The 103,793-nt window shown below is 38.4% G+C and overlaps 10 protein-coding genes and 3 pseudogenes across 16 annotated transcripts; 10 read left to right on the plus strand and 3 right to left on the minus strand.

Annotated features, from left to right (window-relative positions):
- Window positions 1–4,873: 4,873 nt before the first annotated feature.
- LOC125200564 (ETO1-like protein 1) lies at window positions 4,874–9,472 on the plus strand. The gene is made up of 5 exons (XM_048098218.2): window positions 4,874–5,665; window positions 5,916–7,622; window positions 7,832–8,123; window positions 8,620–8,929; window positions 9,026–9,472. The coding sequence occupies exons 1-5, from the start codon at window positions 5,541–5,543 to the stop codon at window positions 9,244–9,246; spliced, it is 2,655 nt and encodes an 884-aa protein (XP_047954175.1). The 5' UTR covers window positions 4,874–5,540; the 3' UTR covers window positions 9,247–9,472.
- A 706-nt stretch (window positions 9,473–10,178) lies between these two features.
- LOC125201016 (putative protein phosphatase 2C 51) lies at window positions 10,179–12,217 on the plus strand. Of its 4 annotated transcripts, XM_048098883.2 has the most exons (8): window positions 10,179–10,253; window positions 10,364–10,427; window positions 10,560–10,874; window positions 10,940–11,115; window positions 11,225–11,332; window positions 11,421–11,538; window positions 11,628–11,802; window positions 11,884–12,217. In XM_048098883.2, exons 3-8 carry the CDS (start codon window positions 10,574–10,576, stop codon window positions 12,167–12,169), a joined length of 1,164 nt encoding a protein of 387 aa, XP_047954840.1. In that variant the 5' UTR covers window positions 10,179–10,253; window positions 10,364–10,427; window positions 10,560–10,573; the 3' UTR covers window positions 12,170–12,217. The 4 variants fall into 4 exon arrangements, with proteins under 4 accessions (XP_047954840.1, XP_047954841.1, XP_047954839.1 ...); XM_048098884.2 differs by lacking the exon at window positions 10,179–10,253 and having other exon boundaries at window positions 10,260–10,427; window positions 10,940–11,120; window positions 11,230–11,332; XM_048098882.2 differs by lacking the exon at window positions 10,179–10,253 and having other exon boundaries at window positions 10,260–10,427.
- Window positions 12,209–16,624, minus strand: LOC125201018 (protein TIFY 4B-like). Of its 4 annotated transcripts, XM_048098887.2 has the most exons (10): window positions 16,290–16,624; window positions 16,034–16,200; window positions 15,722–15,873; window positions 15,391–15,481; window positions 15,119–15,269; window positions 14,703–14,768; window positions 13,529–13,589; window positions 13,374–13,444; window positions 13,245–13,303; window positions 12,209–12,496 (listed from the first exon to the last, which is right to left on the minus strand). In XM_048098887.2, exons 1-9 carry the CDS (start codon window positions 16,423–16,425, stop codon window positions 13,281–13,283), a joined length of 918 nt encoding a protein of 305 aa, XP_047954844.1. In that variant the 5' UTR covers window positions 16,426–16,624; the 3' UTR covers window positions 12,209–12,496; window positions 13,245–13,280. The 4 variants fall into 4 exon arrangements, 3 of the variants coding, with proteins under 3 accessions (XP_047954844.1, XP_047954843.1, XP_047954845.1); XM_048098886.2 differs by having other exon boundaries at window positions 13,245–13,444; XR_007172827.2 differs by lacking the exon at window positions 12,209–12,496 and having other exon boundaries at window positions 13,287–13,303; window positions 13,374–13,450.
- Window positions 16,625–19,741: 3,117 nt separating this feature from the next.
- Window positions 19,742–21,373, plus strand: LOC125201815 (protein LIFEGUARD 4-like). Its single transcript, XM_048100072.2, has 4 exons — window positions 19,742–20,134; window positions 20,201–20,314; window positions 20,786–20,943; window positions 21,019–21,373. Exons 1-4 carry the CDS (start codon window positions 19,894–19,896, stop codon window positions 21,223–21,225), a joined length of 720 nt encoding a protein of 239 aa, XP_047956029.1. The 5' UTR covers window positions 19,742–19,893; the 3' UTR covers window positions 21,226–21,373.
- An 846-nt stretch (window positions 21,374–22,219) lies between these two features.
- Window positions 22,220–23,188, plus strand: LOC125197707 (protein LIFEGUARD 3-like). Its single transcript, XM_048096332.1, has 4 exons — window positions 22,220–22,457; window positions 22,536–22,649; window positions 22,730–22,887; window positions 22,970–23,188. The coding sequence occupies exons 1-4, from the start codon at window positions 22,220–22,222 to the stop codon at window positions 23,186–23,188; spliced, it is 729 nt and encodes a 242-aa protein (XP_047952289.1).
- Window positions 23,189–23,833: 645 nt separating this feature from the next.
- On the plus strand, window positions 23,834–25,326 carry LOC125197723 (uncharacterized). Its single transcript, XM_048096333.2, has 3 exons — window positions 23,834–23,859; window positions 23,959–24,697; window positions 24,787–25,326. The coding sequence occupies exons 1-3, from the start codon at window positions 23,834–23,836 to the stop codon at window positions 25,324–25,326; spliced, it is 1,305 nt and encodes a 434-aa protein (XP_047952290.2).
- A 6,091-nt stretch (window positions 25,327–31,417) lies between these two features.
- On the plus strand, window positions 31,418–65,323 carry LOC125197739 (protein LIFEGUARD 2-like; annotated as a pseudogene).
- A 1,745-nt stretch (window positions 65,324–67,068) lies between these two features.
- Window positions 67,069–68,281, plus strand: LOC125202812 (protein LIFEGUARD 3-like). The gene is made up of 4 exons (XM_048101283.2): window positions 67,069–67,322; window positions 67,545–67,658; window positions 67,751–67,908; window positions 67,999–68,281. Exons 1-4 carry the CDS (start codon window positions 67,085–67,087, stop codon window positions 68,215–68,217), a joined length of 729 nt encoding a protein of 242 aa, XP_047957240.1. The 5' UTR covers window positions 67,069–67,084; the 3' UTR covers window positions 68,218–68,281.
- Window positions 68,282–69,947: 1,666 nt separating this feature from the next.
- Window positions 69,948–71,544, plus strand: LOC125197755 (protein LIFEGUARD 2-like; annotated as a pseudogene).
- An 893-nt stretch (window positions 71,545–72,437) lies between these two features.
- On the plus strand, window positions 72,438–76,009 carry LOC125218144 (protein LIFEGUARD 2-like). The gene is made up of 5 exons (XM_048119750.2): window positions 72,438–72,729; window positions 72,848–72,961; window positions 73,041–73,198; window positions 73,283–73,354; window positions 75,799–76,009. Exons 1-5 carry the CDS (start codon window positions 72,492–72,494, stop codon window positions 75,955–75,957), a joined length of 741 nt encoding a protein of 246 aa, XP_047975707.2. The 5' UTR covers window positions 72,438–72,491; the 3' UTR covers window positions 75,958–76,009.
- Window positions 76,010–77,234: 1,225 nt separating this feature from the next.
- On the plus strand, window positions 77,235–78,484 carry LOC125200716 (protein LIFEGUARD 3-like). The gene is made up of 4 exons (XM_048098461.2): window positions 77,235–77,497; window positions 77,595–77,711; window positions 77,809–77,966; window positions 78,037–78,484. The coding sequence occupies exons 1-4, from the start codon at window positions 77,263–77,265 to the stop codon at window positions 78,247–78,249; spliced, it is 723 nt and encodes a 240-aa protein (XP_047954418.1). The 5' UTR covers window positions 77,235–77,262; the 3' UTR covers window positions 78,250–78,484.
- Window positions 78,485–83,833: 5,349 nt separating this feature from the next.
- Window positions 83,834–86,413, minus strand: LOC148932687 (uncharacterized; annotated as a pseudogene).
- A 6,784-nt stretch (window positions 86,414–93,197) lies between these two features.
- Window positions 93,198–97,002, minus strand: LOC125197803 (VAN3-binding protein-like). The gene is made up of 5 exons (XM_048105242.2): window positions 96,711–97,002; window positions 96,504–96,623; window positions 93,854–94,531; window positions 93,704–93,761; window positions 93,198–93,628 (listed from the first exon to the last, which is right to left on the minus strand). The coding sequence occupies exons 1-5, from the start codon at window positions 96,984–96,986 to the stop codon at window positions 93,393–93,395; spliced, it is 1,368 nt and encodes a 455-aa protein (XP_047961199.2). The 5' UTR covers window positions 96,987–97,002; the 3' UTR covers window positions 93,198–93,392.
- Window positions 97,003–103,793: the final 6,791 nt, after the last annotated feature.

The following is a 103,793-nucleotide window of genomic DNA, read 5'->3' on the forward strand; positions in this document are numbered from 1 at the left end:
AGTTCCTTGTGTGGCCGACTGCCCTGACAAAGTAAAGCCATTCACTGACAAGAAATTCAACAACTTGGACGACAAAATTGCTCTCTACTATGCTTATGCTCGTGAAGCTGGTTTCGACATACGGAAACGTGAAACCAAATCTTCTATACTTTATTTTTATTGCTGGCCACTGAATCCGCAGTTACATATCATTGTGATAGATTGATTATTTCATTAGTTTTTTGCTTGTTTATTTGACTTCGGATGTAGAATATCAGCATGGTAGGGTTTTTTTTTTATATAAATTAACTCCAATATGAAGGAGGAAATTACAAATAAACTCCTAAGGAAGGAGGAAATTACAACTGATGTCAAGAGGGCCCGAACTCGACACCTCATATATTGATGTCTAAGCTCATTGCCGCTAGGACAAAGGCTCTGGACTATCAGCATGGTAGGTTAGATGCTTATTATTGCTTGATTCCTAGTTTAAAATTGCTTATCAGAGTGGCGTGTATTCCAGATTCGTCAATAATGTTCTAACAAAAATGATTGATCACATATTGCATGTCAATATATGCTGTATTGCTTTTTTACTATGATTTTTTTACACACTATCAATACAAATCGCCTAGCCATTAATCTGGTTTAATACGACTTTGCTTCATCTCGCTGTGTGATTAACACAGGAAATTTGTTTGAGAGATTACTTGTATTAGAAGAAGTTGTTACATATTTCTTATATTATCTTGCTTGGTAACATTTATTTTAATGCTTGGTTCTTCTTTCCAAATTGCATCAACCACAACTATGATGGGGTTGGCAACAGAAGAACAAATAAATCAGAGTTTAGATCTGTTTAGGAGATTATTTAGACAAATTCTATTCGTGCAATTATCACATGTATCATGCTCAAAACTTGAATTAAGTCATGCTATTGATTAATTGAAATCTAAAGCATGTTTTTATACCGAATGAATTGATTACCTTCTTGATTCTTCAAAGAATCGCAGATTGCTCGCTACTTCTCCACATGATGATCTTCAATACTAGACCATGATCTTCTGACTAGTTCTCAAACTATATTTCGATATCACGCTGGACTTATCTTATCAAAGTATATAAGACTTGAATAAAGAAGAGATAGAAATCCCATTGAGAGTGGGATTATCAAAACATATAGGACTTAAATAAAGAAGAGATAGAAATCCCATTGAGAGTGGGATTATCAAAACATATAGGACTTGAATAAAGAAGAGATAGAAATCCCATTGAGAGTGGGAAAGGGAGAAAATCGGCGCTTCGTAGGGTGAAGGGGACGAATTTTGTTTTTGTATTCTCTATACCGCGTCTCATTTATTCTCCTATTTATATTAAGTTACATATTGGGCCTAGTCAGGAATTTATGGAGGTTTGGATGCAGGCCTCCCACAATTGGCTTTTATCTAATTAAATTGAACCAAAATTTAATCCAAACTCTAATTGGAATATTATTATCAGCCATTACAATAATGATATTGATTCATCTATCCTGATCCAAAATTAAAAGTAATTTGGGCTTCCTTGTTTAAATAGTAATGTCCCGCACTTAAGATTTAAATGTCAAATAATTAATTAATTAATATATGTTATGGACTTAATTAATTAATATCTTATTCATGTAATAAAAATTCCAACTAATTAGGTTTTGAACAATAAAACTTTATTTCGAGCTCCTCTTGAGGACATTATCATATAAGACTCTCCTGAGGTGCGATTCAACATAAGAGCATCCCCATCTGTGCTCTTAGCTAAAAGCACGGAAGTGGGCCCGGACTCACTTTTACTCCTTGTCCTTAGGCAAGAGCACAACCCTCACATTCGTGCTCTTCCGCAAGGATAAGCTCAAGGGTCTCACCATTCTATTATTCAATTTAAATACTTCAATTACTAAAAATATTTCTACATTATAAAATTACATAATTAAAATCCTAAAAAATTAAAATTACATAATTAAAATCCTAAAAAATAAAAATACATAATTAAAATCCTAGAAAATAAAAAAATACATAATTAAAATCCTACAAATTAAAAATTACATAATTAAAAACTAAAAAATTACTCCATCCGTCCCACATTTGTAGTAACATTTAGTTATGACACGAGTTTTAAGGAATTGGGTGGAGTATGTAATTAATGAAGTGAGAGATGGAGTGTGTAATAAATGAAATGAGATGGTGGAGTGAGATGATGGAGTGTGTAATAAATGAAGTGAGATGATGGAGTGTGTAATAAATAAAGTGAGTTGGTTGAAGGTGGGTCCCTCTTTGACTTTTTGGTTTTCTATTTTTGTTTTGATTTATTTTAATATAGATAATGGCATTTGAGTATAATTTTAGTGAATAATGGGGTAAAATTTTATGTGCAAATATGGTAAATTCTAAATGTTACTCCAAATGTGGGACACACTTTTATGGCAAATTGTTACTACAAATCTAGGACGGAGGGAGTACTACATTTTATAGATGAAAATGTGAATTTTGGGGAAAAAATATTGAAAAATAAATTAAAAATGTGTATAAAACGGTTATAATTTATTGGGAAGTGAAAAAATATTTTTTTATTTTAAAACATTTTTTTAATTAATTTTGAATTTTTTTAAATAAAAAATCAAATTTGCCAACGGCTATGCCGTTGGCCAATCAGGAGCTGCCACGTCGTGCTGCTCAGCGGCACGGACGGACGGCATGGATTGGCGGACGAGCGGTGTCCCCGCCGCTGGCACGGACGGACGGGGCACCGCTGCGGATGCTCTAATAGTCATCCTAGCACCGCTAGATATTAATTATCATAAACCAAAATATCAGGATCTTGGGTTGTGAAAAACATGCACCATTCGATAAATCAAAGTAATCCATAACCAATAAAATATGTTCAAAGCTAAATATATTGATTAAAATGGTAGTTTATTAAGACCTTCGTCTTTCAGTAGATAGTATAAAGACTAGTCTTGGTGTTAGATCTGTTCAGTTCTATACCACATCAATATCATCTGGCTTGGAAATATACGGACTGACATTGAAACCTTTTACGATAGATAGTCTAAGTCTATCTGGGTTGTGAAATACCCACTCTGTCCGCGAATAGGAGTCCCATTTTTTTTTATTTCGGTCCGTCCGCAAATAGGAGTCTCGGTTCATTTTTACTATAAATGGTATATAGGCCTCACATTCCACTAACTTATTCCACTTACATTTCGTTTAAAACTACTATATATAATTGGGACCCATATTCCACTAACCTTTTTTCATCCAATTTTCTTAATATTTCTTAAAACCCGCAACAGAAAGATATGAGACTCCTATTTGCGGATGGACGGAGAATTGTTTTTCCTTTGTTCAGAACTGACCGTGTTACCTTAAAGTGAACGTCGCCCGCAACCGGTCTACTAAAACAAAGACTTGGACTTGTTTTGTTTCTTATATACTTAAATACAATGTAAAAACCTTGCTCAGAACATCTCTAAGGGACAATATCAACTTTGTTGAACGGAGAATTTTTTTTTATAAAGTTACAATATTAGCGCTTCCCGTATGCTGATCACCTCTACCCAAGATGACATGGTATTGAATTACGAACAAAATGCTTATATTGGCAGCTCAAAGTAGTGTACGACAAACACTGGATGTTCAATGTTACTCATATATATTTAGAAATAAATAATTACCGTGATCTCGTACTTGGTTTACACTACAAGAAGTATGCATCTCAACACAATTTATTTACGATAGGAAACGACTTCGGTTCAACTCCAACAATCATTTACGATAGACTGTTTAGGTTACTTCTAAAAGATACCGACTAGAATATCTTCTATACCCATGAGTCTACCTATCAATCTATATGTCGAAGGAGAATTGTTTATTCCATTATCCATTATTTTTCTATAAAATGGTCAACAATTAATGATAAATAACAAATTGTGTGATAATAAATTTATTTCCATTATGTAGAAAATTAAGTTTTTAATTAAAAAAAAACGTAAAGGATGTTTTATAGTATATATTATAATAAATGTGTAAGATCAAAAAGTCTTTTGAGAAAATATGTGAAGCCAAAAACGAATTTTAGTCATTAAATTGATTAGATTAAATTGATTAATTGATATAAATTAAAACTAATTCAATCAAAATATTCTCCACCGTTAATTTTAAATGAAAATGGTAAAATTGGACTAATTCAGGTTATATGAGACCAGATACGTATGAAGCTTAATGTATAGTACTACAAATTAATTTAGACTTATACACGTAATCAATTTTGGACTTCAATATATAAAACATAAAATGTGGATTGATTGTGATCGTGACCTACCATAAATAGTACTCCTATAATATTTTGTACATATAAACAATGTGAAAATATTCATGTTGATTTGATTTTCATATTTGGAATTTCACCTTTAGGTAAATAATACTGATTATTTTAGTATTTCTACCAACAATAAATATGTCCACACAAAAAATATAGTAACTGAGAAAAATACATTTTTCAGAAGTATATTTACATGACACATTTTTTTGTTAAAAAACTCCATGTAATATTTTATGGACACATAAGAAATGTTACATGTGAGTGTTTTTATTGGGATACAAATGTAAATATTTAAAAATTGAGTGTCACTTTGTAATTAAACATATGTTAGCAATTTGCAATTACAAATATTGATGCAATAAGTTATACTTGGTCAGTATTTATTCAAACTATAAAGTCCACTATTGGTGTTTATAAACTTTTTACATTTATTTGTTGATTTATTTTCTTTTTTGGTAGTCTAGATTTCTAATTATTAACTTTTTTCACACAATAAGATTTGTAAACTTTATGCCCAACGGGCATAAAATAAGTGGGAATTTTTTGAAACAGAAGAAAATGAAAAAAAGAGAAGAGAGAGAGAGAAAGAAAAGGGAAAAGGTATAAACTTTTCTTTTACCAAAACGAGAGAGAAGAAAGTGAAGACTGTAGTTTTCCCCCCTTTGGATTCCACTCCCAGCTCTTGGATCCAAACGCGTCAGCTCACTTCCCGATTCTTGGTTTTCTGAAATAGAGACCAATAGAGTGACGGTTCCGCTCTTGATTTTGGTTTAGCTTCGCTCCCTTTTGTGGATTGGTTATTTTTCCGATTTTTTTATGAGATTTGTTGGGCAAAATGTGGTTTTGGTTACATTTCTGGTAGAGATCTTGCGTCATTTTTATCCATCTTTTCAGATTCCACTTGTCTATTTATGCTGCTCAGGGTTTTCTCCTGAACTTCAATTTAAAGGGTTTGAGTTTTCTTTTGTAATTTTGAATCAATTGGAATTGCTGGAAAGCTCAACTTTAGGTACTGTTGAAGTTATTTGAATTGTGTTGAAAAGCTTGGATTTTTTGTTGCTTCAGGAGAGATAGTGACTGATATGTGAAGGAATTGTTTTCTTCCTTTTCTACATATATATATACTCCAATACTTCTCTTTACTCTTCAAGAGTAAATAAGTTATTGCTATTGTGGAGATCTGGGACCTTCTTAATATCTTTTGTCCTATGAGGGCTCTTTTTCCTTCAGAGTCATGTAAAGAACCATTTCACAGTTCTATCAATCCTCAGTCATGGCTCCAAGTGGAAAGAGGCAAACTCACTAAATTCGTGCCGCAGTCTCCTTCTTCAATGTGAGTAGCCTAACCTTTTACATCATGTTGAGAGTAACATATGTGTCTGTTTCATGTGACTAATTGATAAGATAAGCATATTAAGCTGTGTCATGCTTGATGTGATTGAATATTGAACAAGGTTTAACATGTTTGTAGAGAATAACATATGTTTGTGTGCGTGTTTCGTATTATGACCAATTAATTTCGTATTAGGCTACTTCTTGCTTGACTTGATTGAATATTGAACAAGATTTAACATTGTTTGTAGAGAATCCCTTATCAAGGTTCCCGAACCTTCAATTCTTCCGTTCTATAAGCCTGTTGATTATGTTAAAGTGCTAGCTGAAATTCATGAAGAACTCGAGTCATGTCACCCTACAGAAAGGTCGAGTCTTTACTTGCTGCAGTATCAGGTCTTTAAAGGCCTTGGGGAATCAAAATTGATGCGTAGAAGCCTTCGCTCAGCTTGGTCAAAGGCAAGTACGGTTCATGAGAAACTTGTCTTTGGAGCTTGGTTGAAGTATGAGAAGCAAGGTGAGGATATAATATCCGACTTGCTGTCCTCTTGCGGCAAATGTGTAAAGGAGTTCGGATCCATAGATATTGCGTCTGAGTTCCCTGTGGTTGAAACTCGAAGCTCTCTTGGAAAGGTAAACAGCACTAATCTCCCACGTGTTGTTTCTTTTCAAATTGGCGATGAGAGAATAACATGTGAGAGGGATAAAATTGCTGGACTTTCTGCTCCGTTTCAAGCAATGCTCAATGGATGCTTCACAGAATCGGTTTGTGATGACATAGATCTTTCGGAAAACAACATTTCCGCTTCAGGGATGAGAGCAATCCGCGTTTTCAGTGAAACAGGAAGTTTAAGTGAAGTGGCTCCGAGTCTTTTGCTGGAAATTTTGGTATTTGCAAACAGATTTTGCTGCGAAGGCCTGAAGGATGCTTGTGATCAGAAACTTGCTTCTTTGGTTTTATGCAGGCAGGATGCAGTGGAACTCATTGAATTCGCTCTTGAGCAGAATTCTCCTATTCTAGCTGCCTCTTGTTTGCAAGTGTTTCTACACGAGCTTCCTGACTCACTAAATGATGAACAGGTGGTTGAACTGTTTTGCAGTTTGGATAGGCAGCAAAGGTCAATAATGGTTGGTCCTGCCTCATTTTCTCTGTATTCCTTGTTGGCTGAAGTTTCCATGAATTCTAATCCCTCCTCAGACGCAGCAGTTCTTTTAGTTAAGCAGTTGGTAGACTGTGCCAGAAATAGACGGCAGAAAATGATAGCACTTCATCAATTGGGATGCGTTAGACTTCTTAGAAAAGAGTACGATGAAGCAGAAACGTTATTTGAAGCTGCTTTGAGTGAAGGGCATGTTTATTCCACTCTTGGATTAGCCAGGTTAAGTCATATCAGAGGGCATAGCAAACAGTCATATGAAAAGATCAGTTCTGTCATATCCTCTTATACACCACTCGGATGGATGTATCAAGAGAGATCGTTATACTGTGATGCTGATAAACGATGGGAAGAACTTGAGAAAGCTACGGAGCTCGACCCCACGTTGACTTACCCCTACATGTATCGAGCTGCCTCCTTGATGAGAAAGCAGGACGTTGAAGCTGCCCTTGCAGAAATCAATAGGGTTCTTGGGTTCAAACTAGCCTTAGAGTGCTTGGAGCTGCGCTTCTGTTTCTATCTTGCTCTTGAGGATTACCAATCAGCTTTGTGCGATGTGCAGGCGATTCTTACTCTATCTCCAGATTATAGGATGTTTGGAGGGAGAGTTGCGGCTTCCCAACTCCGTATTCTTGTGCGTGAACATGTCAAGAGCTGGACAACTGCAGATTGCTGGCTACAGCTTTATGATACATGGTCCTTAGTCGATGATATTGGATCACTCTCTGTTATCTATCAGATGCTCGAGTCTGATGCAGCGAAAGGTGTTCTATACTTTAGACAGTCTCTTCTTCTTCTCAGGTAACTTTCCGATCATCTTTAAATCTATGGTTTTTCTTATTAAATAATGTGACTGTTATGACAAGTCTGTAAAAAAGAAATCCCTGTGCCCGTCTTGTTTATCTCTCTCATGTTTGAAATGATGGACTCGTGTGCTTGAAAAAGCTGAAGTATTTTCCCTATTTTTTTTTAGCTTGTTATCATGTTCTAACGATACTATATGCGAACAGATTAAACTGTCCTGAAGCAGCGATGAGGAGTTTGCAGCTAGCTCGTGAGCATGCATCAAGTGAACCCGAAAGATTAGTATACGAGGGGTGGATCTTATATGATACCGGTCATTGTGAAGAAGGGCTACGGAAAGCTGAGGAGTCCGTTAATCTCCAGAGATCTTTTGAAGCTTTCTTCCTGAAAGCTTATGCATTAGCCGACTCTTGTCAGGATCCATCTTGCTCATCAACTGTTATTTCACTTCTTGAAGAAGCTCTGAAGTGCCCGTCAGATAGACTCCGCAAGGGTCAGGTATGGTGCCTTTCCTCTTTGTTTAGCCTTGACTTGTTTAATATGTTTAGCCACGGATGTCTCAAACTTGAGAAACTGTCGTTGCATATTGGCTGTTGGCATGATAGAAACTTCCCATTAGCTTATCGAATTTTGGTTACATGTCCTAATATCTTTTGGCTTATGTTGGGTTTGTTCTTTCCCTCTTCTATGTGGCTTTTAGGCGTTCGATTCTTCATCGTGTTCTCTCCTTAATTGCATCCCTAGAAGCAAGTGTTTACTTCGAGTGGTAGCTTAGATTGATAAAAGAAATATAGACTGATTTGTTACATAGTTGATGGTCTGAGCAATTTTTGAGCTCGTTTGATCGTCTAATAATCCTTCAAATACTCAACAATCACATGTATCATCAATCTAATCTACCACCCAAAGTAACGCCCGTTGATTTTTTATACAAGAGCTGTAGCGTTCGCCTATTTAACTTCTTTTCCTAATCTTGTATACTTACTGATCCCAGGCGCTGAACAACCTTGGAAGCGTGTACGTTGATTGCGGGAAGCTCGATGCCGCGGCTGACTGCTACATCAATGCTCTCAAGATCCGGCATACTCGGGCCCACCAAGGCCTTGCCCGCGTCCACTTTCTTAGAAATGACAAGAACGCTGCATATGCTGAGATGACCAAGCTGATCGAGAAGGCAAGGAACAATGCGTCTGCTTATGAGAAACGCTCAGAGTACTGTGAGCGTGACCTCACAAAGGCCGATCTTGAGATGGTCACCCGCCTCGATCCTCTTCGGGTCTACCCTTACCGATACCGAGCAGCAGGTTAGATAAAATTAATATATACCCTAATCATTCAAATATCCGATGATATGTATTGTCAACCAAATTTTACGCCTGTTTGGTTAATTAAACTTGCAGTGCTGATGGACAACCACAAGGAGAGTGAAGCCATTGCTGAACTGTCGAGGGCGATTGCTTTCAAGGCGGATCTTCACCTTCTTCACCTCCGGGCTGCATTCCACGAGCACATTGGCGATGTTATGGGAGCGCTGCGCGACTGTCGAGCTGCGCTCTCGGTCGACCCCAATCATCAAGAGATGCTTGAGCTTCATAGCCGTGTGAACAGCCAAGAACCTTGAGGTTTTGGGGAAAGTGGAACTAAATTATTGAAAAAAAAGAAAAGATGGATCATGGAAGTGAAAAAAGTTAGCTTGTAGATGTCAGTGTATACATCTCTCTCTGTGTAATGGTGCCTCCTTAATGCGCCAAAACAACCTTGTATCATCTTCAATTATCTCTCCTAACTTGCCTGAATTTTGTATACTTGGAATTTTTTTGTTAATATAATTTTATTATGAGGTTGCACTTCCTCTTTATTGTTACCAAAAATTGGCAATATGAAGGACGGGTATTTTGGACACGACATGAAAACTCGATATGAACACACATGAAATCGACATGAAAACTCGATATGAACACACATGAAATCAATGTGTTTAGGTCAAGTCTTATAAGGTTGATGTTTTAATTGGGTTGACTTCTTCGGAACTCAATAAGTTCAAGTTGGATTTGTATTGGATTGAATTCGATTTAGTTACATGCTAAAATTACGTTAATTTTATTTTTTGGGTTCGTGTTAAATTATGTAAAATTGAGATTTTATCGTAGGTTACAATATGAGAGACTCGGAGGGAAGTTGGAAGATGTATATAATTTCCTTTTGGAGAGTGACCAAAAAAACAAATCCATACGGGCTCAATGCAAAGCCAAACGTTTGTTGCAGTCGACAATCCAAACAGGTTTTAATTATGTAAATTAAGTTTCTGTCGTTATGTTATCATATCATGTTAACCCGTATTATATCATATCGTTAATGGGTGTGGATCGGGGTGGATCGAGGGCAGGTTGGGTCGTTATCAGGTTGTGTTGTAATCAGTTTGGCCCGATTTAAGTCTATGATTTTAGCTCTTCTAGCAGTATAACCAACATAAATATATTTTGTTTTAATTTTTTGAAAAGATAATGTTGTTTTAGTGTAGTAGTATAGTAGATCAGTGATCGAGAAACGTGCCAATTTATATTTTGTTAATTCAAATTAATGGATAATTAGATTTGTAGCCTAGACCTAGAGGCTAGAACAGAATAGGTTAGTCGCCTACAATTTAATGAAAATCCAAAAGTTTGGGCGCTTCGTCGTGACGTAAATTACTGATACAGAGGCTTCGTGATTTGTCTTTAAATTCAATCTGTTTGCAGGTGATGATAAGAATCATGAATTTCAACCAACAATAGCGAGATCACCGCACAAACCGACACTCAGGTTTAATTCCAACAATTTGTTTGAAAAGTGTTTAGCAAATTCGGATTACTGCTTTGTGAAATGTTACTTGAAATTTCTTAGCAAAAGGGTTTTTTTTAATACACTTGCAAATAAAGAGTAATTTTTTTGCAGAGCAAATTTTGAGGATGCGATTGATGATGAAATGGGTTGCAATATTAACATGGTTATTATGCACGGCAGCAGCATATGCCAAAAAAAATGATGGGATTGGTATGTCATTTTCATTGGCATGTATGATGGCATATGAAGAAGGTGGAGTTTCTGGTGTGTTGAATTCACCGGAGTGTCCTTGGTTATCATTCCCTTCTTCTCTTCACTCTTCCAACTCCAATAATCATTGCCACTTTGCCACTCTCCAAGGCCGCAGAGACTATCAAGAAGATCGCCTCCTCTGCAATCTTCACTTGCACCTACCATTTTCCCATGGTTATTATTAATGTCTCTTCATTCTTTATTCTCTATTCCAATTCATTTCTAATTACTAGAATCAGTTGCAGGTGAAGAAGGGGTGCCTAGCATTGGTGTGGCAGCTATCTTCGATGGCCATGGGGGCCGCGAAGCGAGTGAAATGGCTTCCGCCATGCTCTCCCCTTACCTTCTCATCAATGTTGCTTTCATGGCTTCCAAGCGCGTGCTTCCAAGCAACGACGAATATAACAAGACACAAGTAAGGTTTATATACAACAAATCCTAATTGATTTCATACTGAGATTTCATTTTGTGTACATGGTTCAAGTTCAAGATTCCAATTCAATCTAGTCTTTGTCTTGCTATAGTGCAGCCTGCAGAGGGCACAGGCAGTGATTGATCACGACACACTTCGTTCGGTTTTAGAGGAGGCATTGCTGAGGACGATCCAAGATATTGATTCAGAATTCTCAAAAGTATGCACCCATTTCCCCCTTCACTATAACATAGTAGTAGTGGTGATATTCTATGTATCAAGTTCCTTTTTTTTTCACTCATCTCCAGCAAGCTTTGGATAAAGGCTATGTTTCAGGGTCTACCGCCACTGTTGCTCTTTTATTCGAGGGTCAACTTCTCGTTGCCAATGTTGGAGATTCAAAAGCTCTTTTGTGCTCTAAACATGGTCCGACTGTATCGTTTTGTTATGAAAAATGCTTAATATGAGTGTTTTGACTTGATCACCTTGTGCTCAAACTTTGTCATCACCGACAGGGGATTCGTCGAAACAAGTTTATGTGGAGGAATTAACAAGAGACCATCACCCAGATAGAGAGGATGAGAAGACCAGAATTGAAGCAGCCGGTGGCTTCATTACTCGATACGGTGTCCCTCGTGTAAATGGTATATTAGCTCTGTCCAGAGCCATTGGCGACGTCTATTTCAAAAGGTAAGCGTTCATACTCTGCAGTTACATGCTTTACTTTGAATTTCTTGATTAGGCTCGACTTGATTAGCCTGTTGCTTCTAGATTTGGGGTTACAGCTGAAGCAGAAGTAACTAGTTGGAAGGCTTTCACCTCCGAAAACAGCTACTTGGTGGTTGCATCTGACGGTGTATTCGAAACATTGACTCCAAAGGATGTCTGCCGTCTCCTCCACAACAAGGGGTCGTCGTCGTTGCCTGAACAGATAATTCGCCGTGCCTTTGAGACTGGCAGCATGGATAACCTATCAGCTATTGTGATATCTCATCTTGTTAGTTGCTGCGGTAGGGAGAGTACCGAATCCATTATAACATCAACTTCATTTGCCTAGTTTTTCAGTATTGGTATTTTATTGAAAGAAAATCATGAATTTGTTGAAGATAGGTAGTCAACAACTCCATTTTGAAAGATTTGTCCACATCCGATGAATTGGACAGATACTGTCAATTGAAACTAAGGGAACGGTTGAACCTAATTGACACATTATGGTAAGAGAAGACATGAGTGGGGTAAGATAGTCAATGAACCAACGTGGGAATAATAACGGATGACACAGTTGCGCCCACCGCCAAATTTTGACAAAACAGAGAATGAATTCGACCCTACAGACTTGCGTGGTACAAAAGTTCAACAGGGCTCGCATACTCCACCTATACACCTGCAACGTAGTAGTTCGTTAGTCCTCCTTCACCCTTATAGTTTTTACTTTCTTAGTTCTTTCCTGGCCTGACAAAAAGAAAGAAAGAACGAAAAGGAAATCCAACCGAATGTAGCAACACACTCGTGAACAATGAACAAAGGATCCGGAAAAACTTGGCTAAATATTTCTGAAACCAGAATGGTTGAATCAATTTCAGACATCTTACAATTCGAAAAATAAATTAGGATCACAAAGTAGTGTGACTAAGGTTATCCATACGAGTATATAGATTGTATGATTTAATCAATTAATTTCTGGGGCTTGTGCAACCTTCCAAGCAGGTATGCACTAGACATGAATATCACTATGAATAATGGGATGAGTATGAACCATCAAAACCTAACTAGTCACACTAAACTCTTCCAATAAATTGCCCAATGAGAATGTTACTAACAGAAGGTGGACCACTGCTAACAAAAGGTGAACCACTGAGATCACATTTTGGTTCTTTATAGGCAATTTGCTATGATACATTTAAACAATAAGCTGATTCAGCACTTAATTAGATGACAGACAACTGGATTGAATATATAACGATTTCATGCTTTTCTACTTAGTTTTTCATTTTTTACCTCTTCGTATTAAGTGCAGATGGATATTTTATGGAAATAAAATCTTGGCCACTCATACATATTCATTACAGCAATGATTTGAGACAAGCCCAAGAAATATCTAGTTATGAGAACCCTAAAAGTAATAATCTCACCTTTGTGACTCAGACCAGTAGACAGGCAAACTTTCTTCACCGAATCATTTTCCATTGAACTGCAACGTGTAAGGTTAGAAGGTTTTCTGATTCGGGTTATTGAAGTGTCAATTCTTGGCAGTTGATTACCCATTCGATGGTTAATATAATCATCCAAGCTTGCACACGAGGCCATTCCTGCCTTTCCCTTGCTCTTAAACCTTCACCTAACAGAGATATGAGGAAACAACAAACAAGAACCAGAAATACTTTCTACGTTTTCTTATTTTCGTCAAACAGGGTACCTGTCTTTTCTCTTCTCAAGGTATCTTTGAACAGATGCTTTTCTGGTTGATGGTCCTTCCACTGATTTGAAGAAGGGAAGGTACATAAGCATTTTTAAAAATTGAAGTCATACGCCATTAAATTCTTTCACAGCTCATAGCCTTAATTTTATAGTTAGTATGCATGCATTCAGTTTTACTATTGCATCAGTGCAATCACAAATGCAGATTATGTGAAAATCACGGCAAGCCTAGGAGAGCCAAATATTATCTTATGCATGGAAAAATATACTCTAATGCATTCGGATTCAAGTTCAGATGAGGTAATTCTCAAAGCATCCTTTGCGTCATATTTCTCTTTTTTCACTTTTTACATTTTCCACATTTGTTACAGATAAATTTAAAAGGTTATAGCTATTCCTGCTTGCTTTATAACATCAAGATCCTGATGGCATAAAGTTTGTGCTCCCACATTTAGGTCACATATTTACACTAGACCTGATTTATTACATAAGGTGTAAATAAAGCTATTTTGGGCATAAGTCACAGTACAAAGAAGCTAAGTTATGCTAACATTGCCATATGTTCAGATACGGAGCAACTGTTTGCAATAATTCGACCAAAATGAAAGCATTTGATAAAGATTGTTTTTCTCGGAGGAAAATATACTTAAACCAAAAATGACAAAGGACCAATACAACTTATTAACCAGATCAGGTAAAATATTTAATAGTTAAGCGGGCATGTAGTATATGTTTGCCCTAACTCTTTTGTTTTACTATCTTATAGACACGACGTATTATGCTTACCCTATTTTAATTGATTCCAGTCAACCATTTTATCAGGATAAATAAAAACTTGACATCTGTTCTCCAAATAGAATTATCTGAAGCAGTTACATGAAGGCCATATCCATAGCACGTGGAAGAGATAGAAGATTAAATTGCCATCGGTATCATGTCTCCTAGAGGAGGTAACTTGCACTAATTATTGAGTAGTTGATCATTGGCCCGTTGGGTTGAGTACATATCTTTATGTATCTTGCCACAAATAGATAAAGAAAACTGATGTATTCCCAATGCCATTTCAGTATTTTACAATAAATATGGATTGAAATACCAGAATGGCTATTGTGTAACTAAGTAATCCAATACCAGAAGAACTTCAGAGAAGTGTCAAAAGAAAAATTGCTTACTAGGGGTTTCTTCTTGAAGAAGTTTGTTTTCTTCTCCAGGCAGTCGGGTGCTTTCATTCATTTTCACTGCAAACGCAATTCAAAAGTCCAATTGAGGTAACTTGTTACACTGGACAGTAATTTAAATATATTTCATTATATAAAGAGAGAGAGAACATCAAACTCTTCCAGGAATTCCTGGAACCATTCATACCCAATATAGATATCATAATAGGACACAAATAGACAGCATCGGAACTAGTATTCTTCAAGTTTGCTCTTTCAGGGAGTTGAAAATGAGTTTGCACATGAACATACATATATTGCACAAGCACTTGTCACATAAAATTCTGACCAAAGCAGAATATGTAGTATTGTAAAAAATGTAAAATGTAAACTGTTAACTAGTAGTACTCCCAAGATAAAGGCTTCTGTACCTGTTGGCAACATGAGAACAGCTGAATCCTGACGAGCAGAGCTAACGGTTTTTGGAATGCATGGTAAAGGTTGCAATCCTGCAGCACCATCAACAGGATGTTCGTCTGGAAACCTCAGAGGACTTGCAGCAATGTGCATTAGTGCCCGCACCTGAGAAACACGATAGTGCATTGTAAAAGACTAATATAGGGATGCGGGGATGAAACTGCATCAAGTCAAGCGACATTAGAGTGATAATAACCTCTAAGTAGAGCAACAAAAGCTTCAATACCTTATCTGCAGGGACATCATCATACACATTCACTTTGCCACAATAGAATATTGTCATTTGTCCCATAGGCATATTTGTTGAACCTGGGGTTCTGGAAGAAAGAAAATACCCTCTTCATCAGAAAGGCAAAGTTAATAGCCAACAAACGACTGCGTAAGATTGTTAGATATCAAAGAACAACAGAGAAACAAAGAGTGCAAGACTGGACTAGTTCACTGGTTTACTAAAAATGTGTGTTTTGTAGTATCTAGGAAGTGAAATTCTGAAATTGAACAACAAAAATTGTTTATTTAGGGATATATAATTCAGATAGAGTAAAATTCGAAATAACCTAGGTTGAGTAGATTCATCATTGCCAGCGGCAAAACTGCTAGAGAAACCACCCGAAAAATCAGGCTTGTCGAGATCTTTCACAGAATGCGGCGTCGTTTCCTCAGCGGATAAAGAATTCTCTGCATCACCACCAGTTGTTCCTCTGGGAACCTACATTTATTAATTAATAGAAATAAACAGGTTAATTAATATTTAATTCCTCACAAACACTCAATTCAAGGCACATAATCTTTTATTCATTCATCCTGAAGTTCTATCAACGGATTAAATAAATACTAGTACTACTAAACAGAGAAGAAGAATTACGCACACTATCCGGAGCAACATTGCTGCTGCTATCGGTGTTGTTAGGGCGCGAAATGCGAAGCCGCTTGCGCGCACCAGCAGCGTCCGAATCCGGCGTTGTTTCGAGGAGCGTCTTCAGCATTATCACTTGCTGAATCGCCTGAGATTTGTTCCACGAAGGTCTCCTCATTCCTTCGCCAACCAAAATTAAGGCGAAAATAATCAAAATAACGCCTGATTGTTGGTTCGAGCTCAATTATTAGACAGATAATAAGGAGTACCTTTCTCCTTGAGGTAACGGCGGCAGTCTTCGCGAGTGACCTGAGCAATGTCATCCTCCGTAAGCAGGTGAAGCGGCTTGTCTAGTGGCGACTTAGCGGCGGTGTCCTCGGGCGGCGCAGGGCAAGATTCCGACATCTATTCCGATGAACTGTACGACTGGGTCTCCGGCGACAGCGAGGTAGCAGATCGAGGGTTAGATAGGGGAATTAAGGTGGAAGTGGGGGCTATTTTGGTAAATTGGAGGTTGTGGCTGAGGGAGTGAGTGTGGTGGACTGGTGGTTGCGGGAAATATGGCCGCGGCGTCGCAGCTTTGTCTAGTGCGCTATTTTTTTATTTTATTATATTTCCTTTTTCTTTTTTCTTTTTTTGCTTTATGGAGTTTGGGGATGGGGGCGGGGCCGCGACAGAGGTGCATCCCTAGAGTGCCACGTAAGCGTGGAGGTTGACGATTACTTTCTTGCACCTCTTTTTATTGGAAATGGCGGTTTTGTCCCTCAGCGATCAAGGTCTTTTTGGCCATTTTGTCGAGGTTAATTTGATATACTCCGTCAGTCCCATCGAAGATGATCCACCTTATTTTTGTTTCTCCCATCTAAAATGATCAATTACTAAAAATAAAGTACCTTTTATCTATTTTAATTTTTCTTTTCACTTTATTCTCTCCACTTAACTAACAAAATAAAGTTACATAAAATCTCATGCCGTTCAAGGAAGTCGATGTTATTTTCCTCCGTCCTATAAAAATATACTACATCCGTTTCAAGGTAGTTGAAATATTTCTTTTAGGCACGGGATTGTTGAAATATTTCTTTTAGGCACAAGATTTAAGAAATTGATGTGTTAAATGTTGAAGTGAAGAGAGTAAAATAAAATAGGAATAAAGTAACAGAAAGAAATAGAGAGTAAAGTAAGAGAGAAGATAAAGTTTTTGCCAAAAAGAAATACGACTCAATGTCCTTGGGACGGAGGGAGTATACATATTCTATTTCCGTTCATCCCATAAAAATATCAGCATTTTTATATTTGAAAAATTGTTATTAACTCATTATCCATATACATTAATTTATTAACAACTTATATCAATATGATCCACCATTATAATTTATTAAACACTAATAATCATGTGAGTCACATTATCCACTAACTCTACTTAACTATCATTCTCCACATCTCTCTCTTACTTTACTGATTGTGCATTAATTCTCGTGTAATTTCAAATGCATTTATTTTAAGAAATGTGGAAAGTGGGGTGTGCTATATTGCCAACTCATTATATAATTGCTAACTACAACTAAATTATATGAATTAGATCTTTAAATTAAGGCACAAGATCATTCGACCCCTAGTATCAATATAGTGAATACTCCCTTCGTCCTAGATTATGAGTCATATTTAGTCATGACTCGAGTTTTAAGATACATAAAGAAAAGTGTGTTGAATAAGTTGGTGGAATATAGACCTACTTATAGATTTGTGTTAAAATGACAACACCTCTTAAAGTGACACTGTGACACCACGTATCCAGCAATATTACAAACGCTATACAACAATAGTATAAACGCTAGCGTATTGGATATTGATGGGCGAGAAAAATTGTTGTATAGCGTGGTGGATATTGCTGGCCGAGAATTTTACCCTTGAGCACTTTTTATAATTGCCACATGACAGTTGATTATTCGTCCACATGTACAAATGATTGACTAGGAATGGTGGTATGGTGTTACTTTAAGAGGTGTTATCATTTTAATGCACCCCCTACTTTTATATATTAGTTTCATAACAAAATGTGAGTGGAATAAGTTGGTGAAATGTAAGACCTAGTTACCATTTATGGTAAGTGAAATATGACTCTTATTATAGGATGCCGAAATGACAAAATATAACTTTTTTTATGGGATGAATGGAGTATCGATTATGATATTAATGTCACTTAACAACAAATTAGTTATAAGTAAGTTTTAAAAAAAATATCACAAAATTTTAAATTCATATTCCCTCCGTCCACCATTAAATGCCTCATTTTTTCCTTTTTCGTTCATCCGCCAATAAATGTCTCATTTCACTTTTACTATATTTGGTAGATGGACCTCTCATTCCACTAACTCATTCTACTCACATTTTATTATAAAACTAATATATAAAAATAAGACCCACATTCTACTAACTTTTCCTATCCACTTTTCTTTACAAAGTCAAACAATTTTAAAACCCGAGCCGGTCAAATATGAGACATTTATTTATGGACGGAGGGAGTATATAACTTTCTTAATTTAAATTATTTTTTTCCACAACATATATCAAATTAATGATTTTTTCATAAGGATTATAACGAGATCTCAATTGCATATGTTTCAATGTCAAGATTTGAAATTTTTTTATGAATTTTGTTATTTTCAACAAATAGTTAAATATTATCAACTGTTATAATATGTCAACATAGTGTGTGTAGAATGCCAATATTTTATTGTGTTAACATACTTAAGGCATTATGGTGATATGTTTAAAAACCCTAACTTTGGTAATTATTTCTATTATTTTAATATTAAAAATAAAAATTAGTTACGCATGACGATTTATAAACTATTATATCTCTAAAATCTCATGGTCTTAAATTAGTTGTAATAATTAAGGGGTGGATTAGCAAATGAGCATATTTCTGTGGGAAGTACTAGTTACTAGTCTTTTAAGAATAACAAAATTTTGCAATAACACGAGTTTGAAGGCATAAATAACAAAGTAAAACAGAGAAAGTAATATTAATAGATTATAAGGTCCATATTATTAGTATTGTTAATGGACGATGAAGTTCGTAAAATATGTAAATTGCTACGTTTAATGTTATAAGTTGTAAGTTGTAAGTAAAATGACGTGTAGATGTAATATGTTGTTAAAAAAAAATTTTAAACTAGAATTGCATAATTTTAAATAACAAATTAAAATGAAAATATTTTTTATTTATAAGACACAATGGTAATATTAAGTCATTAAATTCAAATTAATTACTATTAATTTAATTTATTTTAGAATTTTCTTTTTATTTTAATAAAATAGAAATACAAGACTTTCTACTTTTAATAATAATTCATTTTGAATGGGACAATAAAAAAGAAAAAAACAGATGATCTTCTGTAGGATTTTAAAAAATATGCAACCCGATCCAATTGAATATTCAAATTTTCAAACAAATTAAAATCGAAGATCTCCTACGAAATTAAAACCAAAAATCCAAAAAATGTTAATCAAAATTTAAATTTCAATTAAATTCGTTATCCGACATTGAATTTAAAATATTTTGGTGTATATTGGATACCGAATAAGGCATGCAACATTGTTAGTGATGATTTGAAATCAAAACGCTGTTAGTCGAACACGTGTGACCTGGATTATCTTTGTTAATGGAAGTAATTATATTTTGAATAAAATCGAGAGAGGTCTGGAATTAGTTTGGTGAAATTCCAAACGATGCATCTACAACTTTCTCCTTCTCATTCACCCATTCCATGCCCATGTATATATATAGTCTATAGATTATAGATATACATTCCCTTTCCACTAAGCAATCCCAAACTCCAAAATTCTGCAACCCTCTGAAAAAGTAAAACCATGTCTTACCGGAAAGATGACGTGGAAGTCGGCGGCGGCAGGCTGTACCCGACGATGCTGGAGACCCCCGAGCTGCGGTGGGCCTTCATTCGTAAGATTTACGTCATAATCGGCATCCAATTGCTCCTCACCGCCGCCGTCGCTGCCGTCGTCATCACCCTTCACCCAATCTCGCATTTCTTCGCAACCACCCGCGCTGGTTTGGTGCTTTACATTCTCCTCATCTTCATCCCTTTTCTAGGTACATATTTACACTTGGCAATATTAGTGTTTCATTTTGTGGAATTCTAATTGCTTTTGTGCGCAGTGCTGTGGCCCTTGTTTTACTATTACCAGAAGCACCCTCTCAATTACTTCCTTCTCGCCATTTTCTCGCTCTCGCTAGCCTTTCTAGTCGGCTTGGCTTGCTCTTACACCAATGGTTAGTCTTCATTTTTCTTCTTCTTGTTTATGCCCAATTTTACACACCAAATATTCCTTGCAGAATTTACGATTGATTTTTTTTTTAATAAATCAAGATGATTAAATGTTAATTCTGCCTACTGTCTATTCGAATTTATAGCTACTGTCTAGTCGCTTATCAGAGGGTTTAGGGTTTATCTGCATTTATTATTCTTGTAGTTTGAGAATCATTTTCAAGTGAATCTGATGTAATGGATTGGTATGGCTATTTGAAGCAGAGTAGCCAAACAAGAATTATTATCATTTATTCCCTTTCTAGTTTCTACGATCTTGATGTATTTTCCGTTCAGTAGGCTCTAATCGTTGGTTGGCCTGAGCAATGCTATCTCGGTTGAATATAGGATTTGGAGACTTGCTCATTTACTGATACACTTGAACGTTGAAAGCACCTTGAGATGAGTTCACTGGATGACTAAGTCTCTGTATGCAGGGAAAGTGATTCTTGAATCTGCCATCTTAACGGCTGCGATGGTAGTGAGCCTCACCTTGTACACATTCTGGGCTGCAAAGCGAGGCCGTGATTTCAATTTCCTTGGTCCTTTCCTCTTTGGCGCCCTTATTGTGGTCATCCTGTTTGGCATCATTCAGGTACATACATACCTATTTATTTAAATGTTGTGATTAATTACAATCTAAAATGTTCGATGGACGATGGTGGTGCAGATTCTGTTCCCTCTTGGTAAGCTTGGTGTGATGATCTACGGGGGTTTGGCATCCATAATCTTCTGTGGTTACATTGTGTATGACACTGATAATCTGATCAAGCGCTACAACTATGACGAGTATATCTGGGCTGCGGTTTCTCTCTATTTGGATATCATCAACCTCTTCCTATCCCTGTTGTCATTCTTCAGAGCTGCTGAGAGTTAAAATGTATAGTTGAAGTTGTTTATCTTGATAAGTGTAGAAAGTTTGCCTTGGAAATGTAGATGAAATGAGGGTTTAAATCTTGATATGTGTATATGATTGAAGTTCAATTCCTGACAAATATTAGAGCTCCTTCCTTATTCTTTCATAAGTTGTTCCAGGTCATGTGTTCACATGATTATACATGCCACATGTGCATATATCTAGTTTAATATTAATATATTGGTTGTTACAACCATGTACCCATGAAGTCACGAAATATGCTGAGTTGACTATTAATTGTTACTCCACAATTCCTCAAAAATCACAATGTATCCAAGACCTGAAATGACTGGAATTTGTATAAATGATTGGAAGTTGGATTTTTCATAAAATTTCTTAGATTTCATGTTCTTTCACGTGATTAATCAAAATCATGCTTGGCTACATGTGCCTCTATGTGGAATATTTGGGTTGTTATAGGGTCAATATAGAGTCACAATTTTACTGCTAGCCAGTTACTAGCAGTAGTATCATTTTTTCAGACATGTCCAATTTAGAAATAACATCATTTTGATTCTGAAAATAAGATAGTTTCAGGTGGCGCGTTGATTTTTCTACTTCTAATTTTTTGGATCAAAATAACGTTGATTTGATGTCAATTAATTTCTACTCCATTTACATGGTTAAAATTCAGGTAAAATTCCAGCGTATATTACACAGGACTAATTGATAAATATTAATTTTAAATTTTTTAACTCAAGTATGAACAGGTCTACAATTTTAGTCTTAAACTATAATTTTATCGTATACTAACTACACAATACAGATATATATATCCATGTTAAAAAGTGCTTATATTATGTGAAATGTGCATTAATTTAAAGGTTCACATTAGCTGTGACAGCAGCCTTTCATGATTAATTTTGGCTATATATATTCTGAATTCATGCTCTTAGAAGTAGAACATCAGAAATTTGAAGCAGAAAGAAATACTCCTATTAATTAGAAGTGAAAAATGTCGAACGAGAAGAGTGATGATATTGAGGCGGCTCTCATGTATCCATCTATGGAAGAAAACCCACAACTACGATGGGCATTTATTCGTAAAGTTTACACAATCCTCGCCGTTCAACTCATTGCTACTATCGTGGTCGCAGCCTTCGTCGCGGACCACCAATCCATTGCTCTTTTCTTCGGAACCACTTGGGCTGGCTGGGCTATTTACGCAGTCATCTTAATATCTGTTTTCATGGGTGAGAAAATTTAATTTTTTCTTAAATAATTACAAAATTTAACATTAAATATAGTCTAATGATTTGTATATGCCACAGTTATATGCTTACTCTCTGCTCTCCAACACAAGCATCCCATCAACTTCATTTTGCTTGGCATATTTACACTCTTTATGGGCTTACTTGTTGGCCTTGCAGTTTCATTTGTTAGTGGTGAGTATGAATTAATCAAGTAAATCAAATCTATCATTTTTGCTTCTTTCATATCTAATCTAATCTATCACCAAAACCAGCGATGATAGTAATAGAGGCAGCGGCCGCGACACTGGCCGTGGTGGTATGTCTTACGTTGTACACATTCTGGGCCGCGAGGAGAGGTGAGGACTTCAGCTTCCTCGTTCCCTTCGTGATCACTGTTGTTGTCACTCTCGTCCTTCTTGTCATATTCCAGGTCAGGACATTTCTTTGTACTACTATAGTCTCGACTTGACTAGCGCATATCTAATGTTGCGTTCGTGTTTGTGTTCGTGCAGATCTTTTTCCCATTGGGAAAAATCTCCACAATGTTGTACAATGGGCTTTTCATACTCCTCCTTTGTGCCTACATCATAATCGATACGGATAATTTGATCAAACGCAACAAATACGAGCAGTACATTTGGGCTTCGATCACACTCTACTTTGACATCCTCAACATGTTCTTGAAATTCTTACGAGCACTTATATCTGCTAATCGTCGACAGAGAAATTGATTGTACTTGCGTTGTTTCTTGTTTGATACTCCCTCCGTCCCACATTTATAGTCACAATTAGTTAGGGCACGGGTTTTAAGGAATTGGTGGAGTGTGTAATTAATGAAGTGAGAGGTGGAGTGTGTAATAAATGAAGTGGGTTGGTAGAAAGTGAGATGAGTTGACTTTTTAGATTTAAAAATGGTGTCTTTTTCTACTTATAAGTTTGGTTGTTTAAATTATGTAAAGTTATGGTTATTAATTTTCCAACTTGTTAAATCTTTTTTCTTTACAAACATTTAAGCTATGTCAAAGTTAAAAGAAAAAAACTGTTTCACACATTCCACAACCATGTAAATTCGGCCCTAAGCATCTCAACACATTAAAGAGGGAACTAAATTCAATTTTCATTAACTCAAACTCCAAATTAAGGAGGGAAAAATTCATTACAAACAATTGGAGGGAAAAATCCAAAATCAAATCTAAGCTAAACTATGCCTATAAATACATTCACTCCACCATTATTCCAACAACTTGAACTCCACCCACCAACAAATCAACCAAAAGGTATTTATAGCTAAATTACCCTCAGAAAATTTTCATCATAGGGCCGAGGAGATGGAGCAAGAGATGGAGCAATAGACAGAGCAGGAGCATATGCTCCAGATGGAGCCACATATAGAGCAGGAGCAGTTTCCAGAGGCAGAACCAGAGCAGGGGCCGAGGGGCTGCAAGACTTTGACCAGCTAAGAGAAGAACCATATTGTGCAGTTCCTTCAATAGCAATGCAGAACTGGAGTCCTGCCACATGGTTCATTTCCACTGGCAGCCAACAGATTCAAAGTCCACAGAAGGACAGTGACCCGCATATGGGGGATAGCCAAGCAACACATTCAAGATGGGGAACCTGTTGTCATGAGGAGCAGAGCATCAGGATATACTAAGAAAACAGGTAAAGTAATTTTTGATGAAGATAAGTTCAGAGAATTGACTGTTCTTGAGAGATCTTACTATAGAAAAGTTGCTAGTAAGATGGAAGTGAGCAAGACCACAGTTGGTAGATGGGCAAAGAATGGCCTAATAAGGCCACATACAAATGCCATAAAGCCAGCTCTCACTGAAGCAAATAAAATCAGTAGAATGAGATGGTGTCTTAGTCATATTCAGCCAGCCATATATGAAGGGAAGCTTCTTTACCATGCAATGCTCAACACAGTTCATATTGATGAGAAATGGTTTTACATGACAAAGGCTTCAGACAGATACTACCTGTTGCCGGATGAGGATGAGCCTTACAGGTCTTGCAAATCAAAAAGATTCATCACAAAAGTGATGTTCATGTGTGCTGTAAGTAGGCCACAGTTTGGCACAGATGGGCAGACCATCTTTGATGGTAAAATAGGTATATTCCCATTCACAGAACAAGTTCCAGCCAAAAGGAAGTCAAAGAATAGGCCAAGAGGGACACTGGAGACCAAGCCTATCCCATCAGTTAACAAGGAAGCAATGAGAGAATGTCTCCTGAATCAGGTATCAATATTTTCCAACTCACATTCCTATCAGACATTTGTAATGTCATCATTTAGCCATTCATTCATTTATTCACACATAATGCACAGATTATTCCAGCAATCAAGGCTAAATGGCCAGCCAATGCAAGCAAGGAGATATATATCCAACAAGACAATGCCAAACCTCACCTAAACTCCTCTGACTCACAATTTGAGGCTCTTGCAAGTTCAGATGGATTTAAATTCCATCTAATTAGCCAACCAGCAAACTCCCCAGACACAAATGTATTGGACCTTGGCTTTTTTAGGGCCATACAATCACTACAAGATGATAAAGTAGCCACCAATATAGATCAATTATTGGGTAATGTTTGGAGTTCTTTTGAGGAACTCACACCACAAACTCTGAACAATGTTTTCTTAACATTGCAAAGTTGTTTTAGCAAGATCCTAGAAGTGCATGGGGGCAACAACTACAAGATACCCCACTTAAACAAAGAAAGGCTGAGAAGGACAGTGGGGCTTCCTACATCACTTGAAGTTGAAGAAAATCTGGTAAGGGAAAGTTTGGAGTATCTACTACTCCCTGAGAATGATGTGGGTGTCTCATATGACATAGGACATCTATTCAATGTTTTAGATGTGTAACTAGGCCACTGGGATCAAGGGGTTTACAGTATAAGCATCAAAATAGCTTGGTGTTTAGGATGTAAACTTGTTTTTTGGGTTATAGACTTCATTTTGGATTAGGATTACTAGGCTGCACTATGGGGTATGGTAACTAGGCTTGGTTACTGGGGTAGAAACTGCACTTTGTATGAACTCCAAGTGTAAGACATGATTGGTGTGTGTTTTGTTTTAAAAAAACCCTAAGCAAAGCTTCAGCATGAGGTTTAAGCCTCCACACCTAATACAGGGGTGGCTTATAATCACACAAACTTCATCACAGAGGAGTAAACATACAATCAGAGCCAACAAACCAACCAAAGACAGCAAATTTGCAAATCAAAGCCTCCAAACCATCAAAGGGGTGGCTTAGTTCACAAAAAACCAACCAATACAAAGCAATCATAGCTTAGCATACAACACTCTCAGAAAAGCTTCATCACAGAGGAGCCACAGAGCAAATCTGAGCCTCCAAACCATCTAAGGGGTGGCTAAGTTCACAACAAATCAACCAATACAGAGCAATCATAGCTTAGCATACAACACTCTCAGAAAAGCTTCATCACAGAGGAGTAAACATACAATTAGAGCTAACAAACCAACCAAAGACAGCAAATTTGCAAATCAGAGCCTCCAAACCATCTAAGGGTGGCTAAGTTCACTAAAAAACCAACCAATACAGAGCAATCATAGCTTAGCATACAACACTCTCAGAAAAGCTTCATCACAGAGGAGTAAACATACAATCAGAGCCAACAAACCAACCAAAGACAGCAAATTTGCAAATCAAAGCCTCCAAACCATCAAAGGGGTGGCTTAGTTCACAAAAAACCAACCAATACAGAGCAATCATAGCTTAGCATACAACACTCTCAGAAAAGCCTCATCACAGAGGAGCCACAGAGCAAATCAGAGCCTCCAAACCATTTAAGGGGTGGCTAAGTTCACAACAAATCAACCAATGCAGTGAATAACACAGATTATCACATGTAATTCATCAGAAAAATTTCATCATGGAGTATCAAACAAACCACCACAGCCAAGGCAACAATAACCCTCAATCAATTCAACTGAAACAGCCTCCAAACCCTACACAGGGAGTGGCTTATAATTGAAAAAATACTCAGATTAGAGGAGATCTTTCATGCTAGGCAACAAGATCAACAACATTGCTTTTTCATTCTCGGTGTACTCCACCTTTAATGAAGACTGTGGTTGAGGTTCTGATGCGTCAAAGGTGAGTGATGGTTCAGGTGTTTCTGAGTCTGCATAGGGATTGAACGGCGGTGGATGTTCAGGTCCGTCAAAGCCCTCCGACGGAGCCTGCGTTTCAGAGTCTTCATAGGGCTGGAACGGCGGTGAACGTTCAGATCCATGAAAGCCCTCTGACGGAGCCTGTGTTTCAGAGTCTTCATAGGGCTGGAACGGTGGTTGACGTTCAGACACGTCAAAGCCAATGGACGTTGGCTGGGTTTCAGATCCGTCGAAGACCTCAGCCGGTGGGGGAATCTCAGTGTCTTCGATGACCTTAGACCCGTCCACGCCCTCAAACCGTCGTCGATTTCCCGATCGGTGGTAAAAATCTACCGCTCGTTCGATTTCCCACCGTGCAATGACTTCCGGTGGTGTATCAGGGACGATTAGGGTTCCGGGAGGTGTATCGTAAGACAGCAACGATTCAAACTCCGGCAAATCATCCCACTCATCGACCATGATAAGCGAACAGAGATGGAGTGAGTAATCGTCGGATTTAGATCGGCGAATATAGTAGGAGCCGATTAGGGTTCCTTAGATTAGGAATAGAGGGAGACGGGTAGGTGGAGTGAGAGAGAAGTGAAACTCAAATGGGGGGTTGGGGGAGTTGGGGGTGGGGTAAAGGGATTTTATGTTTTTGATTTATTTTGTGATTTATTTTTGTGTTGATAATGGCATTTGAGTGTAATTTTAGTGAATAATGGAGTAAAATTTGATGTTCAAATATGGCAAATTCTAAATGTGACTATAAATGTGGGACGGACTTTTATGGCAAAAAGTGACTATAAAACTGGGACGGAGGGAGTATGTTGCATTGCTTTTCTTTCAGGTCATTGTCTTGTTATTAGTCTCACATTTTATTAACTCATTTTACTCACTCCTCATTATGAAATTAATTCTATAAATGATTTCACTGTTTGTTTCAACTCACATTTTTTCACATTTTTAAAAATTATTGTTAAAAAAAAGTTAAAACTCTTATTCGTGGACATGGAGCAATTAATGTAGCTCTAATTTATTAAAAGTATTACTCCCTATTAAATAAACTCTAGACACTGTATCAGATTCGTTATTTGCAAATTGCAATATCAATTTGCCAAAAAAATAAAAATTGCACCATGTTCATGTTCCTTAATTTGTCTGATACGAGATGGTGCAGCTCATGTCATAATAAGTTTTAGAAGCACACACATAGTAATTAAAATTTAGCGGCTTTCTAAAATACCATTTAATCACATGGAGAGTGATCAATTGCAAACTCATCATTTAATTGCTAACTACAACTAATTTAAGGTCATAGGATTTTAGAAAACGTGTGGTCTATAATTTACTACGTGTAACTTTCGTTTTTATTAACAAAATCAAAAAAGATAAAAAAAACTCCAAATTAGAGTTTTGGATGAAAATGTCAATATAGTGTTTTGAAAAGATCAACACAATGCTTTAAGAATGTTAACCCATTGCTTATATTGACATTCTACATGTATTATATTGACATATTTTATATAGTATGCTGACATTTCTGCTTGTACGAAAAAATAAAAAATTTTGAATTTTTTTTCAAATTTTGACGTCGGAACATACGCATGTACGATATCGTTGAAATCCTTATGAAATTATCTTTAATTTGATATATGTTATATAAATTTAAAGTTTTGGGATTTCTTTTAAAAGTTAGTTATAACTAAACATGTAGTTAATTGACATTAATACCCCTATTGATATTTTTTGGAATTAATTCTATGACCTTATTGACGTTTTTCGTTGATCGTATTGACATTTAAGGATTACTGATCTAAGCCCTTAATTTGAATATCTAATGGCTATTATTTAGTTGTAGTTAGCAATTAAGTTATGAGTTAGCAATATAACACTCCCCTCCAATATTGTCAAATTTGTCAATATGTGTGATAATTGTCGATTGCATATATTCCGGCTCTATTTAGCATTCAAGATTCTCAAACTAAAACACATGCATTTATACGCATACGTAGGTGTAAAAAAGTATAACCTTATATAAAGTTACTTCCTTCGTTCCAAGGTAGTAGATGCGTTATATATCAACACCATATTGAAAACTTATACTTTAGTAATTTTCAATGTAAATATTCTGAGATATAATATTTTAAGGAAATAGTTGTTCCTAGAGTGAAAAGAGTGATGATGAAATATCATGTTGGGAGAAATTGTGCCATTTTTCTCTAATTAACCAAGAGGATATAGCATATAGATTTGATATATAGCATGCACAAATCGAACCGAACCGGCGGTTAATCGGCGGTTCAGAACCGCCGGTTCATGAACCGGAACCGGAACCGTCGCCGACGGTTCAAACCGGCAAACGGTTCGGCGGTTCTAGCGGGCCGGTTCAGGTTCAAAGAAATGTGGAACCAGAACCGACGGTTCCGAACCGCCGGTTCAACGGTTAAACCGGCGGTTCAATTAAAATTTTAAAAAAAAATATTTTTTATTTATAAAAATTGATTGTTATATTTAAAAAACAATTTTACAAATAAATGAATAGAAGGAATTCATAATAGCCCATATATATTTGATGGGCTTGTGAATTCTATGAAACTATTCTTGATTATTTCTCTTTTATAGAGACATCCTTGAATGTTTTATGTTCCACTTTCGATGTGGGACAAAATAGGTTGAAGTGTTTTCTCTTATAACTACATGTTTAGATCTTTCATTCATCTTTTTCCAATGTGGGGTACAAAACTTTCTTTTATCTTCTACTTTTCTTCATTTTTTGTGTAATATATATAAACAAAATTATTATTTGAATACATTCTTGATTGATAAAAATAAATAATTATTGAGAAATATGATTTATATATAGAAAAATAATTATTTGTATAATAGTTATTGTTAGACTTATACAATTTGTATTATAATTATTCTCTTAATGTGTATAATAGTAGTATTATGTAACATATACATAAATTTAAATATAAGCAAATCGATAATGATAAAGAACTAATGAATAATAGTTCATGTAATAATATTTGTTGTTAAATTATCATAATAGAATATAGAGTACTAATATAGACAAAGAATGATGGGAGATCTATCATATGGTTATAAATAATAACTTTTATCCCACATTGAAAGAAAGAGTAACACCTCCAAGAATATGTAACCATAAATAAGAATATTCCAATACACTCTCTTCAAAATTAAAGCCTCAAATAAAAGAAAATATATGATAGATCTCCCATCATTCTTTGTCTATATTAGTATTATTAGTACTCTATCTTCTATTATTATAATTTAAAAACAAATATTATTACATGAACTATTATTCAAAAGTTCTTTATCATTATCGATTTGCTTATGTTTATAAATTTATGCATACATTAACTAATAATACAATTATACACGTTAAAAGAATAATTATTATGCAAATTGTATAAACCTAATGATAACTACTTCTATTATACAAATAATTATTTTTCTATATACAAATTATATTTCTCAATCATTGTTTATTTTTATCTATCAAGAATATATTCAAATAATTATTTTGTTTATATATATAATACAAAAAATGAAGGAAAGTAGAAGACAAAAGAAAGTTTTATATCCCACATTGGAAAAAGATGAATGAATGATCTAAACATGTAGTTATAAAAGAAAATACTTCAATATAACTTGTCCCACATTGAAAGTGAAACATAAAACATCCAAGGATGTCTCTATAAATGAGAAAATCAAGAATGGTTTATGCAAAAAAAAAAAAAAAATTAAGTTAACCACCGAACCGGCCCGGAACCGGCGGTTTTGGCCGGACCTCGGCGGTTTTGAACCGTTGCCGGAACCGCCGGTTTTGAACCGTTGCCAGAACCGCCGGTTTTTTGAACCAGAACCGGAACCGCCTAGATCCTTGGCGGGCCGGTTCAGGTTCACTGAAATCTTGAACCGTGAACCGCCGGTTCCAAACTGGAACCGGCGGTTTTTGAACCGTGTGCATGCCTAGCTATAGGTTTCATCGACTTATATTATATCCATGTTAAAAGTGCTTATAGCCCTTATCGTAGTAGCAACATGCAATATAAAATGTGCATTAATTTAAAGGTTCACATTAACTGTGACATCAACCTTTCTTGATTAATTTTGGCTATATACATATATATTCTGAATTCATGCTTTTAGAAGTAGAACATCAGAAATTCGAAGTAGAAAGAAATTCGAAGTTTTTCCATATGAAAATTTATAAAAAGTACTCAGAAATAGTAAAAAATTACTTTGATTGATATTAACTCGTAGTTGACGGACTCAAAAATATTTTTAAAGTTCACAGACCTAAAATGATGATATAACAAAGTTCGCGGACTACAAAACCCTCTATATAAATTTACAAAAAAATATATTCAGGTGATAATGTGGATTAATGCAATTCGCACTTATAACACATTTGAACATGTAGATTACACATTTAATTCACATAATATATTAAATTTATGGAATTAAATTTTATGTAGATGATTCTCCAAATAATCAAAATGACTTGCTACTTTTCCACGTTTGAAAATCCAAAAACTCTTAACCGAATTTTAGTATGTTTCAATTTATTTTAAAATTAGATTTTTGGATTTTAAATATTTTACTCACCCTTACATAGTGTAGGCAATATTTATAACACATACATTTGCACTATATTGGATACATATTACTCGACACGCTGAATATGACATGCAACATTGTTAGTAAAGCTTTGAAATCCAAACTCTCTCACCCCAATCCCATAGTATATATACCAATCAATCCCAAACTCTAAAAACCCACAACCCTCTCAGCAATTCAAAGTAAAACGATGTGTTCCTGGAAAGCTGACGTGGAAGTTGGCGGCGGCAGGCTGTACCCGACGATGCAAGAGAGCCCTGAGCTGCGGTGGGCCTTCATTCGTAAGGTATACGTCATAATCAGCATTCAATTGCTCCTTACCGTCGCCGTCGCTGCTGTCGTTGTCACCGTTCACCCAATTTCGCATTTCTTCGCAACCACCCGCGGTGGTTTGGCGGTTCACATTCTCCTCCTCGTCATCTATTTTGTAGGTACATACTTACACAATTCTTACACACACACAATACTCTGATTTTATACACTATAACAAAAAAAAAAAAAACAAAACTCTTTTTTAATGCATTTCAAAACACTAATTTGTGTTTCTAAATATGTCACTAACAAATAAAAGCGTTCTAAAAAGCAAAAAGTTAAATTAATTTATCATTAATTTATTCCAACGTCTCGACATTTGTGTTAGTTATAAATAAGGAGTAAGTTTTTTTTAGTGATTCTAAGGGCCTGTTCACTTTGTTGGATATAGTAAGATTTGGGTCTATTTTTGGTCGTAAAAGGATGTTCACTATACTTGATTTTAATTCTGGGCGGCCCTACAAATACAACTGACCCGCACTGTTGAGTGCGTAAATAACCAATTTTCATTTCTTGGGAAGAGGCTACTGATTGAAACAACATCGAAAACTGCTTCAAGAGTTGAATACAAAATGTCGACTGTGCCCCCCCTGTACTGTTCAATTTCCACCCCCAAATTGAGTACCCCTTCAAACAGAAAGGACATTTGATGCCCTAGCTCTGCATCGGCGGCCTCACGGTTTGTCGAAGTAAGCCCCCTTTTTTGTTGTTTTGTGTAGAAGCTTCCAAGCTCAAGGACTCCATGGTTGAGCTCGAGAAGAAGCTCGATAAGCTCAAAATCATCTGCCACAGCTTGAAATCCGAGCTCGAAAATGGCGGCACCTATTTTAACAATAAATCGATGAATTAAAAGCAAATCAAAGTGGGGGATCAGTCTAAAGTGATCGAGCTTACCGCGGTGAGATTAGCGACAATGAGCATATTTTGAAATTGGAGGGATATACCGAGGTGGGGAAAATGAAGTAGTTTTTGATTGTTGATACAATTAGCAATGGAAAGTAATGTCTGCTACATTTTCTTCATTTTTTTGCAAGGTTAAGACAAGTTCCATTCCAAACTGCTAGAATTTTTTCGTCGAAGCTAAAGTCCCCCCCTTCCGCATGGAATCTGGATTGGTGTTAGGGGCAATCCAGTCAGTTCAATTCAAAAAAGCCAATTAAAAATTAATGCAAAAATCCACCAACTCAAAACTGAAGCTCATTTCTTACTCACTGAACAACCACGAAAGTTTTCAATTGTGTGGGCCCATCAGTTACAAATCTGGCCTTGTTTCATTTCTGTTCAACCCATCTCTTACATAGTGAACAGGCAATTGTTTTTGTGTGTGGAGTTGCAGTGGTGTGGCTGTTGCATCTCTATTACCAGAAGCATCCTCTGAATTACTTCCTCTTCTCCATTTTCACGCTCTTGCGCCAAAACCAATGGTCAGTTTTTCTCTCATTTTTTTGAACTTGTATTTCTTGTCATCGTTTTCAATTGATTACTGATTCAATGAATTGATCAGGGAAAGTGATTCTTGAATCCGTCATCTTAACTGCTGCGGTGGTAGTGAGCCTCACATTGTACACATTCTGGGTTGCTAAGCGAGGCCGTGATTTCAATTTCCTTGGCTCTTGTGGTTTCTAACTCACAAATCTCTCACTCTCTTCTCTAATATATCTACTTGAATAAGCAGAGATTATAGCTCTAAATTGCTTTGAATAATAGAGAGTAATATGAGAAAAGATGAAGACAGAGAGATGATCGAATGTAGAACTTGAATATTAATTTGTGATGATCACTCAATCTTAAATAGACAGAAAAAATACTAGCTTAACCACTAAAACACGTACTGCAGCAACTAATCCACTAACTAAGCAACTAATAAGACTCCTAAAAAATAGCAACTAAACTTGACTAGAAAGATATTGCAGAGAACAAGTCAAAGACTTGCTTTTACATATTATTCGAATAACAGAAATACTAAATTTGAAATACTAAACTTAAAATTCAAATCCAAGTCTAATTCACTTCACCACATATCTCCTCCTTGGCTTAGACCCCTGGACACACTCCAACTTCATGAATGAGTTGACTGAACCTGCTCACAGCAAGAGGTTTAGTAAACACATCAGCAATTTGATCTTGTGTTTTGCAGTAGCTCAACTTCACTTCATCATCTTGCTGCATTTCTCTAAGATAGTAGAACCTTATCTTGAAATGCTTTGTCTTGCCATGAAACACTGGATTTTGTGAAATGGCAATAGCTGCTTGGTTGTCCACATGTAGTATTGTTGGATTGCTCTCCTTCATGCCCTGATCACACAACAATTTCCTTAGCCAAACAGCATGTTTAGCAGCTGCTGTTGCTGCTATAAACTCAGCTTCTGTAGTGGATTGTGCAACTACTTCTTGCTTCTTTGTGCTCCATGAGAAGCATCCTGATCCCAAAGAGAAACAAAAACCTGTTGTACTCTTCATGTCCTCTGCTTAACCACCCCAATCACTATCCACATAGCCAACCAGCTTCATTTCTTGAACTTCCATAAATCTCACACCATAGCCTTGAGTTCCTTTCAAGTACCTAAGTACTCTCTTTGCTACTGTAAGATGTTCTTCATTTGCACAGTGGAGAAATCGAGACAGAATACTGACAACATGTTGAATATCTGGTCTGGTAGCTGTTAAGTACATCAAGCATCCCACCATCTTCCTGTATTCACCTTCAAGTTTTGACTCCTGCTCGCTTCCCCTGCTCAACTTCTCCTTCTGATTCGCGGGAGTTGAAACTGACTTGCATTCACTCATATTGAAACGCTTTAGCACCTCCTTGGTATACTTCTTTTGACATAGAAAAATGTCACCTTTCTTCTGATGAACTTCCATGCCTAAGAAGTATACCATTTTTCCAAGATCAGTCATTTCAAACTCTTTCATTAATCCATCTTTTAGCTTCTGAATTTCACTTTCTTCATCTCCAGTAGCTAATAGATCATCCACATAAATGGACACCACAACCAGACCACTCTTATTTTGTTTAAAATAAAGAGTCACTTCACTCAATCTTTCCTGAAATCCGAGTTGCTGAAGATGAGCATCAATCTTGTTGTACCAAGCCCTTGGAGCTTGCTTTAAACCATATAAAGCTTTGTTGAGTTTGTAGACTTTCTCCTCCTGACCTTCAACAATAAAACCATCAGGCTGGTTTACTTAAATTTCCTCACTTAGCTCACCATTGAGGAAGGCTGATTTTACATCTAACTGGTAGACATTCCATCGTTTCTGAGCAGCAACAACAAGTAATAGCCTGATAGTATCCATTCTAGCAACTGGAGCAAATATATCAGAGTAATCAACACCACTTACTTAGCATACCCTTTGACAACTAGCCTGGCTTTATATTTGTTCATTGTGCCATTTGGATTCAACTTTATTTTGTAAATCCATTTGACACCTATAGCCTTTTTGTGTGAAGGCTTATCCACCAGCTCCCAAGTATTGTTCTTGTTGATCATCATCAATTCCTCCTTCATGGCATTCAACCATTCTCCATTTTGCTTTGGCTTCCTCTATGGAACCTGGTTCGATCAATGCTACATTACACCTAGCATAGATCTCACCAAGTGACCTGGTCCCTCTTACAGGTTCATGGTCGATTGATTCCTCAATCAGGAGCTCAGTTTCAACTTCACCATTTTGCTCATTTTTGCTCTTCAATGCAGTCACTTCTGGAGCTTCATTGTTCCCCTTTTCATCTCCTGTCTCCTCCCATTTCTTATCTTCAAAAAAGGTCACATCTCTGCTTATAATAACCTTATTCTCGGCTGGACAATACACTCTATAAGCCTTTGATTGTGAGCTATAACCCATAAATTGTTAGGATTGGTATACTAAAAAGCATATTTCGAGAATGTTGCACGAATAAAACTGCTTGTATACAATAAATTTTACAATCCACTTTTAACCCAAAGCGAGAAGAAGTAATTTTATCGCATTGATCTTTGCTTGTGCATTTATAAGATGTTTCTCAAACATTTAAATGTATAAGAAGCAAACAAGTCTAATTTTTCTACATAGTAGACTGGTCGTGAACGACGTTCACAGAAGGTGACGCAGTCGGTTCTTTGTAGAAGAGAAATAGAATTTCACAACCTAGATAGGCTTTGGCTACCTATCGTGAAAGGTTGCAGTGTCAGTCCGCATATTTCCTTACCTTAGGAAATAAACGACACTGGTGTGGTATAGCACTGAAGGATCTAACAGTTGAGATAAGTCTTTCTTGCTATTTACCGAAAGACGAAGTCTCGGTGATTATTATTTCTTAATCATTGTTGACATAATATTGAGCAAACGATATTGATTATGCACTACTTTGATTTATCAAATGGTGCGGATTTTTCGCAATCCAAGAATCCTGATATCTTGGGTAGTGGTGATCAATGTCTAGAGGTGCTAGTATTGTTATTGCAATGAATCGTGTGCTGGGTGAGTCCTGTTTGATAATATCCTCAATAAGTGTTCGAAAAAGGTTTTATTATTTAGAAACCCGGCCGGTTGGAATTTATTTCAGAATAATAAATAAAGATTTTGAACTAGACAACTCTTGGAAAAAGATATTAATTAATTAAAGTCAAATGGCAGACTTAAATTAATTAATGGATATTTATATCTTAAACACGGAAAATAATAAATTAAAGAGGCAAAGCCCGGATTACTCGTAATTTGGGATTGGACGGGCAGTCAATATTATTTTACTGTAGTGGCTGATAATAATATTCTGTTGGACTTGTATTAAATTGGGGCTCAATTTAATTAGTAAAAGTCCAATAGGTTTGGCCCAAGTTCAACCTCCATGGATCCCTAATCTGGCCCATCATAACTCTATATAAAGGAGACTAAATAGAAGATCATTTTAATGATTTTTGGGCTTAAAATTTCATGCCCCTCTCTCCAGAGGAGACGGAAATTTTCATTGCCTTCTGGTGGGAATTCTGTCTTCTATTTAGTCAAGCCCTTTTCGATTCTGACAAGCTTTGCCCACCCAAAGGTCATTATCTGAGTTCGGGATACAGATTAGAAGATTTGTGGTCGAGTACGAAGATCTTCATGTGGAGAAGGAGCAAGGAATCGTCGATTCTTTGGAGAATCAGATCGGTAACCTTAATCTGTAGAATATCATGAATTAGGCATGATTTATGTGCGTTCTAGTATGCAATTTTGATTGTTTAACATGTGGTTAATTGATCCCATAATCAGTCAAATAGATCTGGATGCATGATTTATTTGTTTATGCATGACTTCCTCTGTGCAAGGGGCACCAATCCCCATCATAAATATTCCAGCCTTCCATCTTTGATCTAACTTGTCTCTTCCAATTGAATGAGTAAGATAGAAACATAAACATCCAAATATTCTCAGATTACTGACCTTTGGCTTTTAACCATGCTAAGCTTCAAATGGAGTGAGATTTGTAAGTGCCCTCAATGTCAATATATTCAGCAAAAACACTGCAGTATTCATAGCTTCTGCCCAAAAAGGTTTGGCCAGCTGTTTCCCATGGAGCATACATCTTCCCATCTCCACGATACTTCTATTTTTCCTTTCACTCACTCCATTTTGTTGAGGAGTGTAAGGAACGATGAATTGCTGTTTAATACCAGCAGCTTCACATATTTCTTTGAATCTGTTGGAGGTGTATTCACCTCCATTATCTGTCCTCAAGATCTTGATCTTGCAGTTTGTCTCATTCTCCACCTCATGTTTGAACTTGAGGAAGACTCCATCAACTTCTGCTTTCTGTCTAAGGAAGTATTGTTGGGACTACCGCAGCGGAAGACACGGAAAACAAACAGGTCCTTAACGGATCTATTTAGGTGATTATGCATTCGACTCCAATTTAATGCAATAAACATAGATCTATAGATATAACATCAAATAAACACATAATCATGCAATTTGACGTAGATTTGATTGTTACCTCCTTTTGATCCATCATAGGATCGAAGTTGCTAGCTGCACCACCCGGAGATCCTTGGTTTATCGACCGTGAATCTTCCAACCTATTTCCTAGTCCTTGATCATCCATCCGTGTGGACGGATCTTGAATAATCAATAATAGTCTTGAAGAGATCTAGGGAAACCCAATCACAAACTCAATATTGTCTTGATCTAATCCTATGAATTAGGATAGAACAAGAACAAAACAAAACCCTAATTCTCCCACGTGCCAAGGCACGAAAACCGAGGCAAGGGGAGAGAGAGAGAGCCGGCGACGGCTACTAGGGTTTAGGGGAGGAGTGTTGTGAGTGAATGGTGTGCTAGGGTTTCCACATCTGATCACTATTTATAATGGACTTGTTGGGCTAGGTTGGGGATCCATGGAATGACGTAAGTGTTGGGCTCACCCATTAGATAAATTACTAATTAAATCAAATAACCCATGATTTAATATATTATCAATGGAATATTATTTTATTCCACTAAAGAATAATATTGCACTCCCACTTAAATCACCAAATTACAAATAACTTGGGTCCATTTTATTTTATAATATTTCCCGCGTTTAAGATTATCTTGATCCGTCAATTTAATTCTTTTGTCTGCTATGTGACTAGAATTAAATTAATTCTCCAAAGAGTTTTTCTAGTTTGAAACTTTATTTATTATTCGTGGAATAAATTCCAACTGCGCAGTTTTCTGAATAATAAATTCCTTTTTCAAACACCTCTTGGGGATCACCCCTTAGGGATTTAATCATACCACACTGGGCACGCGAATTCTATGAAATAATATTCCAATACCTTCATGTTATTCAATTACTACCACCCAAGATATCATGAACTTGAGTTACGTACAAACTCTCACATATTGATAAGTCAAAGTGGCGTTTGATTGAATAAACAATATTGATATTAATATCATAGACTAGAAAATACAAAACTTTCTGAAATATATTCTTTCAGTAGATAGCAATAAAGAATACATTTCGGATTAGATCCTTTCAGTGCTTTACCACACCGGTGTTACTAATCTCTTCTTAGGTAAGAGAGAATTATCACAAACACCGCAACCGTACCAATAGGTAGCCAAAGCCTATCTAGGTTGTGAATATGTTTTTCTTCTTACTAGATCTGGCCAAGTCCCCTACTGGAAAACTCATGAGGAGATTCATCGAATTTCCCTACTTGACCTTCTTAGTAAAAAGCCTTAGACTTGTTTATCATATTTCAATAATAAACCATTATATTATATTATTTATTCTCATAATTAGGTAAACAAGTGGACATGGCGTTTCTCGTATACATGCACAAGCTGACTGTACAAAGGCATGTACGCTCGAAGCATCTTTTAGTATACAAACTCCAACAATCTCCCACTTATACTCAAAGAATGCTTTCGAGTATACCAACTGCTTTATTGGCCTTGTGCTACACATTCACACACATTTTCTCCCACTTATACTCAAAGCAGGCTTTGGCCAGTATGTATTCAAAACTATAATTCTTTAAAAGAATCTACCAACATAGTTTTCTAGAGTACATAAAACGAAAATATACTTGTAATTTATAACCTTAATTCTTGCTAAGGAGCACGATTATTTGATCAAAATATTTCTAGGCCCTTTGATCCAGTGGAATAATTTTATGTGCCTTTCTCAAGTGCACTTATACATATTCCTCTATCAAAATCCATTATTTTGATCCTTCTGAAAATCTACTAATTAAAGTAGAATACCTATAGCAACATATAAAGTTTTAATCATGTCGAATATGATTCCCAAAACTTTAATTATATAATACCAACCTAACTTGGTATTATCCTTGCTATATAACTTGTGATGTAAATTTATGTATAAACATAATTACCTCATCACAATGACTAATTGGAAATTAGTCCTTATGACAAAATAAAACCGAATGATTGCATTCTTTGTTTTATAGTCATAAATTCCAAGAGTTCATTTATTTAACCATTTATTGTGATTTTTAGAAATACTTTCTTTGGTAACCCAAAAGTAATTCTAATTTTTAATAGCTAACTTGGAAATGTCTTTTAATGTTATTAGAGTCTTAGAAAGTGTGCAATTCATCACTTCTTTAATTCTAGGGTGTGAACCCTTTTAACTCTATCCAACATTACCTTAATTCCATTTATGAATATTCCATGAGACAAAATTTAGCTCCAACTTTTAAAAGTAGAAAAATACAAGTCTCAATATTCTTTAAGGCTATTAAAAAAAATTTAAACAGTGTTTGGACTTAAATTCATCCTAGTTTAATAAAACAAGCCATGACGCTCTTATTAAACACTTAGAATTTAATTATTCATTAAGAAAAGCTCCCACTATTTTAATTATCACTTTCACAACAAAATAAATAAAATAATAACTAATCAAATAGTCAACTCTTGGCTTGGAACATTAAAATAAATTTAACGTGCACACTATATTTACTATACAAGAATTTCTAGTATTTATAATAAATACTTATCTTGTTTCTAGTTGAATTTAATTTACTTGTCTTGTAATCAATTATTGTGATTATTTTTCTCACACCTTTATTTGAACAAACGCGATCATAAGATCATTTTATTTTGTATTGAATCCATGTCGAACATGGATTAAATTTCTATTGACTCATCAACAAAATAATGGTTCAAAAGACTTAAGGATTAAAGAAACTTAATAATCAATATTTTCTAGAAGAAAACTTCATAATAATTGAATCAACAAATTTAATCACAAGTAAACATTTTGATATTAACCATGTTACATTTGATGTCATAAATAATTGGATAATCAAAATTTCATTTATCTAATAATGCAAGCATTATAAAATGACATCGATAATCCAAAAACATAATTGATAAACTAGGAATAAAATTCCATATCAATAATCCATATGATATCAAAATCAAACAATATCAAAAACTCTCAAAATTCAACAATGTAAACATAAAAGCAAAAATAAACTCTTCTGACTTGAACATGGTCATCTCGAAAGTCCACCCCTTCTTTTCCTCTTTGTTTGAGCAATCACAAGCTTATTATAAAGCTCCAAAAACGAAAACTTTTTGTCGCTAAACAAAATTTCATTTCTGACTTCATTAAAGCTATCTGGAAGCCCATCAAGGATCATTATCTGTTGGGTTTTTGGGTCAACTTTTCCCCCCGACAAGTGAAGTTTATTGAAGTAGCCAAGCATGACTAGGGCATATACCCCCACGTCTTGGCCCTCTTCAAACACATCATGCCTTAAATGCTTCACAGCGATACCAGCTCTTATCTTAGAGGACTTTTCTTCAAACCACGTGGGCTTGTTGACCAACGACCTTTTGGGTTTGTCAAACCTCTCAAGGGCATTGCCAACACTGGCCAAAACGAAGCCCTTGAGATGACAATCCGCGGTATGCCACTAATCACGAAACTCCTTGTCCTCTCCTTGTAGATGGTATGTGGGCGGACGATCCTTGCTGAGAATCAATTTCAAGTCATTGATCAAACGATCAACATCAAGTTTACTTTTCCATTCCTTAAACAATTCAGAGTCATGCTTCCTCGAACTAAGTATGGCATAATAAATATCCCAAGTGTCAATCATCTTTCGTTCAAGCTGAGAATAAATACCAACAATATAAACATGTAAAACTTCAAGGAATTGCAAATAACCACAAAACAATTCATCAATTTTACATCCATAAAAATCAAGCACAAACGTTCTTCTACTAGGAAGCCGTGTCATATTCATGCAAGAAATTCATTATTTTTACTGGCCACAATGTCGACAGATAGTCCAGAGACCATAAGAATGGCATGGCTGACTAACAATGCTAAAGTGTATAACCATAAAATTAAGCACTAAGGATTCTTTACTTGTGCGTGAACTCCTCTAAAGAAAGGTCGAACCGGACAAGCACCTCCTCCTATAGCTCCCTCTAAGCATTATTAAAATACAATCCTTATAATTTCACAACAATATTGCTACGGTAAAGACCAGTCGCGATATTACTGAAAAACTAATTTTATGATTTTAATAACCTTTATCTAGAGAAGTCAAAACTTACGAACTGGTAATGTTCCTCCCGTAAAGACAGGCCGGTCACTACTTCGCACTAAGACCAATTTTATGGAGGCCATATACAAACGTGTTGTAATTATCGCTTCATATTTTCTTGTTGGTGGTTTTAATAGTTTAATTATGACTTAAGCAGATAAGGCAGGTATCCACATTCAAAGAATAATTAAACATGTACTAGCTATGCATGCAAGGCAACAAGTACATAGGCGATGCACGAGTTAAACTAGATTTTAACAAATAAAATCATAACTCAAATTAAATATCCATCTTTCATCAATAAAACATGTAAACACATTTACAAAAGGTTCACATAAACATAATGACGAAACTTGATCATTTAATTAAGCATCTAAAATAAATAGATAGAATTAAAATTCTATCTTCACATAAACTAGATTATCTAGACATTAAGTCCAATCATAAACAATCATACATTATTAGTTGAAATAACGTATCTTGATTATTAGAATTACCTTTTAATACTATTAGGATTTACTTAGATAGAATTAATCCATCCTTATCCTAAAATTAATGTCTAGGTGTATATCATAAAAGATTAGCTAAGTCTCAATTTAAAATGCCCACTTGGATATATAAATCCGCATTTATCCAATTAAGACTAAATCCATTTAAAACACACCAATTAAATTTGAGAACTTAATTTCTCATAGCTTTCATAAAATCACATGACAAGAAGAATCTTATTACATCTTTAATTCAAAATGATGTTTTCTAGATGAAATAAAATTCACCATCATCAAAATTAAAGACAAAATTCAACTTAATAAATAATTAAGGATTTTAATAGCAAAATTAATGCTCTATGAATTAATCATTTAAGATTTTAATAATTTAGGATTTAAGTAGCATGTTAATGCCAAATGAATTTTTCACTTCTGAACAGGTCCCAGAAGTGCAGTGCAGATTTGTACTGTGATATTGATGCACTTTTTATTTGCACTATAAATACCTGCAAGTATACAGAGTAGGTATAGTATAGGAAAAGGTTAGTACCGGGTATCGAACACGAGGAAGATGTACACAAAGTGTCTATCTTCTACTAGAACTCAATTACTATCTGGAGAAACAAGAATTTTTTGTAACTTTTTGAAAACAGTAAATATTAAAAACAGTAAACAACTAAATGCAAGCAAATCACGGAGAGAAAAGTATAGAGATAAGGGGAATTCCAGGGATGTGCTTTCGCTTTTATGGTTATACAAATTCCAAACTACAATACCCTAGCACAGTTAATACTTTGAAAGGACGAGTCACCTAGCTTATGCTCATGCGATACAAACGTTGATTACTAACATTAGGGTTGTCAATCCTAACACGTAACTCCAAAAAGCTCCTAAGACCCTTGAAAAGTCCTCACTCTCAATTAACAGTGCCGTATTAAACTAAGCTAACTGTAGTGTCTACTAAGTGGATCTAACTCGCTAGAACTCTGTCACAGTTATGAAGCAAGTTGTATTGAATCATACATAATTGTGTCACTCAATTATGAAGCATCATGATTAACTTAGGGAAAAAACAAAGTAAAAACAAAACGGATATTAAATAGAAAACGGAATTGTATAACCAAAGTTGCTACTAACACATCCCTAGAATCCTATGAGTTTAGTTACACATGACTGAATAAACTAAAAACATAGATTGAAGGGAAAGCAATCTGAACATAACACTAAAGCAAATAAAACCCGTAGGTTGAATCCTTGTCGTTCTTGATGTTCTTGAAATCCTTCTTCAACTCCTTGCACAATTGAAGTACTCTAGCTTTTGATCTCTATGAATGTGTTCTTGTTGTGTGAAAAAAACTCTATTTTGATGAAGCTTGAGGTCCTATTTATAGGAGAAGATTATTCCTCATCATAGAAGGAAAAGATCTTCAAAATTTGGTAAATCTTGGAGCAAATCTAGGGCTGGTCGGATTCGCCGCCTTTCTCCGGCGGGCCGCCGCACCTTGGCCGGCGGTCGCCGCGTTGGAGTCCAGAGATTCTGACCCTTCGGTGGCGGACCGCCACATGTCCTCCGGCGGTCGCCGGGCGAGACTCTTCTCCTAGCGTAAATTTCCGAGGCGGGCCGCCACATAGCTCTGACCGCCGGGCGCCGGCGGTCGCCGTACAACTTTGCGGCGGTCGCTGGTCGCCGTCTGACTCCAGATTTCCAGACTATGCGTTTTTACTCCCCTTTTCGGCTCAAATATGCACATTTCTCACAAAACACGTCAAAATACCAAAATGTATAGAATATGTAAATAATGGACATGTAGAGTGATTTTGATAACAAAAACGGACCAAATAATGGCCTTAAAACAGTGCAAAATCCGGGCGTATCAGATATGTGTCACACGATCTAACAGGTCCAGAGGATTCGACTAGACTTAAGGGGCTAGAAGATCATGAAACTTGCCAGAAAGGGGTCGTTGGGTGCACTCTGTCCCTTCAAAAACCTCAACCCACTATACTATAACTTAGCACAGGGAAGTAAAGGATCGATCCCACGAGGAAGCAGGTGTTACGGAACTGCATTTGAGGTTGTTTTGGAAAGAAAAGGGGTTGGCTGCTGCCACGCAATTTTTTGTGGGTCGAGAACTTAAAACTACTGGGTCTGAGAGATAAGCAAAACTTTACTCTACCTATTGGATCTAATAGATCAGGAGAACTTTACTCTACCTGCTCGGTCTAAAGGATCAGAAGAACTTTACTCTACCTATTGGACCTAAGAAACGAAAGCGTACGGAACATACATGACTCAGAGAAAATGAGATATTTTAAAGTTCTAAGACAACTGGAGTAAACTTAACTAGACAGACTTTCCTAATTTGGACAGACAAGCATAAAGCGAAAAGCAAGACAAGTTTCCTCAAACTGCCAGGGTCTGGAAAAGCATGCAGAAAAGTAAAAGAGACAAAGTAGATCGCACTGACAGGTCTAGCAGATATGCAGAAAAAGTAAAGTACATGCAGAAAAGTACTGACATAAAGCAGATCTGGTTCTAACTACCAACAACTTCATCTGCTTCGGGAATCAAACGAGAATAGCAGAGAAAACATAGTTTTAAACACCATGAAAACAGAACAAACTTTAAATCTAAACTTAAAACGATAAAGCAAAGCCTAAACTAACAGATCTACGCTACTGGACCTAAAGGATGCAGAAACAGAAAGTAAATAGCCATAATCATGCCCTAACGTAAACATCAAGCACCAAATATGAGAAACTCCAACTCCGAAACACCAAGATTCAACAAATCCAAACATCTTCATATGCAAACTCCCAACCTCCAACAACAAACACAGACCTCAGCTCCAAACATCCAACAACAAACAAGAACGAAAGCTAAAAGCAAGAGATGAACATAAACTCAGAGACATTCAACCAAAAGCAAACATAAACTTCCATAATAACTAGAAATAGGTTTGAATCCAGTAGATCAAAGCAAGAAACTAGAGTTGCGAAACTTAAAACCAACAAGGTACTGAACGAAAGCAAATAAAATTGTTTCTTCGCCTCCACAAGGCGGTGTTACACAGCAAAATAACAACGATGACGATGAGAACCACGGTGGCCAGAATCCTCCATGTCCAAGTGCGCAGCAGTCGAAGATAAAAATTTGAAGTAGAGAACTAGAACTAGAGCTAGGAGAGCGTAGAAGTGGCTATTTTTCGATCTCCCTTTCTTTTTCAAGGTTGAGCTCTTTATATATGTGAGGCTCTGATCCCTAGGGTATCCCCTCTGGTGATTTTACGTTCCTGCCCTCGAGTAAGACTCTTTAAAATAATTTGCTCTCGCTAACTGTTGGATTCGCTCGATCACTCATTCCTCACCAGGGATGTTAGGATCGTTCGTTCTTTATATGCCATACCACTGATGTCTCGGGTCAGATAGTTCCCTTATCTTAGTTCTTATTATAATTTTCTCCTTCCCTCCTGGACTTCGTCCAGCTTATACCTCCCTGGACTTCGTCCAACTTATAACTCCAAATTCTCTCTTTTTTATTTATTTATTTTTTTTTATCTGGACCTTGTTCTAGTTTATTCCTCCCTTTTTAGACCCTGGACTTCGTCCAGCTTATACCTCCAGTACCCTTCCCCTAGGCCCGAGAGGTTACTTCTATCACCAAAAATCTTCTCCTTCTAAGTTCTTTCCCTAAGCATCAAGTGACAGCCCTCTCATTTTGTGTTAGTATGAAGTGTTTAAGGCTTATAACTCACTTTTATGAAGGGCTTCACAGCTAGATTAGTCGAGGCATATTCTTTCGTCCTTACTTCATCCAAACCGATTTTGATTTATTAAGGAAAAGGGCATCAAAGTTGACATGCATTCTCTCTTCAATCACTCTCACTAAGGGGCTTTGCTTTCTATTCACCAGTTATGCATAAACACATAATTTCCGACTAACTGACTACTACTAACTCCTAGACCTAGTAAACAGACACATATAATTGACACTAACTTGCACTAACTCCCTCCCCCCTCCCACTTCATCATGCTTGTCCCCAAGCATTTTTTTTGTGAAGTGGAAAACAGGGCTAAGTTAGTGCGACACCTAACAGACTCACAAAACACATATTATATATATATAAAAAACAAACTTCTCACACTTAAACCGAACATCGGGCTAAGTGGGAGAAGGTACACAAATTAACAGACGCCAAAGCATGCTATAAAAAAAAAACAAACTTCTCACACTTAGACCGAGCATCGGGCTAAGTGGGAGAAAATAGCTAACACATATATACATAAAGATAACACAAGTATTCACAGACACATAAAAAAAAACGGCATGCTGTGTAAAAACAACGAACTAAAACATAAAAAGACATAAAAAAAACTAAAATTTAAAATTACTTAGTTGGGGGGAGGGGGGGTCAATTCTGGCTTTGGTCCCCCGTGGGACCAGACTTCTTGGGCATCGTCTTTGCTTTCTTCTGGCTGGGCTTGGGTTCATCATCCTTCTTGGCCTTCTGTTCCCCTGGCCTGGGGGTATCCTTCTTCACTGGTACGCTGGTGGTAGTCTCGCTGTCCTTTTTCTTCTTCTCTGGTGGCATTCCTTGGGTGCTGGGGGCTGGCTTCTCTGGGGTGACTCCTGGGGTCAGCTGCCTAGATTCTGTGGGCAACTTGGGAGGCATGCGCTGCTGCTGGGCCCGGAGGAACTTTTGGTCAACCACAGTGACCATCTTCATCATTGTCTCCACGGCCTGGGCCATCTTGTCAGCTTGCGCGGCCATCATCTCCCTCTGAGCCACCGCCTCGTGGTGCAGCTTTAGCAAGATCTCCTGTTGCTGCACCGTATTTGCTCCCAGTTTCAACATTGTTTCTTCCATCCTTGTTTGCCACCCTTCAATTGTCGTTTTCTCATCACCTTCTTCATCCACCTTCTCTGTCTTTATCTTCACTCCGTCAGCTTTCCATACTTCGTAAAATCTCAACACGCCGTCCTTCATTATCGTCAATCCCTTGTTGAAGAAGAACGGGAGATCGAAGTATCCTGGGTCGCTACACATCGGCAGGTTGGTGACTGAGTTGGCTATCTTTATTGACACATTTCTCTGGAGGTATGCTCCCAGCAAGTTGCACGTGTAGAGATGGCGGTCGGAATGAGTTCTGACTCTCTGGCACGCATAGGCAGTCCAGTATCCGAGGTGGACCTTCACATTGTTCAGCATGCACCACATGAAATACAACTCTGGAGTAGTGAGGGTTGCACCCACTTGACCCAAGAGATTGTACCCGATATATACTTGTGCCAATCGGAGTACAGGGTCTGTGATGTGTATCCCCTTCGATGTGCTTATCTTGAACTTGGCCACCTTCTTGTGGGTAACCATCCTCCAGGCCTCCTTAGTATCGAAGCCAGCTGTATTCTTGGGCGCGCCGTTCTCTCTCTCATTCCACGCTCCTTCTTCCTCCTCCTCGGGTGTCAGTAGCCCCAGTCTCAACGACCACTCCCTTATACTCATCTCCATCTCCTCGTTGAACATCCTGAAAGAGATTGTGTCTGCATCGAGATCCGTAGATTGTTTGAACTTGAAGGATGTGAAGAACTCCTTTGCCAGAGCCACCGGCACCTCCGTATTGCTGTGGTTGAGAGGCACAACTTCTTTCCGGACTTCGCTGATTTTTCATTCGTGGCCCGGCCATCACATGCCTTCTGCAGCTTTGGGTCCTCAAACTGGACCATGGCTTCCAACAACCTCTTGGTCACAAGGACCTCCATCGTCTCAAACGGGCTCTCTTCCACGGCTGGTATCTCAGCCTCCTCTTTGTCTGTTGGATGGGCAAACGACACACGGATCGCCTCTGGCTCGCTAATCACCACAGTGGTGTTCGCGGGGCGAGATTTCTTCTGCTGGGGCTTAGCAGTATGCTTCCCCTTCCTTTTCCTCTCAGCCTCGTATCTCGTCTCCATAGCCTCTGGAGAGATATCCTTCTCAGCTGCCACCGTCTCCTGGACAGGGGGAATACCTTCCTCAGTCTCCTCTATGTCTTCCAGCCTCAGGTGCTTGGATCTGCCTGCCTCTGCCTCATCCACTTGCTTTCTGTTCAGACGGGATTGCCTCCTCGTCATCCTCTCATCCGTCGGAGTCACTTGTTCATCAGTAGTCGTATCGTCCACCACGACGATGTCAGTCTCGATTTCTTCACAAATATTCTCGGCATCTTGCTCATCGCCGTCTCTTCCTTCCTCCTCATTTTCAACTTCCTTCTCGGTCTCCCCAACATCAACTTCCTCATCAACACTCTCACCTTCTTTCTCAGCCTCCTTGTCAACACCCGTCTCACCTTCTTCACCTACGCTACCTTCACTACCCTTCTCATCATCCTCAGTCTCCTCTACACCATGTTCTTCACTCGTTTTCACCTCCCCTGTTTCTTCTTGATCCACTTCCTCTGTTTTATCACTCTCCCCACCATCTTCACCCTCCTCTTTTTTTCTCTCATCCCCTGACCCAGCGGCCTCTACATCCGGTGTTTCTTCTTACTCACCTAGACTACCCCCTCCCTCCTCTCTCTCTAATTCCTCCATACCCATCCTATCACCCTCCCCTTCTCCAGTTTCTTCTTTATTTACAGAGGGTTCGGCATGGGGCTCAGTTTCTTTTTGAGGACTTGTATGTGGGGGGTTCGTCTCTTGGGTTAGGGTTTCAGGTAAAATTTGGGGGTTCTCGGTGTGCGTGGGTAAGGCTTGTGCGGTGGGTGTTTTGATTAATGTGTGGGGTCTTGGTGGAATTGTAAGTGGGGTTAGGGCAAGAATTACCTCTTCTTGTTTCCGGCATGCCTCCGACATTTGGGCAAAGAATTTGCTCGCCTCCGGCCCCTTCCCGAACTTCCTCATGAATTCTTGTATGATTTCCTCGGGATCCGGTTCTGCTTCGTCGGATTTCGCCTCGGCGGGGTTGTCTTGTCCGATGTCTGGCTGTGGTTGCACTTCTGTTGGCATAGGCTGCGGTGGAACTTCCGGCGGAGTGGGGTTTTCTTCTGGCGGCGGCGTGGGTGCTTTCTCGGCTGCGGGAGTCGAACTCGCCGCCTCTGTTGTTTTCTTTTTGGGTTTTTCCCTCGACGGGTTCTTCCCGCGGGTTGTGCGTGACACCTGATTTTTCTGCATCTTCGTGTACATCGGTGGTTAACGGTGATGGTTTTGCGGCGGTGGTTTTACGGCAGTGGTTGATGGTTCTCGGATCTGCAGAGAGAAAGGAAAGTTTGGGAATTAGGAGTTATGAGAAAATAATTTTAGGTGAGGGAAGTTATTTAGTTTTTTAGGGAAGTTATTTTAGGAAAAAGAAAATGGAAGGAAAATAAAATAATTAAAAGGAAAAGAAAAAGAAAAGGAAATAAAATAGAAAAGGGAATATTATGATTGGCTGCAGGCGAACGGTCGCGTCTCTGACGCGAGCAACCGTACGCTTCGCCAGCTTTTTGAAATTCAAAATTTAAACTTCCCCCTGTTTTTTCTCACTTCCCTCTGACCTGGTAACCTGAAACACTAAGTAAAAATAACGAAATTTGCTGAACGTCTGGGTCAAAGAGATGAGCCTTTCACACTTGTGCATTTCCACACACGATCAGAATTTTCAAAAATCTTTTTGGGTTTTAGAAGTATATATATAATTTTTTTTGTATTTTCATAAAAAAACTTATTCATGTTATTTACACCTAAATGTTTAAATATTCTTGGGAATTAACTGGTCCAGTCAGCTGATCGAAAATTTTACCCTATCTACCTGACCCAGTAATTCCCGAAGAATATTTAAACATGGCTTACTAGGCAATAGTGGAAGGTGTGTGGAGTGGAATTTCTTCCACTTCACACAACTCCGAACTATCCCTAAACACTTTCACTCTATGACCATTAACAAGGAACGGAACAGAGTTAGCATTGACTCCCTGAATTTCCACTGCTCCATGTGGTCGAATGCCAATGATTGTGTAAGGCCCTATCCATTTTGACTTCAGCTTCCCAGGCATGAGCTTGAGCTTTGATTGAAAAAGGAGTACTTTCTGCCCAACCTGCAGCTCCTTGACCCGGAGGTTTTTATCGTGCCAGAGTTTGGTCCTCTCCTTATACCACATGGCTGAGTCATATGACTCCATCCTCAATTCCTCTAGTTCCTGCAGTTGCATCTTCCTCTCTTCCTCACAGGCATGAGCCTTCATGTTCATTTCCTTGACTGCCCAGTATGCTTTGTGCTCTATCTCCACGGGCAGGTGGCACATTTTTCCAAATACCAATCTGTAGGGTGACATTCCTATTGGTGTCTTGTAAGCGGTTCTGTAGGCCCAGAGAGCATCGTCTAGACGTTTGCTCCAGTCCTTTCTCGAGGTATTCACTGTCTTCTCTAGGATGCCCTTTATTTCTCGATTCGAGATTTCAGCCTGCCCATTGGACTAGGGATGATACGGAGTAGATAACCGATGGTGGACTCCATACTTTCTCATCAGCGCTTCAATCATCCTATTACAGAAGTGAGTCCCTTTGTCTGAGATGATCGCTCGGGGCACGCCATACCGGTTGAATATATTGGCCTTTAGGAATCTTGAGACTTCCTTCGCGTCGCTTGAACTTGTAGCTTTGGCCCCGATCCACTTGGACACATAATCTACAGCAACCAATATGTACGTATTTCCATACGAAGATGGAAATGGGCCCATGAAGTCCATGCCCCAAACATCAAAGATCTCGCAAACTATTATTGGAGTCTGTGGCATCTCATCACTCATAGAAATTCCTCCGGTCAGTTGGCACCTACTGCAGTTCTGGCAGAACTCATAAGCATCTCTATTCAGCGAAGGCCAGTAGAAACCGCTATCCAGAACTTTTCTCGCCGTTTTTCTTGGGCCGAAATGTCCACCACACGCTAGTGCATGGCAATGGTTTAGCACGTCTCTTTGTTCCCACTCTGGAATACACCTTCTTATTACTTGATCTGGACCCATTTTCCAGAGGTATGGGTCATCCCAAAAGTAGTACTTGGAATCGCTTTTAATCTTCATCCTCTGGGCCCTAGTGACTTCTTGTGCAGTAGGTAGTTCTCCAGTGACCAAATAATTCGCCAGGTCAGCAAACCAAGGCTCGTCATTCAGCTTGCCTTTCCGTTTCTCTGACTCCTCGGGCCCAGTCAATGCTAATACTGCTACCCATCTGATTGGTCTAGTGGATTCCCCTAAGTAGTACAAGTGCTCCTCTGGAAAAGCATCAGGGACGGCTTCCTCATCTTCTCCCTGGGTAATTCTGCTTAAATGGTCAGCCACTCTATTCTCGGTCCCTTTCTTATCTCAGACTTCCCAGTCGAACTCTTGCAATAGCAGCACCCATCGGATTAGCCTTGGCTTTGATTCCTTCTTGGCTAGAAGATACTTAATGGCTGCATGGTCAGTGAACACTATGGCCCTTGACCCCAGTAGATATGGTCGGAATTTTTCAAATGAGTACACCACTGCCAGCATTTCCTTCTCGGTGGTGTCATAGTTCTTCTGGGCCTGGTTGAGAGTCTTCGAGGCGTAAAATATGACATAACTTTTTTCTTCGATTCTCTGGCCTAAAACTGCTCCTATGGCGAAATCACTCGCATCGCACATTACCTCGAAGGGGTAATCCCAGTTGGGCGAGCGGATTATCGGGGCTGTGACCAAACGATCCTTGAGTAGCTGGAAGGCTTCTTCACATTTATCATCAAATTTAAACTCCACATCATTCTGCAAAAGTCGTGTTAGGGGCTGGGCAATTTTTGCGAAGTCTTTTATGAACCTTCGGTAGAACCCCGCATGTCCCAAGAATCCACGAATTTCCTTCTAATTCGTTGGGTATGGAAGCTTAGAGATGACCTCTACCTTTGCTTGATCTACCTCGATGCCCCTCTCCGATACAACATGTCCCAGCACTATCCCCTCCTTGACCATGAAGTGGCACTTCTCGTAGTTTAGCATCAGGTTCTTCTTCCTGCATCTCTCCAAAACAACATCTAGGTGCCCCAGGCAAGCCTCGAAAGAATCTCCATAGACGGTGAAGTCATCCATAAAAATTTCTATGCAATCTTCCAGCAAGTCTGAGAAAATGCTCATCATGCATCTCTGAAATATCTCAGGTGCGTTGCATAGACCAAAAGGCATTCTCCGGTAGGCATACGTTCCAAAGAGGCAGGTAAATGTGGTCTTCTCCTGATCCTCTGGGTTGACATAGATTTGAAAATACCCACTGTAACCATCTAGAAAGCAGAAGTATTGTTTTCCCGCCAACCTCTCCAGCATTTGGTCGATGAAGGGTAGTGGGAAATGATCCTTGCGTGTGGCTGCATTGAGTTTCCTGTAGTCTATGCACATTCTCCATCCCGTGACTAACCTTGTGGGCACAAGCTCGTTGCGGTCATTCTTGACTACTTGTATTCCTGATTTCTTCGGCACCATGTGGACAGGACTCACCCATTCACTATCGGGAATAGAGTAAATGATCCCCAGGGCTAGCAGCTTCAATATTTCCTTTAAGACTTCCTCCCTCATATTGGGGTTGAGTTTCCTTTGTGGATCTCGGTATGCTTTGGCTCCTTCTTCCAAATGGATGTGATGCATACATAGGTCGGGGCTGATCCCCACTAGGTCAGACAGAGTCCATCCTATTGCTTTCTGTTTCCTCCCCAGCACTTCTAATAGTTTAACTTCCTGCTCCTGGGTCAGAAGGCTGTTGATTATGACAGGCAGAGATTCGCCTTCTCCTAGGTAAGCATACTTCAGACCCGGAGGAAGATTCTTCAATTCCTTCTTTGGAGGGGGTACTTCAGGGGGTAATGGATTTTTCTCCATACCTTTCTTGACCAGCTCGTTCAACTCTGGTAACTTTTCCATACTGGCCAGTTGAACTGATTCCTTGGACCCAGGGGATCTTGCCTCGCCACAGAAATCCATTATTGCCTTTGTGATTTCTCCGTCAGATAGCCCTTGTCCCATAATTGCCTCACACCATCCTGCAACTTCTTTCCTCATGGATTCAGTCATTTCCGAGGTGTCCACCTGTTCCTGCAATAGTTCGGTCTCAAGAAACTCCTGGACCAGGGGGTTAATGACATCAACAAAATGGAGGTTTTCCACGTCTAGTGGTTTCCTCATAGCTTCATCAATGCTGAAAGTGAATTTCTCCCCATTGTAATCCAAACAGATGGTGCCATCAAAAACATCGATTATAATCTTAGCGGTCCTCATAAATGGTCTCCCTAAAAGAACGCCACTAGACTCAGCTGTTTCATTGTCACTCATCTTTATCACATGAAAATCAGCAGGGTATAAAAAATTATGAACTTTTACTATCACATTTTCTAACACTCCTTCAGGGCTAATGCATGATCTATCAGCTAGTTGGATTACCACTTTCGTATCAGTCATTCTCGCTCCTACCAGTTTTTTGTATATGGAAAGCGGTAACACATTAATAGATGCACCTAAATCACACATTGCATGCTCGATTCTGACACCTCCTATAGTGATAGGTAAGGTAAACATACTTGGGTCAGTTTGCTTTGAAGGGATCCTTTTCTGAATTACTGCAGATACATTCTCCCCGATCATGATCTTCCCGTCAGATTTTGCCTTGCCTGCAACGAATTCCTTGATGAATTTGCTAAACGGGGGGAGCTTCAAAGCCTCTAGGAACGGGAGGTTGATCTCCAGTTTTCCAAAGATCTCCATGAAATCCACGGGGTTGTCCTTTTTCTTCTTGGCATCTCCTCTGTAGGGAAAAGGTTTCACCCTCTTTATCGTGCTGGTAGGATCTTCCTTAGAAGGTTCTTCCGCCTCTCCTTCTTCTTTTCTTTCAATTTCTACCTCAGGCTCGGGGTCTAAGAAAAATGGGTCCGCCATCCGAGGCAACGATCCTCCCAAATCACCAGCTCGGAGATCATACTCTGCTTCGACATCTTCTTTTTGCTGGACCGGGTGGATAACATCCTCGCTCCTTGGCACTGACATTTCATCATTTTCCTTCAGCTTGGGTCCTTCATATGATTTCCCAGATCTCAGGGTAACCTGGTTGATATTTGCCCTTTCTGGTGGCTTTACTGAGGCTGGAATCCTTCCCTCATTCCCTCGCATATCGCTCAGGGATGTTGCGATCTGAGATAGTTGCTTTGACATCAGATCCATCGCAGCCTTGTGTTCCTGCTGAGCATCTTGGAGCTTGTGGACCACGTCATTATTTGCCAGCAAGTTGTTCTGCATGTGCTATTGAGAATTCACTAGGTCATGGACCATATCATCCAGGTTCCTCTGGACCCGAGTGTTGGGTTGACCACCACTTGGCCCTTGACCGTGATTCGGTCCAACCCCTTGATGCGGGCGAAAATTCCCTTGACCTCCTTGGTTATTGTTGTACTGATTCCCTGGCCCTTGATAGTTGTTGTTCCTCTGGTGGGGGGGGTACATATGAGCTTCCTTGGTTATTTTGGTTCCTATTGTTCCAGCTGGATTGATTTCCTTGACCTCCTTGGCTCCAATTACCTTGTGCTCCTTGATTCCAGTTGCCTTGCCCCTCTTGACTCCTTCCGGACCAGTTGGGTTAGTTCCCTTGGTTTCCTTGGTTTCCTTCCGAGTTAGTAATCTGGAGTTGAGGGTTTTGATTCCCCTCGGACCACCTGAAGCATGGATTGTCCCTCCATGGAGCGTCTTTGATTCTCCACTGGTTCCAATTGTTGCCTTGATTACTTTGGTTCCAATTTCCTACTGCATTTATATGGGCTGGATAATCCATCCCTCCTTGAGATCCGCAATAATTGTAACCATCCTCTGGACCCAGTGCTTGTTTTCCTTTCTCTGTTGGACCCGGTGAATCGTTCTTCCCTAGGGCAGTTAGGATAGTTTTCTCGAGCTGCTCCATTCTGACCTCCATCCTTGCATCCACTCGGGCATCCACCCTCATTCCCTCTCCTTATAATGGTACGAGGTGAATCGTATGCCTTTTTTGCATCAATTAATCTTCCCAGTATCTCTCGGGCCTCGCTCACCTTCCTCTTGGTGAAATTTCCTCCACTAGCGGTGTTCATCAGATCTTTGGACTCAGGTCTCGCCCCTTCATAGAATAGATAGTAGGTTTCGGCTTCCATCATTCGGTGGTTTGGGTAAGCGTCGAGCAACCCCTTGAACCTGGACCAATACTGACTCAATGATTCATCATATTCTTGCCTGCATTCTTGGATCTCCTTCTTGAGAGCATTCGTTTTGTTAGAAGGGAAGAAGTAATCCAAGAACTCCAACTTGAAGTCTTTCCACGTATTGATTGAGTCGGGTGGCAGCCTTAACAGCCACGTGTTAGCTTCCCCCTTTAGCGCGAACGGGATCGCGCGTAATCGATAATCCTCCTCTGTTGCATCGTTGGGTCTCTTCTGTATGCTGCAAAGCTTACTGAATTCATTGAGGAACTCATAGGGGCACTCATTCCTCCGACCCGAGAAAGTGGGGAGAATGCCCAGCACATTAGTTTTGATGTCGATCGCCCTCTGGCGCTGGGTAGAGACGATGGCCTGGGTAGGCTCGCCATCTAAATGGGCAGTGAGCCAGCCGATCTCTGGGTCGTCGTCGCCTGCGTTGGCCATGCTCTCAACGCTTTCCTCCTCTGTTTCTGAGGTTGACTTTGGTTCCTTCTTAACTGACGAAGTTGACTCCTCGTCGCTCTCCGAACTCAGGTGAACTGGATCCCCTGTTGTAAGCCCCGATCTGGTGGTAACTGGGAATATAGTTTCCTTGACCCACCAACTAGTCTGGGCGCTTCTCCAACCAGGTGAGTTGTTCCAGTGTCCGAACCGGTAGCTCCTGTTCATAAACTGAAAAAAGAAACAAAATAAAACATGTTAAATAAATTATTTACACCCAAAACATTCGCAAACACACTAGTAACACCATGCAGTCCCCGGCAACGGCGCCATTTGAACAGGTCCCAGAAGTGCAGTGCAGATTTGTACTGTGATATGTGTCACACGATCTAACAGGCCTAGAGGATTAGACTAGACTTCAGGGGCTAGAAGATCATGAAACTTGCCAGAAAGGGGTCGTTGGGTGCACTCTGTCCCTTCAAAAACCTCAACCCACTATACTACAACTTAGCACAGGGAAGTAAAGGATCGATCCCACGAGGAAGCAGGTGTTACGGAACTACATTTGAGGTTGTTTTGGAAAGAAAAGGGGTTGGCTGCTGCCACGCAATTTTTTGTGGGTCGAGAACTTAAAAGTACTGGGTCTGAGAGATAAGAGAAACTTTACTCTACCTATTGGATCTAATAGATCAGGAGAACTTTACTCTACCTACTCGGTCTAAAGGATCAGAAGAACTTTACTCTACCTATTGGACCTAAGAAACGAAAGCATACAGAACATACATGACTCAGAGAAAATGAGATATTTTAAAGTTCTAAGACAACTGGAGTAAACTTAACTAGGCAGACTTTCCTAATTTGGACAGACAAGCATAAAGCGAAAAGCAAGACAAGTTTCCTCAAACTGCCAGGGTCTGGAAAAGCATGCAGAAAAGTAAAAGAGACAAAGTAGATCGTACTGACAGGTCTAGCAGATATGCAGAAAAAGTAAAGTACATGCAGAAAAGTACTAACATAAAGCAGATCTGGTTCTAACTACCAACAACTTCATCTGCTTCGGGAATCAAACGAGAATAGCAGAGAAAACAGAGTTTTAAACACCATGAAAACAGAACAAACTTTAAATCTAAACTTAAAACGAGAAATCAAAGCCTAAACTAACAGATCTACGCTACTGGACCTAAAGGATGCAGAAACAGAAAGTAAATAGCCATAATCATGCCCTAACGTAAACATCAAGCACCAAATATGAGAAACTCCAACTCCGAAACACCAAGATTCAACAAATCCAAACATCTTCATATGCAAACTCCCAACCTCCAACAACAAACACAGACCTCAGCTCCAAACATCCAACAACAAACAAGAACGAAAGCTAAAAGCAAGAGATGAACATAAACTCAGAGTCATTCAACCAAAAGCAAACATAAACTTCCATAATAACTAGAAATAGGTCTGAATCCAGTAGATCAAAGCAAGAAACTAGAGTTGCGAAACTTAAAACCAACAAGGTACTGAACGAAAGCAAATAAAATTGTTTCTTCGCCTCCACAAGGCGGTGTTACACAGCAAAATAACAACGATGACGATGAGAACCACGGTGGCCAGAATCCTCCATGTCCAAGTGCGCAGCAGTCGAAGATAAAAATTTGAAGTAGAGAACTAGAACTAGAGCTAGGAGAGCGTAGAAGTGGCTGTTTTTCGATCTCCCTTTCTTCTTCAAGGTTGAGCTCTTTATATATGTGAGGCTCTGATCCCTAGGGTATCCCCTCTGGTGATTTTACGTTCCTGCCCTCGAGTAAGACTCTTTAAAATAATTTGCTCTCGCTCCATTCCGCTCCTGTCGCCAACTTTTGATTCTCATTTTTGCTTCAATTTCATCTCTTTTGCATCTGCCAGGTCAGGTAACAACAACTCCTGGGTCCGACAGATTTACTACGCACCTGAACTCAATAACGCACATTAGCGCCCCAAATGCACAGAATTTTAACCCTAAACCGATGCATGAAACGAGCCTTATCAACTTCTTTAATTAAACCGATGTTATCTAGATGAAATAAAATTCACCTACATCAAATTAAAGACAAAATTCAAACTAGGAATTGGATTCCAATTAAAATCCATCCAATTATTATACATGTAATTTTTGAAATTTTAGGGTTTATAAAACAATTGAAAACTTATGTCTTTTCCTTAGGTATATTTCTAGGAAATAATTCCATAACACACCAATTAAAATAAAGACAATTTCAATTAAACCTTAAAATAAAATATGAAAGCATATAGAGAAAATATTCTTTAAAATTCCACCCAATTATGGAAAAGCCAAAAATCAGATCAATCAAATATTGAATTTCCTTATGTTAATTACCATGATATTATCTAGATGGAAACAATCCACCAAAATCAACTAATTAACAAATTATATCAATTATTTGACTAATTATTCCAATTGACAAAATTAAAGAAGACAATTATTCTCTTTAAATTAGAATCTTGACTTAATTGCAAAATCATTCTAATTTCCACAAGATATTTTAATTATTCTAGGTTTAGGATTTTAAACCACAATTATAAATAATTTGTGCCTTAAGAAACAAAAACACGAAAACGAAAAACGAGACGACGCGACGATGCAACCCAAAACCCTAATTAGGGTTTGGGCTGCCACGGGCCTCGCAGCAGCCGCTGCTGCCACGCCCGACCTCCGCCACCTCCCGCGGCTGCTCCCACCGCAGTAGCCGCCGCTGCCTGCCGCCGCCCGAAGACGGCGCCGCTGCTGCTGCCCGCCTGAGTCAACTTATTTTTAACACAAGTATACCCGCAAGTGTACGGGGCTAATGTAGCAAATAGTAAGCAAAGAGTATCGTATCCACAGAGACAATCAGTGTCAACCTAATTACCATGAACCAACCTCAACTACTATCTAGATGAATCGGTAAGTTTGGGTTTTCTAAATCTATTTAAAAGCAAGGTAAAAACAATTAAAAACAACTAGAGAACTAAAAGCAAATAAGAGAAAGCGGATGTAGATCAAGGATGAGGAGGGTAGAATCCTACGAAATCGATAACAACTATCCTATGCTCAACTAACTTCCTAACTATGCCAACAAAGGGTCTCAAGGGTTATTAAGCTATCACTAAGGTAAAACTATATCTTTTCTCAAAGCATTTAATTTGTAGATTGCTACCTAGAACCGAAGTCTCCTTCCTAGAACTAAGGCAACAACTCCTAATAGCTCCTAAGATGCTTAGCTTCATTCAAAGGCTCAAATCTCTCGATTATATTGGCAAAGACGTCAATTTCTTCTCTTTCAAATTAAACTACTCACTTCTCAGTTCTTGTAGTAAAATCCACATGCATTTATAAGGTGATCAGTCAAATAAATGTATAAGCACAGAAGAAATCAAAATAACCACATGAGCCAAGGCATAGGAAAAGGAAATCAATTAAACATAAGAATCATTGTATCTCCCCCGTAGAACTCTACGAAGGATTTGGCTACTCATGTTCATCACAAAAGTCAAAGAAATATTCAAAGAAATATTCAAAAACATTGTTTGAACAAGAATAAAACTAAAAGTAGAAACTCCTAGAATTGGATTGGGCGGATTGGAGGTCTCGTCTTCAATCTTGCGATGAATACTCGTCCTCTGCTCGTTCTTCTCTTCTTTCTAGGTGAAAAAGTGGTATTTTTGGGGTAGGAGGCGTGTAAGTTGTGTTTGGAGGCGTTTCCTAGGCATATATATACCTAGGGTTGACTTTGGGCCCGAAATAAGCTGTCCGACGAAGCTGGCGGGTCGCCAGGTTGGGTGTGCATCGAAGCTGGCGAGTCGCCAGCTGCTTACGGCGTTTTTTTCGTGTTTTGCTGGCGGGTCACCAGGTTCGTTTGCATGCGAACCTGGCGGGTCTTGGTAAAACGGCCATAACTTCTTCTACCGAACTCCGATTGAGACGTTTAAGATATCCACGCGAAGATCTTTCGAAGACTAAGAGAATGGTATGCATTACATGCGAATTGGACTTCAAAATCTCCAAATAAGCTGTCTCGAACATTGAGCAGCTGCACATCCACATATTTTGTACATTTTTTACACATTCTTCACAAAATGGTCAAAATACCAACATAATAGAGAAGTAGCTATAACCATGTCTCAAAGTACACAATATATGATCAAAACCAAGTAAAACTACCCTCTAAAGTCATGTAAAATCCAAGTGAATCACCGCCGGCGCCCGAAGACGACGCCGTTGCTGCTGCTGCCCCCTGGAGACGCCGCGGCCAGCCACACGGCTGTGCAGCCGCTGCCCGGCTTGCTTCCGGAGCTCCTGTGACTGTAGCGTCGCTGCTGCCTGCCCGGAAAGCAAGCTGCCACTGTCCGAAGACCATGGCTGCTGCCCGGTGAAGACGGCGATGTCCCCAGCCACTCCGATCAGCCGTGACTGCCCGGAGACGACGTCTCTGCCGCTGACTTCCTGAAGACGTCGCTGCCATGGCTGGATCAACAAGGATCCATGGCTGCGGCCTTCGTCGGCGCCGCTGCTGTCTCTTTTCCGATAAGCCAATTCCGCCGCTGCCTCTTCTCACCGGATTTGGATCTCGGATCCCCGATGAAGGCAGCCCGGTATTTGAACACATCTAGGGTTTAACCCTTGTATTCCTTTGTTCGTTTTCAACTTTAATTAACTTGATTTATCGCGGTCGCTTCGCTTGACCGCGATCTTAAATCTTAATTAATCATTTCATAATATGTAACAATCTTTTATGTTCATATCAAATATGCATATTTAAATTTCAAGCATTTAGCAATTTAAATAGATCTAGCATATTAAGAACATAAAACTATAGATCTAATGAATACTTGTTTAGATCTAGAATATTCTTGTGAAAAACTCAAATAAAATTCGAGATTCATAATATTCTTTCATCGATCCAAGTATTCAATCATGGACCACTTTATTTCTTGATTCAAAAACATATATTCACTTAAACACATACATATATGTAATCAACAAACATATAATCTAGTACATATTACTTAGAATATATAGATCTAACGAAGTTCATCACAGATCTAGAATATTTTTAAGAAAAACTTGAATAAAATCCAAGATCCATAATATTCTTTCATCGATCTAGAACATCATATCATAGATCCAAAAAGAAATCAAGAAAAACATAGATCCATCACATATTGCATTATTTTCGAAAATCCCAAGTTCTTACACTACAATTTTTGAAAAATTAAATTAATCAAATACATAATCAGAGCCTAAAAATTGGCTCTGATACCAGTTGTTGGGACTACCGCAGCGGAAGACACGGAAAACAAACAGGTCCTTAACGGATCTATTTAGGTGATTATGCATTCGACTCCAATTTAATGCAATAAATATAGATCTATAGATATAACATCAAATAAACACGTAATCATGCAATTTGATGTAGATTCGATTGTTACCTCATTTTGATCCATCATAGGATCGAAGTTGCTAGCTACACCACCCGGAGATACTTGGTTTATCGACCGTGAATCTTCCAACCTATTCCCTAGTCCTTGATTATCCATCAGTGTGGGCGGATCTTGAATAATCAATAATAGTCTTGAAGAGATCTAGGGAAACCCAATCACAAACTCAATATTGTCTTGATCTAATCCTATGAATTAGGATAGAACAAGAACAAAACAAAACCCTAATTCTCCAACGTGCCAAGGCACGAAAACCGAGGCAAGAGGAGAGAGAGAGAGCCGGCGACGGCTACTAGGGTTTAGGGGAGGAGTGTTGTGAGTGAATGGTGTGCTAGGGTTTCCACATCTCATCACTATTTATAATGGACTTGTTGGGCTAGGTTGGGGATCCATGGAATGACTTAAGTGTTGGGCTCACCCATTAGATAAATTACTAATTAAATCAAATGACCCATGATTTAATATATTATCAATGGAATATTATTTTATTCCACTAAAGAATAATATTGCACTCCCACTTAAATCACCAAATTACAAATAACTTGGGTCCATTTTATTTTATAATATTTCCCGCGTTTAAGATTATCTTGATCCGTCAATTTAATTCTTTTGTCTGCTATGTGACTAGAATTAAATTAATTCTCCAAAGAGTTTTTCTAGTTTGAAACTTTATTTATTATTCGTGGAATAAATTCCAACTGCGCAGTTTTCTGAATAATAAATTCCTTTTTCAAACACCTCTTGGGGATCACCCCTTAGGGATTTAATCATACCACACTGGGCATGCGAATTCTATGAAATAATATTCCAATACCTTCATGTTATTCAATTACTACCACCCAAGATATCATGAACTTGAGTTACGTACAAACTCTCACATATTGATAAGTCAAAGTGGCGTTTGATTGAATAAACAATATTGATATTAATATCATAGACTAGAAAATACAAAACTTTCTGAAATATATTCTTTCAGTAGATAGCAATAAAGAATACATTTCGGATTAGATCCTTTCAGTGCTTTACCACACCGGTGTTACTAATCTCTTCTTAGGTAAGAGAGAATTATCACAAACACCGCAACCGTACCAATAGGTAGCCAAAGTCTATCTAGGTTGTGAATACGTTTTTCTTCTTACTAGATCTGGCCAAGTCCCCTACTGGAAAACTCATGAGGAGATTCATCGAATTTCCCTACTTGACCTTCTTAGTAAAAAGCCTTAGACTTGTTTATCATATTTCAATAATAAACCATTATATTATATTATTTATTCTCATAATTAGGTAAACAAGTGGACGTGGCGTTTCTCGTATACATGCACAAGCTGACTGTACAAAGGCATGTACGCTCGAAGCATCTTTTAGTATACAAACTCCAACAAGTATACCCAACAAAATCGTGTAGAATCATCTATGAATGTCACAAAATACCTGCTCCCGTTCAGAGACTTTTCTGGCATTGGACCACAAATATCAGAGTGCACCAGCTGAAGCTTTTCCCTCGCTCTCCAGCTTGATCTCTGAAATGGTTTCCTTGCAAGTTTCCCTTCCAAACAAGTCTCACAGTCATCCATTCTTCCTTCCAGCTGAGGCATATCTTCTGCAAGACCATTTCTTTGCATATACTCCAGGCCTTTGCATTGAAAATGACCCATTCTCCTATGCCATAACTCCTCCTGTTCACCTTGCACACAAGCTATAGCTGTGCTCCCTCTTTTTGCAGGATCAAATGCAAAGACTTTATTTTGCATTGGAATTTTGAAGAGAAATTTCCCATCTTTGCTGAAAATGACACACCTTTGATTTTCGAAAGTCACACTCATTCCCTTCTCCACCTACTGTCCTACACTTAGAAGGTTTTGGTCTAATTTGAGAACAAAGTAGACATCAGATAATAGCTTCATACATCCGGTTCCTTCAAGCAATACATTGCCTTTGCCTTTTACTTCTAGCAATTCTCCATTTCCTATCCTCACAGTGATATCAACATCTTTGTTGTCTATCTCAGTGAAGATAGATTGGTTTCCAGACATGTGGTTTGAACACCCACTATCCACCAACCATCCTTCACTTGTAGTTCCAGTGGCATGACACGAAGCAACAAACAATTGCTCCACTTCTCCTGTAGCAGCCTGTGCCTCTCCTTGTGGTGAGTTATTCCCCTTGCAAATCCTTTCAATATGGCCCATCTTTCCACATTTTCTGCATTTAACATCTGGTCGCCTCCAACATTTAAAGAACGGGTGACCAGTCTTCCCACAATGTTTGCAGGCTTCGTTACTACCTTTTCCAGAATGAGATCCAACAGCATCAGTATTGGATATTTTGGTGTTTGCCTTCTTCTTCCAAGGACTAACATGCTTCACCTTGGCTCGCATTGCACCTTCAATAGTTGCTTCACCCGACCTCAACATCTTCCTTTGCTCTTGTGCTTGAAGAGCATTCACAACTTCAGCAAATAACATCTCCGAGATTTTTTTGGTGTTCTCAAGAGAGGCTATTATTGCTTCAAATTTTTCAGGCACAGAACATAGGAGTTTTTCAATCAGCCGTTCATCTCCTAGATCAGTGCCTAAAACAACCAATTTGTTGGCAGTCTCCAGTAGCTTATCTGCAAATTCTTGAATTGATTCACCATCCTTCATCTGCAGCCTTTCAAGTTCCCGTTTCAGATTCATCGCCTTCATGGCTTTGATTCTTTTGTTTCCTTCATACTCCTTCTTCAAGAACTCCCAAATACTCATAGCAGAATCTAGATGCATGATTCTATTGAATATTATAGGAGTGACAGCAGCATATAGACTGGATCTCGCCTTCGCTTTCCTGGTAACACGTTCCCTGTTAGCCCTGATTTGGGTTACTGTTGAATTGTCTCCCAAAGGAGGTACTTCGTAGTCATCCTCCACAGCCTCCCACAAGTCAGCCCCTTCCAGAAAGGCCTGCATCCTTATTTGCCAGATCTGGTAGTTGCTCCCATCAAGAATTGGAGGAGCAACACTCATGACTCCTGCAGCCATCGATCTAGTTTCCATCGCCCTTAAGATGCTAAAGGCTTTGATACCACTTTGTGGTTTCTAACTCACAAATCTCTCACTCTCACTACCAAAAAATGTCAGTTTACCGACGGAAAATTTTCGCTACGAATTACCGACATAACATTCCGCGGGTGAAAATATTTCCTTTTTTAATTAATGTAATTTCCGTCGGTAAAAAAAAAAATACCGACGAGCTCTTTACCGGCGGATTAGGGTCTTGGGTAAATTTTGCGTTGGTAAAGAGCTCGTCGATAAAAAAAAATTTACCGACGGAATTACCGACGAAAATACATTAATTAAAAAAGGAAAATTTTCACCTGCAGAAATTTCCGTCGGTAAATCCGTCGGTAATTTGTAGCGAAAATATTCTGTCGGTAATTCGTAGCGAAAATTTTCCGTCGGTAAATTGACATTTTTTTTGTAGTGTCTCTTCTCTAATATATCTGCTTGAATAAGCAGAGATTATAGCTCTAAATTGCTTTGAATAATAGAGAGTAATATGAGAAAAGATGAAGACAGAGAGATGATCGAATGTAGAACTTGAATATTAATTTGTGATGATCACTCGATCTTAAATAGACAGAAAAACTACTAGCTTAACCACTAAAACACATACTGCAGCAACTAATCCACTAACTAAGCAACTAATAAGACTCCTAAAAAATAGCAACTAAACTTGACTAGAAAGATATTGCAGAGAACAAGTCAAAGACTTGTTGTTACAGATTATTCGAATAACAGAAATACTAAATTTGAAATACTCCTACTAAACTTAAAATTCAAATCCAAGTCTAATTCACTTCACCACAGCCCTTTCCTGATTGGATCCATTGTTTTGCTCATCGTGTTTGCCTTCATTCAGGTACATTCATACCTCATATATTCTACATGTTGTGATTACAATCTAAATAAACATTGGATGGTGCCTGGTGGTGCAGATTCTGTTCCCTCTTGGTAAGATTAGTGTGATGATCTATGGGTGTTTGATGTCCATAATCTTCTGTGGTTACATTGTGTATGACACCGATAATCTGATCAAACGTCACAACTATGGCGATTATATATGGGCTGCGGTTTGTCTGTATTTGGATATCATCAATCTCTTCCTATCCCTGTTGACATTCTTCAGAGCTGCTGAGAGTTAAAATGTAGTTGAAGTTGTTTATCTGGATAAGTGTAAAAATTTTACCTTGAGAATGTAGATGAAGTGAGGGTTAAATCTTGATATGTGTATATGATTGAAGATGAATTCTTGACAAATATTTGGGGCTCCTTTTTTATTCTTTTTCAGTTGATTTTAATGACTATGAATATATGCTACATGTGCGTATATTTAGTTTAATATTAATATATTGGTTGTTACAATGTAGAGAGATGCAAACATCGTATGGAAATTGAATTAGAAACTTCCATGTTCCAACCATCATGTCCCCATGAATTATATCCTCAACTCTCTCAAAAAAAATTATTAACACATAATATATCCAAGACCTGAAATGGCTGAATTGGTTGAATTCGTGTTAGTGATTGGAAGTTGGATTTTTAATAAAATTTCCTATATTTCATGTCATGCTTGGCAACATTAGCCTCTATCTTAAATATTTGGGTTGTTACAATTTTGTTTTGAGAGAGTCAACATGAAATCAGAATTTTTCTGCCAGCCTGTCATTCAACCTGCCTTAAATTTAAAATAACTTGTAAAAATATAACAAATTAGTCAATTAAATATCTAAAGTAGTATGAAAAGGTCCACAATTTGAGTCTTAATTTTATCATATATATATATATATATATATATATATATATAGGGATGTATTCAGGTCAGAACGCTAAGTATAAGTAAAACTCAAAACACTTGCAGTCCATTGGATCTTATGATCTAACGGTTAGATTAATGCCACGTGTCATCTAATGATGTAGAATTTTAGACTAATAATGTAGCTCGGATAATAATGTAGCATTTTAGTTTATTAATGTACTGTTTTAGTCTTACAATGTACATTTCTAGTCTAATAATGTACCTCGGCTAATAATGTAGATTTTTAGTATGATAATGTAACTAATCACAACCATCCAATCTAATGATCCAAGGGCTGTGATTAGTGCTGTGTTTTACACTAAGATGCTGTAAGGACCCTAACACACCCCTATATATATATATATATATATATATATAGGGGAGCACTAGGGTGCCCCCTTAATTAGAGTCACAACGTACATCCAATCTGGTGCTGCCATGTGGCACAAAACATGCAATATTTTAAACACAAAAATGCAATCTAGTTGTACATGCATTTTCGCAGATTGCATTTTTGTTGTATGTAAATTGCATTTTTTATAGTGCTGAGTTTTGCATTTTCACATAAATTGCATTTTTTATTGTTAAGTTTTGCATTTTCACATATAAAAATGCAATCCGTCTATATATAAAATGCAATTTAAACAGTCAATATCTAAAATGCAAAACTTAACAATAAAAAATGCAATCTGCATATAACAAAAATGCAATCTGCCGAAATTCATTTATAGCTTCTACAAATGCGTATTGCATTTTTCTGTGTACAATATTGCATTTTTCGTGCCATGTGGCAGCACGTGGTTGGATGTACGTTGTAACTTTAAAATTAGTTGTTATACTAGTACACCCCTATATATATATATATATATACCAACTACACGATATAGATATATATCCATGGTGGAGTTGAAAAGTGCTTATAGCCTTGTAATTGTATTATAGTAGCAACATGCAATATATTATTCTGAAATGTGCATTAATTTGAAGGTTCACATTAGCTTCGACAGCAGCCTTTCTTGATTAATTTTGGCTATATATATTCCGAATTCATCCTCTAATTAGTACATCAAAAATTCGAAGAGAAGAAAATAATCATCGGTGGTGAAAAATGTCGAACGAGAAGGGTGATGATATTGAGGCAGCTCTCTTGTATCCATCTATGGAAGAAAACCCACAGCTGCGATGGGCGTTTATTAGGAAAGTTTACGCAATCCTTGCCGTTCAACTCATCGCCACCATCGCTGTCGCGGCCTTCATCGCCAACCACCAATCCATTGCTCTTTTCTTTGGAACCACTTGGGCTGGCTGGGCTGTTTATGCAGTCATCCTAATAGCTGTTATCATGGGTGAGAAACTTAAGCTTTTTCTTAAATAGGAGCATTTATTTAACGGTAAATATGTGATGGTTTGTCCATGTACACTGAACTCACATTAGTAAGATATTGTCTGCTTAATTATGGACAATCTTTCATTGCACTTATATATTACTTGTGCATTTTTTTAATTTTTTTGATATGGGATGGTTCAAAACCCTCAAAATATATTCTAATGGTTTCTATATGTGGCAGTTATATGTTTGCTCTCTGCTCTTAAAGACAAGCATCCCATCAACTTCATTCTGCTTGGCATATTTACACTCTTTATGGGCCTACTTGTTGGCCTTGCAGTGTCATTTGTTAATGGTGAGTATGAATTAATCAAGTTATAATTATAGTAAATCAAATCTATCATTTTTGGTTCTTTCATATCTAATCCAATCTATCACCAAAACCAGCGATGATAGTGATAGAGGCAGCGGCCGCGACACTGGCCGTGGTGGTATGTCTTACGTTGTACACATTTTGGGCGGCGAGGAGAGGTGAAGACTTCAGCTTCCTCATTCCCTTCGTGATTACTATTGTCATCACTCTCGTCCTGCTTGTCATTCTCCAGGTTAGGACATTTCTCATAGTAGTTTAGTCTTGACGACTTGTGACAAGCTTATCTGATGTTGTGTTTGTGTTTGTGTTTGTGTTTGTGTAGATCTTTTTCCCATTGGGAAAAATCTCAACAATGTTGTACAATGGGCTTTTCATACTCCTCCTGTGTGCCTACATCATAATCGATACGGATAATTTGATCAAACGCAACAAATACGACGAATACATTTGGGCTTCGATCACACTCTACTTTGACATCCTCAACATGTTCTTGAAATTCTTACGAGCACTTATATCTGCTAATCGTCGACAGAGAAATTGAATGTAATTTTGCATTGCTTTTTTTCATGGATAATTGATATGTTGCATTGCATTGTTTCACATTTTATTATAAAAATAATAGTATTATACATAATTCATCTCACTGTGTGTTTCAACTCTAATTTCTTCAAATTTTTAAAAATTAGTGTCGAAAAAACTTCAACTCTTTTTTCGTGAACGGATGGAGCAATTGATAGCTCTAATTGATTACAAATATTGCTAATAAATAAATAAGTTCTACTACAATTCATCAGATTCGTTTATTTGCAAGATCAATTTGCCAAAAAAATATGCACAATGTTCATGTTACTTTGACGGATACAAGATGGTGCAGCTCATGCCATAATAATTTTTGATGCACAAACTATAGTTAAAATTTATTAATGACATCATTTTTTTTATAGCAACCTAGTAATGATTAAAAATATCAATGGTGTCAGTGTTAATCTGTTTTTAACGGTTTTTGTTATTATTGTTATTATGTGGTGACTACTTCAATCGAATTGTTTAGTCCCTCACCTGTTATGATGTCAAAGTTATTTTTAGCAACAGATATACCAAGAAATGAGCTCTCTGCTTGCTGAAAATCAAAGTACTATATGAAAAGATGTAATCAAATTCTTAAAATCATAATAGGTGATAATTTTGTGGAATTTTTTGGTGGCATAGTGACTTTATAAATTGGCGATGTATAATGTAAAAGGTTTGGGGTTTATTCCAAGATTTTAAGTCATTATGATATTTATTCGTTATTGATTCATTATGTGTGACAATTTTCGAAGTTAAGGTGATCCCAACTTAGCCATCCCCATCAATGCAGCCATCCCCATCAATGCAATGATAGATGAAATCAAGCTAGCACCGTCATGAAACACTAACGCAACCGCTCAAGAAAAATTTGGGAATTTAGACTATAAGCATTTTTAGTAATTTTAGTAATTTTGATTATTTTAGTTGTAGTTTAGATTTAAATTATGTACTTTTCTAATTTTGAATTAGTTTTATTTCGATTGTAGTTCTACTTTATAGGCATCGAAATTTAAATGCATATACTCCATCCGTCCCTGAAAATTTGTCACCTATTTCCTTTTTCGTCCGTCCCTAAAAATTTGTCACCTTTCACTTTTACCATTTTTTGTAATAGACCTCATATTCCACTAACTCATCCTCACTCATATTTTATTATAAAACTAATATATAAAAGTAGGACCCACGTGTCACCAACTTTTTTAACCCACTTTCTATTACATTTCTTAAAACGCGTGCCGGGTCAAATGGTAACAAATTATGGGGGACAGAGGGAGTATAATTTAAAAAATATTAAAACTGAAAAAAACTTGATTTATGGTTATTGACTTTATTTTATTGTGGATGTAGTGACTGAAATTGAATTGGCTGATGAAATATGGATTATTGTGGGTAGAATGAGTCTGGAAATCAGATCTTTACCGTGGTAGGCCTTAACCTAAATATTGCATATATACTCCGTGATAAATATATTATGGATTATTTCAAATTTTTAAATATTCAATCCAATCTGAATATCCTAAATTTTTAAAATTCGAGAATCTAAAATCCAAAAAATCTTAATCGAATTTTAAATCTCAATTTTTAAAAATTAGATTTTCGAATTTCGACTATTTCGCTACGTAAGTCAATATTTATAATAAATATTTTGTTCACCCTAATATATACTCCTACTATACACATACATTGACTGCCCTTTCCACTATGCAATCTGAGAGTAAAACCCTGTGGTCCCAGCCTTACCGGAAATATGACGTGGAAGTCGGCGGTTACACCAGGTTGTACCCGATGATGCTGGAGGGCTCCGATCCGCAGTGGGCCTTCATTCGTAAGGTATACCTCATAATCAGCATTCAATTACTCCTCACCTGCTGCCATCGTCACTGTGGACCCAATCTTGCATTTCTTCACAGCCACCGCCGCTGGTTCCGCGCTTTCCATTCTTCTCTACATCACACCTCTCATCGGTACATACTTACACAATTACAAATCTTAAATCCTCATACTATTATTTTATTCTAATTGTTTTCGTGTGTTGAGTTGCTGTTACAAATCTTAAATCCTCATACTATTATTTTATTCAAAGCGTCGGCAAACATTAGTTTGATATTGTCCGCTTTTGGTCAAGCCCGCACGGATTTGTTTTTGGGTCACTCCCAAAAGGCCTCAAACTAATTGGGTTGGGGTTGGACAGGAATTATATATACCTGGGTTGGGGTTGGACAGTTCCAACTTCCCTCAGACTCTTGATGTGGGATGGAGTTTGTACATAACAAATCTCCCCCTCAAACCAAATCACATCGGGACTGACGCAGTCGACACAAACATGGGTCGCGGCCCGACCCATAGCCACCTAACCCGGCTCTGATACCAGTTGTCAAGATTGTCGGTTTCGGCAAACATTAGTTTGATATTGTCCGCTTTGGATCAAGTCCGCACGGATTTGTTTTTGGGTCACTCCCAAAAGGCCTCAAACTAATTGGGGTTGGACAGGAATTATATACACCTTCCAACTTCCCTCAAATGTCCGATGTGGGATAGGTTTGTACTAACAGATGGTGCCGTTGTATATCTATGCCAGGAGCACCCTGTGAATTACATCCTCCTCGCCATTTTCACTGTCTCGCAAGCCTTTGTAGTCGGCTTGTCTTGCTCCCAAACCAATGGTCGGTTTTTCTCTCATTTATTTTTTACCAGTTAGGGTTTGGTCATAATTGACTGTCAACTGTTGCTAGCTGTCTTTTCGATTTTTTTGCATTTGTTTTTCTCGTCATCATTTCGAGTGAGTATTGATGCAATGAATTGCTATCATGACTCTCTGTTTGTAGGGAAAGTGATTCTAGAATCAGTCATCTTAACTGCTGCGGTGGTAGTGAGCCTCACATTGTACACATTCTGGGCTGCAATGCGAGGCCATGATTTCAATTTCCTTGGCCCTTTCCTCTTTGGATCCTTAGTTTTGCCCGTCGTGTCTACCTTCATTCAGGTACATTCATATCTCACTTATTCAACATCAACTATATAGGTTGTGATTACAATCTAAAAAAACATTGGATGGTGGTGCAGATTATGTTCCCTATTGGTAAGATTAGTGACATGATTTATGGGGTTTGGCATCCATAATCTTTTGTGGTTACATTGTGTATGACACCGATGATTTGATCAAGCGTTACAACTAAGCTGCGGTTTCTCTCTATTTCGATATCATCTACCTCTTCCTAAATCTGTTGAGACTGTTAAAAGATGATGATAGTTGAATTTCTTTATCTGGATATGTGTAGAAAGTTTACCTTGTGAATGTAGATGAAGTGAGGGTTGAATCTTGATTTTTGTAGATGAGTGAAGTTAAATTCTTGACAAATATTTGGGGCTCCTTATTATTCTTTCGTTAGATGGCTGTGTTCTCATGACTATATATACATAATACATGCCACATGTGCATATTTTTAGTTTATTGGTACAATGTTGAGAGAGGAAAACATTATATGAAAATTGAATTAGAAACTTCCAAATTCCAACCATGTATGTCCCGTCTGAGTTGACTATTAGTAATTGATATAGTACTCACTCAATTCCCTCCAAAAGAATTACTCCCTCCGTCCCCAATTAAGAATCACATTTTTTCATTTCGGTCCGTCCCCAATTAAGAGTCACACTTCATTTTTACCATAAATAGTAGTAGGTCTCACATTCCACTAACTCAATTCACTCACATTTTATTATATAACCAATATAAAAGATGGGTCTCACATTCCACTAACTCAATTCACTCACATTTTATTATATAACCAATATAAAAAATGGGTCTCACATTCCACTAACATTTTCAACCAATTTTTCTTTACATTTCTTAAAACTCGTGCCCAGTCAAAATGTGACTCTTAATCGGAGACAGAGGGAGTTCTATCACACAATATATCCAAAACAACTAGTGAAAAATAGAACAAATTAAATATGTAAAGTAGTATGAAAAGGTCTAAATTTGAGTCTTATAATTTTCTTATATACCAACCACACTATACTATATAGATATATATCCACGGTGGAGTTGGAAAGCACTAGCCTTGTACAGTCAATTATAGTAGCAACATGCAATATATTATTATGAAATGTGCATTATTGAAGGTTCAAATTAGCTTCGACAGCAGCCTCTCTTGACTAAACTTTGCTATATATATTCCGAATTCATTCTGTAATTAGAACATCAAAAAATTCAAAGCAGAAAGAAATAATCATCAGTGGTGAAAAATGTCGAACGAGAATGGTGATGATACTGAGGCGGCTCTTTTGTATTCATTTGGGGAAGAATACCCACAACTGCGATGGGGATATATTCGTAACGTTTACGCAATCCTCGCCGCTCAACTCATCGCCACCATCGCGGTCGCGGCCTTCGTCGCCAACGTCAAATCCGTTGCTCTTTTCTTCGGAACCAATTGGGCTGGCTGGCTTCTTTACGCACTCATCATAATAGCTGTTTTAATTGGTGAGAAACTTTATTCTTTCTTAAATACCAACAATTAATTTTAATTAGTACGATATTGTCCATTTTGAGGCATGGCGTTTACGGTTGCACATTTTCTAATGGGTTCTCTATGTCACAGTTATGGCTTTAATCTATGTCAACCTAGACAAGTATCCCACCAACTTCATTCTGCTTGCCATATTTACACTCTTAATAGGACTAATTTTTGGCCTTGTAGCGTCATTCATTAGTGGTGAGTATTCAAGTTTATATGAATCAAATAAATCATTTTTACTTTTTTCATATCTAATCTAATCTATCACCAAAACCAGCGATGGTAGTAATAGAGGCAGCAGCGGCAACACTGGCCGTGTTGGCATGTCTTACGTTGTACACATTCTGGGCAGCGAGGAGAGGCGAAGACTACAGCTTCCTTGTTCCCTTCTTGATCACTGTTGTCGTCACTCTCGGCTTGCTTGTCATATTCCAGGTCAGGGCATTTCTCATACTTATTTAGTCTTGACTTGACTAGTAGTGCGCATCTAATGTTGTGTTCGTGTCTGTGTTCGTGCAGATCTTTTTCCCATTAGGAAAAATCTCCACAATGGTGTGGAATGGGATTTTCATACTCCTCCTTTGTTCCCACATCATAATCGATGGGTATTCTTTGTTCGAACGGATGTATGGCTATTACATTTTGTCTTCAATTATGCTCTATTTGGATATCCCCCTCATGTTCTTGAAACTATTAGGACTATTAAAAGCTGTTGTTTGTAGAAATTGATTGTATTACTGCATTGTTTCTAGTGTGACATGTTGCATTGCTTTTCTTTCAGATCATTGTTTTGTTTAGAAACATAATAAAATTAAAAATATATCAATGGTGTTGCAAAAATTATGTGGCGACTACTTTAATCGAATTGTTTAGTCCTGCACCCATTTGAGGTCAATGCTTTACCAACAATTAAAGACCACAGTACCTTCGACTTGAACTCTCCTATAGAGGAGACCTTCGGTCGACATTCCTTGCATAGACCATAAGGCGGCTAAGAGGAAGAAAGGTTAAGGCAACCGTGTGGCCGAAAGACTTTTGAGGTCATGAAAATTAGATTGGTAGGTGTTTAGTATTTTTATTTGGTGTTTAAGAGGTAGCCGCCTACCTAGAAGTGGAATTGCTAAAACACCAATTCCAAACAGCCCATATTTAGATTGGCTTAGTCCACATCCCATCAATCTCATGTTTCCCTCTGATCTCTCACTTGAATTTATCTTCTACTTGCAATTTCCAAAGCACTGATCTATATATATTATATAGTTCAATACAATTAATATATTGGTTGTTACCTGTTACAATATACAATGACTGAAATGGCTTGAATTAGTTGAATTCGTATGAACGATTGGAAGTTGGATTTTTTTAATAAAATTTCATGTTCTTTCATAGGATTAAACAAAATCATGCTTGACAACATGTGCCTCTATGTGTAATATTCTCCCCGTCTTAAAAAAACGTACTACTTTTATCATTTTGGATCGTCCTCCAAAATTAAACTAAGTCTATATTTTTCAAGACGAATAGAGTGTTTGGATTGTTACAGTTTTTCTTTTGAGAGTTAATTTCAATACAGTCGCAATTTTGCAACCGGTTAAATTCTAAGTAATAAAGAATTGTGTGTGAGAGATTGGATAATGAGACAAATCATTGTAAATATTATTTATTTATGTATTTTTATTTTTTATAATAAAGTGTATACAAGAAATAATTTTCTGTATAAGCGGTGCGGAAATAGCTCGGAAATAAGTAATAAAGAATTGTGTGTGAAAGATGGATGATGAGATAAATAATTATAAATATTACTACTATATTTATGTACTTTTATTTTTATAATAAAATGCATAGATTAAAGGAATAGTAATTGTTATTCTTAAATTATGAAAATCTCTTTTTATGATTATAAAACAAAGTTATTTATTCAAAACAGTTTCAATCAAAATGGCCAGAGGGGGGAAACCTGGCTCCCTGAGTGACAAGACAAATAACCAAACCAGCTGTGCTACTTCAACAACAATTAAGAGTGTCATACATATATAATATATAGACAAACTGCCCCACCGTGGCTCCGCCACTGCCTGTATATGATGTGGCCGTTGTATTACTATTCCAGGAAGCACTCTGTGAGTTACATCCTCCTTGTTAAATTCCCTAAATTCTGTCCCACATCGACTTGGTGATGATCAAATCTAATCTATATAAGTATGGATAACCCTCCCCCTTATGAGGCCTTTTAAGGGGTGAGTGACCCATTTCTAATATGGTATCAGAGTGGGCCCAAGTCGATGATGGTTTTCTCTTTATCTCTTATCTATCTCACGAGTGGAAGACCGATGTCCTTTCCGGTCCACATCGATGATGGTTTTCTAGCATTGCCTACCCACATGATGGAAGACCGATGTCCTTTCCGGCCCACACGTGAGGGGACGTGTTAAATTCCCTAAATTTTGTCCCACATCGACTTGGTGATGATCCAATCTAATCTATATAAGTGTGGATAACCCTCCCCCTAATAGCCCATTTCTAATACTCCTCGCCATTTTCACTGTCTCGCTAGCCTTTCTAGTCGGCTTGTCTTGCTTCCACACCTATGGTCAGTTTTTCTCTCATTTATTTTTTACCAGTTACGGTTTGGCCATGATTAACTGTCAATTGTTGCTAGCAGTCTTTTCGAATTTTTTGCACTTATTTTTCTTGTCATCATTTTGAAGTGAGTACTGATGTGGTTGTAGGGAAAGTGATTCTAGAATCAGTCATCTTAACTGCTGCGATGGTAGTGAGCCTCACCCTGTACACATTCTGGGCTGCAAAGCGCGGCCGTGATTTAAATTTCCATGGCCCTTTTCTGTTTGGATGCTTAGTTGTGCTCATCTTGTCTGCCTTCATTCAGGTACATTCATATCTCAATTATTAAACATCAATTATGTTGTGATTACAATCTAAAAAAACATTGGATGGTGGTGCAGATTATGTTTCCTCTTGGTAAGACTAGTGACATGATATATGGGTGTTTGGCATCCATAATCTTCTGTGGTTACATTGTGTATGACACCAATGATCTGATCAAGCGTTACAACTACGACGAGTTCATCTTGGCTGCGATTTGTCTGTATTTGGATATCCTCAACTTCTTCCTACATCTGTTGGCACTGTACAAAGATGCTGATCGTTATAAGTGTAGAAAGTTTACCTTGTGAACGTAAATGAAGAGAGGGTTGAATCTTGATTTGTGTAGATGATTGAAGTTCAATTCTTGACAAATATTTGGGGCTCCTGGGCTCCTCCTTTTTAGGAAATGGATCACCTGTGCCATTTTCTACACAGAAAAAGAATAAGAATGCTGAGGTGACTATTTATTACATAACTCTCTCGAAAAAAAATTATTACTACCTCCGTCCCTTTGAAGTTTATTCCATTTTTCTATTTCTATCAGTCCCCTAAAGTTAGTCCCATTTCACTTTTTACCATTTTTGGTAGTGGACCTCATATTTTACTAACTTATTCTTACTCACATTTTATTACTCCCTCCGTCCCCGATTAAGAGTGACATTTTTTTATTTCGGTCCGTCCCCAATTAAGAGTCACACTTCATTTTTATCGTAAATAATAAATAGGTCCCACATTTCACTAACTCAGTTCACTCACATTTTATTATAAAACCAATATAAAAAAAATGGGTCTCACATTCCACTAACTTTTTCAACTCACTTTTCATTACATTTCTTAAAATCTGCGTCGAGTCAAAATGGAATAATATTTTGGGGACGCAGGTAGTATCATATCTAAAATGGCTTCAATTAGTAGAATTCGTGTAAATGATTGGAAGTTGGATTTTTCATAAAATTTCCAATATTTCATGTTATTTCACGTGATTAATCAAAATAATGCTTGGCAACACGTGCCTCTATGCGAAATATTTGGGTTGTTACAGTTTTGTTTTCATAGAGTCATTAGTCTAATTTCAAACAACTAGTGACAATAGCTCAAATTAGAGATATCTAATGCATCAATGTTTTTCACACATGTCCATTTTAGAGTTGACATCCTTTTGATTCTGAAAATAAGATAGTTTCAGGTCAATGTTATTTTTTTTTAGTTCTAATATTTGGATCAAAATTCGTCGATTTGATATCAATTAATTTGTAATTTACTTTGTTAACGAGAATCAAATCCAAAATACATGATACTTGGAGTATTTGATTAATAGTATTATTTTTAATTAACTCAAAATTGAAGTGTGAAAGGTCTAGAGTTTGAGTCTTAAATTATAATTTGATCATATGAGTACTAACTACTACTACAAAATATAGATATATAATTGAAAAGTAGTTACACCCCTTGTATTGTAGTACCAAAATGCAATATATTATTCTGATATTAGCTGTGCTAGCAGCCTTTCTTGATTAATTTTATTTTGACTATATATTCTGAATTCATGTTCTTAGAAGTATAACATCAGAAATACGAAGCAGAAAGCAATTCTCAATTGATCAGTGGTGAAAATGTCGAACGAGAAAGGTGATGATATTGAGGCGCCTCTCTTGTCTTCGTTTATGGAAGAAAACCCACAGCTATGGGCGTTTATTCGTAAAGTATACGCAATCTTTGCCGTTCAACTCATCGCCACCATGGCGGTCGCAGCCTTTATCGCGGACCACCAATCCGTTGCTCTTTTCTTCGGAACCACTTGGGCCGGCTGGGTTGTTTACGGGGTCATCTTAATAGCTGCTTTAATTGGTGACAAACTTCATTCTTTCTTAAATAAGAGCGTTTAATTTTAAATATGTGTCGATGCACGTCTGAACTCACATTAGTATGATATTGCTTACCGCAGTTATTGTTTTGATCGATGCTCTCGAAAACGAGCATCCCATCTTCAACTTCATTATGCTTGGCGTATTTACACTCCTTATAGGACTACTTGCTGGCCTTGTAGTGTCATTCATTAGTGGTGAGTGAGTATTGACTTTGAGATGAATCAAGTAAATCAAATCTATCATTTTTACTTCTTTCATATCTAATCTAATTTAATCTATCAACAAAACCAGCGATGATAGTATTAGAGGCAGCGGCCGCGACACTGGCCGTGGTGGTATGTCTTACGTTGTACACATTTTGGGCGGCGAGGAGAGGTGACGGCTTCATCTTCGTCATTCCCTTCGTGATCACCATCGTCGTCACTCTCGTCCTGCTTGTCATATTCCAGGTCAGGACATTTCTTGTACTAGTGTAGTCTTGACTTGACTAACGGACATCTAATGTTTGTGTTTGTGCAGATCTATTTCCCATTGGGAAAAATCTCCACAATGTTGTACAATGGGCTTTTTATACTCCTCCTTTGTGCCTACATCATAATCGATGCATATACTTTGTCCACTCGGTACGACCACGACCAATACATTTGGGCTTCGGTTATGCTCTACTTGGACATCCTCTACATTTTCTTTCAATTATCTAAAGTAGTAATTAAATGTATTGGTAGAAATTGATTGTATTATTTCATTGTTTTTAGTTTGATACTCCCTCCGTCCCACCAAAGATGTCACACTTGTGGGACGGCACGAGATTTTAGGAGGTTTTATTTTGTGTGTTAAATGGTGAGAGAAAATATAATTTTTATATTCATGTGAGAGAGAACTTTTTCTAAAAAGGGAAATGTGACATCTTTTGTGGGACAAACTAAAAAGGAAAGTGTGACATCTTTTGTGGGACGGAGGGAGTATATTGCATTGTTTTTCTTTTAGATGATTGTCTTGTTATTACTCTCACATTCTATTAATTCAATAAACTCATTTTTTTAATAAAATTAATACTCACTCCATCCCACAAGCATATGCACTCTTTTCTTTTTAGTTCGTCACTAACAGTACTTTTAATTACTTTTTTCTCTTTACATGTCTCTTGTCTTACCAATTTGCATTAAAAACCGTGGCGAATTCAAAATGCATATTCTTTAGGGACGGATGGAGTACTGTATAAAAGTTAAAAATGAGACTTCATTCCACTTACCGTTTCATCTCATATTTCTTAAAATCAGTGCCCGAATAAAACTAACACTCATATTCATGGAGAAATGTAGCAATTAACTCTAATTGATTAAAAATATTACTAATGTTACACCAGATTCGTTTTTGCGAGACCATATATACTCAACTTGGTATTAATCAATATCGCATCATTAGTTTCATCTTCGCCTTTCCAAATAATACCATGTTCATGTTACTTTGTCGGATACAAGATGGTGCAGCTCAGGCCATAATAAACTATAGAAGCACACACCTATATTAAAATCAATGACATCGGTTGTTTATATATAATAGAAACATGGTAAAAATTAAAAATATATTAATGGTGTAATTGTTAATCTGTTTTTAGCGGCTTTAGTTGTTGCAGATATTATGTGGTGACTACTTTAATCGAATTGTTTAGTCCCTCACCTATTACGAGATCAAAGTTATTTTAAGCAAGATATATACCAAGAAATTATGTAAAGCTGTTATCAACTTCTTAAAATCATGACAAGTGATAATTTTGAGGTCTTTATTAGTCTATGGTTTATTACATGGTGGTGGCCTTTGGTATGAAGTTATGGTGGAGATTTAGGGAACAAGGATCCTTATGGGCAGAATACATGCTACAAAAATACTGTCACTCCTCTTCGCCGACGGAGGTCAGACCATTGCAAAGAAGCAGCCCTACGTGGAGGAGAATGCTCCAAGCCAGACAAAAAACTCAGCAACACTTAAGATGGTCAATTGGAGAGGGGACGGTGGACTTTTGGGATGATATTTGGTTGAAGGACCAGCCGTTAAGAACCCTTTGCTACCCGGACGCTGGGCTGCCACGCAGAGCCGGGAGGGATTTCTGGTTAGATAACCTATGGGACGAAACACAACTTAGAGCCACGCTATTACCACTTGGCGTGGAGAATGGTTGTGGATAGAATTATGGCTGTCCCAATTGACGTAAGTGCTAAAGATGCCGCGAGATGGACCTCTACACCGCATGGTAACTTCTCTACATCCTCAGCTTGGAACCTAATTAGACACCAGCAAGAGAGGGTGGAAGTGTTTGGATTCATCTGGAACCCAGCTATTTCACCTTCAATGTCAATTTTTGTGTGGAGACTTCTTGTTAACAGGATACCGGTTGATGCAAAATTACAATGGGGGAACATCCAACTAGCGTCAAATTATAGATGTTGCAGGCTAAATTCTATAAATAGGTCATTCTAGAAAAATGCTTCCATCAATAAGGTTTTTTTTTTTTTTGCTTATATTACTGGTTGTTGCGCATTCTAAGAATGCGTATTTGAATACAGATTCTAAGAATGCGTAACTTAGGTGAATTCGCAACACATCAGAAAAGTCAGAAAAGTCAAACTAAACACGCATTCTTAGAATGTGTATTTTAAATACGCATTCTTAGAATGCGTGTCTTACTTGAATAAAATTGGAGCAATCGCATTCAGAAGAGAAACACACAGACGAGATTCACTCCGATTGCATTCTGGACTCTCTTGCTTCTTCGCCGCCGCCGCCGCCGACGTCCCCACCCCCCCCCCCCCCCCTTCCCCTTTGCCTAGGGTTTGTGCACTCTTTTGTAATTGTTTTTTTTTTTTTTAAGAATTGAAACAAGAATGTGTGCATTATGAGATTAAGTTTGTAATTGTCTTTATTGTGCATTGTCAGTTGATGATGAAGCTTCGTTTTCAGTATATTTGAATTGATTCTTTAATTGAGATTTGAATAGCAAATAGAACAAGCTAGTTCACTTCATACATGAAACTAATGGTGGAATAGGAAAGAGTAAAAAAAACAATCTTTGAGTTTCATTGTTTGAGTTGAGGAGAAAAAATTTCATGGATTAAAATCGTATGTATTAAAATTTGGTGTTCACAATTTTAGCTAAACAAATATGTTACTGAGTAGTATGTCTTTGTGCATGTTCAAGTTTTTTTTTTATCTTCATTACTTTTTAAATACTATTTTTTATAGTTAAGTAACTATAAAATACTATATATATTTATTTCTACTCAAGTTTATTTTCTGAGTTTTATAGTTAATGTTCATTTTTAACATAATCTCATTAAATGTATAAAAATAAGACTGTTATCCCTATATTTGAATCAGTATTTTATTTCTTAGTATTGATACTAAAATATGTAATGATAAAAAAAATACATTGTATAGTCATTCGTATAGTTAACTTAGTGCAATGCTAACAAATTTTAATTAATGTATATATAGCAATGGCATCATCATCAACTGGACCGTCTCCTTTGTATTGTGGTCCCGAAGACCCGAGCGTACTTTACTTGCAACCGCATCACATAACTGAAAGCATAATCTCTGGGAATGATACCGACACCTTTCAACCACGCAAATTGGATAATAACATTTTTCAAGCTCCAATGCATGACCAAGTGTTGGGGCATATAGAGCGGATGGGTTTTGGTGGCGTGTACCGTTGTGGAAAGCCGAAAATGTTGGACGCTTCACTTATTGGGGCATTGATTGAGAGGTGGTGTCCCGAGACACACACGTTTCACCTTCCAGTTGGTGAAGCTACAGTGACCCTTCAAGATATCGAGATGCTTTGGGGTTTAAGGGTCGATGGTGAACCAGTTATCCTTACACAAGTGAACCACACGAGAGAGTACTGGGTGGATACGTGTTTGTCGCTTTTGGTTATAGAACCTAGTCAGACTGAATTGAAGTTGGGGGGATTTAATGCCACTACACTGAAGGATGTTGTTAGACACCGTCTTGACGACGATCTACTCGAGCATTATTACATGCGGCATGCACGTATATTTTTGCTACTCCTACTAGGTTGTTTGATCCTCCCAGACACTTCGGGGAGAAAAATTCCCTTCCACCACATTCTATTACTAGATGACGAGAATCAGTGTTCACAACTAAGTTGGGGTGCAGCAGCGCTTGCCACTTTATATCACTACCTTTGTGAAGCTTCGTGTCAAAAGCAGAAAAATATCGGTGGCCCATTGGCCCTTCTATAGATGTGGGCTTGGGAGAGGATACCCAATATTCGACTCGAGATTGTTGATAGGGTTGAGTATGATAGTACGACACCATGTGGAATAATGTAAGTTACATCTTTATTTTTTATCATTAAGTTATCTATATCGCGTGTTTATAATATTTTTGTATTGTTTTGGAATTATTAATTGGAGGGGGCGATTGAATGTGGGTAGAGCCCCGCAACATGTCCAAAGTTATTATAGGGAACAATTGGCTCATTTGCATGACAATCAGGTGCTACTTTTAAAATATTTCGTAATCTTCTTTGTTGAATATTTTTGTTTTATTAACCTTTTTCTTCAGTTTATTTGAGAGCCGTATTTGGATCGTCGTCCTCTACCAGAGGAGTGCATGCGTGGGATGGATGTTTGGGGATGCACTAACTACCTTGTTTGTTTTTTTATTGTGGAGCCGCATTTGGGTCATCGAGTTGCACGACAGTTTGGAAACCCCCAACATATTTTTTCTAATGAGACTCAATTCACAATTATGAGAGATGGGAAAGTACAAGGCGAGGTAAGTCATCCGTAAACTGGCTAACTCATCATGCTTACTACGTTCAGTATTGGAGGAACCGGGGAGAAATAGAACAACATGTGTATCCAAATGCCTTGAATACTGACTACATGAATTGGTTTTGGAAAATCACTGTCACTTACATTACTAGACCCGGCATCCATGGCCAGCCAGGCATCCATGAGACTGCCTCTACACATATGATGATGGTAATAAAAAAAATTTTGTCGTTTTTATAGTGCATTATCAGTAGAATAATGTCTTTGTTCTGTGCAGTTGGAGACGTTGGTCAATGTGTATCACTGCCTTAGCGGATCTGAGACTGCATATCATCAGGACATCCAACGTGCTATGAACATGGTGTCGACTTGTATGACAATATGTGGGGAGACTGAACGTCTTGATTTTGTGCCTACCCAACGATCAGCGATTGACACTACAAGACCAATCATTCACAAAGCTAGGCGCGAAGGACGGCCAGGTGTCCGTATTGGCATCCAGGGTATAGACGGGATGCAGGTTTATCGCAGATGGGCGGAGGATGCAGTGACCCACCGCGTGCTTCTTGGCATGCTGGATCAAGTTCACAGATGATGGGTGACGAATGTTATTCTGATGTTAACCTTGATGAATATTTTGGAGTGAGATTACACACAGGAGGAGGATGAAGCTGAAGTGGATGACGATGCTGAGGAGGATGAGGCTGAAGTGAATGATGATGCTGAGGACGATGAGGCACATGAGACAGCTTGGCGCGAGTCACGCACAAAGGCTCTTCATGAGTCCAGGGTGGCTTCTGGTACAGCTTCTAATTCTTCACTCTCCACTAAAGGATTGGCACGGAATATAACAAGATTCTTTACTAGGATAACATCCTCGCGTACATCCAAAGGGGTAGCTGCAAACAAGTTTACACCAAGTACTTACAAGTAGATTGTAGTTGTTTGTTAGACGTAGACATTTGTGATATTTAACTTACCTACATTTTGTTTAATTTCTAATCCATTTTTCTACATTTGATTTCATCTCTAGCTTAGTCTAATTTTTTTCTTTTTTGATATCATATTTTAATATTATCAATCGTTATATACATACCAAGTATTAGCTAGTTTTTAATTGTATGGTGTACACGTTCAAAGACTATTCAATCTTAAAAATCATAAAATTTAAGCGAATATTAGTACTACTATTTTCTGTTCACTCTAATAATGGTTTAATCTTCCACAATTTGCCAAACGAGATTCTTTTTTATAAGTTAATAAAAAAACTCATTTGTGTTTTTAAATGAAACAGTCAATTCGTAATATTACTACAATTGAAACAAAAAATAATGTGCAACTACAAACCAACCTTATCAAATAGTAGTAAATAATGTCCAACTACAAACCAAATCAAAATAGTAGTAAATAATGTCCAACTACAAACCAAATCAAAATAGTAGTAAATAATGTACAGCTACAAACCAACAACATCAAATAGTAGTAAATAATATTCAACTACAAACCACAAACAATCACAGAGTGCGCCCTGTTTTGCAGTTACGCCTGTCATGCTCTACTTGTCTACAGATCTTGCAACTCCTCTGTCGCCTAGGTTGATCAGGTTCATTTTCGTCCATCTGGTTCCGTATTCTTGCTTTTCTATATCGACCGCGAGAACGAGGAACAAATTGCCCTACTGAACACTCCAATGTCCATGGTGGTATCTCCCAATAGTCATGGTGCCTAAGTGAACGAAAACCAAAAGAATATTGTTTCACCCAATTTGACTTCAAATAGTTCTTACACACAAGGCGTAGAATGTTATCTCCTCGATCTCTGGCAACTGCCACAACGTGAGAACAAGGCAACCTCCACATCTGCCATTTCCCACAACTACACCTTTTTCTCCAATGCTTGACCTCATATCTGCCCTCATGGATGTTGACTCGTCTTACCACATGTTTTCGGCCTGTTGCATCATTATCATTCAATTTGTCATGCGCCCATGGGGTCAAATCAGTTTGGCATTGTGCCGCTTCTAGTGATCTTGTCTGGAACCATTTAATTGTTCTCCAAAATGTCAAATCGATACAAGCCCTAATAGGTAGATCTCTGGCTCCTTTCAAGACGTTGTTATATGCCTCCACCATGTTCGTCGTTGCTTCACCCCATCTACGACCTTTGTTGTATGCCATTGTCCATTGCTCTGCATCAATACGCCGAAGGTACTCAACTGCCTCTGGACTAACATGCCCTAGGTGGCGTCTTTTCCTAAAATATTTTCTCTCCTTTGTGGCTATCCTCATTTTCCACACTAGACTCTTCACCCTTACACCCTTGTGATGCTGCAACACATTTTTTCGTACATGTACTAAGCAAAATCGGTGAATGCCTCGTGGCGGTTGTTCCCATATATCAGACTCCATTGCATTCAGCATTCCTGGGTGTCTATCAGATATGATGCAAACATCTCTATCGCCTTTCATAACATGAAGTTTTATTAACTTCATAAACCAACTCCAACTATCACTTGTTTCATTATCAACAATTGCGTAAGCAACGGGTAAACACTTCTTGTTTGCATCAAATCCAACAGCGCAAAGAAGTTTACCTTTGAGCCTTCCACGCAAATGAGTTCCGTCAACTGATAGCACTTGCTTGCAAAGCTGAAAAGCCTACACACACGGCCCGAATGCCCAAAATACATACTTGAACAACTTTCGTGTCTCGGTACTACGTTTTTCATCATGATGCCACTCAACAATTGTACCACGGGTGCGCTTCTGCAACTCAATCATATAACTAGGCAAATCTTCAAATGATGACTCCCATCCACCAAAAGCAAGCTCTATAGCCTTCCTCCGAGCATACCATGCTTTCTTGTAGGATATTTCAACATGATACTTTTGCTTCACATTCTCAATAATGGAGTTAGGCGTATACTCGGGGTCCTTTAGAATATGATGCTTAACACACAAAGCCACCATATCTGATGATACGTTGGCGTGGTCCCTGGAGTTGGGATTATCTACACAAGTATGTCTATCAGTCCATTGTCTGATTTCACATTTGCGGTCGTGCTTCCTCAATGTTGCTCGAAGTTTCCAAATACAACATGTTTGATTCTGTCGTTTCCTATTTGTGGTCGTGCTCCCTGCCTCTTTGGGTGGCTTCAGAGTTTTGCATTCCACATTCCACTTTGTTGGTTTACTTTCCACCACGTAGTATTCTTTTGTGGATGACTCCAAATGCCACAAAGTAACAGCAGTCTTCAATTGTAGCTTGGTATCAAATTTGGTTCCTAACCCAATCCGTGTAGGATTCTTCTCATCCCAAAACCAACTGCTAGATTCAGAATCATCATGGTTATTTTCATAGTAATTACCTTCTGTCATCGGTAGAGTTCGAAAATAAGGTAACCCCGGATGCTCATACTCCTGCTCACTTTGCGGGACTACTGGGACATACCTACAAGGCACATTCAATGTCTCATCATCATATGCATCTTGGGTTGCTTCTGATTCTTCGCTCAATTCAGGTGAGGTTGTTGATTTTTCTGCCACAGAGTCTTCAGATTCCAAATCGTCACTAACTTCAATATGGGGAGATAATCCACCATCCCCAAAACCAGGCCCATCATCCCCAATATTAGCCGGCTCGTGACTAACTTCATTATGTCCAGATGGCCCATCATCATATTGTACTCTATCTTGAACTTGTCGTTGTCCCCTTCTAGATTGATAGACAACGACCGTCTGTGCAGTACGTTGTCGTGCTAACTTAGCTTGATAGTCAACAAATAACTCAATTTGACCTGATTGAATAGCTGTTGCAAACATATCCCTCATATATGCATCGCAAAGTCGAACTCCCACAAAGTTATATCCATTACCCACTTGAATTGCATGTTTCCATGTCAAACTAATCATATACTCATTCACATTGATTCCAATACAATCACATATTCTGTTAACCAACTCATTGTATGGAACAAACTCATCTAATACAAGGTATGCATTTGTCACGGGTGGCTCATAAGACAAACCAATTCCTCCAATTTGTACTATTCTTCCATCCCAATATAAAAGGATACAAATAGATTCCGTGTCCATAATCTTGTAATACATACACAACTTTATCTCAAAATTTAAATAATTAAAAATAAACTATAGGGAACAAATCTTACAAATTAACAATTCAAAAGACACTACATACCAAATCTTAGTAGTTAATAACACACATTGAACATACAATTTATACCAACAACCTAAAATTTTAATTTTTAGCTACAAACCCTAAAATCACAATTTTCACCATAAACTATGAATATAATGCTAAATTAAGAAGAAAGCACGTAACTTACCTTGAGGGAGAAACAATTAGATGAATTTGGGCGATTTATGCAAGAATCGGACGAAAAGGTAGCATTCTTGGAAGGGTGATAAGTCGTATTCTAAGCCTTGGTTACTGGTCAGTATGTCGTGAAATGCATGTATTATCTGCAAAACAGTTGCTCAAGTGTGCAGGATTGAAGGATCCAAGTCAGTAGGAGACGATTCAGGTGACGCAAGTGAAAAGGGCGCCAGAAGGGTGCGATACTGACCAGGATGCATGCCAGAGAAATGGCTCGAGATGGAGAAGGAGGATAGCTGGGATGATCATTGACAAGGGCAAAAAGGTCAAAATGCGGGGGAAGTCTACCCTAAAAAACAAGGGCAAGCCTCCCTATAAAAGAAGCCACTTGGAAAGAGAGAACGAGTTCGGTTCGCAGTTCGACAATCACACTTAGTAGAATTCTCTCTAGAAGATCAATCCTTCAGCATTATCCTACCTCTCGTTCCTCGCCACAGCCATGGTCACTTGACGTCCAAGAGTCCGCCGGAGAAGTCATCAGTCCACCGTTCCAGCCAGTTATCATAGCAGTGTAGTAGTATCATCGCCCGGAGTGGCACAAACAATCTTAATCGCTTTCTTAGTTTAAATTTTACTTGTTTTCATCGTAGGTTATTTGCAAACACTCATCGCTGTTGCACTTTTGAAGTACTTTGTTATTTTCCAACATTTGCATTATGAAGTTTTTATTTCGCATGTCACTTTGGTTCGAGTTTGCTTCATTCTGCCTAGGAAAGTTAGATTTAGTCATTGCTTTCAATTTCTAAGTGTTTTCTTATCGAGAGTTGTTGATTCGAAGTTGTAGCTATGTTTAGACAAGTTTTCGTGCATGAGTTTCTTTTCTGCGCCGTGATTACCACCTTGCATGTCAGTCAGTAGAAGTAAAGTTGCAGTTTTACCGTTTAATTTAAGTTTAAGCATTTTAATCGATGGATCTTGAGTTTGAATTTATGAATCTGAAGTTTTAGTTATGGTGTCTGTGTTCATATGATTTTTTTCAATACTTGGTGAGGAAGAAAACGTCAAAATCAACTTTATTGGACCACTTTTACTTTTAAGTTACTTTTGCTTTTGTTCCCTACTTTTCAGATGTACTATCCAGACCTGTCAGAAAGCCCCCAGCCATCAGATATACCTTGTTGTCTAAATTTCCTCTTTTAGTAACTGTCTACTTTCCATATGTCTCTGAGACACCTTGTCCCCTATTTTCACGAACACTCCCACATGTCTGTTATTTTCATGCCTACTAATCAGTAGAGTACCACATTTATTTCCTGTCTAGGTAAAATCTCAACCCAAGCGTGGTAGCTAACCAAAACACCCAGGAAAGTCACCGCAGTTATCAAAACGTGTCCATCCTCGTGGGATTCGACCCTTACCTCCATTATACTAATCAGTAGAAGTGGATTGAGGAAACTTGTTTGAGGCCAGGTCCCGGTTATCGTACCAACGACTCAGCTGGGTCGGGAATCTCTTCCTGATCAGTTGGAAACACTCCAATTACATACGAAAACCCGAAAAGGAAAGGAAGCTCTGGGCCATCAAAGGGGTTCACTAGAAGAGGGTTAAGAATCTCGTCTGTGTGTTTCTGTTCTGAATGCGATTGCCCCAATTTTATTCAAGTAGGACACACATTCTAAGAATGCGTATTTGAAATACGCATTCTAAGAATACGTGTTTAGTTTGACTTTTCTGACTGATCTGTTGCGAATTCACCTAAGTTACGCATTCTAAGAATGCGTATATACGCATTCTTAGAATGCGCATGAAGAGAGGGTTTTTGCACGTGAGTCGTGAGCACGTGTCCCTCCTTTCAACAAGATTTATAATTTTCCCACTAATGCAACAAATATTACTAAGTATAACCGGAAAGAGCGGGGTCGAACCACAGGGACTATGGACCTACCCGAGATCGATTCTATGACACAAGCGGAAAAGGGGTCGGCTGCTGCCACGCATTCATTGAGTGGGTTAAAACTCTAATCTACTTGACCTGGCGGAATTAAACTGGACTCTATTTACCTGACCTAGGGGATGGGAAAAGTACGGACACTTGCAACTTGTAAACTAGAGCTAAACTGACTAGAACAACTGTAACAAAAGGAACATGCTTAAACTTTCCCAAAATAGGCAGACAAAGATGCAAAAACAAGTGGGGACCATTTTTCCTAAACAGGCTGGGGCTGGCAGAAAAGTTGTGAGAAGCAAAAAGCAAAAGCAAAAAGCAGATCTGATTTTGTAACTAACTCCTACTTCATCTTCTCCAAACAACCAAGTAAAAACAGAGCATGGAACATAGCTTCAACACCATTGACGAAATAAAACAGAGCATGTTTCAAAACGAGACGTAAACACGAAATTCAAGCTAGAACTACCAGATCTATGCTACTGGGTCAAGCAGAAAGCGAAATGAACACAGATTACCTTAAATTCATCACCTAAACTATTGGATCTCAGAAATCGAGCACGTGAACAACTAAATCTCAACCTCTAAACTACTGGAAATCATGTAAACAACATGGATCTAAACATCTAAGCCACCAATTATGAAAAACATCCAAGAAACATAAGTAAATAGCATCATCAACATGAAAATAAACACCAAAGCTTCATAAAACTGGAAATAAGTCGAGATCCAAAGGTGGAGTCGTCAATTCCTCCGATGAAACTACAGATTTAAGCCAAGAAAGCAACAAATTATCTAAACTTAACTAAGATAGCGGTGGCGTTAAGCGCCTATGAGAGCTTCCTACCTAAACTACGATAGCGTTAAGCGCTGCCTCTTCATTGTGGAAAGCTTCTATTTATAGAGTGGCTTTAACTTCAACCTTAAGGCAACTTATTGTCGGTATTTGACCATTTTACCCTTGCAATAATTGAGGATCTTCATGTCAGCACGCCATTATGTCTCCTAAACCAGGTAGATGACTTTTTCTGCGCTTGAGCTCCATCCCGTCATTCTGTCTCCTTGACCAGGTAGATGACTTTTTCTGCGCTTTTGCTCCATTTCTACTCTTGTCGTCAACTTCCTGATTCTCCTAGGTCCGAGCGATGACTTCAGGTATTTTACTCCAAAATCAGCTATTTTGCATCTGCCAGGTCAATTAGCACAAACTTCTGGGTCCAGCAGATTTCTGCACACTTACGCTCAAAATTTGTGCATTATCTCCCCCAAAAGCATATAATATCACCCAAAACCAATGCATGAAACGAGCCTTATCAAACTGCTCACACTTAAATCATACTTATCCTCAAGTATAAAGATAAGAAAAAGGAATAAGCCAAGTTTCAATGCATGGTTTTCACTTGACCGACTCTAAAGAAAAGAAACAAACACAAACTCCTAGACCTAGACGCAAAAGGACTTAGACAAAGAAAACAGACACGTACACACATACGAAAACACATTGACACATAAATGCATAAACTGGTTTATCTTCTAGCAGCCATCCCCACAAGATTAAGGTCAATCCAAGAATCTACAGTCTCTGAATCTTCCCCTTCTCTTCTCCTACTTCATTTCAGCTTGCCCTCAAGCAAGTTTGATGAAGTGGAAAAAGTGTTTAGTGTAGAATAGACACAACCAAACAAAAACAACACAAACTTCTCACACTTAGACCAGGCACTAGGCTAAGTGGGAGAAGACACATAAAACAGAAACCAAGATAATATATATACAGTAAAATCAAAACAAAACATTCATAAACACAGAACACATATTCAAAACACATAGACTCACAAAACATACGCAAACCGTACAAACTTCTCCCACTGAGATGGGAAATATACGGACACTTGCGACTTGTAAACTGGAGTTAAACTAACTAGAACACCTGTAACTGAAGGAACATGTTTAAACTTTCCCAAAATAGGCAGACAAAGATGCAAAAATAAGTGGGGACCATTTTTCCTAAACAAGCTGGGGCTGGCAGAAAAGCTGGAAAAAGCAAAAGCATGCAGCAGATTCAGATCTGGATCTCTAACTACTTCCTACTTCATCTTCTTCATGTAATCAACTAAAAACAGAGTAAAAATAGAGCATCAAACACCATTAACGAAATAAACTGATCATGCTTCAAAATGAGACGTAAATGCGAAATTCAAGCTAGAACTACCAGATCTACGCTACTGGGTCAAGCAGAAAGCGAATTGAACATAGATTACATTCCATACGTCACCTAAACTATCGGATCTCAGAAATCAAGCACGTGAACAACTAAATCTCAACCTCTAAACTACGGGAAATCATATAAACAACATGGATCTAAACATCTAAGCTACCAATTGCGAAAAGCATCCAAGAAAAATAAGTAAATAACATCATCAACATGAAAATAAACACCAAAACTTCATAAAACTGGAAATGAGTCGAGATCCAATGACAAAGTTGTCAATTCTCCCGATGAAACTACAGATTTAAGCCAAGAAAGCACTAAGCTATGAAATCAGCAACTTAACTAAACTAAGATAGCGGTGGCGTTAAGCGCCTATGAGAGCTTCCTACCTAAACTACGATATTGTGGAAAGCTTCTATTTATAGAGTGGCTTTAACTTCAACCCTAAGGCAACTTCTTGTCGGTATTTGACCATTTTACCCTTGCAATAATTGAGTATTTTCATGTCAGCACGCCATTCTGTCTCCTTGACCAGGTAGATGACTTTTCTGCACTTCAGCTCCATTTCACCATTCTGTCTCCTTGACCAGGTAGATGACTTTTTCTGCGCTTTTGCTCCATTTCTACTCTTGTCGTCAACTTCCTGATTCTCCTAGGTCCGAGCGATGACTTCAGGTATTTTACTCCAAAATCAGCTCTTTTGCATCTGTCAGGTCAATTAGCACAAACTCCTGGGTCCAGCAGATTTCTGCACACTTAAGCTCAAAATTTGTGCATTATCTCCCTCAAAAGCATATAATATCACCCAAAGTCAATGCATGAAACGAGTCTTATCAGCGCAACACCTAGTAATAGAAGCAAAAAAAAAACCCTATTGATGGAAGCATTTTTCCAGAATGGCCTATTTATAGAATTTAGCCGATGTTGCAAGAATCCGAGGATTGAAACGCGTGAACATCTGTTTATTCAAGGTGAAGCGGCCAACATAATTTGGAGCCATTTCTCATGCTGGTTCGCTGATGCACCACCATTCCCGAGGGGAGGGACTGATATTGAGCAGCGCATTCGTTGGTGGCATTCAAATCTGGGGGGAAATAAGGGCGACAATGGTAGCATGTTGATTCCATGCTTGATCCTATGGTTCATATGGACCGAAAGGAACAATGTTATTCATAGGGGAGTCAAATTCAGCTACGAAATGGTGAAGGAACGAATCCATAATCATCTTCAATGGGCGATTTTGGCAAGAAAACTAGAGCCAAGACAGTGGAAGGGAGCAGAGCCTATAGTGAATTTCTTATTCCCTCGCCCACGGACAAACAGGGCAACGTCTTCTATCATCATCCGATGGTTCCCACCACAGACAAATTGGGTTAAACTTAACACGGATGGAGCGTTCGAGAGAACTACCAACCAAGCAGGAGGAGGGGGTATCATTCGAAACAATCAAGGAGGAATTTTGGAGGGATTCTCATATTTCTTTGAGGCTCACTTAAGTACGGAGGCAGAATTGCGAGCTCTACTAAGAGGGATAGTTTTGGAAAGGAAATATGGTGATAAAGTATGGATGGAGGTGGATGCACAGGAGGTTGTTGGAATGGTCGAGAGAGGAGATCGAGGGCCAGCGGAGCATCGACACATCATTACGGAGATCAGAAACAATCTTAGAGGGTGCATTTACAAAACAACCCACATTCCCCGGGAAGGAAATAAGATTGTTGATTATCTTGCCAAACAAGGGGGGAGAACAATGTTCAGGAGCTCTTTCGGACAGGAAGATGCCTCGCCCTTCATTAAGGCCTTGGCCCGCATGGATCAGCTCGGATTACCAAACTTCAGGGAGAACGATTGATAGTCAAGTTCGGTCGAGGAGGCCATCTGGTTCGTAGTCAAGATGATTGATATGACCTGTTTTATCCCGCAACCTGCACCATTAGATTAGGTAGGTGTTGGGTCTTGGTAGACATGTCCTCTTCTTACTCTTCTGGTGTAATTGCTAGATTGTCGTTTTTCCCAGCACTTTAGGCCAATTTGTAATTTTCTTTTGATGATATATAGGGACGGGGGACCCACGAACCCCCCACCATGATGGTGTTTTAAAAAAAATAAAAAATAAAAAATAAAAAAAATTATGCTGATTTATTACGCAATAACAAACTCAGTTGAGCCATTTTTGCAAGCACTGGGGTCGGGTCTAGTCCTAGATGGATATCACTAAATACGCTTGCATTGTCAATGATGTGCAAAAAATTTGGCTGATTGGAGCAAGTGTAAACAGTATTCATACCATCGCTTATCATGCGTTCTTTGAGAAAGAATGGAAACAATTCCAATACGAAGACGTATTATGCAATTGTTCAAAATCACCCAATGTTTTCGGGTGGCGTTGAGTTAGGCGGTAGTCCCAAGAAAGCGAAGGTTAAAGCCTTAATCAACTATACCAACAAAGACAATAGTACCTTCGACTTAGAACACTAACAACCTCGTAGTCTAATTCTTCCTAGAAGAGAAGATTGAAACATGCATGCTAAATAGGCACATTTATAATAATACACAAAAGAGTGGCATTATGCAGTCATGGTAGCTAGCCAACATTAATCTTAACCCATATATAACGCTTTGTATTGTTGTGAGCAACCATGGAGAGAAGCCTTGGCACGCCCTGTGTCCACATCTCGTACTCTCTAGCATTCCTGCACTCGAACTCCACCAACCCCCGCCCTTCCGTCTTCAGCCCAAAGTACCACCTCTGCTCCACGTCCTCGAACAAGTGCCTCCCCGGCCACGCCGCCATGTCTTTCACAACATCCACCACCACATCTGCACATACCATAAATTCCAATTATTCTCTAATCTACGTCACCTAAAGGCTAAAGTTATTATAGGTTAATTTACTCTTCTTCTTCTTGGTAAATGTGTTTCCCACGTGCCTGCTCTTCATCTCCAGCATCACCTGCACCAACACACACACACACATCAGATTCCTGACGAAAACTAAACACACACATACACACACAACAATATAGAAATAAGGCCAAAACTCACATTCCCGCTGCGGTGGATGTAAACGGATACAATTATCCAGTGAAGATCTCCTTTGCGAGTTCGTTTGAGAAGATGAGTGCCTCGAGCAAGCATCTCTTGATTGCAAGAAACAAGGAAATTCTCTTCCTCGCAGTAGCTATTGCTGCTCGAGTTACTGGTACTGTTACTGTTATTGCCTAAACTCATCTCTATAGGCAAAGCCACAGCCGCCGCCACGTTCCACACTTCTTTCAGGGCTCGAGCCTTCAACGTCGCCACGCCTCGCAGAGCTGTGGCGGCAGCTGCGGTCAGGGTCGATATGTCTCTGTTGACCGCCGAGTTGATGACGGCGATCAGGCGGTCGCGTTCGGCCCCCATTGCCTCGGCAGCCTCCACGCACTGGGCCGCCACCAGGGTGGCGGCGGAGGCGACTGCAGTGTTCGTCTTTGCCGTCTGCTCGTCCTTGCCGCTGGAGGACAAGGCGGCGGTCGCGGCCGCGATGGCGGCAGCAACGGCGGCGACAGAGACAGCAGCGTGGAGCTGGGCGTTGTGGGTTCTGGTTTCCTCTTTTTTCTTCTCCCTACACTCCTTCAGCCACCTCCCAACTGTCTTTCCGCCCGGGGTGTTGGCGCCACCGGAGAAGCCGGCTCGCGGGGTGCCGGTGAACAGGGGTTGCAGGGTGTTGTTTGCTCGTAAATACTGAAGTTTTCATGTTTGAGCCATGATAAATTAATTAGTAGCATACTTAATTACTGCTACCTCGGTCCAAAAAAAATAGATCAGCGCTAAGTATCAATCTAAATATGGACCCCACAATCCACTAAACACTACTTCCACCACATTTTCTCTTCCTCTCTTTTACTTTACCAATTATACATTAAAATTCGTGTCATTTATAATTTTGTCTATTTTTTTGGACGGAGATAGTATATTACTGATTAATCACTATAAACCTTAATAATGGAATTACATGATAAGCAAATAAATTAACCACAATTTTGGAATTATTGTTGTAGTGTTTAAACTTTAAAGTAAAAATATTGGAAGAAAGTAGAAAATTGTAGCGACATTGATTTGTATTGAAGCAATTGGATCTTATGGTATATATGGAATTATGGTGTAATGGTGAAGTAAATGTTGGCAATAAATTTCAGTTAGCTTATCATAAAAATTAAAAAGGGTAGTGCAATACTGCCAAAATAGTGGCAGTAGTAAAAAGAAACTCTTGTACTAATTTTTTTGCCTGGGAAATCAATATGACCATTTATGCACTCAACCAGTTGCTTTTTACAGAACTTTGCGTTTAATTTTGGAAGGAATTAATGCAGAATTTCATTTTTTTGTTTTCAGGATAATGATTCTTGATGTACGACTATATGATTCTTAATTTATAGTACTAGTAGTGATGTATCTCTACTATATACTCTCTCCGTCCCATTAAAAATGAAACATTTTCCTTTTTTGGCTGTCCCATTAAAAATAAAACATTTCCTAAAAAATGGAAACAACTTTATCTCTACTTTTTCATCTCTCTTACTTTCCTCTCTCTTCTTTAACTCACAAAACAACACTACATAAAATTTCGTGCCGATTCCCAAATGTTGCATTTTAAGTGGGACGGAGGGAGGGAGTATGTATTAAAATACAATAAAGATACAAAATTAATGATGAGGGCAATGAAATTTTGAGGGTCGTACCACTCTTTTCCTTAAAGGCAAAAACTTGTTATTGAGCAGTCAAAAAAGCAAAGTTGTTTAGCATATAAGAGTGTCCACGGTGGGAGGGCCACGGCCCTTGGCCCGGAGTTGGCCAAGGCGCGACCCCCACTACCGAGCCGCAGGGTGCCCGAGGGCCAGGGGGGTGGACGAGAGAGAGCCGAGCTCTCGGCCAGGCCGAAGCTCTTGGGCACGCGACTCGGCCCGCCACTGCAAGGGCCGAGAGCGGCCCTTGCCTCCGATTTTTTTTTTTTTTTAATTTCAAAAATTATTTTTATAAATACTTTATTCCTCATATTTTTCGTTGTATAATTTTACCCTATCTATAATACGACGAAAATTTGGTTTCAATTTTTTCTAGTAATTTTTAAAGGATGCATTTTTTTTTAAGTATGCATTTTTTAATTATTATAGGCATATAAATTTTATTCTAGTTATATTAAAATATAACAAAAATGTATGAAAATAATTTTAATTGTTAAAATAAAAAAAATAGTGGCCCGAAGGGCCACCATTGTAGTGGTCAAGTTTAAAGGGCAGGGCCAAGTTTGTTGGGCATGTCCAAGAAATAGTGACTTGGACAGCCCAAGAGGGCCACCATTGTGGACACTCTAAAAATTCCATAAATTAACTTTATCTATTTAAGATATGATTAATTAAAGGTGATTGTGTTTTGTGAGAAAGTCAAAAGGTTGAGTTTTGGGACGGCTAAATCATTTTTGCAAGAAAAAATAGTAAAAATCCAAAGTGACAAAATCATTATACTCAATGTTTGTTCACTTTATGCAGACTATGTTGTGAAAGCTGTAAAATTATGGCCGCTTTGTGTTCTAATAATAAGCTTTTATCCAAATCATTGACTAATCATTTATGTTTTCTTAGTTTGAACATGCTAAAATTGAAAACTAGGACTATTTTTTTTGGACGGAGGGGTAGTATGTCTGAAATGTAGGTACCTTAACGACGTCCTCGTATTCGTCGGAGGGTGAAACGGGAGGCGACTCGGTTTCCTCGGTGAGACAATTGAGAGGCCCGCTGCTATGTGAAAGCCTCCCCGATGTGAGTGGTGAAATCTCCTGCATTTTCATTTCAGTCAATTTGCTTAAGTAAATTAAAAAAAAAATGGACAGATTTAATAATTTGTTGAATATAAAAGGACATACAGATTGAGACATGATGCGGTCGAGGATGAGCTGAGAAGTGGCGGTGGAAGCAAAGGAAAACATGGTGCCGGAGAGCTTAGCATTGTCGTCCTCTTCTTCTCCGGCGGTGTTTTCCGGGATGGCTACAGCTGTCTTGAGAGAAGGAGCGATGGCTTTGGAGAGTTGAAGGGCGGAGGCGCTCCATGACAGCGACAGAAACTCCATGGGCCCTCTTGGGCTTTCCGGCAGCGGAACCTTGGCCCACAACTTGTCCATTTTCGTATTGGTATTGTACATGATGTGAGAAAACAAGATGATTGGCAATTGGCTTTGGTATTGGGAAATAGTCCTACTACTTGCATGGGTATGTGTTTTTATAGAGGACTACTACCTATATCCAAAAAAAATAAAATAGTCTTGTTGTGTAATCCTCCATCCTATTTCAGATGACTCACTTTCCTTTTTAATTTATTCTAATCAAAATAAACTATAACAAAAAATAAAAATATTTTTATATCTACTTTATTCACCCTCTCTTATTTTACTCAGTCCACTTAATACTAAAAATAAAGTTGCATAAAATTATGTGCCGCTCAAAAAAAGGATCATCTTCCTTGGAACGAAGAGAGTAGTATTAATATTCCATTGTCTACAATGAATAGACTTACTAAGAGCATCCGCAATGGTGCTTAGGCCAGCAATATGCCAGCCATTCTCTCCCCTGCCACGTCAGCAACACTAAAAAAACCACCTACCACATCAGATTTAGGTCAGCCATAGGCTAGCCGCAGTAAAAATAATTCAAAATATACTACATTTACGGAATTAAAATTACGATTAAAATACGGAATTAAATTTACGAGACATATACGAGAAAAATAATCCATTCCATTAAAAAAAGTACAAAGATTTAAAAAAAAAGTACAATATTTTTTTTAAAAAAAAAAGGGCTTCCACACACGAGCCCCGCCGCTCTCTACTCCTCATCGCCGTCGCCGTCGCCGCCGCCGCTGCCGCTGCCGCCACCCGTGGTATCTGAGCCCACGTCGGAACCCGCTAGCCGTGCCCTCGCGATCTCTTAATCAACACGCATGCTCTCGAGCATCTCGTGAAGAAACATCTTCTCCGTGGGGTCAGTGGCGGCCTTCCACTCTTGGAAGACCTTATACATCTGATCCCGCATATGGTTACGCGAATGGAGAGTGTACTCGAGTGGGGCGGGTGGGAGGGCGGAGGACTGGACCTCGCGGGGCGATAGGGGGGATCCGCCCCTCGCAGCCCGCTGCGCCCGCTTCTGTCCAACCGGGCGGGGGCGACCAGTAAATGAAGGAGGGTATGGAAACTCCTCAGCATCCGGGGGGGGAGGTCGTGGGATCTGCCGCTGCTGCCGCTGTAGTCGCCGCTATAGTTCAGTCGCTGCTTCTTCGGCCACCCAGCGTCGCACCCCGCCCGGAACTTCTCGGAGTCCTTCAGCAACAAGAAGCACTCCCAGAAGGTGAACTCCTTATACTTCCCCTCCACGGGGAACTGACTCGCGGCTATCCTCCGGGCGTCGTCCTCATTCTGCCCACTACCGAGCTGACGGAGGGCGTTGGCGTACAAATTCGCAAAACGGCCCACCGCGGCCCTGGTGCGCTCCCACCCCTTCCGGACCTCCTCGTTGCTGAAGTCCTTCCTGTGCAGGCAGTGCCTCCTATAGGCAGCTCTGATCTTCGACCACATGTTGACGACCCGCTGGTTGTTCGCAACCAGCGGATCGTCGCACACCTCCAACCACCCCCTGGCCACCCCGGCGTACTCATCCTCCGTCCACTTCCTCCGGCCAGGGGTGTGGTCAACAGCGGGCTGCGATGACTCGCCGACCGCCTTGGCCTTCCCCCTCGTCTTCTTCTTCGGCGCAGCCCGCCTCGCCGGAACGGGAGTATCCGGATCCTCGAGATCGATCCCCATATCATGCAATGACAGAAGGTCATCGCCAGTAAACTGCGTCTCCACTGGGGTCGACGTGTGAGACGAAGCCGTCAAAAAATCAAGCGAGGGCCGATATACCGTGTCCCCTCCCGGTGACCCCTGAACCCCCCCTGCATCCCGGGATGCATACCGTGATGCATCCCCCCCGACACCCCGCCCTGCCACATCATCCCCATCATCTGCTGCTGCATCTGGGGCATACCCCCCCACCCGGGCGCTGACTGCCCGCCGCCCGTCATCCCCCACGGCATACCCCCCTGCGCCCCCCCCCCCCCCCCCCCCCCCCGGCGCACCGGCCATCATCCCCATCATCTGATTCCAAGGGATGTTTAACCCCGGGCCCATCTGCCCCCATCCAGATCCCACCGGTACCGTGGGAATCTGAGATCCACTCGTCGCTGGACTAGACTCGTTGTTGTGATCCATCGCTCGATGATGCTCTTGTACAGAAAGTTAGAGATAGAGAAAACTCGTTAAAACAAGTGGTGCAAATGAAAATGAAACGAAAATCGCGTTTATATAGGTTTTTAAAAAAAAAACAAAAAACAAAAATGGGCGCTAGCCGATCGCTGGCCGATCGGGCCGCCACAATGGCGGCTAGCCGATCGGCCAGCGCTTCGGCCAGCCCACGCCGAAGCGCTAGTCCATTATCATATGAATAGTCTTATTGGGATGTAATCAATTGTTAACTAATTATCAATCCCAAATTGAGACCAATTTTCAACCATTAGATTAGAAGATCTTGTGGTTAATATAATACCAAGTGTAATATATTTTAAAATTAAATAATTATTAATTAAATTAAAAGGATATTAATGTCAAATCCTATATGTAGTAATTATAACTAACTACTTTCTCTCTCCTCAAAATCATCTCAAATCTTTAAATTTACGTAACTCTCTTAATTTAAATTATTTTTTTGAAAAAATTATATCAAATTAAAGATAATTTAATAAGGATTCCAACGAGATCTCAATTGCATATGTTCCGATGATGTTCGGGTGATGAAATTTGATAAATTATATTTCAATTTTCGTACATGTTGATAAGCAGCTTTTATCAACAAATGCAACAAAAAATCTCAATATATTGTAGGCAAAATCTCAAGATTATGCATGTCAATCTCAGTAAAAATGTGTTGATATTTTCTTGTCCTTGTATTGATATTCTAATTTCATATTGTTGATATTTGTAATACACAATGTTGATATAAAAAAACACCCACGAAAATTATCATATGATAACATAATGACGATATTACCCTTTTGATGATATTTTGTCTACTATTTATTGAGATTTGTGAGCTTTAATCTCATCCACTCATTTTAAAATCCAATGGTGGAGATTTAGTCTTGATTTTGGATTAGAGTGCTATAAGCATTAGAATAGGACCCCTTATTTTTCTAGTTTATGTTAAAAAAAAGTGTTATTTCTATAAATAGAACTTTTTCTATCATATTTTCACCAATTTTCCCTCATACTTTATACATTTTTCTTTGCATCTCTCTAACTTTACCTGCTTATCCCTCCATATTTTATTTTATTAATCTTTTAATAAAACTCGAATCCACTAATGTGACTATTATTTTGAACGAATGGAATATGAAACTAATAAACTAAAAAAGAAATAGAGAGAAAGATATTTATAGACTTGGAATATTGCTAATGGAAAGCAAATTCTCACTTCATTAGTGAAAAAAATTTAATAAAATTTTACCACATTCTAATTTATCTTGGATCTTTCAAATTTTGAACGATAAATCATATAGTTTCAAAAAAAATAGTTATCCCATTTGATCAAACCTATTTTATTTTCTGTATTTATAGTTTCTTATCCCATTTGATCAAATTCTCACTTCACCCGTGGCTTACTTTTTTGAATATTTGTCCAATGTATTAGTAAGCCATTACAATTCATTTTTTAGAGAAGTGAATTTGAAAGGATATTATTTGTTCTATAACTTGTAAATATTGTAATATACATTTTTAAAATTACTTTTTATATTATTATTTTAATATAATTAATAGTTTTATAAAAAAAATTAATATGTACACTTAAACAATTGCTTTACTTATGAAAAACTTAATTTTATTAGTAGGTAAAAACATTTTCATTTATTTCTTATGTACTAAATATATGAAACTATTCCTTTATTTTTTAGATCTTTTAATTCTAAATGATGAAAAAAAGGCAAAACATAAAAGAGTCTTCCTACGACTAATTTCGATGATAAAATCATCAAGAGATATCTATATATATCAATAATGGTGCTAAAATTTTTCTTCTTCTTGGACCCCCCCACTACAAAATTCTTGGCTCCACCACTGTTAATGCATATTTACATTACTATTGATTTATGTTATTGAATTGTACAAGTATACACCAATTCAGTACGGAGTATCAAATTTTTCTTCTTAAAAAAATAGGAAATTTTCTTAAAAATAATCATTATAAAATACTCCCTCCATTCTCCATTAGGAGTCACACTTTGATCGGGCACGGGTTTTAAGAAATGTAAAGAAAAGTTGGTTGAAAAAGTTAGTTGAATGTGGGACCTATTTTTTTTATATTGGTTTTATAATAAAATGTGAGTGAATTGAGTTAGTGGAATGTGAGACCTACTTCATTTATGGTAAAAATGAAGTGTGACTCTTACTATTTATGGTAAAAATGAATTGAGTTAATTGGAAATGGATCGAAATGAAAAAGTGTTACTTTTAATCGGGGACGGAGGGAATAATTGAGAATTTCGTAAGATTTCATGATTTATTCTAATTTTAACCAAACCTCAGAAGCCACTTTTAAATATAGACCAGTAGATGGATTTTGAGTAGGCATACTAGGATGGTGACTGGTTGGGCCCACAGCCTGGTCCACCGGTCAACAAAATTGTTCAGGGAGTTTTGGTGTTGTGGTCAACTGGGGCTTTTGTCTGTTTAGAGCATCTCCATCCGTGCTCTTAGCTAAGAGCACGGAGATGGGCCCGGATCGACTTTTACTCCTTGTCCTTAGCTAAGAGCACAACACCCACATCCGTGCTCTTAGCTAAGGACAAGCTCAAGGGTCCCACTATTCTATTATTCAATTTAAATACTCCAATTATTAAAAAAATTTCTACATTAAAAAATAAAAATTACATAATTAAAATCCTAAAAAATAAAAATTACATAATTAAAATACTAAAACATAAAAATACATAATTAAAATCCTAGAAAATAAAAAATACATAATTAAAATCCTACAAATTAAAAATTACACACGTAGAAGACTAGTTATCTATCCCCAATTGCCTCTTGAGACCCCAGATCATTTGCTCATGTGTTGCAAGTTGATCCGGAGTCATCCGAGATGTATCGTTCATATAGAGTTGACTCAAGATGGCCCACAATGTGTTGTTCGGGGGTGGAGGAGGCACAAAGGGAGTCGAGACGCGACGGCGGGGGCGGTTGGCCGCCGCCTTCTTCCTTCCTTGCGGGCGGGAACTGCTCGGGCCAGCGTCGGGGCTACCCAAGTTAGCTCCGGCAAGCTGGGTAGCCACATCATCGGAGACGCCGTCGGATAGGGCAACCGACCTGGACCGTTTGCTGGAGGAGCTGGAGGAGGATGCTGCTATGCCGCCCCTATACTTCGGATGTTGGCGCCCCTCCTGCCAACAATCAAGGTACTTGAACCGTTTGTACTCCTCCCGTTGATATGCCGCAAAGGCGGCAGTGATGATGTCGAGCTCGTTCGTGCCGCTCCCCGCTGACCGCTCTTCCTGGAGGTAAATCCCCTGGAACTTCTGATTGCCTCGTTGCATCTGTAGATGCAATTGCGAACCATACTATCATTGCGATAGATGGTTCCCGCCGGCCGGGTTTCATTGTAGGGCGAGTGATACGCCACCAATAAGTTTCCCCGGTTTGATTCGTGCCAACGTCCGGATCTTCGGAGACTGCCAAGTAGGCTTTTAACATCGCCATCATCTCACTCGGAGTGTATGGGGTGCGGGTGCCACGAACAGGAGGAGTAGGAACAGAAGTAGGAGTAGGAGTAGAGCTGTTGCTCCCTCCTGATCCGGGTTCGGGAGCCCACCCGAACCCGGGGGCGTTTAGGTCGTGCAACGGGTAAGGACGGTAGCCACCCGGAGCTTGCGAACCTTGAGTTTGAGGAGGGTTGGGTTTCCGGACTATATCCGGCCTCGGAGTCGAACCAATCGTGGTTCCAACCGCGATTGCCGGAAGGGTGATCGCCGGAGCCGAACATTGTGTAGTGTGGTGGGAATTTAGATGAGAGAGTATGAGGAAAAAGGATGAGAGAATGTAGATGAATGATGATAGAATAGATGAGAATGTGATTTTTTTTGTGTTGAAGTGGGGGTATTTATAGATGAAAATGTGAATTTTGGGGGAAAAAAATTGAAAAATAAATTAAAAGTGGGTAGAAAACGGATATAATTTTTTGGGAAGTGGGAAAATATTTTTTTTATTTAAAAACTTTTTTTAAATAAATTTTGAATTTTTTTTTAAAAAAAAAAAATTTGCCAACGGCTATAAATAAATAAATAAATAAATTTGCCAACGGCATAGCCGTTGGCCAATCAGAGCGTGCCACGTAGGGCTGCTCAGCGGCACGGACGTGCTCTTAGCTAAGAGCAGCGTCGTGCCGCTGGGACGGACGGCACCGTGCTCAGCGGCACGGACGGACGAGCAGGTCCCTGCTACTGCTGCGGATGCTCTTATATGCGTTTCTCTGCGATGGAGTTTCTTGCGGTTCGTCCTATTCCAGCTTCATAGTGTTGTACGTTGAGAGGAGTACAACGGCGTGCACTGAAGGCATCAGGTGTACTGAAGGCATTCGTTATTCTCTCTTTATTGTTGCGAAAGTGGGTGTTTTTGTTTTTGGGTTTTGTTATTCAAGAAAAAGTAGCAGTGACTAGTGAAGGACAACGTTTTTTCAAAAAAAAACATGATTCATTTACTTCTACTTCATCTTTCTTTTTGCTTCATGGGGATTGCTGCCGATTGAGTTTTTTCATCCATCAAGTGGAAGCTTTCTCATTCATGCCATCACTTTTTCTTCTTGATGCACTGTTTCTAGCAATGTTTTAAAAATCGAACAGGTCGTTGAACCGGCGAGATTATTGGTTCACG

Source organism: Salvia hispanica, chromosome 2 (assembly GCF_029641045.1).
Source record: "Salvia hispanica isolate PSC_SH4W2 chromosome 2, Shi_PSC_v1, whole genome shotgun sequence".
Classification (NCBI taxonomy): domain Eukaryota; kingdom Viridiplantae; phylum Streptophyta; class Magnoliopsida; order Lamiales; family Lamiaceae; genus Salvia; species Salvia hispanica.

Excerpts from the sequence above, each read along its gene's own strand:
- LOC125200564 (XM_048098218.2), top strand. The coding sequence starts at position 5,541 with ATGAGGGCTCTTTTTCCTTCAGAGTCATGTAAAGAACCATTTCACAGT. Across the intron at positions 7,623-7,831 it reads CAGTCTCTTCTTCTTCTCAG|ATTAAACTGTCCTGAAGCAG; the intron begins GTAACTTTCCGA and ends ATATGCGAACAG. Across the intron at positions 8,930-9,025 it reads TTACCGATACCGAGCAGCAG|TGCTGATGGACAACCACAAG; the intron begins GTTAGATAAAAT and ends TTAAACTTGCAG.
- LOC125201016 (XM_048098883.2), top strand. The coding sequence starts at position 10,574 with ATGCGATTGATGATGAAATGGGTTGCAATATTAACATGGTTATTATGC. Across the intron at positions 11,333-11,420 it reads TTGATTCAGAATTCTCAAAA|CAAGCTTTGGATAAAGGCTA; the intron begins GTATGCACCCAT and ends ACTCATCTCCAG. Across the intron at positions 11,803-11,883 it reads GGCGACGTCTATTTCAAAAG|ATTTGGGGTTACAGCTGAAG; the intron begins GTAAGCGTTCAT and ends TGTTGCTTCTAG.
- LOC125201018 (XM_048098886.2), bottom strand. The coding sequence starts at position 16,425 with ATGTCGGAATCTTGCCCTGCGCCGCCCGAGGACACCGCCGCTAAGTCG. Across the intron at positions 14,769-15,118 it reads TGTTCTCATGTTGCCAACAG|TGAAAATGAATGAAAGCACC; the intron begins GTACAGAAGCCT and ends TTGCGTTTGCAG. Across the intron at positions 13,445-13,528 it reads CTTGAGAAGAGAAAAGACAG|GTTTAAGAGCAAGGGAAAGG; the intron begins GTACCCTGTTTG and ends TGTTAGGTGAAG.
- LOC125201815 (XM_048100072.2), top strand. The coding sequence starts at position 19,894 with ATGTCTTACCGGAAAGATGACGTGGAAGTCGGCGGCGGCAGGCTGTAC. Across the intron at positions 20,135-20,200 it reads CATCTTCATCCCTTTTCTAG|TGCTGTGGCCCTTGTTTTAC; the intron begins GTACATATTTAC and ends TTTTGTGCGCAG. Across the intron at positions 20,944-21,018 it reads TCCTGTTTGGCATCATTCAG|ATTCTGTTCCCTCTTGGTAA; the intron begins GTACATACATAC and ends ATGGTGGTGCAG.
- LOC125197707 (XM_048096332.1), top strand. The coding sequence starts at position 22,220 with ATGTCGAACGAGAAGAGTGATGATATTGAGGCGGCTCTCATGTATCCA. Across the intron at positions 22,650-22,729 it reads TGCAGTTTCATTTGTTAGTG|CGATGATAGTAATAGAGGCA; the intron begins GTGAGTATGAAT and ends CACCAAAACCAG. Across the intron at positions 22,888-22,969 it reads TCCTTCTTGTCATATTCCAG|ATCTTTTTCCCATTGGGAAA; the intron begins GTCAGGACATTT and ends GTGTTCGTGCAG.
- LOC125197723 (XM_048096333.2), top strand. The coding sequence starts at position 23,834 with ATGGAGCCACATATAGAGCAGGAGCA. Across the intron at positions 23,860-23,958 it reads CCACATATAGAGCAGGAGCA|AACTGGAGTCCTGCCACATG; the intron begins GTTTCCAGAGGC and ends ATAGCAATGCAG. Across the intron at positions 24,698-24,786 it reads GAGAATGTCTCCTGAATCAG|ATTATTCCAGCAATCAAGGC; the intron begins GTATCAATATTT and ends CATAATGCACAG.
- LOC125202812 (XM_048101283.2), top strand. The coding sequence starts at position 67,085 with ATGTCGAACGAGAAGGGTGATGATATTGAGGCAGCTCTCTTGTATCCA. Across the intron at positions 67,659-67,750 it reads TGCAGTGTCATTTGTTAATG|CGATGATAGTGATAGAGGCA; the intron begins GTGAGTATGAAT and ends CACCAAAACCAG. Across the intron at positions 67,909-67,998 it reads TCCTGCTTGTCATTCTCCAG|ATCTTTTTCCCATTGGGAAA; the intron begins GTTAGGACATTT and ends GTGTTTGTGTAG.
- LOC125218144 (XM_048119750.2), top strand. The coding sequence starts at position 72,492 with ATGTCGAACGAGAATGGTGATGATACTGAGGCGGCTCTTTTGTATTCA. Across the intron at positions 72,962-73,040 it reads TGTAGCGTCATTCATTAGTG|CGATGGTAGTAATAGAGGCA; the intron begins GTGAGTATTCAA and ends CACCAAAACCAG. Across the intron at positions 73,355-75,798 it reads TACTCCTCCTTTGTTCCCAC|ATTGTGTATGACACCAATGA; the intron begins ATCATAATCGAT and ends TTCTGTGGTTAC.
- LOC125200716 (XM_048098461.2), top strand. The coding sequence starts at position 77,263 with ATGTCGAACGAGAAAGGTGATGATATTGAGGCGCCTCTCTTGTCTTCG. Across the intron at positions 77,498-77,594 it reads CTTAATAGCTGCTTTAATTG|TTATTGTTTTGATCGATGCT; the intron begins GTGACAAACTTC and ends TGCTTACCGCAG. Across the intron at positions 77,967-78,036 it reads TCCTGCTTGTCATATTCCAG|ATCTATTTCCCATTGGGAAA; the intron begins GTCAGGACATTT and ends GTGTTTGTGCAG.
- LOC125197803 (XM_048105242.2), bottom strand. The coding sequence starts at position 96,986 with ATGTACAATACCAATACGAAAATGGACAAGTTGTGGGCCAAGGTTCCG. Across the intron at positions 94,532-96,503 it reads AATACGAGGACGTCGTTAAG|TATTTACGAGCAAACAACAC; the intron begins GTACCTACATTT and ends TGAAAACTTCAG. Across the intron at positions 93,629-93,703 it reads ATTTACCAAGAAGAAGAAGA|ATGTGGTGGTGGATGTTGTG; the intron begins GTAAATTAACCT and ends TGGTATGTGCAG.